The following is a 142139-nucleotide window of genomic DNA, read 5'->3' as shown; positions in this document are numbered from 1 at the left end:
CGTTTGAAACCACATATGATCATTATATGTTGTCATAAACGTCTGTGGTAGGTTTGAGTTTACGAAATCGCTGCAAGTTGTGAACGGGTAAAATAACCGCTTAAGGGCATATTGGATGGTTCCACCGATCCAATTGGACTCCCGGAGGATATTAGGGACCATGGTAACATCTCAACAATTAATATTTCCGGATGAAAAAGGTAAAAAAATTACAAAATTAAAGGCTATAATAATGCTTTTTGAGAAAATTTTGAGGTTTTGGGGCCCGGTGACGAAAGTTTGAGAGGACGTTTAACTTTCCACTTTGTGTTTGATAAGTAATTTAATATTTTTTTGAATAATTATATGATAAAACTTTTAAACTTCATTCATCTTGTTTTTCATTTTAGGTTTAAGCATTGTTTTATTTTTTTGTATTTCCTTCTCCTCATAGGTTTTCTTGTTTTTATTGTTAATAATTATTAATATTATACTAGTCTTATGTTCGGGCGATCCCGGATTGTTGATAAATTTTTAAGATAAAATTTTCTGCTTTTGATAGTAATATGATAATTATAAAATACAATAACTAAAATGAGCAGTTTGTACAAACTTCTGATTTTTCTTTCTTTTCTTTTTAATTGTCAATTATGATTAATTTGTGAAGTGAGAAATTATTATTTGCTAATTTATTGAAGATGGATGAGCACATTCTTTTTTTTGCTCATTTGGTCAAAATGAGCAAATATACCCAACTCTTCTTTTTGTTATTCTTTATTCCAACTTTGGAACGATAAATAAACAGAATTGAGATTTTTTATTATTTGAACATCAATAATAAGTCCTAAACTTCAACCAAATGTAAGTTTTTAACTTTACAAACAAAAGTTTTTACTCATTTAAATAGAATTGAGCAAAGCTAAATTTTTACATAACTAACTTCACAAGAAGACTCGAATGGAAGTATATTATGGGCAGCTGTAAAGAAGACTCCGGCAAACATGGATGTGGAATGTGTAGAGGTTGCTGCAGTTCGTTATGGGTGTCAAGTTGCTGCTAGACTTGGATACTCTCGCATTTGGGTTGAAAGTGATGCTGAGAAAGTTGTTAACAAGGTCAGGCATGTTGAGGATAAACACACCTCTTGCGGAATAATCAACGACCAAACAACAAACCACAAGCACACACAAGCTACTAGTTTGTTCAAAGGTCACACTTAACTCAAGCTATATGAAATATCTCCAAGATCAACAAACCACCAGCAATATCAACACATCTAATGCAGCAACTTAAGCAAAGAACGAGCATAAACAACCAAGCAAGAGACACACGATTTTTACGGGGAAAACCTCTTCGATGTGAAGAGTAAAAACCACGGGACTTTAGGAGTCCATCCAAATTGTTTTTATTATGATCAAAGGAATGTTGCACACGACAATCCAACAATTCCAAGTCTAAAAGATGGGTACTCAATTACCCAACAACAACAATCATAAGAACAAAACAATTAAGGAAGAAATTGAGAGATTAAACCAGAAAACGAAGCTTCTGTCTAGAGGCCGTATCTCACGAACCAGAGCAGCAAACGACAATCCAACTGTTGAAAACGAAGCCTTAGATGTCCCGGATAAGCTATCAAAATTTGAGCTTCGATCGGGGCTGAATTTTGAGGCTGCGCAGTGAAAACCGTGAAGAGGGCTACTCTTGTGAACTCTCTGTATTTTTCTCACACTCTCAACTAATTTGCTTCCCTCACATTTACTCACTCTAGCAGCAACAAGTAATTGATGTTTTAGACTTTTGTTGCCCATCCATTTCACACGGCAAGGCACCACAAAGTCAACAAAGAAAGCTTCTTTGTGAAGCTAAAGAACACTTGGGCCAAAAACTATCTAGTTGCCCCCAAACTCATCACCACATCAATGGGCTTTCTCCACATAGGAAGGGACCCATAGCCCAACAAGGCAGGCTATGATGGGTTGTCCTCCTATTTGGCTGATTTATGATGATGTTAATCGTCTTGCAAAAAATTTTCATGTTTTCTCTATTTCTCATATACGTAGAGCAGGAAATACGGTAGCCCATCTCATGGCACGATGGGATACTCGCAATAGCAATGAAGTTATTTGTATTGGTACCATTCCACAAAGTCTATTGACTCTTGCGAACTTTGATTTGGAATAAATATCCTGCTAACATATTCCCTCAAAAAAAAAAAAACTTCGTACAAATTTGCTCTAAAGTCTAATGAGCAAATTGTACAATCGGTTGTTCCTTGCCAGGTACAACTGGTTGTACCGTACGGTGTATCGGTTACCATAAATCTATTTTTAGGCAAAGGAAATACAATATTTTGTAATTATTATTTTTTTTGAGGCAAGTATTTTGTAATTATGTTACAATTTTAATTCTTTTAAAAAAATGTTACTATTATAACCTCATTAGAAAATCCTAAAGGTGTCGAGCCTTCATTTGATTTTCAAAATCAGTACCCTAGGTTTCCAAGGGGAAAAAAAACCCTAGAAATTGATATTGAGATTGAGTGAGGATGTTACAGCCTATGCAAATGGATTGGAATAGGAAGAGATCGAGATCACGATCACCAGTTAAACGGCAAAGATTGAAGAAACTTGGTTCCGAGAGTAGTAATCTGAAAGAGATTAGATTATATTTCATGTCGTTTGAATCCAGTGGTAACAAATCCTTTTTGCTGAATATACCAATAGACGACATCGAATGGTTCAGTATGGCCGAGTGCGGCAAATCATACTGCCTTTCCCACGGTCACAATATCGGCGATATAAGATTCCCTACTCGGATATTACTCCCTCACTTCCTTTCACAAATAACGGAAGCTCCCGGTAGTATTCCCCTTAGCAACTCCGCTTTCATCGACTCCACTGTCTACACTTTGTATTTTGGCAAGCTTCTTACCATCGACCTTGATTACAAGCCCTCGTTCCCACATTATATTCAACAATTTAAGGAAATCGCGCTCCCTCCATCTTCCCCTCGTCCCTCAGACCACTTTGGTATTGAAAGTCAGATGAGTTCTAAGCTTATTTCTCTTCGAGGAATTCTTTACTATTTTGGGTCTGGACTTAAGCCGTTTGGTGAGGTTTACGATCCCTTCACCAACTCATGGACTGCCCTCACTCAGCCTCATGGAGTCGTCGATTCCACCAAAGTCTCTATAATTTTTAGAGAGTCTCTTGGGGAGTCCAGGGGTGAAATCCTGCTCTACGGCTGTGATGGTGATTCCACTCGGATTTACATCTATAATGTTGACTCTGGTCAATGGAGAACTCGTTCCAGTACTCCTAAGTTTGATGATTATGCTTGTCCTTTTGATCTTAACCTTGTTGGGAACAAAGCTGCCATTATGGAGGATAGTGACACCCCTATCATGTATTGGTTCGATCGGTTAAGTCAGGTTTTCGCTTTTAATTGGGAAACCATGGATGTTTATCAAGGAAATATTGTTGGGATAGACCTCCGATTTCTGCGTTCTATGGTCAGTGACTGCGCTGCAAAGTTTGCTTTTTTCCATGTGTCAGGGGACCTCTTCTGCATGCCTTGGAATCTCGTATCAGGGTACCATGTCACTTTTTTGAGGATCATTTTGGATGATCCCGAACCTGGTTCTTTGACAGCCTATGTTGTGGGTTGTATCCAGTATGCTTATGCTCATGCTATTGCTAATGATAATGCTAATGCTGATGACGATTCCTGTCTCTTTTTTATTAATGTTATCCCAGTTTAATTCTGGTTAGTAATTCACTCGCTTTTATTTCCAAATCCATACATAGTTTGTGCATAAATTTCATAATTACCACTTGGAAGTTGTAAAGCAGCAATACTTTGAGGATGATGTTGCTTTCTTATGAATATCAGTATGTTAGGTACCTTGCAAAACAATTTTTATTAACTTTTCAATAATATGGTATGAGCACTATTGTACTTATGACAAATTTTGGCATGCCCATCGAGAGGTTCTTATGGTTTTGTTACTACTACCTATTACACATAACACATGCATTCTGGATTGAGGATATCCTCATGGGTGTATATATTTTTATGAATGGCTAGTTTGCTACTTGTTTTCTTGTTTGGCAAACCTAATGTGAATATTTTTATGTACACCCGGATATAAGCTATACCCAACCAATTCAATGCAAGGTTAGTTTTTGCTCCTCATCATTAGATGATTAAATGAGCAATAATAATCCGTCAAAACTCTTTGGTGCACCTTGTACCCGGGTATATGTAACAATCTATCCACACATAATATCTTATATATGTATTCATTGAGGTGTTTGGTTTTACATCTCTATTGCTTCTGATGCCTATCACAGGTGCCAAGGAAAAGGGATAGCTGTAACCGTGATGGTACTTTTTGGTGTGATCTGATTAATATTATCTTAGATGGTTTCAAGGCAAAGACATGAGTAGGCATCCTAATTACAAGGGAGATTGTTTTTTTGGAAAACTAATCAAGGGCCTCTTCAGTATTTATCTTAGATGGTTTCAAGGGAAAGACAGATTAATTTTGATGATGCTCTTTTGCTGATTATGCTAGATGCCTTTTTGGAATGCTGATGTGATTATTCACTAATCTTGGGCAGACAATGACAATTATTTGTAAATAAATAGTGCCTATCATGTAATTATTTTGACTATGTTGCAAGGGAGATTTTCTTTGGAAAACCAATTAAGGGCCTCTTCAGGATGTTTTTGGGAGAACTGATTTACAAAATATTTATAATTTATTGGAAAATTTGTTAGAAACAACCTTTTAAAGTGTTCACTTTATTTAAAACAACCTTTTAAATATTTTTTTACAAATTCAGACCACATTATAATTTTTTTTTATCAAAGACAACCTAATGCTAATTTTCGGCGTTGACTCTATTTTTCCGATGTTGACAACGAGTGTATGAGACATGTGACCTCATATATTGCTAATTACACCCCTTTCCCTCCAATTCACTCGTACTAAATCCCCTCCTCTCTCAAAGTAATTTGTCACTTTGAAGGGTTTTAATAGGAGTTAATTGGAGGGGAAAGGGGTATAATTAGCAATATATGAAGTCACGTGCCTCACACACTCGTGGTCAACATCGGAAAAATAGAGTCAACGCCGAAAACTAGCATTAGGTTGTCTTTGGTAAAAAAAATTTATAATGTGGTCTGAAGTTGCAAAAAAAAATTTAAAAGGTTGTTTTTAATAAAATAGACACTTTAAAAGGTTGTTTTTGATAAATTTTCCTAATTTATTTTAGGATAATTTAACCACATATTACTAAATTGCTCATGCTCTCTTACATGATGTCATTGTGCCTTATTTTCCTTCTATTCTCATGTTAAATTGAATTTTTTTTTTTTTTTTTTTTTTTTTTTTTTTTTTTTTTTTAACATACATTAGAATGGGTTAGGTAAAAGATTTGCTAGTAGTTTCAACATAATTCATAATCAAGTCATTAACATGTATTTTCCCTCAAAAAAGTCATTAACATGTATCAATTATCATGTGTTACTATTTATTTAACGTTTTTCCACATTTAGGGAATTTTTTAAATTGAGAAAAAATAAAATATTTGTGAAAGTGGGATTAGTTAGAGAGAAATTATAATATTGTGTTCTTTCAAAAAACAGAGATGTTACAATTATTATAAAACATACATTAAAAAAAAAAATTTAAAAAAAAAAGTGTTTCGCTTATTACATTTTTCGCTCATATTGCTAGAATATACCACCTTGTGATTTATCGGATTATATTTGAAAAAATTATATACAATGACCATACAAATTTATCAAACCAAAATATTTTCTCATACTTTTTGGCAAAGGAAAGACTGTTGTGTGATTGTGTAACAATCATAACCTCATTTTAAACTGACACTCCGCTTATCTGAAGATTCTCTTTCAACCACTTTTCCTGTATGGCTACGTTTAGCAGGGGTGCTCTTGGAGGTTGTGTCATGCCTACTTAGAGACCGCTGCAAGATACGAATTGGGATCCCGCCCATATCAAAGTCTTCTTTCAAAGATTTTGTCAAAAACCGTATTTCTGTATCTGACAGCACTGTTTTCCCCTTCACAAAGGCAACAAATGTTGGTGGTCGAGCCTTCACTTGTGTGAAGTACTTGACCTTTGGTTGTGCAGCCTGATCTTTCCAAGAGTGCCTGCTCATAACCTAGAAACAGAGAATCAACACCTTTAGGATCTGAAAATCAGTACGCTTGGATCATCTGAACTCAATTCAAATTAGGATTTCATTAGCAGGCACTGATTCTTAGTCAAGACAATACTTGAGCTTTTATATTTCCATCCGACCTCAAACAGAGAAATGGCACCTTTGCCATATTTTGGTCACTGGTTTGTCTTCCACAGACTAGGAAGCTACCATGGCTAACCATTAGTAATAGAGTAAATCATGGACTTGTAAATAATTATCAAGAATTCAAGATCAGGACACCGGCAGATCCTGCTTTGTCTTAGTCAATTAAGTCACAATTTACTCACCAACACATCTTGACCCTTGTGTCAATTAAGGAAAATGAAAACATACCTTTCGCAACCATCGATTAAGCCGGGCTGTTGACAGCCGTAGACACCATTTCTCGTAAGTGTCAGTAACCTGACGCATGACTGCTATACGACCCTTTCCCTCCCGAGCAGAAACAAATATAACTGGTATTCCAGTTACCTGATGACAGGAGAGGGTTACTCAGTTTTACAAAAATAAGACATTTCATGATCTCAGTTAAGATTTTGGTGCATAACAACTTAACAAGTCAAGGAGTTAAGTTTATTTTAAGTACACGTTATAAGATATTTATATATGACAATGTTACATCGATTACCAAAAATCGATTGGTCAGTTATTTTTCAAGAAAGAGAGGAGGAGAAATTCAAATTAGGGTTTCTTCATAAACAGAGAGATCTGTGAGACTGACTAACAAACTCCTTCCTTTCACCCTCTCTTCCCCAAGTTCAAAAAAAAGGAATAAAGCCCAATTTTCTCAGATGCATATAGTTTTCTTATTTCCTCACTCATAACTGAAATTTGGACAATCAACTCCTCACCCTTATATTCTCTCATACACTGCATACCAGACCCCTTGATAATTAAAGCACAAATAAGTTTTGTGGGAATTACTATATCATTAGTGCATCGAAGATAATAGAACTGACTCATCAAACAAACTCGTATGTTAACATCTTGAAACACTATCACAAGAGATAAAAAGTATTAGCAACAGAGAGCTATACAATGAAAGTTTTAAAAAGCAAACCTGCGGTATAAGTTTCTGAATCTCTTCAGGAACAGCTTTAATGAAGTCTTCATATAACTTAGACTTCTGTTTTCCTTTCAAAAGATCCATTTTGTTTACAATTACTATCAAACCACGTCCTTCTTCCACTGCCTGTCTAGCTATAACTATTTCTGCATGCTTCATGCTCCTCTTGGTCTTTGCAACCTAATAGCCAAAATGAGGAGACAATAAACAATCAAAAATTTATTATGGTAAACTAACAAAAAGAGGAAGCAAATCAAATCTATATAAAGAAAGGCACAATTTGAGAGAGAGAGAGAGGGCAGGCTTTATGCCAGACAGGGGAATCTCTATTGCCTCTATTACAACAGTTTCTCACACAGCTAAAAGGAATTGAACTAAATCTAAAAGACATCATGCAATCAGCATGCTAGGAATTTGACGCAGGAGCTGCATACTTCAAGAGCTTTTAGCACTATTACTACATATATTTCTTATTTACTACAGTTTCTCGCACTTTAATTTTTCAAATTGTTTGAGCTTCTGATTTTACTATGTGCTATTCTCCAATCATCGTGATTGTTTTGATTCAAAAACAGCCTTTCTCATATAGTTGCAGGCAATGATGCATGGCTCAACAACCTCTTCAAACCCCCACCCAAAAAGGTTGGAGTTGCCTCACTTTTTGATTAAGTGAATGGGTTAGCAAGGAAGTTGCTGATGAGAACAAGAAATGAAGATTTCAAACTATCTCTTGGTTACAAAAAATTACTAGTAAGATTTTGTCAATGAAAATATTCTTTTCCATATTAATGCTACGTAGCTTAAACAGTGGAGTTCTTCAAGAGTTCTTTACGATGAGCTATATCATTAAAACCGAAGGAAATGGTCTGTCCCATAGCAATTAAAGGGTAAATTGACCGTTTAAAGGAAGATTGTCCGTGGTAGACTTGAGTTTATGAAATCGGTGCAAGTCGTAAACGGGTAAATTGACCGTTTAAAAGAAGATTGGATGGTTTCATCCACCCAATTGGACTCCCAGATGGTATTAGGGACCATGGTAAATATCTCGGTAATTTTTATTTCCGGGCAAAAAAAAAGTCAAAATTTTCCAAAATAAAGGATATAATCCACGCTTTTTGAGCAGTTTTGGAGGTTTCGGGACCAGGAGTCAAAAAGTCTTGAGATATTAGGAGATACATCCTAGGGTCATATAATGCCGTTTGGAACCATATATAATCATTATATGTTGTCATAAATGTCCGTAGAAGGCTTGAGTTTATGAAATCAGTGTAGGTTGTAAACAGGTTAATTGACCGTTTAAAGGTAAAATGGATGGTTCTACCCACCGAATTGGACTCCCGGAGGGTATTAGGGTAAATGGTAAACATCTCGGCAATTTTTATTTTCGAGCGAAAAAAAGTAAAAAATTTCCAAAATTAAAGGCTATATCCACGCTTTTTGAGCAATATTAGAGGTTTCGGGACTCGGTGTCGAAAAGTTTTGAGATATTAGGAGATACATTCTAGGGTCATATAATGCCGTTTGGAACCATATATAATCATTAAATGTTGTCATAAATGTCCTTGGTAGACTTCAGTTTATGAAACCGGTGCAAGTCGTAAACGGGTAAATTGACCAGTTAAAGGAAGATTGGATGGTTCCACCCACCCAATTGGACTCCCGGAAGGTTTCAGTGTCCATGGTAAACATCTCGACAATTTTAATTACCGGGCGAAAAAAAGTCAAAATTTTCCAAAATTGAAGGCTCCACGCTTTTTGAGCAATTTTGGAGGTTTCGAGACCTGGAGTCGAAAAGTCTTAAGATACAAGGAGATACACCCTAAGGTTATATAATGTCGTTTGGAACCATATGTGGCCATTATATATTGTCATAAATGTCCGTGGTAGACTTGAGTTTATAAAATTGGTGCACGTTGTAAACGGGTAAATTGACCGTTTAATGGCAAATTGGATGATTTCACCCACCCAATTGGACTCTCGGATGGTATTAGGGTCCATGGTATCTCGGCAATTTTTATTTTCGAGCGAAAAAAAAGTCCAAAACTTCAAAAATTGAAGGCTATTATCCATGTTTTTTGAGCAATTTTAGAGGTTTCGGAACTCGGTTGTGGAAAAGTCTTGAGATATTAGGGAATCATCCGAGAGTCATATAATGCCTTTTGGAACCATGTATAATCATTACATGTTGTCATAAATGTCTGTGGTAGACTTGAGTTTATGAAGTCGGTGCAAGTCGTTAACGAGTAAATTGACCGTTTAAAGACAAATTGGATGGTTCCACCCACCCAATTAGACTCTCGAAAGGTATTAGGGTCCATGGTAAAAATCTTGGCAATTTTTATTTCCGGACAAAAAAAAGTCAAAATTTTCCAAAATTGAAGGCTATAGTCCACGCTTTTTGAGCAATTTTGGAGGTTTCGGCACCTAGAGTCAAAAAGTTTTGAGATACTAGGGAATACATCCGAGGGTCATATAACGCTGTTTGGAACCATATATAATCAATAATGTTGTCATAAATGTCCTTGGTAGACTTGAGTTTATGAAATCAGTGCTAGTCGTAAGTGTGTAAATTGATCGTTTAAAGGCAAATTGGATGGTTCCAACCACCCAATTGGATTCATAAAGGGTATTAGGGTCTATGGTAAACATAATGGCAATTTTTATTTCCGGGCGGAAAAAGTCAGAAATTTCAAAAATTAAAGGTTATTATCCACGCCTTTTGAGCAATTTTGGAAGTTTCAGATACCAATGTCGAAAAGTCTTGAAATACTAGGGGATACATCTGGAGGTCATATAATGTCATTTGGAACAATATGTGACCATTATATATTGTCATAAATGTAAGTGGTAGGCTTGAGTTTATGAAATCGGTGAGTTGTAAACGGGTAAATTGATCGTTTAATGGCAAATTGGATGGTTCCACCCACCCAATTGGACTCCATGGTAAACATCTCGGCAGTTTTTGTTTTCGGGGGAAAAAAGTCAAAAACTTTTATAATGGAAGGCTATTATCCACGCTTTTTGAGCAATTTTGGAGGTTTCGGGACCTAATCTTGAGATATTAAGGGATACATCCTAGGGTCATATAATGCCATTTGGAACCATGTATGATCATTATATGTTGTCATAAATGTCCGTGGTAGACTTGAGTTTATGAAATCGGTGCTAATCGTAACTGGGTAAATTGACCGTTTAAACGCAAATTGGATGGTGCCAACCACCCAATTGGACTCATGGAGGGTATTATGGTCTATGGTAAACATAATGACAATTTTTATTTCCGGGCGAAAAAAAGTCAGAAATTTCCAATATTAAAGGTTATTATCCACGCCTTTTGAGCAATTTTGGAGGTTTCAGGACCTAGTGTCGAAAAGTCGTGAGATACCAGGGGATACATCTCGAGGTCATATAATATTGTTTGGAACCATATGTGACATTATATATTGTCATAAATGTCCGTGGTAGACTTGGGTTTATGAAATTGGTGCAAGTTGTAAACAGGTAAATTGATCGTTTAATGGCAAATTGGATGGTTCCACCCACTCAATTGGACTCCCGGATGGTATTAGGGTCCATGTTAAACATCTCGGCAATTTTTATTTTTAGGCGATAAAAAGTCAAAAACTTCCAAAATAGTTGAGATGACAAATTGTTTGGGCATGTTCGGTCAAGCCTAACAGGAAAATAATGTTTGGTGATTGAAGATCAACAAGTCATTCATAGCCCTGGAGAATCATAAATGGTGAGGTGAGATATTTCTTTCCCAGACAAGGTTCTTATTTTAAAGCTTTGCCTTTTATCTGCCAGCTCTATAACACAATTATTTAGGGCCTGTTCTCATTGACTGAACTCAGCTGAGGTGAAATGAATATTTTATAAGAGAAGGAAATTAGGAGCTGAACTGACTGAACTGAGCTGAACTGAATTGAATTTCAACGTAAGAGAACAAACCCTTATGAAAAAATGACCCACTGTAGTAAGTTAAGATCCTCTCATAGGATAGCAAATAAAAAAGTGTAGCTTGAAGAAGAATTGGAATGAGTATTTAAGGCAAATAATGGCTTTGCTGAAGATCACAAATGATAACATAGCGTTACTAGTTTACTACTAATAGAATCAGTGGCAATTTGAAAATCAAATACTTGAGCCTTCGCAGGAGAGTTCTCGTTTCTTTTTTCATCCCTCATAATGAATGTTTTGCTTCTTATGAATCAGTGGTGATTTTCAAATTCTTATTTCTAATCATTTGACTAAATAACCAGCCTTTCGTAACAACAATTCTAAGGATTTTGAATACCCAAGGTACAGATGGAATCTCACCTACTCAGACCCTGTCTTATCAAAATTCATACAGGTTGGTTGTAGTTGCAGTTCTAAATACCTCTTTTGCTTTTATACCTTATTTATGGTATGGTTTACCTTATTATTTAAACTGAATTATATAAAATCTTCTTATCTAAATAAACTGTCTAATGTCAACCTTAAACATAGCACTGCAAGAGAAAATAAATGGCTCACCTCCTCTCCATCAAGAACCAATGCAATTACATGAGCCCTCATAAGATTTTTCCTGGTTTGCATAATGCTCAATGAAGCAGGGCCTTTCTCTTTTGTCCTCTCCAACCACCCAGCAGTGTCAACCTGAAGAAAGTAAACAAAAAATCATTCACATTTTTGGAAGTCATAAATCAGAAGTCTGCTAATTTGACATTTCATGTGATACATCTTGTAACATCCAGGAGTGTGTGATAGTACCAAACATTTAAGGAGGTGAAAGATTATATGTATTAAAATTAGTTTGAGATATTTAAATATACTTTTTTTTTGAGAAAAGTAAACTTTAAATATACTTTAGTAGAGCCATATTAATTAGGAAATTATCATTATCTGAATTCCTGAAGTATGTTCTTTCCGTGCATATTTATAATATGAAATCTTCTAAAAGCAGTGTCTAAACACATCAAATAAAAAATCTTAGCAGCTAAACAAGGTAAAATAAGTGAATAACTGTACTTAAGATTTGATAAATATGATGGAGGCTTTAGAAATGGTAAGACAATTACAAAAAATAAAGAACAGTAAGTTCTTGATCTCTCTGTGATAGTAATACAACACTACTACAATATAAAGTGTATCCAGAATAATACTGAGAGTTCATAGAGCAGGCTATTAGGATAACTAATTGTAAATGTATAATTAGAGTAGATTAAATAAAACTGGATCACAGAAACAACCTCTCAACTATTAATCAAGGACCATCCACACAAGACATAATACAATTACTCATGAAAAATTTCTGAATGCATAATCAGACTAAGGGAGGAAACAGGGGTAAAAAATTAAACACTGATAAAGACCAGCCACATAATGACCAATACAATTACCTCTTAAAACATGTCAATAGAAGAAATTTAGACCACATTAAAAAGCTTATGATGAAATGGGTTATTGAATACAGATCAAGACTTTATGAAGTTGCTATAAGTATTTTCTCATATTGGTAAGCATCAATAGGATATTGTACAGGTTAAAGACTTTATGGAACCATAATTTTATATGTACAGGTGCAGGCTTTGATAATCTAACGCTTCTTAAGAATATATGGAACCATAAATTACAAGAAATATAACAAACAAGTTTGAGAGCAGTTAACCATATAAGGGACTTGGTCTGCATGACCCAAGCCTGAAAAAGGTGCAAAACACAAGAAATACAGCCGGAAACAAGCTACGAAGAACCAGGGAGCAACTTAATCAACAGCACAGAAGCCACTTGATTAGGCATCTTTAGAGCAGTGTGGTACTACATTATGGACCTTCTTCACTTCAATCATGACAATGGTTAGCCCAGAAAGATTATGGGCTACTATATTAGCTTCTCTGCTATTGATCAGAAAAGAAATCTTTTAATTGATCTTGATGCAGGAGTACACATCAGAAAATGACTGCATATTCATAACAGCATTGGCAGATCTTGAAAAAAATTCTTTAGGGGGTCGATCAAAATTAAATGTGTGCTACATATATATACAATCATACAACTGAAGTAATACAAACAAATGAGACCAATATCGCCAAATTTATACTTCACTAATACTTCCTAAGGTTTAGAATAAAATTAGAGAAACAAGTAATAATAATAGCTACAGAATCTAGATGCTAGGAGATAAAGTAGGTGGAAAGGTCAAAATACTCAAAAGTGGGTTTTAAGCTTTAGCTTTGCAATTGTAGAGTATATTAGAAACCATATATGTAGTACATATAGTTGGGCCCACTCTTACATATTTTCTTTTTACTAGGCTATGTTAATAAAGTACAATAGCCACCCTAATATGCATAACAGAGATGAGCTTCTGCATTTCACAGCATCATTTTAATTGCGAATGCATCCATTTACACCTCCTGCTCTTGGAAGTAGAAGTACTTAGCATGCACTATTCTAGCCCACATCATACCTAATAAATGGACAATGAAGTAATAGTGAATGCAGGGTTTGATATTTGTGACAATAGCTATATACACTATATTAGACGATGCTAAGACGTCCTTGGAGAACAAATATTTTCCTAAAAAAATTGTAACACACACATAAGCGTATGGCAATTTCCTCTTCAAAGATGATATGTAAATATTATTGAGAGAAAATCAGGAATAAACGTATGGACCAGATGTGCATAAGAACACCGGAAAAGGCTGATGAACTTATCAAGGATCAAGGCTCTCAGAGTCTCAGATTGCATCATATATTTTAAAGGACTTCCCTAATATATCACCGAGTCACAAACACAAAGGATGTAAAAGCAAGCTTGCAGACCAATCAGATTTTTTATGTTATTAACATTCTATGTTCATGACACATATGAGAAGAAAGCAAAGCAGAGCACAAATTGATATACATCATATAGAAAGAATTTATGAAGACATGGCAAACAATAGTTATAATACTATAAACAGCTACAATAGAATATTTTTCTTTGATCATGCTATTTAAAGTTCAATAAGTATCACCATGAATTACCAAAATAAAAAAAATAAAATAAAAGGATAGAACAAGAAGCACTCTACCATATATACAGTTCTGCCATCATACTGAAACTGAGCTCGAATAGAATCTCTTGTCAAACCAGCTTCTGGTCCCACCAGAACACGCTCTTCTTGTAATAATGTATTCAGTAAGGTTGACTTTCCAACATTGGGCCGTCCAACAATTGCCAGCTGTAGAGGTAGCTTAGATTCTTCAGGCTCAGGAGAGCTTTCCAGAGTAGCTTCATCTACGAATACAAAGATTTTATATCCAAGAATAATGAGATCAAGCAAAAACAAGCTTGTCGAATGTGGTAAACAGAGTCAGAAATTAGGCAGTAACTCAGTAGTCAGTACAGTAAGCAAATCAATATTTTCATTAGAGATGGAAACGAAACATCATGACGACTCTCTCTGTCGCAGAATAACTGGGACGTTGGACTTTTTTCACTATGCATGTATTAGAATTGACTATAATTCTTTTTTCTAACATAATATAAATTTTTATTATATAATCTTCAAAGTTATTTCATTTATAGTTAATTATAGAAAAATAAAGTCAAACTAGTGCATCAGCTTGTGTGCAACCTGTCCATTATTTGGGAGTATAAGACAGTTTGAAACAATAATATAATATAGTATAACCATGACAATGCAACAGAAAATTCACATATCCTCAGTCACAAACTGGAAAAAAGACCAAAGGGAGAGAAAGTATGTAAAAAAACATGCATGTGCACCACAACGTGAACATGAAATCATGCATTCCTATGTGCCTCAGAGACACAAAACTGAGAAAGACAAATAAACTGGTGCTGCGAATCAACATAGCTTAAAAACTATCAAAGGCAAAACTTATAGAAAAAGAAAATGGTTGAATAATAATCATAAACTGGAAATTACAGCAAATGTCAAATGATGCATGATATTTAGCTCATTAATCTAAAATACTCCGTATTAGTTAGCATGGCTAGCTGACAGATGTTGAAATAAATGAACATTTTAAAGTAATAGTAGCAAGTTCAAATGCCACTCAAAAGCTAGTTTTAATCTTTCAACATTTTTCTTACTTTCCTTTTGCACATGTGCAGATTGACAACACTGTTGGCAAACAAGACAAGGCAAAATTAAGATCATGACGGGGTAGCAAAAATGAGGAGCAGAACAACCATGTAGTCCACAAACTCATCCTCCTAATTCTTAAGCACAAACAGTTATTTACTGTGGCAGATTAGTAATTATTCAATGGGAACTTAACAAAATAAACTTGTCCATATCGTTTCCCCTTGTCAGTAGTTCTACAATTGTATTCCTTCCTCCTTTTGCATCTTTCTTACCTTTCCCAATCACTAATGTTTTTCTTTAACGATAACTGATGTTTTTTCTTTTGAGAAGGAGAGGGGGTAGATGAGGGGAAGCTGTTGAGTAAATTAGCACACATACAGACATACTGCGTAATTATATAAAGACAGCTGAAGCCATTTTGGAATTATAAGAATTGTCCTATAATGTGTAACAGCCAAAAGGTACACTGAGGAAGTGAGGAGCCAACTACATGTTTTCAGCGGAAAGAAATTATTGCACAATGCCGCAAAAAATTAGAGTCAGCAATGACTATAAATGATTTAAGAAATCTTCAAGAGCATTTTTTTAGGAAGGTCAAAAATCACCTACCATTTATGATTTGGAGCATATGATCCTCCAGCAAGGGCTTTAGAGCACCATAAAGTTCTGACATGCCCAAACCAGTCTCGGCAGATATAGCAATAGGGTCACCAAAACCTAATCTGTATGCTTCACCAGCAGCTGCTGCAAGTGACCCATCTGACTCATCTAGAGATTCAGATTTATTCATCACCAGAACAATTTTAATTCCAGGTGCATGCTTACGCAGCCACTTCCCAACCTGTAAATCCATGGATTGCAAGCCATCTCTACATGATTAAGAAAGGGAGATATCAATATATACATAATCTGTCACTTGTTGTCAAATTATGAATAAAGTATCAAAAGATAGGGAGTAATCAAAGGGATCAAAACCATCTTTCACACAAACCTCCTTGATTTTATAATACCTTTGAACATCATGCTCTGTAACTTCTTAAAAGTTCTGGTGTTTATAACTTAAAAAGTCCCCAAGAATTAACCTTGATGCACTTTTCTGTTACAAAATAATTACTAATTTCTCAAGTCTGTTCCAGCAATTAAAATTTCCATCACTCTTTCTGCTTAAAGACAGGACTCACAAGTCATTCTTCCCCACACCAAAGAAATAGCACATACCTTGCAGCAATCAAGAAGATGGCAAACTGGGATCTCGACAACACATTGGCGGTCATATCTGCAGTTCGTCCCAGGATAGACCCTGAAGTTGCCGCCACTTCTAAGCCAGCTGAATCAAGTACCTGGAACCGCAAATCACCCAGTTTGGCAATCCCATCCCGTATATCACGAGTCACATGATCAGCAGGAGTGTTATATACAAGAGCCTCTCTCCGCTGAATTAAACTACAATGACAACACCAGCATTAACATAAAGAATCAATATCACTAGTCACTCAACACAACTATCACTAAGGAATTCGGACTAAACCAAAACAGTGTACCGGTTAAAGAGGGCAGATTTGCCCACATTTGGCCGCCCCACAATAATAACAGTAGGAAGCAATTCCTTATCAACCTGTGTAAAGTCCACCAGCTTCTTGCTCAAATTCTTGGGTTTCACTTCTTCAACAAGATTCTCCTCAGCAAGCTCGGCATTACAGTCGAAATCTGACTTTTCAGATATGCAAGTGCTAGACCCCGGCAAACTACAAAAACCGGCAATGCTCGTGCATTGGCACCTTGAAGGCAAGCTAATTCCTAATCCAACACAACCTCCTACTCCTACTCTACCTTTTCCATATACCCAATTACCTAATATTGAACCTGAAATTCCAAAAATTATAACCAGTCCTGAGTTCCAACTTAGCAATATAAACCATTTACTCAAACAATACTTGATATATATGCAATCAAATCAATATTCCAATTTCTCTAGAGCTACAAGAGTCATTCTCCAATAATATCACAACATAAAACAATGAAAATCACATAAATTCAAGTAAATCAACAGAATATATACAACAAAAAAAAAATAAACTTCAATAATCAAAAAGAGAAAAAAAAGATTGAACTGGGTATTACCAAAAATTGAAGTTGGGGATGAATTAAGAACATTTCCACCATTGCAAAGGTAATTTGAAACTGGGTTATCAACCAATACACTAATACTTCTGCTGTGAATTAAAACCTGAGAATTTGTTTGGTAGAGAAAACCTAAAAAAGGGTGTCTCCTTTTTCCAATAGATATTGCACGAAGCCATGAATTCGGCATCACAGAGCTTTCTTATTGTACTGTGAAATCAAAACTAGCTCTTGGGGTTCTTCTGAAATGAATTAAGCTTGAAAATGATTTGTTGTTTTGTTCACTATTTTCTACCAGTGGCATTTGCAATAACATTGATGAGAGAAAGACTGCATAAAATTTGAGTTCAACTTAGCCAATTTCAACTTCTTAGGAGCAAGGATTGAAACCTGGGAGAATTTGAGACCGAAGAGTTCTGAGGACTTGTTAAATTGTTATGGCCATTATGGGGTTTTTGTTAGAGTTGGGCATGGGGCGGGTCGGTATGTGGGTAAAGCAGCCCTTCAAAAGCCCAAAACAGCCAAAAAGTACGAGACTACAAGAGTGGCTAAGGGTCTGTTTTGATAAACTGAATTGAGCTAAACTAAAGTGAGCTGAATTGAATATTTGATATGAGAAGGAAATTAAGAACTGAACTGAATTGAAAATAATCTGAAGAGAACAGACCCTAAGTGGACATGTATCGTGCATGAACATCATTTTAAATCTTATTTAAGGACACTTTAAATGACACGTGGGTCGGGTCTCGAGTGTACATATACCCCATTTATGAAAGATCAACATAAAGTATAAGCTCTTTACTTAGTTCGTTTGAGGCACAAGGCTTGTTGGCATGGATTTTGGGCCTACGTGTCCTAGCTTGTGGCCAGCTTAAGCTTTTGCTTTGTGTAATCAAACTTTAAACCAAAATATCATATTTACCCCTTTTAAACCATACTAAATCGATAAGTCAAATTGTGTCAACAAAAATGCTCCATACTAAGTCTATTTTATCATGCATTTTTGGCAGGTTAGGTTGAATCGTAAAAAAGTTCAATACAAGCAAGACTTACCATGTTAAGTGACCATTAAATAGGCTCATATGTAGTTGTAGACTTGTGGACGTTGTAGTACACTAGTGTCTAGTGTTAAGAGATTATAGATAATTTTGAACATGAAAATGTTTGTGAATTGCCATCCATACTTCTAGAGTAAATTCTTAGCTAGATAAGGTTTTAGAGTCAATTTGAGCAAGAGTGTAGATCATTCAAATTTGTTATTAATTTATTATGATTAGCGTTCAAAACGACTCATTGCAAGAATATCCATGTAGTAGTTAAGAAAGTACAATAACAATTAAATCAAGATCAATTAAATTAAATTCCAAAGAGGTTATGCCTTAAAATGGTCCAATTAGTCACCATGTAACCAAAGTAATGATAAAATCTAGTATACACTGTGCATATTGTAACCGAGCATAATAACAATAGTTTGGTGAACTGAGTATGAGTAAATTTGAGCTCATCATTAGGATCAACCATTTTATACCAACGAGCAAATAATAACTGCAAAAATTGTAGCAGAATGGCGATAAGTTAGACAACTAATTGCTTGCTCGTCGATTAGTCATGTTGTTTTCTTCATACTTAGAAGCCTTAGCAGCTTCAATGCGAATTTGGTAGTAAGCAACGAGTCGTTCCCAAGGGGGAAGATTTTCTTTTATGACTTTGCAGGCAATAAAATCATCTTTCCATTTGCTTAGCAATGGGAATGACTCTTTTGTGAGTATTTTCTTTCCGGCCGCCTTTTGAATGGCGTCAAGCCAATATGCAATGAAGTTTGCAACTATGTCAAGATAACCTATGCTTGTTCCTCCAAAGAATTTCTTCCCTTTGAGTTCCTTTTCCAATGCATTCAAATTGTCACGCGCTTCCTTTTCTGCTTTAACTTGTTCATTTTCGGGTCCCCAAAAGGCTTTCCAAATTGAAGGGAGGCACTAGATATATGAACAACAAATTTCATTAATTTCATCCAACAATTCTAGTCTAAAAAATATACAAAAATACCTTTTTACATCTTAAAAGATGTAAATCATGTAATATACAGAAATTAAAACACAAGACTTATACTTCATTTCATATTGCTTGATAAACATGTGCTTAGTGCTAAGATTGTGTTCTACAAGACCATTTGAGTTACATTTTTTTTAATCAAAAATTTCTACACAAAATTGAATAATCCAATTTGTAAATATTTTGAAATGCATGTATCTTTCATATGAACATAGAATCAATCAATCTTGAAATGAGCTACATTTCCTTAAATTCCAATTTCCCTTAATCAAATAAGATGGTTGGCTACTCAGGCTCGTCGTCGACAATTGCTTAGTTGGTCCTTCTAGTTTAAGTGTGTTTTTTTTTCTTTTTTAGGACTTCTTGTCAAAAAAAAAAAAAAAAAAAAAAAAAAAAAAAAGATGATTTTTGTTTAATATCCAAGACCAAAGAAAAGGAGAATGAATGAATGGAACATAATATATATGACAGCATATGTAATATGTTACCTTCTCATCAATAAATCTAGCCCAAAATCGCGCCATAGCTCGTTCATAAGGTTGTTCAGGCAAGATGGAGGGTTTGTCATTCCACATCTCATCAATGTACTCCAAGATGACTAGTGACTCCGCGATTGGCTTACCATCACGGACAAGAACAGGAACCTTTTTATGAACAGGATTGTTCTTAAGAAGCTCAGGACTTTTGTTCTGAATATCTTCTTCAATGTAATCATATGGTAGACCTTTCAAACACAAAGCAATCTCTACTCTCTTACTAAAAGGGCTGCACCATAATCCTAGCAGCTTCATTTCTGGATCCATAGCCGCCATAATCATCGATCAAATTTTCGACTTTTCTTCAATTATTCCTCGAAAATTTCAAGTTTTAGATTAGGCTAGGATCATTTTCTTAGACCATATATATATACACACAAGTTTATGTAGACTAATAATTGATTAATTTTACACTAATTTATTAATTAATCATCACATATAAGTCATAAATATTCCACCGGTCCATATCACTCTAATTGTACATATAATTGTATTGTATTATATGTTGAATGTTCATAAAAACATTATACTAATTTCTTGTGACATGATCAATGATATCATTTTAGTAATATTTTGACTTGAAGCGTTCATATTTTTTTTTTAGTAGAACTTTCTATTTATTATAACAATTTATGTATTCCATTTGTGTCAAATTCACCGCAACATGGAAGGGTGTTCTCTTTATTCTGAGTCAATGTCACTTAAATAAAATTCTTGTTTTTTTTGTTTCACACTAGAAAATAAAAATTCTAAAACATATTAGATCAATATTATTGAATTGTTTCATTAGTTTTAGTTAGAGTGTAAAGGACAGAGTGTTATTGTACTATTGTACTATAGCTAAGCTGAATAACGACAAGTCGACAACATTAGATATCTTGGTGATTACCATGCCACTATACGAAAAACGGATAAACCATAAACGGTATATATTGTTTGTATACAGACACCTTAATTATATAGATTACTTCAATGCATCACTTATAAAATTGATCTAGTTACGTGTAGCCTAACCCAAACAACAATTTCATTCAATTAATATATATCTTGATGAATTCGAGTGAAGGTGTATTTTCAAAATATTAATTTAATTTCTATAATACAAAAACGTAATTAACTATTCGAATGGTCAAATATGTGTCATGATTATATTAGAAACCAATTAAGACAACTAATTTGAGACACGGAGTACAAATACTTCGATAATTTATGGCATGTTCAAACTGATATGATTGGATAACTCTCAATTTTCTATGGCTTGATTGCAACGTACATGTAGACTTTTTTAGATGCGACCCGCTTATATCTATAGTAAAATAGATATAATTTTAAACCATATATGCAATGTAGGATTAGCCAAATGCGTGGAGGGACATTGTCCGTACAATTTTATGGGAGTAATATCAAACAAAAGGGAACTTTCCCCTTCAATTTTTTTAATTAAGGGATGCTTTAATTTTCTTCTTTATTAAAGAAGAATTTTTCAAATAAGCACAAAATTAGTGCTTTCAACGTACATCCCTATCGATTTTTTTGGTTAGTTGGCCCACATCCTAATTTTGTTGGCATGTGGTCCAACGTTAAGTACAAGTGTTATTCATTAAAAACACTACTTAAACAAGTTGATTAGTTAGAAATCATTAGAAAAATCATTAATATTCAATAAGATTAATTAAGTAGACTTGGCACCTTTCGATTGGTCGTGCTCTACCACTTAAAGGTTGCCACATGGCTTCGGCATGCAACTTCTTCATGACACGCACAATTATATGTCTAGGAATTAAACTCATTACTTATTAAGTTATTAGTATATAACTTAGGAAATTTTGACAATTACCACCTTCTGTTATGTCCATTTTAGCAATTACCACCTTCTATTTTTTTATTTGAAAATTACCACCTTCTATTTTCAAAAAATCAAAAATTACCACCTTCTTGCCCCCCAACTACTACGCGACGTCATTTTGGGCCCATTCTTTCATTTTTCTCCCTTTTTCCCTCACATTTCTTATTCCTATTTGGATTATCATCTCCCCTTTCACTTTGTTTTACCCCAAACCACCAATAATTGTTAGTCAATTTTGATTTGAAGGAGTGGATTGAAGTGTTTTTGATTGTTTGGGGGAAAAAAGTGAGAGGGGGGGATGAAAATCGAGTTAAGAATGAGCAATGTGAAGGAAATAGGGAGGAAAAGGAAAGAATGAGCCCAAAATGACGTCATGTGGTAGTTGGGAGTCAAGAAGGTGGTAACTTTTGATGTTTTTGAAAATAGAAGGTGGTAATTTTCAAAATAAAAAATAGAAGGTGGTAATTGCTAAAATGGACATAACAGAAGGTGGTAATTGTCAAAATTTCCTATAACTTATAAGAGCATGGAAAGTTTCAATAAAATGGCAGCATGAGACACATTGCATGTTCATTGTTCAAGCTACACATCCAATTTTAATAATTTTTTGTATAATATACAAACCATATAATATATCATTTATGTATATTTTTTTTTCCAAGATTAGTAATTCTATAGTTTTAATGTCTAATAAAATTATCGATTTTCGTGGCTAGGTCAAATGCATGACATCTAAAAGAGTGCAATTCCGAGGGAATATTACCCCATGCAGATAGTGAAAGGGTGCTTATTAGATGTATATGTTTCTTATCAGTTTGGCCAAGTCCTTGCGGAGTTGCCGGCTGCAATTGGCGACCACATACCGTGGTGTGTGCATCTAGTCATGTACTCGTAGTAACCTTTTTATTACTCCTATATTTTAAAGATGTGGATCTTACGATTCAATCCTACTTCCTTAATTCATTGATCCAGCATGTCATTTCAATCCTAACAACATTACTTATTTCTTAGTAATCGACCTATAAATAGAGAGGGGAAGCAAGCAAAATAACACTTAAAAATCAAACTAAGAATATTTGGCAAGCTGTTTTTCCCACAAATTTCTATCTCTTGCTATGCTAAACGACGTATATATCTCATCACATTTGACTTTGCCTTCTTTCCTCCACATTTATCCTCACATATGCATCTAAGACATTCCTCGATTTTCCAATTATGTATGTAATGTGTATAATGCTAAACCAATAAACCCTATGCATTATTGATATCAAGCAGCAAAACCACACTTTAGAAATGAAAATGGTAGAAGTATGATCAAATGAACATAAAGGTGTTAAGATAAAACAAATGGTGCTTTAAACCATCCCTTATTCCCCCCCCCCCCCCACCCTTAGCTTGTTCATCTTTATACAAAACTCTTTATGATTGTTCTTTCGATTAGAAAAAGCCACCGTAAATAAATAAAATCACGCTTCTCTAATTCATGTCTTTGTTACACCTTCAATTCTTTGTCTTCCCCCCTTCGTTGTCTCCCTATTAAGTCTATCATGCACTCGTCCCTTGTCCTATTTAGAAAGACTCTTCTTACTTCCTATGTATAATTTCACATAATCAATATATATAGTGTTAACAAAAATCGTTAGTTCCCAATTAAGTCAGATAGAAATTAAATGCCGCAAGCTATATTGGATAACCAGCCCTACATAGCCTAAGCAAATATACTCCGTAGGAGATAATTTGTACATGTAATGTAACCAATAATTTAAGAGACAACAACGAACATACCATTACCATACCCTAAACAACATACTAGTACAATGAACACATTAAGCACTAAACTAACGTTAAAGGCTGTCAAATGCAATTGTTACACAAGATCACATAAGATTATCACAATTGATGAACAAAAACAAACCTATGCCCAAACACAAATTAAAATAATTAAGCATATAAAATATAAATCACGTACAATTTTAGTAAAAGAAAAGTTGATTCTATGCCCAAAAAGTTTCTACGGTTAATTTAGACTAATGTATAGGTAAATGGGAAAAGAAAGGGAAGAGATATGTACCAGAGAGGAAGGAATTAACGAATTATATTCAATGAGAAAATTGGAACGAAGAGAAATGTACCAAGAAAGAATTGAAGTATGTTGAGAAGACTGCCGCCATTTTTCTGCTTCTTCGCCTCGTACGTCCATATACCTTGCTACACGCCATCAGGCCAGGCATGTCTAGGCAAGCTGCATTATACTTGCTGCTTAGCGATATAGAGCAATTTCTACGTACCATGCATCACGCCATCAAGCGGATGTTATTATATCAATCTTTCTCTAAAAGGAGATTGAGCTTATATAAGATCGAGCTAACATTGTCTCCATCAAATTATAATCCTTTAAGATATTGGAGTAATCATAAATTAAGCAGCTTATCACTGTCTAAATTTTCTGCTGTTTGTATCAGTTACACCGACATTTTGAAGGTAAATTAAGCAAATAACACAATGTACCATAACAAAACAAAACTAGCAACACAAATATATAATACCCTACTAAGAACAACTTATCATAGCATAGGAGATAACCAAAATGGGCAACAGTGAGATGACCTTGAATGATCACCTGTGTACAAAGGTTGGATCGTCCCATCATCCATAGAATATACACCCATGTCATGCCCTCCGACATAACTGATTTTAAAACCATAATAAAATGCTCGAAGATCATCACAAAAGTATATACAATTGCTTCGACAACCAGCATCTTTAGCATTGATAGACATGCTTACATTAAGGCCCAAAAACAGAGAAACACCCTGCAAATCTTTCACCTCCTCCCAACTTTTCGTGGATTCATCAAGCTTGTAGACACTAAAATTACAAGTATGATACTCACAAGTTTTCCTAATCAAAGTTTTCTTATTTACTATAAGAATATTGCCATTGGACTCGATAATATATCGAGTGAACCACTTGTACTTGTCCCCTATTTGCTCTGTGATTGGAGGCCCGGCCACATAAGGCTGTATCTTATGTGGGTGTTTTGGATCATGGAGGTCGGAGTAGCACAAGTTAGCTTCGCCATCAACAAAAATCAATGACCTCATTTGGTGACTATAGAAAACATCTTGCATAGGTGAAGTACAACTACTTGTTGCAAGAAAACCAGATAATATTGTCCAAGCATTGTCTCCCGGCATTGCTACACCTACAAGGTGGTTATAAATAACAACCACAAGCCATATGCCATCATCATCATTATTATAATTATCAAAAACCCGAGGATCACTATCAACACCACGATACTTGAATTGCTAGGAACTCGAAGCAAGACCACTCTAGAAAGAACAGGGCCATATATGTCTACATGACCACAATAATGATGGAAAGTCGATTGACAAGGAAGGGGTAGCCGAGACCTAGTAAAAGGATTAAACATGTACATCTCTCGATCAACACCTAATGTGACAACCCAACCATAAGGCGAACCCCAACAAGCCCTCCCACACATTTCTGGGAGGTTAAAATCATAACTCCAGTTCCTATTCCAGCTCAAATTCAGCAGACTTCTTTGACAACAAAGAGGGTCAATACTTGAATAATACAATCCCAATTCGCGTTTACTTAAAGTTCTCCCAGCTTTATCGGAAGGACAAGTTGTACCAACTCTAATCTTGGATTGTACTTCAGGACCGTCTATGCCATCAGTTAGCATTAGGCACGGCATCTGATGCCGCGTCCATTTTGTTCTCAAATTCGCGGTATCACAAGCATTGGTAGCTCGACGCCATGAATGACAAACACACGAGAAATTGATGAAATCTATGACTGATACAATGTGGTTTTCAACAATTCGTATCAACAATTCGTATCAACAATTCATCTAAAAGTTTGGAGTAATCTACTACTGCACCCTTTTCTTCCATGTTCTCTAATTACCAAAAACTAAAAACAAATTACAATAAATCAATTACAAAAATATCAGATTGAATTGAATGAAGAAATAACTAACCAATTTTAATAAATCAGGCAAAACAATTTTAGGCATAGAACTTTTTTTTTTTTTTTTTTTTTTGAAACCCTAAGTTAAATATCGATACTCAAATTACGTGACACAATGTGAATTAAAAAAGATGCTAAAATTTTACAGTAAATTCATAATCTGGATGTATTATATCAATCTTGATTTAAATTTAATCAGTAAACCATACAAATTAAATCAGCAATTAGGCATTATTAATTATAAAAACGTTGCCTTTAAAAAAAATATATAATAACGTAAAAACTAAAAAGGGCTAACCTTGTGATTGCGCAGACGCTACCTCCGCTTGCTAGTATTATTATTAAGATATTTGTGATATCTCATATGATAATATTCTCATAATATCACATCACAGTATACATAATTAAATTTGCTAAATTATTTGTTGTAGGTTTATTTGGCCTTGTTCACTTGACTTTTAAAATAATTATATAGTAAAAAAATAATTTTAAAAGTCCCTCTCTAGGGTGAGTGAGTCCCAAGCTAGGGTTTGTGAGTGCGTGTTCCAGTTTCCCTTCTCTGAGTGCTCGATTTTCAATAATTTCTCTAGATTCCTTCTTGTATTCGACTGCTGATGTCGAATATGGGAGATGATCTTGTTAAAGAATGGGAAAAACTTCGGCTTACAGATGAGGAAGGGATAGTGTTAGGGGGGGACTATGTTGAGATTGTTAGTGATGATACTAAGGCCAAATTGAACCTTACTTTGGTAGGGAAATTGTGGACTGTAAAACCGTATAATCTTGAAGCTATGAAAAGAACTTTGACGAATGTCTGGAAATTGAAGGAAAAATTTGCAATTAGGGTTGTTGAAACAAACCTTTTCGTCTTTCAATTCTTATGTGTGGAGGACAAAGAACGTGTTCTAGAGGGTAGGCCGTGATTCTTTGATGAGAAATTGCTACTGCTGCAGGAAGTTTTGGGAGATGAGCAACCCTCAGAAATCGAATTCAAGTATACACCCATGTGGGTGCGTTTGTTAGACGTGCCCCTTAACAAACGTTCTTTGGAAGTGATGTATGATGTGGGGGAATTTTTGGGGGGTTTCTTGGAGGCAGATGAGTCTGATCCATTGGGGTGGGGAGAGTGTGTTCGCATTAAGGTGCAAATAGATATCAATAAACCGTTGAGGAGGGGTTTGTTCCTAGCCATGGGTAAAAATCAATCTCGATGGGTGGACATCAAGTATGAACGGTTGGCGGATTTTTGTTTCTTTTGTGGAAGATTGGAGCATACAGAGAGGGAGTGTCAACACAAAGAGCAAGAGAAAGGGGATACTGTTAAAATGGTGTATCAATATGGCCCCTGGCTTCGTGCTTCTCCACGAAAGAAAGTTAAAGTAGACATGGCTGAACGAGAAGTTGAGAAGACTTGGGTGGATCGTATTAAAAGTGCTGCAGCTTTGAAGAAAACTCCTGTGTACAGCGATCCGGATGTGATTAAATTGGGGCCAGTAGGTGCTGCTAGAAGGTTGGCTTTCTCTTCTCCATGTGCTATGAGCAGTGTGAAAAAGGAAAGAATTGTAAAAGAAAAAGAAGCTGAACTTATTGCAGTCCTAGATAGTAGTAGTAAAAAGATGGTGCTGCGAACTGTTGGGACTGCTATGATTGAGGAGGGTGAGGAAAAAAACTTATTAGGGAGTGTAGGCAGGGGAAGGAATAAAAACGGAGTAGAAGTGAATGAAAAGGAGGAAGTTAAGGTGACAAATAATGAGAGCATGTTGCATAATAATATTATAGAGGGGGGGATGATGATGGATATGCAGGAAAGTATGGAGGAGCTGGGGAATACTAAAAATACTAGTGATTTAAAGGTGGAAAAGGAAGGAAAGGGCAGAGGTCTAAGAAAGGTTGTGATAAAGAAAGGGGAGAGGAAAAATGATGGGGAGAGGGGACGTGTGGTAGGAGCTAAAAGGGGAATTAGGGAGGAGGAGCAGGAGAGTGGTGATATGATAATGCATGATGAAAAAGAGTATGCTGAAATTAAGAAGAGAAGAATTGAGGAAGCTAATGTGAATGTGGCGGGCCCCACTACATGGGCTCTCGGTGATCAATGAATTACATATTATCTTGGAATTGTCGAGGTTTGGGGAGCCCCTCGGCAATTAGTGCGGTGAGGAATGTAATCATCCTTGAAAAACCCCAAATTCTCTTCTTATCGGAAACAAAGTTGAAAAATAACGAGATGGTGAAAGTAAAAAATAAGCTTCATTTCTCTAACTTACTTGCTGTAAGTTGTGATGGGGAAGGGCGTAAGCGGAGTGGTGGTCTGGCTTTGTTGTGGAATGACATGGTGGAGGTGGAAGTGAAGTCTTACTCTTTGAACCATATTGATTCTTGGGTCAAAATGCCAAATAAGCAAGGGTGGAGATTTACGGGAGTGTATGGACATCCGGAAGCTGAAAATAAGCACAAGACCCGTCTGCTAATGGAAAATTTGAGAGGTGATTCCACTACTCCTTGGCTTTGTGGGGGTGACTTGAATCTAATGCTCATGTCTTGTGAGAAGAAGGGTGGGAGTGATTTTAGGAATGATGAAGCAGAGATTTTGAGGGGAGCTTTAGCTTCGTGCGAACTGGCAGATTTGGGATATGTGGGCCATGATTTTACATGGACCAACAATCAAGGGGGAGATCATAATGTGCAAGAGAGATTGGATCGTTTTCTAGCAAATAGAGAGTGGAAAGACCTCTTTACTGGATCCTTTATGTCGCATTTGGCTAAACGGAAGTCTGATCACTTACCAATTCTTCTTTGTATTGATGAGGGGGTGGGAATTATTAAAAAGAAGAAAAAAATCAAAAAATTTCGTTTCGAGGAAATGTGGTTGAGAGATGAGACTTGTGGTGATATTGTGGCAAATATTTGGAGTGGTGGAGGTGGGGATATATGCTCTAAAATTGCCCATACCTCTTTAAATTTGAGTGCTTGGAGTCGAAAAAAATTTGGTGACTTTGTGAAGGAATTGAAGGATTGCAGAGCGAGAATGGAGAGCCTTATGAGTGAGACTCAAACTGATGAGATTATTGCTCAAATGCGAGCTTTGGATGGAAGAATGGACGAGCTAGAGAGAAGAGAGGAGTTGTATTGGAGACAGCGGAGCAGACAAGACTGGCTTAAAAATGGTGACAAAAATACGGCATTTTTTCACACAAAAGCAAGTCAAAGGAAATCAAGGAACCATATTCGTAAAATTGATGATGCTGCTGGGAACACTTTCAGCGAGGAGGAGCAAATTTCAGAAGTTCTGGTTCGACATTTTGATGACCTGTTTACGTCGGGTGGCCAATGTGATTCGGATGCTGTGGTTGAGAAAGTGGACTCGGCAATCTCAACTTCCCAATTTGCTGAGTTAAATGCCCCTTTCGTTGGTGAAGAAGTTCGGGATGCTTTGTTCCAAATGCACCCTACAAAGGCTCCGGGACCCGATGGTATGTCTGCTATTTTTTTCCAAACATACTGGAATGTTGTTGGTAATTATGTGATTGCAAACTCGTTGAGCATTTTGAATAATGGTAGTGAGTTAGGTCCTATTAATCAGACACATATTGTTTTAATTCCAAAAAAGAAAGAATGTGTGTCTCCTGTTGATTATAGGCCTATTAGTTTGTGTAATGTACTCTATAAAATTGTGTCAAAGGTGCTTGGAAACAGACTAAAAAAAGTCCTACCTTCTATTATTAGTGATTCTCAGAGTGGTTTTGTTCCGGGTAGATTAATCACTGACAACATTTTAGTGGCGTATGAATGTTTCCACTATTTGAGGAAAAAAAAGAAGGGTAAGAAAGGTTTTCTCGGGTTGAAGTTGGATATGAGCAAGGCGTACGACAGAGTGGAATGGGGTTTCTTGGAAAAAATGATGTTGAAATTTGGTTTTCCGGTGTCCTTTGCAATGAACATTATGAAGTGTGTGTCATCGGCCTCTTTTGATGTATTAGTGAATGGCCAACCTTCTCAACAGTTTAAGCCTAGTAAAGGGCTTCGTCAAGGGGACCCTCTATCTCCCTTTTTGTTCATTATGTGTGCCGAGGGGCTATCTGCCCTTCTTCGGGATGCCGAAAGGAATAAACTCATCCATGGAGTTAAAATTGGTAGACACGTGGAACCCATATCACATCTTTTTTTCGCAGATGATAGCTTGTTGTTCGTAAGGGCCAATGAGGATGAAACTGAGAAAGTTCTAGATATTCTTTCTACTTATGAGGCGGCGTTAGGCCAGAAACTGAATATGGAAAAATCGGAGGTGTCTTTTAGCCGAAACATTGAACGTGAGAAGAAAAATATGCTTCAGATGAAGTTATCTTTTAAGGCTGTCGATGGACATGATAAATATTTAGGTCTTCCGACTTACATTGGAAGTTCTAAAAAAAAAAAATTTCAGAGTATTCAGGATCGGGTTTGGAAGAAGCTAAAGGGGTGGAAAGAAAATTACTTGTCTCAAGCGGGGAGGGAGATTCTTATCAAATCTATAGCGCAGGCTATCCCAACATATGCGATGCAATGTTTTTCTATTCCCGTTAGCATTCTTAATGTGGTGGAAAAAATGTGTAGGAGTTTCTTTTGGGGTCGGAAGGGGGAGGAGAGGAAGATGAGTTGGGTTGCTTGGGATAAATTATATAGAGCAAAAAATCAGGGAGGGCTGGGTTTTCGAAATATGAAGGTTTTCAACAAGGCTATGCTAGCTAAACAAGCGTGGAGAATCGTGGTCAAAAAGGACTCACTCATGGCCCGGGTTTTGAAGGGGAAATATTTCCCAAATTCTGATTTTTTTGGTGCCAAATTTGGTCCGAATATAAGCTTTACTTGGAGGTCAATATTGAGCTCGAGAGAGGTGATTGAAAAAGGTGCTCTTAAGATTGTTGGTAAAGGGAGCAGTATCCGCATCTGGGAGGATCCGTGGGTTCCCAATCTCCCAAGCTTTAGAGTTATTTCACCTAGAGGGGATGGGGATTGTGTTCCAAGGATGGTGAATGAATTATGGGAAAATAGAAGATGGAACTTGGAGGCTCTTTCGAGTTTGTTTTCCCAAAAGGAAATTGATGAGATAAGTAGCATTCCCATTCCTATGTTTGATGATGAGGATGGATGGTCCTGGCACTACTCTAAAGATGGATCTTATACTGTTAGGAGCGCTTACCACCAACTGGTGGAAAAGGAGGAAAGGGGAAAAGCATCTACGTCTTCTACTTTGGCTCCTTTCAACTGGAAGAATGTGTGGAAGGCTGGAATTCCACCCAAAGTTAAACTCTTTGCGTGGAGATGTGTTTGGGAGGGGCTGCCTGTGATGAGCCGTTTAGCAGCTAGGGGTATGCAAGTTGATCCTCGTTGTCCTATGTGCGGGGAAGGAAATGAAACTACTGCACACATGGTTCTATTATGCCCATCCATTTGCTCCTTATGGAGACATTCTGCTCTCCGAATTGACACAAGTGTTTTGGAAGTTGATAGCTTTCGTGGATAGTGTGTAATGATGCAAGAGAAAATAAAAGTTAACAACTGGTGGGATGTTTTTTGGAGTCTTGCGTGGGGTATATGGCTTAGGCGAAATCTGTGGGCTTTTGATAAAAAAGAGAGGAGGGAATGTGATATTTTAGACAAGGCAATGAGCTTGGTTGGGGAGTATGAGATGGCTAATTCTAGGGAGAAGGCTGCGAGAGAAGGGCTGCTGTCATCAGAGATATGGAAAGCCCCTGCTGCAGGGCTTTTTAAGCTAAATACAGATGCTGCCTTTTGTGATCAAGTGCTTGGAATGGGTGGTGTGCTTCGAGATGAGATGGGTGATGCTGTTGTGTCTTTTTGCTCGACAGAAGCAGGAAAGATGGGTGTCGATATTGGTGAGGCAATGGCAATGAGAGAAAGCTTAAAGATTGCCATGGAAGCGGGGTTCGATAAGTTCATTCTTGAGACGGATAATCTAAAGCTTTTTCACCATATGAAGAAAGGTATTACAATGCCATGTGCGTTTGGGAATGTGGTGAGGGATATCTTGTTGTTAGCCCGTGGGTGTCGTTCTGTTTCTTTTTCTTATGTTAGAAGGTCGGGTAATGTAGTTGCCCATAGTCTAGCAAAGTTAAGCTTTTCTTTTAGTAGTTATCGTGTTTGGTTGGAAGAATCCCCTGCTGAAATTCAGGGTGCTCTTTGTACTGATGCTTCTCTTTTGTTGAGTTAATAAAATGGGCTATGCTGCAGGTTTGTCAAAAAAAAAAAAAAAAAAATAATAATTTCATTTAAATAAAAATAATTTCAATTTAGATCAGTAAAATTAATTTCAGTTTATTAAAATTAATTATTTTAAAGTTTTTTTTTATTTTTTCTCTTTTTTTTAATCAATTTACCCCACTTGATTGTCATCTCACCAAGAATAAACTACTTGTAATTTTAAACCCTCTCATATATATAGCTCAAGTGGTTAGAGCTCCCTCCCGGTTCCAAGAGATCTTGGGATCGATTCCCATCATCCACCCTTGTGGCTCTCTAAACACCAAAAAATATATATATCAAAATTTTATACTAGTATATTTTGTAGCTAGCTTCACTATCATGTTTTTTTATTATTAATATTATTATTTGATTTCAAATTGGACATTTGATAAAATTGATGTGTAGTTACTGAAGCTTATTTATATCAAATATGATTTTCCCTAATTAAAAATTTTTTATTGTTTTTTTTTTTTCCTCTTTGTAATTAATAACTTTTGTCGATTAAAATTGATTTTTGTCAAACACAAGTTTTTATATATGGCCAGTCAATTGCATGGAGTGGTCACAACAGGGGGTAATAGGGGTTAAGAGTCTTACGAAATCAACAAAAAAAAGTGTTTTCAATTGGATGGTTCACCTCAGTGGAAATTAATAATAACAAGATTAGTTTTTATAAAGAAGTTGAATTATGTTTTTATAATAATAATTACTCCCTTCATGTTAACAAGTGTTACACTTATGGTCTTATGTTTTAATAAGTGTTACATTTCCTTTTCTGGCAAAAAGCTTTATTAAAATATTATATATCTCTCCTCTTATGGTTCCTACCCAAATCTACAACTACGAGTATTTTGTTATTATATCTTTTCTCTCACATTCATTACTTTTCAATAAACTATTAACCAGTAGTCAACATTCGACGATCTCAGTAATAAGCAAAGAAGAGAATGCAGTAGAATACATGCACTGATGCACACCATATCCTACACATGCCAGAAATTCAATAAGAAGAAATGAACTACCCACAAGCCACAACCTTTGTTGTATATTATTTTGACGATAGACATTTGTTGCATTGTAACTTCTACAATACGTGGAGTACTTCAGATATACTTGTACAATTTTGCCATGTGTTAATTCAGTGATTGAGTTTTTTTTTTTTTTTTTTTTTGGTATATAGGTTTGGTAAGAGGAAGGGGCCTATCAGGTTCGGGGTTGATGGACTAAGCCATTTGGGAGTTGAGGAGTAAAAGAGAATCTCCATTCAAAATACTTCTAATGGGGTTTGACCCACTAAAAGATGCAATTTTACAATGAAAAATGGTGTAAGGTCGGTTTGATTATAAAATAATTATAAAATTACAAGTCATGTAAGTTAACTTCACAACATACTTTATAGTCTATAATTCGAAGTATTCGTTATATATTTAACCCACAATTAAAGTACTTCTTCCGTTCCTAAAAGTTCGACTCATCACTTTGCATTTGCGCGATCTTCAATGAACATCTTTGACTATGAATATTTTCGGCTATGAATAATAAGAAGAATCTAACTTTCAGGAACGGGGTAGCAATAAACATATGACAAGCTCAAAATATTTCCTTTTTGAATAATTGAATGTAATGCACAAAATCATTTTTAAAATAAGCAAATGACACAATGTAGCTTAACAAGCTAAACTACCCACTCAAATAACACCCTACTAAGAACTTTTCACAAGCATAGGAGATAACCAAAATGGACAACAATGAGATGACCTTGAATGATCACCTGTGTAAAAAGGTTGGATCGTCCCATCATCCATGGAATATACACCCATGTCATGCCCTCCGACATAATTGATTTTAGTACCATAATAAAATGTTCGAAGATCATCACAAAAGTATATACAATTGCTTCGGCAGCCAGCAATTTGAGCGTTGATAGACATGCTTACATTAGGACCCAAAAACAGACAAAAACCTTGCAAATCTTTCACCTCCTCCCAACTTTTTGTGGATTCATCAAGCTTGTAGACACTAAAACTACAAGTATGATAGTCATAAGATTCACCCATCATAGTCTTTTTATTTACTAATAGGATACTGCCATTATTGGACTCAATAATGTATCGAGTATAAATTTGTCCTTGTCCCCTATTCGCTCTGTGCTTGGAGGCTCGGCTATATAAGGCTTTATCTTCTGTGGGCGTTCTATATCATGGAAGTCGGAGTAGAACAAATTACCTTCACGATCAACAAAAATCAATGACCTCATATGGTGACTGACTATAGAAAACATCTTGCATAACCAAATTTTCAAGATGGCACTCCTCCGCCTTGACTAATAATGTCCAAGCTTTGTCTCCCGGCATTGCAGTAGCTAAAACCTTGAAATCGCTATGCATAATGACCACAACCCATACGCCATCATCATCATCAACATAATCATCACAAACACGAGCATCATCATTATCAACCTTACGACACTTGCTAGGAACTCGAAGCAAGACCGGTTTAGAGAGATGCTGGCCATCCATGATATGATATTGATCATCACGCTCGAGTTCTTTATCACAGAAAGACCTTAGATCAGGAAGGGGAAGTCGGTCTCTAGTAAAAGGATTATATAAGTGCATAGATTGATTAACACCTAATGTGATAACCCAACCATAAGGCGAACCCCAACAAGCCCTCTTGTACATTTCGGGAATGTTAAAATCGTAGCTCTTGCTAATACTCTTCAAATTTAGCAGTCTTCAATTCTTTGACAGCGAAGAGGGTCAATGTCTGAGTAATCCAACCCTTGATTATTGCTAAATGATAAACAAGGATTGTACTTCAGGACCATCAACGCCATCAGTTAGCATTAGCCACGGCATCTGATGCCGCGCCCATTTTATGCTCAGTTTCTCAATATCACAAGCATTGGCAGCACGACGCCATGAACGACAAACATGTGAAAAATTGATGAAATCTTCCACTGATACAATGTGTTTTTCAGCTATTTGCACCAACAATTCATCTAAAAGTTTGGAAAAATCTACTACTGCACCCTTCTCCTCCATGCTCCCTAAATCATCAAAAACAAAATACAAATTACAATAATAACGTACTTACCAATTTAATAAATCAGGCACAAAAAAAAAAAAAAAAATTAGGCATAGAAATTTTTATACGTAGTATTTTCTTTAAGCCCTAAGTTGATACGATTATTAATTGATAAGACAATAACCCTCTTATATATATAGGTTAACCTAGAAATTCACACTAATTTGGATATTTTACTTTCCTAAATAATTTTAGATTGCTTATATATCTAAAATCTATCCAGTTTGCTAATTACAAATCTGATCTAATTAGGAAAGCAGAAAAATTAGAAATAAATAAAAGATACGATTACATCATATCTTTTCTCAACAAATCTCGTTAGTATTTGATAAGTTTAGTTTATTTCCTAACATTGATTTTTATTAAGCTATGCAAATTGTGAAAGATTTCCATATATGTTTGGTCAATTGGTGAAAGATGCTCAAATTTTACAATAACGCCCCGTTCTCTTCACCTTATTTTTGCTTAACTGAAATTATTTTTACTGAAATAAAATTATATTTGCTGTACTTAAATTATTTTTAATACAAAATTAAAAATTAGGAAAGTTTATCTTTTGTCTACATAGTTTGTTTTAGGATAGTTAGAATTTATTTTATGTTTTAGTTTATTGTTTACTGTTGGACACGGAATTGTATGCCCATAAATATTTGCTTTTATTAGGGAAAACTAGAGAAGGTAATGTCATGGAGTTCAAGAAAATCTGAATATTGTGAATTTGTGAATCAAATCGATTCCTAATTGTTGTATTCCTTTTTGCTAGAGTCAAAAAGGTCAAATTGTATTGAATTAGTTTAATATTAATTGCTTGTATCCAAACGTGGTTTAATCCATATCGAGTACTCTATATGAAACTTATGGCAACATCAATAGAAGAGGCTTGACCACCTTCCACATAATCATAATACAAATCTTTTATCTAACCATGGGCTGATAGACACACATATTCCAACTTTCCAAGCTTTATGTATCAATATAATACTAAGTCAATTCTAAAATAAGCAAATAACACAATGTAACATAACAAAACTAAACCAACCACGCAAATAATACCCTACTACATATCAAGACGGTTTTCTCACAAGGTCGTGGCCTAATTTATCAAAGAGTAAAAAATAAGAAACATGTCCGGTCGATATCTTGAATTTGGCAGCTAATATATCTTACATACAAGGTACAATCTGGGGCATTTATCAATATATCTCTCTTCTTTAATATTCTCCGCTCAACAATTCTCAATTCATAATCACCAAACTAAGCTTGATCTAGTGGATAGGAGAACGAACACCTTCTAAGCATGATATTTGAGGTTCAATTTCCACTAGGGACGAAACTTGGGGAGAAGATTCCGTTATCTTTTCCTCCATTCTCCCAAATTGTCCGGCCTGCTAATTTGGGCTAAATTAATCCATGAAGGGTCCCGACTCCCGACCCTTCAACTTACATACCATAAAAACAAACAAAGTAATAATACATAACCATGCATCACTCTCTAATATCAACATGGTATTGTTAATTTTGTCACTTTATAATAAGCCCCAATAAGATGTAATAAACCAATGTAATTGGTAAAGATATCAACATGCCAAAGCTAACCCTGCACCAAACAATCATAAAAATAATTAACACAAAGAAAAAAGGTATAATTATATCTTGTTAAATGAATAATAATTGGAGTTTAAAAGGAACATACGCAGTGCTAAGAATGCCAGGATGAACATTGTATTCTCGAGCAAAGATGAAAGGGACAATTGCTTGTGGCAGAGCTGCCTATAAATCAAATTAGTAAATATTTGCAATGGTTAGAAAATTTGTATGAATTCATTCAAAAAGAAAGTAGAATTCATAGTTTTTTTTTTTTTTTTTTTTTTTTTGAAAATTTGCATTATAGTAGTCATATTTCAAACGACTACTGTAAAGATTTCATTAATTACCTGCATGATGGTGATTTGTAACAGGGTTCCTCTTAACCCCACAATATATGAAGTAGCTACCGTAATACCGGGGCCAACAAGGAACCTCATCGCCGTAGCAAGGGCAGCTGATGCATTCCCACCGGCAATGATCCTTGGTTGTGAAGCCATGAACAAACCTACACATTTTGACATGAAACAAGAGATGTGCTCAATTATATATAATTGAATTAATATCGAGGTACTTTTGATTAGAGTATGGTAAATTTTTATAATGAAGTAATTTATCTTGGGTAGGTCTAGTATGGCTATATGTAATCAATAATTCAATACTCGTACAAAGTTTCAGATACTATACATTTATTTTGGAAACAGGGAATTTCCCGTTATAAAGTAGTTGAATCTGAAACTTGAACAAGATTACGCGAACCTTTGTTCAATTTCTAATAACTTAGCAAAGCAAAATGACCAGCATATTTTAAAGAGAAAATTAAACATTGAACTTACCAAGACTAAACATTGCCATCCCTAATCCTGTATCAGAGAGAATTTTAATTGAGTTGTCCACAATTGCAGGAATTTGTACATGCCATCTACAAAAATTTGGAAAAAAAATTTACTAAGATCAGGCTAGTACATGTGAAACAAATCAAATAAATAATAGTATAATGTTAGTTCTATCTGATTCACCTGAATGAGATTAAGGACCAAATAAAGGCTATAACACTAGAGTAAAAGTTAGGATTCCTCATTAGTTTCTTACAAACCATGACCAAAATCAGCCCAGTTGCCGCACCAGCAGGAATTGTTTCCTTGGGTTTGGGTTCGAGTTCAAGTTGAGCCACGGTTTCAGGATGGACCTGATCAACCATCGTCGATCTAGGACCCAATTCTTGCAAAGTTGAGCCTGGCATCAATAGTGCAATCATAAATATTTAGTGCTTATATAGATCAATATTTAGTAATGTATCCTTTATACTACCTCCGTTACATATTGGTTGCAACTTTGGAATATTTTATCTCTCACAAATATTGCCCAAAGTTGCAACTAATATGTAACGGAGGTAGTATAAAAAAAATTGAGGCAATGTGACAATTAATTCTAGATGGAGAATGCTCCCTCTAGCTAGTAAAGTTCACTAAGAAACATACATCTTTTAAGTTATAATAATCTCACATTCCCACCATTTCTTTTTTTTTTTTTTTTTTTTGAGAAATCCCACCATTCCAATTTTTTTTTTTTTGAAAGGGGGGAGATTATATTCATTAATAAGAAGCCATACGGCACTTACATAAGAGATCATAATCGAACAATACAAAGACAACCGAACCAATTACAAGTTCGAAATAAACGAAACTACAATTGCACGCGCAGAATGACTTTCTTAAGTACCCTTGGCTCATATAACGCTGTCCTATGCAGCCTCTTGCAAGGGGGTCAGGCAATATGATGTAATTTCCGACGAGAACCTTCATTGGCTCAGAATCCCGTACTCCTCGACCTGAAATCAAAATTGGTGTCGTACACTTCACCATAGACAAGATCAACTCCGATTCAAACACGGATATCGGCATGGAAGCAAAACCCTTTAGCCCAAACCAACAGAAGATCAAACCGAAGCCCCATAGCCAAAAAACCCGGCTTAAATCCTGCACCAGAAGATCGGTACACCGATCTGCAAGCCCCATATCACTCCAACACACCACACAAACAGAAAAAATAATAAAACTAAAAAGCACACAACGACTTCTAAAAGGAAAAACAGAACGAAAACTAAAACCTAAAACAAAAAACGAAACCCTAACATCCCACCCCGCCGCCAAACCGAGTCCCACCACCCACGCTCTGGGATTCACCGACCCAGCCCACGAACCGCCGGAAATAAACGCACGGACCACCGAGGCCCGCCTGAGAAGCCCGAACCCCACACGCCCCTGAGCCGCTGCAACGACAACCCTACACGAGGGACTTAGAACGGCCCTACACAAGGGACTCAGAGGGAGGAAACTCCCCCTCCTTGTTCTCGTAAACCACGTCGCGGCAACGGACAAAGGGGTGGGGCGTAGGCGCGGCGGGGAGGCGGTACAAAGAAACGACGGCAGGCCGGCCTCATAGTCGGAGAAGAACAACGGCGGCGGACGAAGAGGCGGTGCGGCGCAAGATGAAAGGCTGAAAAAACAAAAAACCATAACGGAAAAAGAAATAAACAAGCTAAAGGGGTAGATCGGAGGCTCGCCGACGCTGTGGCGTGGGCGGTGAGCCACACGCCCGCCGGCGAGCCTCATAGCCGGAGAAGAGGAAGAGGAGCGGCGGTTTATGGGAGAGAGAAGAGAGAGGATTTTTAGAGAGAGAAAACACTTTTTTAGAAAAATCCACCATTCCAATTAGCCAAACGTAAGTTGTAACAAAATTTTGGGATGGAGGGAACTAGTGGCGGATGCATGTATGGTAATCAAGTGGGGTCCTTTGACCCCACTTGAACATGAAAAAAATCTTATACAGAATAATTTTTTTCTAATAAAATTGCTTATATTTGTATCAAATTACCTCGTTAAAGTTTATCTAATGCATTTTAATTTTAAAAAAAAAAAAAACATTAATCAAAGTTGGAAGCTAACCTTTAGGGCTAGTATTCCCTCTATGATCATGATCATGATCGTGATCGTGACCATCATTAATCAAATTATCGTTACCTCTTCGATTAGCCTCATTAATCTCACTTGCTTCAATAGGAAGAGAAGCTTCACCAACACCAATTCGTACCTCCTCATCAAACCCTAAACCATTACCATTTTCATTCTCACAACGTTTTTGAGGGACTAACAATGTCGCGCTTCTATATTCAAACAAGAACAACAAACAAGGAAACCATACAATAAATTGTATCACAGATAATTGCACCATCAAAGATTTAGAGGGATTTTCGCCGTACATTCCTTCTAACAAAGGGATGCCCATAACAAGTGTGTTTGTTAGAGTCGAAAGAGAAAATAGTGTAATACACCACTCAAGAGAACCTCTTGAGCTTAGCTTGCACCATAAAAATAGGATCACAATTACTACGCCTTTTTGTAGTGTATCTGCTGCTATGAATTGGTAGTTCATCGAGTAAGGATTGTTGTTTGCGATGAATTTGATAGATAGAAATGGTGCCGCGAATAGGGCTACAAATCTATTAACCCCTAGACATTCGTCTGGGGTAAATATTTTCCACCATTTTACTGAACTATAAGCTAAGATCATTACGACATATAGTGGTACCACGTTTGATAATACATGGTATAGATTTTCCCAAGAAATCATCGAATTTCTAATATTTTTTTGTCTTTGATATGATAAGATTGATCGGGATTTTCTCTAGTAACTGGACGCGAACCGCGTCCAGTTACTTTAAGATTTCTGGTAAAGGTAGTAGTAATTGGAGAAAATCCTCTTTCAGAAGAATAATAGTATGGTTTCTAATAAGTTTTTTAAGAAGTATGTAACGCGTTATATATAAGTTTTTTTAGGAAGAAAAAAAACTGCCTCAACAATTCAACATGGACTGAGAGAAGAATAATTGAACTGACAGCTAAGTATTAGGTGTATTAGAAAATTTTTGGACTAAAATAAATATAAGGAAAATATAATTATTGTTTTAATTCTAATAATAACTAGCTAGGTGCATGGCATTTAATACGGATCTTTGAAAATCATGATATGAACAAATAACGTTAAGGCTTAAGCAAACAATAACATTTGGCAATAGATGTGAAATGTACAATATGGTCAATATCTATCTCATTATATATTTTTATTAGTGGACTTGGCCCAACAAGATGATTCAAATAGTATCAATAACTAATAAATCCAGCCCAATTTTGACCCAATCCGTGTAACATGGTTACGGTGGCTAGCTCATTATCTTAACCTAACCTGAATAGAATTGATTGAAGCTAATCTTGATTTGAAAGATCCATGTTGAACAATCTTTATATCCAAAATGAGAAATAAGGTAAATATTTGGTTCTAGTGTATTCTTTTTTTTTTTTTTTAATTTGATCTTTAATTGAATTAAGACCTCAATTTGAAAAGAAAGTTCACTAAGAAAAAGTTGTACTTTATACTTGTAAATAAGATCAAATATACAGATTAGGGTGTATTTTATTCACCTGATTTTCACTGATTTAAACTTATCTTAACTTATTTGAACTTACCTGAACTTATTAGACCTTATTTGTAATTTGTACTTGGGTAACCCTTATCAGAACTTATCAAACCTGATCTGAATTTATCAGACCTTAACTGTACTTATTACACCTGAAATAAGTGAAAATAAGGTGAACCGAACATACCCTTAGTTATATGGGTATTTATGAATACTACGAGTAACTTTTTATAATTTATACTCATTGATAATTAAAGATATAATTTGTCAAAATTTTGCGTTAACTGGTCAATGGAAGTAAAAAAATTAGAAATCGTATTTCTTTAGCCACAAAATGGGTGGGGGCCACACCATTTTTATGTGGTGGACAAGTGCACTTTTCAGATTAGTTTTGCATCAACACTTTCTGATGGTGGCCATTCACAGTTTCAGATTCTGGGAACCTCCCAAAACACCTACACAAAATCCAAATTTTTATCATCACAAATTCTTTATCCATTTGTAATCTAGATTCTTGAAAAATATAATTGTGAAAATCACATAAACAAGTTCTAATCTTTATCATCACAAATTCTTTCTTCCTCCATTATTATCATACATACATACTATACTAATTTTCAACCATTTTTCAATGAATTCATGATCATCAATATCAAATTCAATTTACAAACTAACCCAAAATTTTGAATTTTCAGTAAATAAAAATGGCAGCAGCAGCAGCAGCAACAGCAATTCATCTGTTAGCTGCAACAAAAAACAGCAACAGCAGAAAGAGGGTAAATTTCATATCAACTGACAAATTCAGGAAAACCCAGATTGTCAGAGCATCTGCAAGTACAGAAAACAGCAGTACAGGGAAGAAAGACAGCAAGATGACAAAAAAGAACAAGAAATTTAATAAGGAAGAAGATAATAATGTTGTTGATGGTAGTAAAAAGGAGCAAATTGTCAGTAAAGTTGAAACAGAGAAGAGTGGGAAGAGTAGTAGTAATGAGAGTAATAATGATGTGATTAAAAGGCTTGATGAGGCGGTTAATCCGGTCGGATTAGGGAGGAAATCGAGGCAGATATTCGATGAGGTTTGGAAAAAGTTTTCAAACTTGGGACAGATTTCTAGGACTGAATATGATGATGGTAGTAGTAATAATTTGTTGGTGTATGGAGATGGTGCACCTATTCCTGGTGCTCAGAATACTACTGTTCTTGTTGTTGGTGCTACTAGTCGTATTGGCCGCCTTGTTGTTCGTAAGCTCATGCTTCGAGGCTATGCTGTTAAGGTACAATTTTGTTACAAATGTGTTGTTGTTGTTGTTTTATGTCGCGATTTAGTTAGATGTATGCAGTCTTATCCTTACGAATTGAAATGTGTATGTTACCTTAGTACTTTGATATTGAATTGTTACTTTAATGCAAGTCTTATACAAAATCAATGTTATGCTTTTTATTTAAGAGAGTATTGCAAATTGAAATTGAGTTGGATGTTATTTTGTGTAACAATAGTGTAGTTCATAATATTGCGTTATGACATTATTGTTGATGAAGTTGGAGTGAAACAAACTTTAAAATTACTAAGATTGAATTTGATGAATGCTATATACTAGTCTAAGGAAAGTTTAATTTTTCATTTGATTGTTCTTAGTTAAGCTTACTCTTAAGTTGAAAGATATGTATGAATGAATGCTAGGGCTTGGTGAGGAGAATTGATCAAGGAGTGATGGATATGATGCCGAGATCAGTGGAACTAGTGGTTGGGGATGTGGGAGATCCTGTTAGTCTCCAAAATGCGGTGGAAGGTTGCAGTAAAATCATCTATTGTGCCACTGCTCGTTCTGCCATTACAGGGGATCTCAACAGAGTTGACAACCGTGGAGTATATAATGCTGCGAAAGCCTTTCAGGTATTAACTTGTCTGTAGTATTGATGGTAATTTCTGTGAGTACATTCATTGATAGCTTTGAAAATGTGTAGTTGTGTACTAAAATTAGTGTAAAACTAGTGTTTGGTTGTAGGATGAGTTGTATTAGTGTTTGGTTGTAGGATGAGTTGTATTAGTGTTAATCAGTGCCTTCCTTTAAGTGTCATCCTTCCTATAAGTTCGGCTTTGTGGTTGGTCTGATGCTATTTGTCACCGGAAGATGGTGTGATGGTAGAGTTCATCCCATAGGGTGCATTGCTGTTTGGTTTTTTATACGTTTATAACGAGTACTTAACAAAAGAAAGCTACTATTTCAATGGAATATTTTGTCGTAAATCACAATTACATTATGGAGAGTTATGGAAGTAATTAGGAGGAGTTGATGTATCGGTGTACATTACAGGACTACAACAACAAATTGGCACAGTTAAGAGCAGGTAAAAGCAGCAAAAGCAAACTTCTGATTGCAAAATTTAAATCGAAAGATTCACTAGAGGGATGGGAAGTACGCCAAGGGACTTATTTCCAGGATGTGGTGGCCAGCAAATATGATGGAGGAATGGAAGCCAAATTTGAGTTCAATGAGAACGGCCTTGCCATTTTCTCTGGTATATACTTCTGTTTTTGGCTACTGGCTATGTCATGTGTGCTTAAAGAAAGACTAATGTACATAGTTGTTCTAAAGAATCTTGTTGAAGCAAATTCATGTAAAATTAGGCCTGATAACCATGGCCTGGATGGGAAACTGTTGTATGATTCAGTACTATAACAATTAGTCCGGTTAATGATCCTGATACTGAACAATAAGGAAAATATGCAGCTGACATTTACTGATCATTAAAAAAGCTGTGGAAGGGATTTTAAGGTTTCTGTATCTCTAATCTACCATTTTCATTTAAGGATATGTTTTCACCAGAGGAGGATATGTGGAACTATCACGAAAGCTTTCGCTTCCCTTGGGTTCTACTCTAGACAGGTATGCTTCTCCAAAGTCCTACTAAGTATTGTACCTCATATTATGTGATGGATACTTTGGCATTAATTTTTGAGTATGTATGATGATCAGGTATGAAGGTCTAGTGCTTTCTGTTGGAGGCAACGGTCGTTCTTATGTTGTAATCCTTGAAACTGGTCCTCTTGCGGATTCAACCCAAAGCAAATTGTATTTTGCAAGAATTAATACAAAAGCAGGCTTTTGCAGGGTACAGAATCTATAAGTAATGTTAATATGTATATTTCCTCTTAAAATTTCTTTTGTAAGGGCTAATTGTACTGTATCTGAAACCTGTATTTCTCCCCTTACTGTTTGGAAGGTCAGAGTTCCATTTTCAGCCTTTCGCCCAGTGAATCCAAGTGATCCACCTTTGGATCCATTTCTTGCGCACACTTTGACCATTCGCTTTGAGCCTAGAAGACAGGTAACATAAACATCTTCCTTTAATACACATTGATCTTTATAGTGTTTTTGATGCAAAAATCTTTGGCCAAACATCTACCATGGCACAGAAACATGTACTTGGCTTCTTAGTTTCATTATACCACATGTTCTGCGAGTCCTGCTAATTTCCTCATCATGAATTTTGGTGCAGAGACCTGTTGAAGGGCCTAATGGGATGAAGCAAGACCCAAGAAATTTCGAGCTAATCTTGGAATACATAAAAGCCTTGCCCGTGAGTTCAGCATTGTTTTTATTTCAGTGCCTTAAGAACACAGAAAAGTTCTTACAGGTTTCATAACATTCTGATATGATCTATCCATATGTGCAGAGCGGTCAGGAAACAGATTTCATCTTGGTATCGTGTACAGGATCAGGAATAGAGACCTCGAGAAGGGAGCAGGTTTTGAGAGCTAAGAAGGTATGTGTCTTACCTTTAACAGTATTATTTAAAACTCTCCATACACTTAGTTTCTCTCTTCAACTCTTGAATATAAGACTATGTAAAGTTTACGTAATCTAATATCATCAAATTTGATCAGTAAAATCAGTTTTGATCAGTAAAAATTAGTTTTGTAAAGATCAATTTAGTTCACTATTTCACTAAAGATCAGGTGAAGGGTGTATTGTGCTATACTTACATTTTACCTCCTTTGTAGGCTGGTGAAGATTTGTTGAGAAAATCGGGACTTGGTTATACAATTATCCGTCCTGGTCCTTTGATGGTATGTTCAACGTCTTCTGCATATATCACCTGTGTTCAAATCACACACTTTGTAATTTAAATAAAGTGGTATGACTTAAATGTGTATGTTTAACTTGTTTCACAGGAAGAGCCCGGGGGGCAACGTGCTTTGATATTTGACCAGGGAAACCGAATTTCCCAGGTGAACATAACAGGAAAGAGCTAACAAAACTGTAAGGCTCAATATATTTGTTGGTTTTTCTGATTCCATCTTAACTGGTTGCAGGGAATAAGTTGTGCTGATGTTGCCGATATCTGTGTGAAGGCATTGCATGATTCGACAGCCAGAAATAAGAGCTTTGATGTGAGTTAATACTGAAGTCATGATTAATTAAAGCATTTCAAACATTCCTGATGTATTTTATCTTACTGCAAAATTTCAGGTATGCTATGAGTATGTGGCTGAGCAAGGTCAGGAGCTTTATGAACTGGTAAGAAATGATCCTCCTACATAACTCTTATATCAAATCTCTAGCTTAATGGTTTTTCTTCTTTACAGTTAGTTTTTATGCAACTTTTTATGATTCGGGTGTTTTGCAGGTGGCACATCTGCCTGATAAGGCGAATAATTATTTGACACCGGCACTCTCAGTTCTTGAGAAGAACACCTAATGGAGTATACCTTAATGTAAAGATTTTGATCGTCTCATTGGCGTTTGCTTCAGAACTGAGAACAACTTGATGAGCATTTTTCCCTTTGTTGATGATATAATTGTGTATAGCAATATATATATATATGTGATAGAAAGACTGTGTGATTATTTTTTTTCTTGGATGTAAACAGATATTATATCAATACCAACCTTGTATCACTTGCTGCAAATAGAAAATGAAGACCTTGTATCTTTTCAGAATGTTTCATTGGATTGCTCTTTTTCATAATTTCTAATTTGTGTGCATAAGCCTATAAATTACAAAATTATTTAATCAAAAGGCTCCATTATTAAAGATTCCTGCTTGAAAATATGGCATATGTTACTATGTTAGTGAAAATGTGAAATCAAACTAACCTAGAAGCAAGTCAATTAAAATTTTGCTTATATTATATTTAATTCAAACCTACACTTGTCAATCTCAAGATCCAAGCTAAGTGTCCAATATTGGAAGACTTTAGGGTCGCTTCAAGAAACAACAAGAAATACTCTATAAATATAGCGCATTTTTTTTAAAAATTCTAAACTCGAAATTTGAGAGTAGACTGTTGAATCCACTCTCTGAGATAGGTTGACTTTTTCCACTACAATTGTTATCGCATTTTTAAAAAAATAAAATAAAATAAATCCAATAATTGTATTGCCCTTATACTTTCCGAGTTTCCATGCTGGAGGCAGAATTGGAATTGCTGCTAAATTCTTCGGAACCTCTTAAAGATATTATAAACTCAACTTGGAACTGTCTGCTACGGTCCTCGAACCCCGAAACCTCTTATAAGTTCAAAACACAACCTACCAAACTAACCAGGGTCCAGGAATCCAAATTGGAAATCCTCCCATCCAAACAAAAAACAAAAAGGAAGAAAATCTAATCCACAAATCCCAACTTCCTTTCATTCCACCATTGAAATGATGCTAACTTTACACACCCAAAATCTCAAATCCTCAACTTTCAACAAAAAACTATACCATCATTATTCCCATTCTGCCCCCTCACCTTCAGTATGGAAGATCATAAGTGTAAATGGGAATGCAAATGTATGGAACTGTCAGGCCATCAGTGGGATTGGCATGCTAGCAGCTGCGGTGGTGCTTTCGACACCTCCGCCTTCCGAGGAAACGTTTTCCAATATACCACAAGAGCTTTCAGGGAAGTCTTGTGATCCTATGGACAAGGAGTGTGATCAGAGTAATATGAAGAAGAATAGAATCCAACGTCCAAAGTCTAGGAGTGCTGAGTCTTGTACTACTAAGTGTGTTGGCACTTGCATTCGTGGTGGCGATGGCTCCCCAGGTGAAGGTCCTCTAAATGTTCGAAGGTATTGTAAGTGACAGAGTGGCCTTGTTCGCTAACACCAGTATAGAATATCATGATTTTCATGGGCTCTAGTTGATTTCAAATTTTACCAAAATTGAGCTTCCATAACTCTGTATGTTGTGGTATTTGATTGCAGGCCTATAATTGTATTTAAGCAAGGATTTCGAAGTCGACAATATTGGTAAGATGTTTTCTTTTTCTACTCATTATGAGGATTATTGGAGCTGAGCTCTACATAATTTTCCTCTGTAATGAGGTTTTCTGTGCCTGTAGTATTTAAGATTATGAGAGAAAATTTGTCCTCTCATATTTAGACCTGTTTCTAACTGCTATTTGTATGCTTTGATGGATTTATCTGTTGTGCAGCTTGGTGGAATGTTCAGATATATGCAACTTGCTCGACGATGCAGATAAAAGACGTTGATATAATCTCGATCATCATACTTCATTCAGTGTCTACACCTAAGCATTTCATTGTGATTTTGCTCTCAAATAGGAGGATAATGGTCATTCCTGTGTTAATGTCGATAGTTATGTGATTTTTGATGAAAGAAATGAATTTTGTGAGATTTAAACCAGAAATGGTGTGTACATAGTAATTATACACTGACTACTGTTGTACTCACTTAAGTAATGATTCAATATCATTCAAATTGGTGAAACTAAATTTATTTGCACTGACAAAGCTATGATTACACTGATATGTATTTACATTTATATGTACCAGAAATTTGAACTAAATTTTGCTCCTTGGGATAAAAAAAAAGCACCCATTGTCCCACTCTATACCCTCCTATTCCTGATTTACACTGCAGGTCTGGGTGGCATATAAACCGCCATGTACTCAAGCAGAGTTGATGCTGAACTACACTGAACAGGCATGCCATTACTGGTAAACCATTTCAGGCACAAAAAGGTAGCGAAACCGAGAATCAAAAGGAAGGACCCCACAATTTCGAGAGCCAAAGAGTTTCTGACGCTTTTGAGTTATGTGTTGGTCAATGAAAGCAGCCTGGTCCTGAGGCAGATAACGAGATATCCATTGAGCAAGTTTTGAATCATCTACGTTATTCCTGGTAAAGCAGTGCAGCATCTTTGGCACCAGCAACTTCCCTTTGCTACTCACACCAACTGAAGCCCGAATAAAATCACGTTGTGCTGCTTCAAGCTCATCTCTAACATTCTTTGCTGTGAACACCTGAACCTACATTCGGCAAGAGAAACAAGAAACTTCAGATATCAGGGTGGTAGTACAAAAGCACCCAAACACAAGAAAAAAGGATTTCTAGCGTTTGTTGAGAATTACCGCAGGTGATGAGTACATCCCACAACTGAGGGCAAATGCGATATTTGGTTCATAAGAATCGATTGCGAATTTCTTTTGCTCCTCTGATACCTTTAGCTTATTAAGAGGGAGCAGCATAGCCTAAAGGTGGAAACAGTTAAAAGGAAGCATCACAGAGTGAAAATCGATCAGGAAATAAAATAATTAGATTAACAAGCATCAGAAGGCAGTTCTGTACAATTTGGGGACGGTGAATAGGTGGTCTCATCTTCAGAATCACATACTCGATGACAGCAGCGCTGAACAAATGGCCTCCAACGGTATATGCTGCCTGAAAACAAGGACACTTAATGTAAGCCCTTTTTTTTTTTTTTTTTTCTTTCAAAAAAAGCACTATAATCACAAGCAACTGGACTCAGGGGATCTTAAGAACTTTTTACAATGACTACTATGAAAAAACATCATGTTTAAATAAAGTTTGCAGAAGGAGCAACTGATCAGCTCTGTTGTTCAGGAGCTTAAAGTTGCAATCTAATTTTGTACATATGTATCGCTTGCTTCCTTAACTTATTCTCTGTTCATAAAACATCTCTTTTCTAGCATTGAGTAATAAGTACTAATTAACCCAAAGCATTCTCTTATCATCTAGTATTGAGAAAGAGTTGGCATTTGTAGTTAATTTGTCCTGGTTTCTATTGTTTCTAGGATAAACACTTTATAGAAGTAAAATGGTTTATCGGCCAAAATGGCCTAAAATAATAAAAAATAAAATAAAATGGATAACAGTGCTCAAACCTTTTGCAGCAGCGAAAAAAACTTCGCTTCACTTCGTGGGACCCCATATGCTAGATAAGCCTGTAGTAAGGTACAACAGTACAAAACAAAAGGTTGGCATCTTAACAACCAAAATGCATTATTACTCAAAAGTAACAGAATGTAGGAAACTCACATGCATAATCAAGGCATTATATAAGTTGATCCAGAAAGCCAGCTTTTCATCACTGCTCAAGAGGATAGGATTCACTTTGGCCAATTGCTCAACAAGTATCCTGTCCTCAGAAAAAATAAGAAACCATAATGCATTAATCAGCAGTAGTTCCATGATCAGGTCTTGACCTCTTAACCTCATTTGACAAGATTGATGAAGCAAGTTGTATAAAGTTTAAAAATATTCACTATTCTGAGTAATCTAACATTCCATTGATAACCATGTTCAAGATCATACCATCAATTCTATGTTAAATGTACTAGTATTAAAAGTAAAACAAATACTGTAGATGCCAACTTGTTAGTAGCCTAGTAGGTGGACTTTGGGAGTGGAACACAAGACAAACTATGTCTCCATCAGTAACCAATGTGGCTATCTAAGAACCAAAGCAGAAAAGATGATTATTTACCTGAATCTCCGCAGAGATCCTGCAGCATATTCCAGCTGGCTTTTCCCAACTGACATCCAAGAAACTTCTGTTGCCAATCCATATCTCCCAATTTCCATCCAACTTAATTTTCCACTGACTTTATAAGGGTCAAAAGTACTTTCTGTTCCTAGCACCTCAGAATCACGCGGCAAATCAATCTGTGGGCTTTTCGCCCACATGGGAACCATCAAGTGTTCAGATAATGACCATGATGGTGCGTTCGAAGGATGAGAATGAGGTGAACTCGGGGTATCCATTGTGGTATCGTTTGACGAAGGAGAAGATTCTGCCAAAGAGATAAAAATACTTCTCATGCATCGCACCATCTCCTCTGATAATCGATTAGGATGATTCCATAGACCCTTAGAAGAAAGCTCCTTATTGAGCTTTCCAACATTCACATGCCCACTATCCTTAGGATACATTTTTGGAGACAATTGGCTCCCCTGAAAAAGCATAAATTATTTAAATTTAGGTGAGCAACACAACCAAAATCCAGGTACTAAGTGTTGTGGATGATTATGCAGTCATGCAGATAATGCCATTAATGATATGGAATACTGATTCCAAGGGGAGTAATTAACATCCATCCAATATTTTTGTAGGTACCTGCCAGGAAGGTGAAGATGTCTTCTTAGAATAAGAACGTTGCAAACGATATTCTGCAAGTTTCCTTTCATTTCTTTCTTGACTGAGTTGATAATGGAGAGAAATCATCTCTTCTTCAAGTTCTGAAATTGAGGCCTCTAGTGCTGCAATACTTGACAAAAGCTCCACTGTCTACATAGTTATCAGAATAAATGTTCAGTTGAGGAAGAATACAGAATCCGTCACCAGTTAGTAAAACTCAGCCTGTCTAAATATAATTTTGTACACAAAAGCTACATATACAACCATAATGGAACCCCCCCCCCCCCCCCTCTCTCATTAACTGCCTTCAAAAAGACAACAGTATTACTGCCATCTCGAATTCTTTTTTTCTTTTTTTTTTTTTTTTTGGGGGGGGGGGGGGGGGGGAGAAGGATTTATACCAAAATACCATCATATATTATAAAGCACCTCACCCAAATTCCACATTCCCTAGATTATATACTCCCTCGGTTTTTTTTTATTTTTTTATGCAATTGTTTGACTTTTGCACTTCACATACTACATTTGCCTTTATTTTTTAAAAAACTAATATATGGATTAGTCAAGAGGAATCCTTCATACTATTAACCTTTCCTTTAGCTTTTACTAATATAAAATTAAATGCCTTGGCAGATTTGCCAGTAAATTGTTGCATTTATTAAAACGTAGCGAGTATCAGAAAATGAGTTATGCATTGTTTATTTGCCTGGTGCCCTAGAATAACTGAAATCGTTTTTTATGAATGAGAGATTCAGAATGAGCCAACACCAAAAAACGATTGAAAAACAAAACTTTAAGCATGACATACACGCTGAGGAAAGTGAGATGGAGTAGACAGCTCCATGACATTCTTTTCGATAGCATGTTCCAGAGTCACATGCAACTCCTTTTCCTCCTGCAACTGTTGATGCAAACTTTGGACCTGAATAGAGAATTTACATTAGAACATGATCTAAGTTATAAATTATTTTTTAAAATGGTATCTAAATCTGAGAGCTACATTATAATAGCCAGGGTATCAGTGAAGTCATAGTACAAATTTACTGTGTAAGAGTACACAGGGTTTTCCTTTCTGTTTAGGACAAAATTAGCCGCCTCACAACACAGCTATCGGCATGGACTAAATATAATTCTCTTTAAGTCAGATAACAGGGGTGTTATAACAGAAAAACAATGGATGTGTATCCAATGAAAATTAATAGCCTAACCCAAATTAATTAATTAAAATCTATGGACAGGGATCATGTGTTGCCAGTTGGAGTGGGAATTTTTTTTTTTTTTTTTTTTGTAAGCATTGCTTGTATTTATCTTTTTGGTTGTTTTTGTAAGTGCAAACTACCAATAAGAGCAGTCCTGTAGCAACATGGGGACAAACCAAATCTTCAGGGTCAATGCTATAATGTACTACCCCTATTACCCTAAGTTTAGAACTATCATCAGCCCCATATCAACTTTCTGAAAGTTCAAATTGTTTTTCAAGATGAGGCAATACATCAGAGTTGTGGACATCAACTTTCACTCCAAGAGTTACTTAACATCCATGATAATCCAATGTCAGACTTCTCACAGAGTTCCCAGAGGCCACGTCCGAATTAAGTAAATAACTAGAGTTTACTAAAAGGAAACATAGGTATAAGTTGTACTACACCATGGAGACTTCTACAGAGCCACATTAGAGAGTGGCAATAAGAAAAGACCAAGGCCAAACACTTTTCAATCCCTAATTCTGGTCTCAACCCTTCACTTTAGTCCACAAACAGCAATCTTTTGTGCAACATTAGCAGGATGAGTTCAGACACTAAAGTGAGAGTCTGTATTAAACTATGTTGGAAACAGAGACTACCGAGTAAATTCTGTTTAACCAGAATATAGATGAGTACTTTTGTTTGCGGACTGCAAAATATGTATGCCTTGTTCTTTCTGATTCTTAATGTAAGTTCAACTTCTAACATTGCAGAGAGATATCCCAAGTACATTATTTGGCAAATTGCTGGGGAAGAACAGAAGGCCTTCTTTGAAAACAAATATACTAATAGAAACATAAATAACAAGACTTACATCTTTTTCAAGCTGAAACTTGTAATCAAAAGCACCATCACCTCTGCCATAGTATCCCCCATTTCCGGCTTCAATATAATTGTTTGTCTAGCATAAATCACAAATAATTAGCTCCCAAGAGACAAGAAAGCAAGATCAGCATTATGTTAGAACTTATATAGCCATGTTTTTAATGAAAGGAAAATCTTTGGTATAGACAAAGCTTCACCCTTATGGACTCTTAAGTCGAAAGTGAATCAATCATGTATCTAAAACTATAGGAAACAGAAAATAATCCTTGTACATTGCAAGTCCCCACCAGGTACCATCTACTGCCTCCACCAAATCTCATATATTCACCCAGCATAGACCTACATTTCAAGCTCATGTGTGTTGCACATTATATGCTATGATGGCAAAAATGCATGCTTCAATAAGTTCAGCTAAAAAAGTACAGTAGTGATGCCTTGCCCCTATACTAATTATGGCTCCTGAATCCTAGCTACATCACTAATTTATAAACAAATTCCTGGCCTTCAATCCGGCTGCGAAAAAACCACAACTATTATTCATTTAATTGAACTTATACTACAAATTAATTGTCAAAAACCTTACGAAAGACCGATAATAACTTGTTAAATTACCATTATCATTCCTTATTTCACTTTCTGAAGACTAGAGACCTCACCTTGGGAGAAAACCAATGGCACTGACCCTCATCCAACCGAGAAATGGAACCATTATCAACTGAACCACTAGAAGCATACTCAAGTGCAGTATCATTTCTACAGACATTTGAATGAAAAAGAAACCATGTAAGACACAGAAATATGTTGAATTATAGCAGTAAAGTAAATTTCTCGAAATTAATTCAATACAAACAGAAATCAATCAATTGAACAGTACCCAGTTGCAACCCACATTAAACCATACAATAAATTACTCAAAAAAGGAGGGAAAATTCAATTTCAAACACACCAATTAACCTAAATACTCAAAGAGAGAGAGAGATAAAAGGAGGACAGAGAAACACTTACAGAGCCGCCGAAGTTGCAGCCATATCTTCAATCATGCATACTTTAATGGGACCCTCAAAAACTCAAAGCTTTTCAACAATGGCGGAATTCTGCAACTGGGTATTAAATTCAGAAACTGAAAAAACCCCACCAAAAAAAACAAAAAAAAAAACAAAAAAAAAACTGCAAAATTCACAGGAAAACCCTTAAAACCCAGAAATTTAAAAAGACGAAACAAGAAGATTAAAGACGAAAAAATGCTTAAAATAGGGATTTAAAGCCTGTAACATTGAAGAAGTTGAGAAGTTTCATGTAAAATGCAAATTATGAATTGACAGGAGAAGACAAGAAATGAGAGATGGAGAGGGTGACAATACTATGGCTCATGTGAACTTAATTTGAGAAAAGGGCCAAAAACCACGACATTAATTACATGAATTGAGTGAACAGTTAGCAGTCTTTTTCATTATTCCAACAATTCCACAATAAACTCAATATCGTTGTTGTTTATCAACCTGCTATAGTGTTAACCAAAACAGGTAGCTTTTCTCATTATTTTTGGATAAACAACTACTATTTATTCTCCGTATTATCAATCAAGTCTCTCGTGTGTATCGGGTTTATAATAAGTTTACCATGTATTACCTTATAGGCTTATATGGATATCTAGTCTATTATGAGTCGAGCTCTTAGATTTACCTTTTTCCAATTATGGAGTATGTTAAAGTTCTCTCTATATATATACGGAATTGGTCATTTGCTTGAGTATGTTGTACGTTTATATTTTAAATGGAAACGAAAAGTAACTTGTGCTAAAAAGAGTTTGTAACAATCAATGTCACAAGGGCACACTATAAATATAGGAAAGTGGTTGATAGTATAAGTTAATAAGTTACTACATATTTAATATTGTAACATAAGTTCAATGACTCTTGATGAAAATTTTGACTTGCAAATAATCCACCTAAAAAGCCATTGAAAAGTAGGTTTAGGTTTAAGATCAATTATTAGTTCCTAAAACGAAAAATTCAATTATTAGTAGTTAGCTAGTCATGTGGTTGATTTAGAAATTACCATTACTATTTTGACTCCAACAAAGTTAATTACCAATGCTTTGCAAAATATACAGATACATCGTATATAACGTACGAGTATATTAAGAAGAGCAAAATGGAGGGCACCTCTATTGGGATTGATAATATTCTAAATGTATGTTTAAAAAAATAAAATAACTTGAATTGTATACTTCTCAGTAAAATTAAATAACGCCAATTGTATACTTCTTGGTAAATGCACAAATCAAGCATAAAAATCAGCTTAATCCAATTTTAATTGGTACAAAACCATAAAACTTGAAACCAAATTTTATATAAAATGCTTCATGTTATTTAAATATTGCGTTCTTCACCTAAAAAAAAAAAAAATACAAAGTATCTTAGAAAATTTTACATTTTAGTTTCATAGACTCTCACTAAAGGAGGAAGATACGGAAAATTCCTCGATTGTTAAACCACAGGGAATTGAGGTGGGAAGCGATGTCATTACTCCACCACCACAACTTCATGTATTTCTTGTCTTTCTTAGGTTTGGAGAGTACATAGAGAGTACACAAAGGCCTTGTTTGGTAATTGGCTTTTAGTTGGCTTTTTGGTTGGCTTTTGGCTTTTGGCTTTTTCTTTTGGTCAAACAGCCAAAATACTTGTTTGGTAAATGGCTTTTCAGCTAGGTGAAAAAGCCGGCTTTTCCGCCAAAAACAAAAAGCTAGTGTTACTAGCTTTTTGGTTTTGGCTTTTGGCTTTTCATTAAACAAATTACTTTTTATCCTTAATTATTAATTAATAATTATTAATTAATAATTATTAACAATTAATAATTAATAATTAATAATTAATAATTAATAATTAATAATTAATAATTAATAATTAATAATTAATAATTAATAATTAATAATTAATAATTAATAATTAATAATTAATAATTAATAATTAATAATTAATAATTAATAATTAATAATTAATAATTAATAATTAATAATTAATAATTAATAATTAATAATTAATAATTAATAATTAATAATTAATAATTAATAATTAATAATTAATAATTAATAATTAATAATTAATAATTAATAATTAATAATTAATAATTAATAATTAATAATTAATAATTAATAATTAATAATTAATAATTAATAATTAATAATTAATAATTAATAATTAATAATTAATAATTAATAATTAATAATTAATAATTAATAATTAATAATTATTAATAATTAATAATTATCAATCAATAATTATCAATCAATAATTAGTAATCAATAATTAATAATTAATAATTAATAATTAGTAATTAATAATTGGTAATTAATTAATAATTAATTATTAATTTGTAATTAGTAATTGATAATTGATAATTAATAATCAGTAATTAATAATTAATAATTATTAATCTATAATTAATAATTAATAATCAGTAATTAATAATTAATTATTAATAATTAATAATTAGTAATTAATAATTAATAATAAGTAATCAGTAATTAATAATTAGTAATTAATAATTTATAAATAGTAATTAATAATCAATAATCAATAGTTAATAATTTATAATTAGTAATTCATAATCAATACTTATTAATTAATAATTTATAATTAGTAATTAGTAATAAAAAATTAGTAATTAATACTTTATAATTAGTAATTAATAATCTATTATTAGTAATTAATAATTAATAATTATTATTTAATAATTAGTAAATTAGTAGTTATAAGTACTTAAAAATTAATAGTTAGTACTCTGTAATTAGTAATTATTAGTACTTAATTATTAATAACTAGTAATTAACAATTGTTAGTAATATGTAATTAATATTAAGTGCTTAATAATTAGTAATTAGTACTTAATAACTAGTAGTTTATAATTAATAATAAGTAATTATAAATTAGTAGTTAATATTTTGTATTAGTAATTAATAATTAATAATACTGATAATAAATGTATAAGAATACATAATAATGCCCTTTATGGTTGTTTTGCATAGTTACAGCCAATATCTAACAGCTGATTTTACCAAACATGTTTACATACAATAAATAGTCAAACAGCCACTACAAACAGCCAATACTAACAGCCAGTCAAACAAGCCAAGTTAAACAGCCAGCAGCCAACAGCCAACAGCCAATTGCCAAACAAGGCCAAAGTCACTAAGGGTGACTCAAAGGCAAGTAGGCAACACATAATTGAAAGTTGTATTTTATTGTATAAAGGCCCAAAGCTATAATAATTTATTAGTTCATACTACTACTACGTAACCTTTACTTTGAAATATTTTATAGAACAAAATTTAAATAGTACAATATGGCTAGAACATGTAGAATGTAAAAGAAATTAGCTGGATCAAAAAGTATATCATCAATATAATTAACTAAATTGAACCTGACAAGAAAATATTCTGTCTCCTGGACTGTTATATACACTTCATTTTTTTCACATAAACAAATACAGTTAGCAAAATTAACTTTACATTTACAAATTAAGGCTGAATTAGATAGCAATAATGCTTAATTGCATATGCTATTGCTTTGACAATACCAACTGCACCAGTCTAAAATATTGACTAGTACATTTATTTTAATTTGCAATTAGCAAACTGAATTAACTTGGTAGGAAAGTAGGTTTAACAACAGCTTTAAAGTTGCTTATATTATTGCTTTGACTAATAACACCAACTGTTCCAGTATAAAAGATTGACAAGAGCTTCAGTCTTCAGATATTAATTCAAGCACAATAATGTGAAAGAATAACTTGTTTATTCCCTCTCTTTGGTATGAATCTTTTGGAGTTGGAGGAAAGGGGAGTGCCAAAAAAAAGAAAAGGAATCACTGATAAAGCACGAAAATATGACCTAGAGTACTTAAGTTGAAAGAAAAATAAATTCACACCAGCTCGGAACTAGGTGAATAATACTGATACTAGCTGTGGCTCGTAGAGACTATATTTACAAGGTAGAGAAAAGGACTGATGGGTAGATTTCTTGGATATCACTCAATCATAGAGAAATTTCAACAACTGAAGGCACATCTGATTCAGGCTCGGGTTTAGATTCATCTTCCAGTCGAGGCTTTTTCTGGCATGGTTGATGCTCAGAGTCCTCGTTTGTGTGCTTTGATGGCAATGTAATGGATACATCAGTTTTGGATTCAGCAGGCTTAGGTGGTGATTCAGGGCTGATATAGGGTGATGTAGGACACGGTTCCATCTCTGGCTCTTCACTTGTAACTGATGACAAGGACTGTGATGAGACCAAGGCAGTTTGAGCCTTTTGCTGTTCTTCTAAGATTTTCTGCAAGTAGCGTGCGTGTTCCTCTATGCGTACCTGTAGTGCTCTTTGCACCTGTGCACAGAACAAATAAGAATAAAACACCTTAACTGTATACTACTAATTTACATGAGAAGTTATAATAGACTTTATCATTTTTCTGAAGATAATATTATGACTAATATAATTATCATACCTTTTTTTTAAGGTTACCAACTAATTTTAATAGAAGCCAAGCCAATACATAGATTATGAATGGTCTGGAGGGAGGGGGAGTGTAGTGCAGTCTGACAAGATGATATTGCAAGTAGAGAAAAGTTTTACGGATAACAAGACCAACCTCAAGTTGTTCATGCAGCTGTTTCTGCACTTCAATTTGCATTCGGAGAGCCTCGTTTATACTCCTGAAGTTGTAAAAAGAAGAACACGGTTTAATTTTAACAATGACAGCAAAAAGCTGGAAAAAACCACCAGTAGTTGGGTTACACACCCTTTCTTTGATGCATCAGATTCTTTGGTACTTGAATGTGATTTTTTCTCTTCTGAACTAGAAGTCGTCTTCTCCACTGAAGTAACAAAATGGAATTAAAATTCAGGTTCCAGAGGACATCAAAGCACTAATGTTACTCATGCATATATTATAGATTTAGAAGCCAATACTGACATTTGAGACATTCTCAGTAACTCGATGATTATTAATCAAATTTTCTTCTTGAGAAGCAATGATGTATAATAGAAAATAATGGTGATCAATTATTCGAACATGTCATGCTCCTGAAATTTCTAATTGCAATAATGACAATCATAATTAAAAATATGTCTTACCTTCCTTTCTTTCTGGTACATACTTCGCAAGTCGGTATTTCTGTAGAAAAAGAAAGTATGCATTCAGCCAATGAAGAACAGAACAACAACATAGAAGCATTAACCAAAGTTATCTACTTACCTGCAGGTGGCTTTTAACATGATAGATTGTGATCCCTTCAACATTCATAAGCTTTAATACACCTTTAGGAGTTGCCTCTGCAAGTTAATGAACAATAAGTAAACTTCACCAAATTCAATAAAGATACGCCATCTGCATTATACTCCCTCGATCCCAAACCATTATAATCTTAGTTTAAGATGGCAAAAAGTTTGGAACATCCAAATTGAGAGATAAATTATTATCAATACTAAAAACACATTCAAAGAAAGATAAACCAGGAACATACTTTCAGGACCATCAAGTTTTTTGACAGCTTCGACAAAACGTTCATGGAGCTCTGGTGTCCATCTCATCCTTGGCTTATGAGAAGCACCAGTCTCAGGTGTCTTGTTACAAGAAATAACACTTAAGGATGGTGAAACAGGCTGAGCATTGTTTTGTACAGTTGATGGGATGCCTGGCCTCAACGCCACAGGAGATACTTCATATAGTTCCTAATAGACCAAAAGTGCAAACAAAAATCACATTTTAAAAAACCTGAAAATGTTCTAACAGTTATTCAAAAAGTTAAGATAGTCGGATATATAGAGACTGGGATGTAGAATCTTCTTTACATATGACCGGCCAATTCTTGTAGAGCACGATTATTTATTTGGGCACTTACATCAATTCCAGGGTTTTCTCCATTATCAGTTATAGCTAATTGCAGTTCATCAGACAATAACTGTAGCTCCAAACGCTCTGAAAAGGCCAAAGAGTCACTTCCGCAAGTAACATCATCAAAGTCACCATCAGAAAAGCTTCCAGAATAATTAAAAAAATCTCTATATGTATCCTCTGAGTGCTTTTGCTCACATTGACTATCAGTATCTTCATTCAGAACCAACTGGGACTTTGTTGATCGAGGTGCAGAGGGGCTTGGAAGAAACGGAAGATTCCCAAGCTGCCGTTGAGCTTCTGAGCTAGTTGAAGATGATAAATACAAGTTCGTGCAGAACATAGAAGAACGAGAAGGTGCACTCTTAAGATGGCTGTCACAGTTAGATGAGAATACATCACTTGGTCCAGAAGGGAGTCTCAGTTTTCCTGATTGCTTCAAAAAAGGATATGAAGATTCACTTGACACCGAACCTTGGTAAGTTTCAACACTTGAGAAGTCAAGCGGCGGAAGAGCCTGACAAAATGCAGTAGTCCCTTTGCTAGACTCACTTGCAGTCAAACATGTTCTACTGGGGTGATTCATGATGCAGATTCCGTTATATATCACCAGAATTGACAGATGCAGGATGCTAATTACTCTGCAAGTCTGCAGAATAATTCTTATGCTGTAGTTGTGCCGTGCAAAAAAAACTTGCAAGCGCCTAATTATGGGCTTGGTAGACAGAAAGGGAGGAGTGAGCAGTGTAGTATTCAGGAGCTGTTAGCTACATATGATTGTCAGCTAGACAAAGATACTTAATCAGCAGTAAGTCGACAACTGAATCAATAGCACACTTTGATTTCCTAAGAGAAGAACCTATTTTTGTTTTTAGAAATCAACACTAAGAGGAAATCCCATTATCCAATATATTCCAAATTGTTTCTGAATCAGCATTATTCTCGAAGCTATCTTCCATTTCACTCACTCAAATTTATCAGCAGCAGCAACAAGCGCAATGCTACTGTAAAATCGCTGTTCTGCTTCTACTTATATCATCCACTCTAAGGCGACATTTTCCCTAAAACCTCGGTATCTATACAGCATCTCTCCTGCAGACAAGCAATCTTAATGAGACTCATACACTGATACACAGCTAACTAAATCAAACAAATAAATTATGACAATCCAAAATAAAAAGAAAAAATCCGAATTCGAAGCTATTTTGAAAGCTGATATATGTTGTGGAGTATATAATGTACCAATATTAGGGAGAAAAAAAAAAAAAAATAGGATTCAGGAGATTAAAAGTGTATCAGCCTTCCTTTCAAAAAAAAAAAAAAAAAGAAAAGTGTATCAGCCTATAATATACAACTATACAAGTATGTGTCTTGGTATTCGAGTTTACAGATTTATGATTGCATATCTATCCAGTAATTACTTAAAAAAAGTACACAGAAAAAGACCTTTGCAAAATGTAAGTTCTTTCTATCCCAAAAAAAAAAGGCAAAAACAGTTCTGTTATTCAAAAAGTACAAACATAGAGCATAAATTCCTGATTCTCTTACAACATTATCTCCAGTTCAAATTATTAAATAACCCCAAAGTTATAAAAATAAAAAAAATAAAAATAAATAAATAAAAAACTTTGTTCATACTCAAACAATTTAACTAATAATTGCACAATCAGAAGGAAGAAAAAAAAATCATGTTTTAATCATCTCATTGTTTTCTCCCTTTATTTAGAAACATTTTCTCCAATTGCAACTGAATTTTCATACATACAAAGTTTCCCAGATAAACAAAAAACAGTTAAAGGTAAAAACTTTCTACACGAAAAAACACAGAAATTAGCAAGAAATGAGCACAAAAACAGCAACAAAAAACCCAGAAAAATGGGATATAAATTAGTGTTATTACACATTCAGAATGTAGAATTTACAAAAAAAATTAAGCATACCTGAAAACCCAGATAAAAATTTGAACTTCCCAAGTGGCAAAATAACAGATCAGAAAAAGAAAATAGTGGGTTAAATTTAGAGGGTGAAGATTTGCGATGAATTTAGCAGAGAGAGAATGAGGCAAGAGTTGAAGAGAGAGAACAACTCACACAACCACAAAGAAGACGAAAGATGATGGTGGAAAAATTATTTGGGACCTAGTTATTGTGAATGGGACAATTTGTGCAGTCTTAGTCATCATCATTGTCATTTTACTTTGAATCGTTAATTTGCTAATGTGTGGGGTTTATGAGGGGAAATGTTTGATTGATCTTAAAAGTTGTCCTCTTGTTAAGAGAAGGATCGAGGGCATGTTTTCTTACGTTGAAGTTCAGTTCAGTTCAATCGGCTCAGTTCAGCTCCTAATTTCCTTCTCTTATAAAATATTTATTTCCGTTCATTTCAGCTGAGTTCAGTCAATGAGATCGGGGCCTGAGTAAGGGTCTGTTTTGATTTACTGAAATGAGCTGAAGTGAACTGAACTGAGTTGAATTGAATATTTTATGAGAGGAGGAAAAACTGAACTGAACTTTAGCTGAGGAGAACAAGGCCTAAATCGATTGTGATCAATCATGAAGAAATGGTAGCTACAGTACTCGTTAAATGGATCTATCTATTTTGTTTTTCTGTAAAGCTAAGTATTCTCAGTAATTAAGAGTCGTCTATAAGACTCCAACTCAATTGGATTTGAGCGAGATCAAGTTCAACTGGGGATCTAGTTCTCGTATGTTACTAAAAACTCTTCATTTCACTTTAAATATTTGTGTCAGATTTTCGATACTCTAAATGGTATGAACACACTTAGACATTCCATTTGGGATCATGAAAATCTTTCGGACAATAGTTGAGTGACTCAAGTTGAACACTTGGAGACACATGTAGTGACATGAATACCGTTGTTCGGATAACATTGACATTAGACATAGACTCTTTGTCTCTTTTATCTTATGTTAACAAAAAAGTTAACACAATCAAACTTGGCACAATTACTAACGCATAGGTTTGACCATTAATTTACATGTGCAGTAATAAATGTTAGTAAAGGATTGCTACTACAGTATAAAACTTTAAGTTGATATCAATTTGCCAAATTGACAAAATTCACATTATACGAGATTACACTTGATAAAATAAGTTATAGTAAAATTTACTCTGTTGTACATAAATAATGCAAAATGTCAAACTGTGTTATTTATTTAGAAATGATGGTAAAAAGTAGTGAGATAGCCGTTAACCCTTAGGTGGATGACTTAATAACGCAATAATGTATCATGATTAGGATTATGCTGTTTATTATTCAATTAATCTGTCAATTATATATTTATATAAAACCTTGATTGATTCTCTATTACTCTTTACCATCCCCCTCTTTTTTGGACTTTAGCCACTTTCCAATTTTCACTCTTCCACTTGCAAGTTAATTAGTCAAATTAATAATTTGCTGCTGTCAGAATTATCCAAAACCTTTACCTGCCCAAGTGTCCTACTTCTTTGCCATGGTCAAGTTGATGGCTACAATTAGCCAATCACTAAATAATATCGAAAGTGATCTAAGTGCAATATAATTGTACTCTTCCTATCATTAGGCAAATGGTTACAATTTGTAAAATGTAATTGTACATAAGATACTTTAATTTGGATGTAAAATGTCAATATGTATATGCGTACAGCCGCACACACATCTATATATGCGGAAAAATATGCGGAAAAATATAATACTTTAAAGATAATTACTCATATTCAGGTAATACTTCATATGAGTATTTGACATTTTCATTACACATGTAGTTTTAAGAATGGGAAATGTGAGAGTGAAAAAAGTAAGTGGGTCATGATAATTGATAAGTATGGTGTAATTAATTGATATATTTTAATAACAGTAGCCCTCGCCATTTAAAAGAAGGATGTGTGTCAACTATTTTAAAACAAAGAACGTAGCACAATCTTATCTCGTAGGATAGTAACAAATCTTATTGAATAAGTGATTCTTAGTTTCCTACGCAACAAAACAAAGAAAATATAATTAAAATAAGTCATTAGGTCATAAACTTTCTAGGACAAGTACTATGAATACTAATAAAGTACAAGTAGTAAACTATAATTAGAGTATGAATTAAAGATTGGTGAGGTCATTAAGGAATTTGAAGGTGGTAGTTGGCTGGCCTTTGGTACCCATGATACGGTACTTGTGCTGACATCATCAACTACTTTAAGAATTTTAAAATTGAAATTATTTATGGAATGGGAAACCTTCTACTTTAATGGTTGGTATCATATTCACTACTTTTTGTGTCCCTACTAGGTTACAATCACAATTCACAATTCACAATTCACAATTCACAATTCACAATCACTTGCTAGTCGCCACAATCCCACAAGTACTTAAGCAAGTTGGAAACAAATTAAATTACATTTTCTAATTTGGTATACCAATTTTCATAGTCAAGTTTCCTTGAGTTATTTCATGATTGTTGAATATGAATTAGTTTCTTTGAAAAGTAATTCGTTCGATCTAGAAATATTGTTAATTTGATGTATGGTGACTGATAGGATATATTTATAAGTTAAGTAAGTGGATAAAAAGTAAGATAAACTTATAAACTTTTCATAAAACTCATGTGAAATGAATTATTTTTCAAGTTTAAACAATATAAAAGTGAAATACGAAGTATAAGGGTACAAAGACCGTTTATAATGTAAAGGCTAAAGTTCTTATAAGCAAATGATCCAGAATAAACCAATAGGCTGTATACAAGTGTTGTCATCCATATATAGATTATTTTACATTAAAAAGTACGCTAAGTTGCATATACTGGAAAAAACAAAATAATAATCTCTTTCACATAAATTTAAAAATTATTTTAATGTTTCATTTCTTCAAATAAAACACCTAAAATATCATTGAATGTTATAATTATTGTGTTAAAGCATGCATCTTCTCTGGTTTGATCTCTTGTCATTAAAGTAAGGTGTTGTATAATGACAAACACATTGTATTGTGTAGTCTTAAACACATGCTTCTAAAAACAGATAAGAAAAGGCATGGCATGTCTTATGTGAGATTTTGTTTGATTCATCTAATAATGTAGTTCCAAAATAAGCTATATTGGATGCCCATTAATGTCAAAGAAGGATAGCATATTGTTGTATAGAATAAGTAGGAGAATGAGACCGAGAACTTGAGCTTGAAAGTTTATCCGTTTATGGGGATATTATTTTTAGGACGTGCCCGTGGTTAAAACAAAAATATAAATTAAAAGAAGAGAAATTGTATACTAGCTCATTATTAAAGTCAAAGAAGGATAGTATATTGTTGTAATTGTCAAATATATGAGCAATGCAAGTGAGTTAGCTAGGAGGTTTTCAAGGTGGTTGGGCTAGGCAAAAGGCATTGGCAAGAGAAGAGTTGGTAGACTTGACACTTGGGACTTGGGAGTGTGTATGGTATGTTACTTGCATAACTAAAACATACAAAGTACTTCGTATTTGATTTCTTTTCTTCTTAGAGGAACCAATCATTATGCTATTTATGTGCCATGTAGACTTGTAGTGTAAATGATTTGCTGTACTTGTTTCTTCATGTTACGAAATTTATTTTTTGAGAAAATACTTTAATTTTCCAAAACACATATGCCAACTTCTAAAAAGGGAGTTTTATACACAAATCAACTTAACGTGTCGTGCTCATGCCTATATTTGCTTGTACAAGGAAAAAAATGCCGGTCGTGCTTTTGTCAAACTTGAAAAATGAAAACGAAACAAAAGTGAAAGGGCAAAACCGTCTTTTCCAATAGCCCCATAATCTATTATGCACCCCACTAGCGGACCTCACGTGCCATGAACATGATGGAACCATCCCATGAGAGCTATGGTGTTGGAGCTTGGAGACAGAAAGTGCACAAGGGCAAAATCGTCTTTTCACATAATCAACAAGAGCGTCGGGTTTAAAGATTGTGCTTTAACATGTCGCAAGTTGTAATATTATTTGAATTTCAAATCTGCCATATGCAAACTTGGCGAAGTCGATGACATAACACTGTTTCATAGTTTGACGAAAAATCCTTATTATATAACGTCGAAAAGTCAAAAATGCGTCTGTCAAATCTTCATCTTCTTATTACTATCTTCTTCATCTTCAACCCTCAATCTCAATCAAAGGAGAGAGATTAAATTAAACCCAATGTCATTTGAAGTTTCTAGAACAAATCTCTGCTTTACCCATCTTTGATTGGATTCCCTTTTCTTAGTTTTGGGATTCGAGCTAATACATTGAGGTTAGTTTGTATTCTTGTTTATATGATTATATTTCAATTGGGTTAATTAGTGCTATTGTTAATTGATATTTTGGGATGATTTGATTTGTAGTTTATAGGGTTGTTGACTAGATAATCTGGGGGGGGGGGGGGGCTGTTTGAATTATTGTAGATTTAATCTTTTTTATGTGTAAGTGTAAGTTTGTAATTTATTTGAAATATGAGATCTGCATTTTGAGCCAATTTGAAATGGGTATTGTGTAATGTTATGGTAGATTTTTAAAATGTGGGAGCTTGAAAATTGCAAATGATCAAGGTTAAATGTTAGTGATCCATGGAACATTCATCGGTTCGAGTCGAGTTCCAGTTTTTGATTGCTGATCTTGGTTTATGATAGAAGCCTGTTAAAATGTCATTGTGTAAATGGTTAATTTTTGGGTTTTATGTATCAGTTTCTCCAATTAGTAAATGTATGATGTGTGTGTGTGTTGACTTCCCCAATGCATTGTAGATTATGAGTGACTGAGTGAGTGTGTGTGTTGACTATTCAATGCACTTTAAAATTATGGTCTTGACTCTTGATATAAGTACTAGAGAGTACTCCTGTTAATAAAGATGTTTATATTGTTATAGCATGACAAATTTTTCTTTTTTAATAAACATTCTAAGAAATGATTGTAGCTGACCCCACTTATGGGATTAAGGGTTCGATTGATTCTGAGAAATGATTGTAAACAAGTGGTAGCTGATGATGAGAATTTGACGTTTTTTCGAGTGGAAACATCGGCTGTTGTATAGCAAAACTGCTTATTCTATGTTTGAGGAGGGAAGCTGACTAGCTGATTTTGTGGCTGACTCTTTAGTTGTTCATCTAGTTTTCTTAAATCATTTACAATGTTAATGATTCTATTCAGGCTGATGGATTGGGTGCTGTGCTGCTTATTGAGCTTTACAATTTATATATTGCTAGCAATTTCTTGTAAATTATAGTCTGCAGAATATTGCTCTAATGTTTAATGTTTTACAGATGGAAGAAGAAACGCAAAAGTACACGGTTGATGATGCCCTCATTTCTATGGGCTCTGGAAAATTTCAGATTTATCTCCTTGCTTATGCTGGAATGGGATGGATTGCAGAAGCAATGGAGATGATGCTTCTCTCCTTTGTTGGACCAGCTGTTCAGGCAGAGTGGGGCCTTTCTCCAAATAAAGAAAGTATGATAACCAGTGTTGTTTTTGCTGGCATGCTGATCGGTTCATATTCATGGGGCATTGTTTCAGATAAGTATGGGCGGAGGTGAGCTCTTCTATCAGTTGATTCCATATTCTTCGAAGCTAGGAAGTATTTGATGTAGTTAATGATGCTATCTCGTACAAGTAAAACATATAGTGAGTGCAGATATCTTTTTGATTTAGCCTTTCTCATCCATTTGTATTGTTATCATCATTTGCAATTATCTCATAACCATCATCTCTGCATATTTACAAATTACTTCTCTTGACTTCTACAACTCGACATTGGACCCCTCCACCCTTTTTCTCTCTAAGTGTTTATGTAGCCTTAATTTTCAAGTTATGTTTTCAAACTATGGAGTGGCCATATTGCCTGAACCAGAAATTACGTAGACTTTCTCTATGCCTCTCAAAGAACTTGTTTGTGTAAGAACTTTTTGAAAACCGTAATGTAATCTGATGTCATGCTCTAGTAGAATCATCTAGTGGTTTATAAATTATCCTGTCTGTATAAAGTAGTCATGCCTCATTCTATTTATACACATGTATCATAAGATTTAGAGTAGACATCTTGTGTTTTTCCTCAGGAATAAGAATATCAATTATTTGCATTTTTCCTATATGCCATTTATGCCAGTTTCTGTTCTACTTCATTGAGTCCTCGACTCCTTGTTCCAATAGTCCAGTGCTAATGATTTGCCTGTATAGTTTAGCTTGTGTTTCATGTAAAAAATGATAATGGTCTGGTCTGATAATAACAAAGCTGCTCCCATACCTTTTATCTTATATTCACACAGACTTGTCACTTTTGTCACATGCATCATCTCCCAGGAATGGATTTTTCATAACTGCAATTTTTACATCAGCGGCAGGAATTTCTAGTGCTCTTGCTCCAAACTATGCAACGTTGATCTTCTTTCGTTTCTTTGTTGGTCTTGGTTTGGGAGGAGGGCCGGTACTGTCATCCTGGCTTTTGGAATTCATTCCTGCTCCCAGAAGAGGTACCTGGATGTCTCTGTTTTCAGCCTTTTGGACTGTTGGGACTTTGTTGGAGGCTTCACTAGCTTGGGTATTATTCTATAAACAACATTATCCCTCCTATATTGTTATTAGTCTTTACGAATTTGTGTGTTGTGATGGTACGGTCTTCTAAAAGAATACATCAATCTGCCATTAGCAAATGAAAAGAAGACTTTGGAAGGAAAAATGTGCAGGCGTAATTTTAAATAGCAAAATTCATTGTTAAGACTATGCCATAATTGATACTTGAGCGTCAAAGTTTAGAAAATGATCATAGATACTCCCTCCATCCTATAATATTTGCCTTTTGTTCTTTCTTGGAACACATTTGTACCATTTAATGAATTGTTTTCTTTGATTGTGGCCTGCATCAGTCAATGCACGCTTACAGTAGCAATAAAACAGTAGCGGTAACCCATTTTACATTTTTAATTCTGTTTTGGGCTTCTTTTAGTGGGATTTGGGACGAGGGAGTATGTATCTAATGTTTGTCATGTAGGAAAGGAATTAGAAGGGTATGTTTCCATGGTTTGATTATCAAAGGATGGCGGGGGGGGGGGGGGGGGGGGGAGATGTATTAGGGATGAAATTCGTTTTGGCAACTACTTCGTATATGACTTTTTCCACCAATGATTAGAAAGGTGGAGTGTGTTAGGAGTTAGGGTTATGATTAAATTTGTTCTGGTTAACTTCTTCAGCTATGGAATTTCCATTTGTTTACTCGGTTAAAAATCGTCTTTTTGTAGATTGTTATGCCTTCATTGGGTTGGAGATGGCTACTGGCATTTTCTGCAGTCCCCTCTGCAGTACTTCTCGTCTTCTACCGAACTGCACCCGAATCACCCAGATATCTGTGCAGGACAGGTAGGACAGATGAAGCAGTAGAAATTTTGGAGAGGATAGCAAGATTGAACAAAGCAGAACTTCCACCTGGTATTCTTGTTTCTGAAAATCAAGTTGCCAAAGTAGTTGATCTTCCTTCAGAAGATGCACGTTTGCTATCACCAAACAAAGGAGAAACTGAAATAGTTGATAGCTTGGATTCTACAAGTAGTGCACCAAAAGGAACTTCTGTCTTCACACTTCTTTCACCACAATTACTAAAGTCAACCCTGCTCTTATGGGTAGTGTTCATTGGAAATGCATTTGCATATTATGGACTTGTATTGTTGACAACTGCTCTGAGCAGCAGTGATAATAAGTGCACTCCAAATCATTCTCCATCAGAGTCAGGAAAATCTGTGGGTGTCAACTACAAAAATGTTTTCATAACCAGTTTTGCAGGTATTACTTTTGTACTTCAGATTAGGAATGGTTATCCTGTTACTTCTTGTAATAAGGACTAATTAATGTCAGCTGATTTGCTATATTCTAGAGTTTCCGGGGCTGCTTCTGTCTGCAGCAATGGTGGACAATGTTGGTCGCAAGGTTTCTATGGCATCTATGTTTTTCCTCTGCTGCCTTTTCCTACTACCATTGGCCTTCTATCAGTCCGGGAGCTTAGTAACACCTCTTCTATTTGGTGCCCGCATATGTATCACATCGACATTCAACATTGTATACATATATGCTCCGGAGGTAACTTGCTGAACCCAGTCAGCCAAATTTGATGAATTATTTATATCTTCATGCTATAAAAAACATATCAAAAGCTGGACATTTCCCATCGTCAGTAATCTGTATATTGGCTAATTAAAAGTTGACGAGTGATTGACTTTTGAGTTTCAAACTTCAATGCATTTTAGTATCCCTGAATTGCTGCTAAAAATTGTGATGCAAAACTTCAAAAATCAATAAAATTTGTACTACCTCCGTTTCTTTTTAGTTGACACGTATTCCTTTTTAGGAAGTTTTTTTTAGTTGACACGTTTCCTTTTGGGGTAACTTTTTTACCTTGCAATTACAAGCTATCCCACTTGCTTTTGCATTCTCTCTCACTCTCTTTCCTCTCCTTAATATATGTGCCTAAATCAAACGCGTCAACTAAATAGAAACGGAGGAAGTATATTTTACCATGCTATACTACTTTTGGTGCCTGTAGCCAATGTGATTGAGATAGTCTAGAACATCTCATAAATGCTTATAGATTCTATTAAACCCAATTTAGTAGTTCCAACTTCCAAGACAAAATTCCATACCCAGTATAATTAGAGAACAGTTTCTAGTTTCCTTCTTTTCTCCCCTCGTATTATTCATGTACTGTGATACAAGAGTGGAACCTCAAAACTGTGAGGAACTAAGCATATGAGGTTTCAACTGTCCTTTGGATGATTGAGGTATGAGAATTGTACAAGTGATAAATTTGTCACTGATGAGAGCAATTTCATAGAATAGGAAACCCACCTTTTCTTAGTTACCTTTTAATGCCTTGACGACATTGGCATCCCAATTTTTTGTTCAGATGTTTGCCATATGAGTTGCTGTTTATAACTTACTCATAAAGCTCTTTTGATCAAAGATATTAATCAAAGACATATCAACGAGTTTTGTGTTCAATTTTATGTGGAAATCCCGTGTGGAATCTATAAATGTTCATGATGTTGCCATTTAGCATCTGTATTGTGTCATTATTGGAACAGGAGCTTACTGATCTACTACGAGATGCATATTATTCATTTTATATTTTTTGTATGACTTGCTAATTTGCAATATTAATCTTCTGTCTGTAATTGTTTTTGACTAGATATACCCAACCTCAGTTCGAACAACGGGAGTAGGAGTTGCCAGCTCTATGGGAAGAATTGGTGGAATGACCTGCCCCCTTGTGGCAGTGAGTCTGATTCATGGTTGTCACCGAACTACAGCCATTCTTCTGTTTGAGGCCATTATCTTTGTTTCTGGGGTATCTGTCTTGTTGTTCCCTATTGAAACATCAGGTCGTGATTTAAGTGATGAAGTTTCTGACATGAATCAGGAAGTTGAATTAACCTGAACACCAGCAGTAATTTATACACTTGTAGACTTGACATGCTGTGCATTAGAACAGCTCTTGCAGATAGAAGCAAATTGTATCCGAAGGATCCATTATTACAGGCATCAGCCCAGATATAAATGTTACTTTCTTGTAGATGATCGAGAGCTAGCTAGGTCGATCAGCATTCATATTAGCTTTGGGGTTTATCATTTTGGTTAGTTGGAGCCTAGAAGTTCTTGCATATTTACTATTTAGTTTTGTAACTTAAGTTGTAACTGATCAATTGACTTGAGATGTACCATAAAATTTTGTCATAGGATTGATTCTTACACCTATAAAATTTTGTTTTTTTTTTTTTTTCTTTGGTCATAGGGGGTGACATGAGTAGAAGTTTATAAATCTTCATTTCAATTTTTTATTTTTTTTATTTTTTTTCCCCATAAATTGTATGGAATTTGAAAGGAAAGCGAAAATTAAAAGCTTATATTTTTAAGGGTGAGTACTTCCTAAATAAGCATCCTGGATAATGTATTAGTGATGATAAATCCATTATGAAAGGCAAAAAAGTCCAATTCAATCAATAATTTTTGAAGTTTATCAGTAAACTTTTGTCACAACACATGCTGACATATAAATCCTACCCCAATTAGAAGAAAACCACAAATTTTATTTGGTTGCAAAAAACCACAAATTTTGAGGTGTTAAAAAAAACACATGATAATTCTAAAATTAAAAATAATCTCTTTTGATTTTAATTCTGTTTTAATTATAAGCCAATTGAATTCAATTTGTCGATTATCTCTACTGTGCATCTTGTACACAGATCTTGTTCTAATGGTACCAAAATATTTTCTTTAAGCTAATTTTCCCTTTTGTTCATATGTTGGACATTTAGTATTTCCTTGATGGCAACATTTGGAGGACTTTTCAAATAGGCAACAAAATGTTTAAACAAGTTTTTACATTAGAGTTGGGTGTATCTTGGTGCACACTCTAAGAAATTGAAACAACATTAGAGCAAAATGCACTCGTTTAAATACCTTTTCCATTCATTATAATTGCACCATTTAGATTTTAAATTTTCCATTTCATACCAGAATAACTCTAAGGTGAGGTAAAATTCTACTCCGTACTCTATTACGGTACATTTTTCATCATTATACAAATTTCGAGAAATAATATTCGTAAAGAGTCCAAATGATGCAATTAATATAGAACGGAAGAAATAAGTAGATGTTGTCCATTTGTCAATCCAAGACAGGTCAACATCACTAGAAGAGAGATTGGTGTGTACTTATTCGACAGTCTATCCTTATTTTCACTTCCAAAACCTCATCAATGGCGGATTAACCGGATTATTTCCAGTTTCCATCAAATTCGAATCAATTCAATTCAAACTAAATTCCATAAATTCAATCAAATTTCTTCACTTTAATCCCAATAATCTCAAAATCATCCCTCTTTTTCATTGATTGATGCTTGCAATCAAATTAGGGTTTCGGCAAAGTAATTAGGAACATCAAAAATGGCGGAAGTTCTGGTATCATCATCATCGTCAACATTACCAGAAGTTAGAGAATTATGGTGGGAAAACAAAGGAGGAGGTTGGGCTGCAATTGCTGCTATCTCTTTCATATTTGTATGGCAAATTTTCAAGTTTATTTTTCCAGTATTTCGAGGTTTAATTGCTCGATTTAGACGCAATTCTTCTCATCCTCCTCTTTCTCTCTCCTCTGATGATGCTTCTATCTCCTCTTTTCGGTAATCTTTCATTCTATTTGCTACTATTTTCGATTATAATTGTTTTGCTAAATGCTGTAGTTTATAGTGGAATTTTGTATTTGTTTCTAATTTTCCAGTTTTTGATTTTCAATGTGTTTAGATAATTTGCTATGAATATTGATTACTTTGTATTATATTATGATGTTGCATCGTGGTTCCGGATGAACAAATTAGCTCGAAGATTATGAACATATATTATGTATGGAGTGTGTTACTTGTGATGGGCAAACTAACACTATAGCTGACAAAGAATAAGATAAAATAGCTCGAAACTGAAAATTCAATAAGCTATGTGTGTTCTAGTTTTATATCATGCTTTTGAAGTTAATAAATGAATTGCTACACTCGAATCAAGCCTTTTTAGAGTCATGAGATAGTTACCGATGTCTACTTGTGTTGAATGGATCATTTTATAAAAATTGAGTTACAATGCCCTTTCTTCGGTTTGTAATAGTTGCTGCATTAAACTAACATCATACTATCGAAGATTTGATATGAATTCACTAAAAGATTCTTTGCGATTGTGGGTCTGCCTTTTATTTAAGTATGGGTGTATGAAATTCTAATTGAATCACTCTAATAAACTGGAAAATCTTTTGGGAACATCTTCCGATAGTACTGTACTTCATATGTTTGTTCTGCATGAATGGATTACATTTTTGGCCACCAGTTATACAGGTAAAACACTTTGTTAATCACCGGAGGTATTACCATTGTTTTGTATCACAAACCCCTTTTTTTGGCGGGTGGCGGTTGTTTGTTGTTACACATATCAGTATATTTTTATCAAGTGTAGCTTGTACTTCGTAGAAATAGTATGCCTCTATTGAGTATATGCTTGGGCATCGTGAATCACAGAATAATACTATACTACTATCAGACTTCCTGTATATCTTGATCTTCTATACAATTGTCATCTCCAAATATCAATATCTCTCTATTGCCTTTTTATTCTGATTTTCTATTTGGGCTGTATTTGATCTGCACCAAAGAGCATTGATGTTTATTGTACAGATTTTTCCGATCTTCATGGCTGATTGTGTTCTATGAGTGCAAAGTTTTATGTTTATATACATACACATATATATCCTTTTCAACTTCTCATGTAAAAAATTCTGCGCTTCATCTGCAGAATATCAGACCTTGTATCAGATGGTGATTTGAAAAGTTTGATTGACAGTTTGGATGAGAAAGCCAATGAGACTGAAAATGGAAAATGGGAAAACGTCATTGCAAAAAGCAGGGCTTCTATGTCCTACCAGGCAAAATGCTGTAAACCAAAGGTGATTATTAACAATCCACCATTTTCTGGTTACTTATCTAATTTGAATAGTCTCTTTTTCGGGGGGCATAGGTAGGCATATTTGTCTATTTGACCAAGTGATGAAATTATTAGACTTTTCTGTGTACTTTTTTAGCTTATGTTGGTATCTGATAAAATTTTCTTTCTAGCCAGTTTCCACTGATGTTTTTTGCTTGTTGACTTAGAGTCTACTAGTGCACTTGTAAACATCCCTATCAAGTTGTTTACATAGTGTGCATGGATATAGAGTTGAATAATTTACTTTCCAATTGCTCCTTTCTCTCTCCCTCTTAGGCTTTGGATATGTCAAATACCTTGTGAGTAGAGTCTGAACAATTTTGTGGAGAATATGTTAATGGCTCACCAATCCCTTCATTACTTGCAAAGGACACAATCAGTACCATTCCAGTTGAGTTTTAGTTGTGGAACTCTTTTCATAGTAAAGTGTGTTTGACACTTTGACTGCCTAATGGTGTAGATGTCAAATCGCTTTCTGGCGGGTGACTGTTTGTCTTTTTTCTGGCTAGTTTATGAAGCAGAGATTACTGCAATGGTTTTTGCACCTTTTATTTTCAGTGACCATTTGAATTTGCATCTTTTGATGCATCAACCTTTGAAAGAGATTTGAGTTATATAAGGCTTTCCTATATAAAGGGTCTGTATGAATGAGTAGGTTGTAGAACCACTTTTTTTTTGGGCGTCTTCTGCTCAATGTTTAGTCCCATTGTTAATCCCTAACTGAAGCCTCTGTCATTTCTTGATCCCTATTATTATTTTAAAGCAAGACTTAGGTTGCTTTGATAAACTGCGATAGTGTTTCTGATGTGTGTTTCCTTGTTATTTTATGTAGGATGGTCCTATCAAATATTTGAGTGTGACTATTTTTGAGAATTGCACCCCTGAAGCCCTAAGAGACTTCTATATGGACTCTGATTATAGGACGCAGTGGGACAAAACAGTGGTTGCTCATGAGCAATTGCAGATTGATAAAGGAAGTGGAACTGAGATTGGGAGGACCATTAAGAAGTTTCCTCTTTTGACGCCTAGAGAATATGTTTTGGCATGGAAGATCTGGGAAGGCAACAATAAGACGTTTTATTGCTATTCAAAGGTGAGTTCTTAGACTTTTAACCTTTCATTTTAATCTAAAATATTACCAGAGCTTCTTTTAAGTTTTGTGTTTGACAAAGTTTGGAGTGTGACATACTGTTTGCAAGATACATATAGTGTTGTATACCCTACATTCAGAAAAAAGATTTTGCATAGTCCTTGTGGCCTTATAGAATTTCTATCAACAATGTTGAATTTTAAAATTCTATTATACTCTTTTTCTTACAGAAAAGTTGTTTGATGTGAATTATGATTAAATACTTTACAAAACAATATAGACTGGATTAAATATTCAAAGAGCAGGTCAACTGATTTTCCTGATTCCTGAAACATTGTAGAAAGTCCGAGTTGACATACTGTGAGGTATCATAATCTGTATATGTTGATATGCTTGAACTACTTCTTGATCAATGTATTGTAAATAATTTAAGAAAAAAAATCGGCAGGGCTGCATTTAGGTGGGTGATGGTTGTTATGACTTCGGAGGGATTTTGTTATCATTAATTACTTAATGTTGCTTAGGATGTTTTGTTCCTGTTCTGTTTATATTCTTTATGTAGTATACTGGTGCTTGGCTGTTGCAAAAGCATTAGGAGGTTTTATGCAAGAGGTTTTGAGAAATCATGTATAGGATTTCAAATTGTTTTGGCTAGCTATTCATTTCATCACCTTGTCCTTTCCCCCCCTTTTTGCAGGCTATGTTATCTTCAAATCCTCATAAAATATGTCGCATGTTTTTTATTTTTAATTTTTAATTTTTTATTTTTATACCGAGTCATTGTGTAAAACACAGAGCTTCTTTGTCGATATTAAATTTTTTAACTGCCCCGAGTGTCTTAGCTTTTATACTTTTCTTAGCTATTTTGCGATTGTATTTTTGCTGAGAGTTTTGCCTATTGCTGATGACCTTCATTAGGAATGTGAGCATCCTTTGGCACCTATTCAAAAGAAGTATGTACGTGTTGCATTTTTCAGATCTGGGTGGAGGATACGGCAAGGCAAGTGCTTATATATATTGTTTTCTTGTGCTTTGAGTGCCTGCATTTACTAACTGTATATTTCATCTTTGTGATGGTGATTCTTTTTAGTATTTCTAAAATGCTTTGTCTTCTGTGAAAAATCATCTGAGGTATTAGTGCTCTCTTGTTTAGTAATTGAGGATGTAGAACTGCTATTATGATGAAAAAAATTAGTGGTTGTATATCACAAACTTGATGAGTTGATGGTGAGTTTGTATTGCTTCAGTACCTGGAAGGAATGCAAGTGAAATCAGAATGGTGCATCAAGAAGATGCTGGTTTGAATGTGGAATTCGCAAAGTTGGCATTTGCGAAAGGGATATGGAGTTATGTTTGTAAAATGGATGATGCTTTACGAAAGTATTCTTCAATCTCCTATCGGCAGTCAAGTTCAAAGACGACTGCTGTTTCTGTCATTCAGAAGGTTAGGCTCATTTATTTTTTGTCCTGTTTTTCTGTGTCAGCAAGCTAAAGCTTCCTTTGGAAATATCAGCCATGTTTTTTTTTACATACATGAGTATTTAAAAAAATCCCAACTTAGAATGAGTGATTAGGAATGTGTGGAATGGTATGACTTTAATAGCTGGTCTATAGGGAAACCTTGTTGCCACCTTATCGTTTTATGAAGGGTTGGCTCAAAGTAACAATTGTTTCTGTACAAAGAGCAGGTCAGCATTCTGATGACTGTTGGTCATGTGAAGATGTGAATTACCCTTTTACTTCCATCCCTTTTTTTAACTTTGCAGTCCCCACATATGTAGGGCATCAGGGCATGGAGACTAGAACTAATGTTGTCCAAAAGCTACTACAGCGGGGGCTTTATTGTATAATGAATTGAGGAAATTGGATAGATAGAAAATAATTAGTCAAAGAAAGTATTGAAATTGAGAGAGCTAGACGGGAAAGAAATGGGTACCTCATTTTGGAACATTGTATAAGGAAAGTGGGTATGTGATTTGGGACAGGGCGGAATGAGTACCTTACGCTTTTGAGAAATTTGCAGAAGTCTGTTGGGTGTTTGACTGTTTGATGCTGTAGTGACTAGTGAATAGTCTGGTTTCATAGGCATCTTTTTATGTCAGTAATTCTTTCATAAGATATGCAAATTTGGATTTTGCTTATACCGTGATCATGGGCAATTTCTGATGTCTTATGCTGCAGTGACGTTATCTTTATGGGCACTTCGGATTATAGAAGTATTGACTTTTGCTGCTCTGCTGCCTAGGAAATGTTATATGATTTGCAATTGCACACATGAATTATAAAAAAGGTTATCTAAACAATTTTAAAAATCCAGGTCATGATCAACAAAGACTTAACATTAAGTGGATTTTTTTTTTATCGCATACAACAGTGACAGAGTACAGGCTGCTGTGCTGCCTGTTGTGGTGGTGTACTGTGTGCTAGTTTAGTAGTGATGTAAGATTTTACAGATGTTTTATCTACCTAGATTTCCATCTATATTACAACATGATTGTAGTGGTGATTTATCTTAAATGTAGGTTCCCCGTGAACTAGATGTCATCATCAGAGCAGCACCTTCGGATATAGCTTCTGGTTCTGGTTCTAGCAATGGCGTCAGTGATCAGGAAAATGGACCTAATCCTCAAAAGTGCAAGAGGAAGCCTTCAAAGAAATTGATAGCTAATGGCTTGCTTCTTCTTGGAGGCTTAATCTGTCTATCCCACGGCAATCCGGGTTTAGGTGCCAAAGTTGCCATCGCTTGTGTTTTGAAGAAGTTAAGTAAGCGGGGCTCAACATCTGGTCAGAAGCAGAAGGGGAGCTAATAAAAAAGTTTATACATCTGTCGGGAATTCCAGATATGCAGCCATTGCCCATTGGCTCATTTCTTTACCTCATATTCCAGGGGGAATTGGAAGAAGATAGCAGAAGGATTGTGCTCATTCTAAGCTTGGAGTTGTATATATGTGAGTAAATATATTATACAAGTATATCGATTCCATATTGACTCACATGTGACTTTGCACTTTCCTTGTGCTTAATTTGTGAGCGAAAACCGCAAGAATCCTTAGTCTTGACTGTTGATTATAGATCTGATGACATACAGAGTGTCTTCTGTCATTGTTTCCTTTCGATATGTAAGAGCTATGATACACAAGTTGTTATATTGTTTTTTGTTAGTTGAAATTCATGTAATAAATTATTCAAATCGAATCAATTGAATAGAATTACACTTCCCATTTATTTTCTTTGGAAGTCGTTCTCGTCTTCTCAAGCTCTTTGGTACGGTGTTACCTAAAGTTTTCAGCATATGTTTGTGTAATATTCAGCTATAATTAGTTCTTGAAGAATTTTCATCATGTATCAACAGTATTAAGACTATTGTTTTTTCAAGATAGCTCGTATCATTTCTTCCGTTCAAAGAGAAACTCATATGTTAATATCCTTACATGTAAAAATTTTGTGATAGAATTCAAAAGTTGTTATAATAAAGCCTTTAGAGCTACATATAACAATAATTACGTCAATCACTGCATAATATTGAATATTGACACACATGTCTAAATTAATGCTCATACACAACCCTGGTCGCACCAAAAACATAAATAAAAGACAATCTTTTAAAAACGGAGAGAGTATTTTACAATAGTCGAAGAGAGCGGGAACAGAACAATTGAAGAGGGGGATATGAAGATTATAACAAGATGTTAAATTTTCCAAGAGATGGGGCGAACTCAACGGTTTATCTGTCATCGTTTTCAATTCCCTTATTTTCTCTCTCCCAACATATTAGGATTTTCCTAAATTTGGCATGCATCAACTTTCCACCCAAAACACTAGATTGAAAGAGAGAGCAGAAATGATGCCTCAACAATCCAATTTTAGAAACATACAATTTCTGGGTAGTTCTGGGAATTTCTCCATTTTCTCAATTTTTTTCCTGCAACATTCATGGTGTTCATCTTCAAAATCCCTAATTTTTGTTGATGAATTTGCTGCTTTGATTTGTATGTCTGTCTTTGATCCAATCTGTCCTTTTTGGGAATTGGGTTTTCAGAAATGTCCCCCAATTTCATAGGGTTATTATTATTATGGTTCTTCTTTTGTGGGGTTCTTACATTAGTGCACTCCAAAACTGATTCTAAAGATGGTAATTTTTTTCCTAAATTGTCTTATTTCTTCCCTTTATGATGTGGGTTATTTGAGGAAGTTTGTGTTTGCGGTTTTACTGTTTCGTGTGTGTGAGATTGATCAATATCGGATATTAACATAAACTTTCTCGAGTTTTTGTTATTATATGATTATATGTTGACGGAATCTTTGTTTTTATTTGTTGTATATAGTTACTGCCCTTAATGTGATGTTCACAAGCTTGAATTCTCCTAAAAAGTTGAAGGATTGGGAATCAAATGGTGGTGATCCTTGTGGTGATGGATGGAAAGGCATTGAATGTTCTAAATCTTCAGTCACTGAAATGTATATTCTCCAAATTTTTACAGTATTCAGCAATATTTTTCTTGATTACTTTGTAATTTTTGACATTTTCATTTTTCTTTGATCAATTTTGTAGAAATTTATCTGGTTTAGGACTGACAGGATCACTGGGCTATCAGTTATCAAACCTTGCATCAGTCACCTACTTGTGAGCTTATTTACTCGTATTTGCGTTGTCTTAGTTTCGTAATTGATTTAACCTGTTAAGCTATTGATTATGCATATGTTTGTTTGTCATGGAATAGCGATGTTAGCAACAACAAACTCAGCGGTGACATACCTTATCAACTTCCTCCCAATGTGAAACACCTGTGAGTGTCAAAAATTTCGAACTTGCTATTTAAGTGTGTTGCCTGAGCTTCTTATGATGTTTATTTTTAGTTGCATAATGTGAATGTCACCCTGTGTCTTCTAGGAGAGGTATTCATAGCGAGGCTGTAAAGATTATTGCTCTTTTTTGAGATTTTGATATATAGTTATCCTATTCCATTTTGTTGCTTTGGCTCTACTAGGACTAGCTTGTTTTTACAGCTACTGTAGTTTTAAAAGGCATCAATTAATCATTATTTAATGTGTTTGTTGCACACTTTCGCCAGATTATTGACTGACTTCTTAATACTGCTGTGATTATCAGTGATCTGTCCAACAACGGCTTTACTGGTACTGTTCCTTATTCTGTTTCACAAATGAAAAGCCTTAAGGACATGTAAGTGAAGTTTGCTTTATTATTTATTCTGATCAGAATCATATCTATGGCCTGTTCAAGGCTTCGAGTCATTTGATTCATTGTTAAATTTGTGTATGTTTGTGCACTGCAGAGACCTAAGTCATAATCAGCTGAATGGTCAGATAACTGACATGTTTAGCTCACTGTCAAATCTTGATCTCCTGTAAGTGCTTTCGTCAAACTTGTTTAACTCTATAACTTTTGTTGGTTCATAGCTTCATACCTTTCAATCAGGGCTTCTTTTACTTTGTTTTATATCATGATATATATAGATTACTGGTGCATTATAAGAAAGTTGAAGTAGAAACGCAAGCTTGAATATTGTTTCTGATATAGGGATATATCTTTAGCTCTTAATTGTTGAGTTGGGATTTTGGTGCCCTCTTTTAAATCTTGAAGGGGGTTAGGAAAAAAAATAGTTGTTCAAAGGGACTGAAGTTGCAAGTGCTATATAAAAGAATGGTATCACTTTCAGTTATAATGGTAAGCAACTAAGCATCGGACTACAAGAGGTCAAGAGTTAATGGTAATATAGCACCACAGATGATAGGACTTTTGAATTTTTGCTCGTGTGAATTATTGAATGCAATGTGTTTTAAAGACTGGACATATGATGTAAAAAAAATGTACTTACAGAGAAAAGGGAGGTGGCTCACTTGGGTTAGAAGTCCATTTGTTGCAAACTTGCTATATATGAAGACTGTATTCTCTTGTTTGATAACTCATAAAATGGTCCACATCTGAACCATTATTGGATTTTGGGCTCTGAGCTAATTATTCTTATGAATTTGCAGTCCCAAAATCCCAAATACAATCATTTAGAAGATATTAGTTCAAATTCAAGCTATTTAACTTTAGTTCGACAATTTGAAAAAGTTGAGCCTATAACTCCATTCTTATTTTGAAAATATCTAATCTGAACTAATAACTTGATGTGATGGATTTATATACCACCCAAATAATGTATATATGAAGTTATAGCTTTTTTGGACGAAGCATGGTTTGATGAAGGATGGATTGTCATATTTGCATCTTTCTTAGGTTATGTAGAGACTTGTTTATAATGCATTGTTATCAGATGGATGCTGCCTGTTTTTGCTTAATTCTGTCACTCTGGTGATCATTGCTCAAATTGCTGACTGATGCAGGGATCTTTCATTCAACAAACTATCTGGCAGCTTGCCTCAGAGTTTTGAATCTCTTTCAAGCCTTTCTACGCTGTAAGAAATAATTGCATATACCTTTGTGCCTTAAGAATTCATGAAGCTGAACCTGTTTGTCTCACAGGTATCTTCAGAACAATCAACTTAATGGCCAGATAAATGTGCTTGGAAAGTTAAAACTTGACGAGCTGTAAGTTGGTTACTTGTAGTACTTCGTATGATATTGACTAGATTTTTTATTTATTTATTTATTTTTTTATTTTTTCTCTCTCTCTAGATGAAGCTATGCTATGCATTTACCTTATTCTACATTTCTACTATATATCCTACATAACATGCCTTGATACATAATTTCTGCGATACAATCTTCTCACCAGTTTTCTTACTCATAAAAATCTCTTATTGAGTCTTGATTTGATATTTTTTCTTTTTTCCGCATTCATATATTGCTACATTTTATTTTGCATTTGAATCAAGGACCCTCTTTTTGTAAATCAGGTGGGGATATGTACTGCATACTATTCCCATGTCTCCTGTAATAAAAGAGAACCAATACAATACAATGTTTAATGTATTTTGCAATATGGCTACTTATGTGCTGTGACAGCTGCCTTAATTGTTACTCCCTCTGCCCCATAATGGTTTTTACACTTAAATGGATTTACCAAATAGTTTCACATTTTTTTGGGAGTAAAAAATAACACACATATTTTGTACCTCAAAATACTTTTACAGGCACATATCTCAATGATATTGTCTCTCTCCCTAGGAACGATACATGCCCCGCTATCCATTTTTTAAGTTCTGCAATGAAAGATGCCCTCGCAATATGACAATATAAAGGAGAATTTATACATTATGTTTTCATCTCTCCGAAGGATGTCAAACACTCAAATTTTGGTTGTACCACTTTTTTTTTTTCATTATAAGTTGGAAGAGGGAAAGATATTTTGAGATGGTATGGTGAAGGACTATTGTTATGGTGAGGTGAGGTTGCATGTGGAGTTTACAGAAATATGTTATTGTGAATGATTCGGAAACAAATAGTTCTATCTCAACAGAGTTCAAGTTGATTAAATGTTATTTTAACTTATCTTATATGCTTATGTTAAGCATTATTTCATGTTCAAGCTTGGCATGCCTGCTTTTCTTTGTAGATCTTTGATAAAACTATATGTCATGCTTGCAGCAATATAGCCAACAACAAATTCAGTGGTTGGATCCCTAATGAGTTGACTAAAGTGAAAAAAATAGAGTAAGTATCTGTATACACATAAATTATTGTCTAGTTTTGTCTCACTTTAGATTATTGGACCTCTCTCATCAAAGCTTTTCTCGCCTACTTAAGAGCCTCTTTGGGGGCATTGGGATATTATTGTTGATGTTGCCTTAGATTACTGGGAAGTAACAAATCGATATAATTTGCTTGAGCTTGCCATAGTAACATCACTAACATTTAGTACTATATTTGAAGCATTGAAGGAAATTCTTGGTCTTCTGGGCAACCTCCTCCTGGAATGACTTCGAGTGGCAATATTAAGTCTACCCATATGAGCAAAGGTGGCTTAAGTGGGGCAATGATTGCTGCAATTATTATGGGTGTTTTGGTGGTAATTGCAACTTTTCTAGCAATACTTTCAAGAAGAAGATCTTCTTTCTCTTCAAGTTTGTATGATGAACAAGATAATCAAAGTAATCGCAAATCATTTAATTACTTTGGGTCCAATAGATACTCAACTGAACTGGGAATAGATAAAGACAAAGGCTTCAAAGGTAATACCTTGCTCTTTACACTCTTTACATTCAAAGATTTTCATGGATGTTGAGAAATTCTCGTTGCTGCTCCTGCCATTTTGAGTTGTTTTGACCTAATTTTGTGAACTGTCATATTGTTTCTGTTGATAGTTGATACTTCCTCTCTTGTTCTGATCACTTCTTCGCTTATCATTTGTTTCATACTTGGCAGACCATGACGTAAAAGCTTTACAATCTTCTGGTCCAATTGGTCTTAAGCCTTCACTTTCATACCGCATGAAGTCATTAAGAAATAATGAGCTTGCAAATAATGCCGCTTCTCAAAGAAAGGTGTCTTTTGAAATCACCCCTTATGCATTGGCAGAGCTGCAGACTGCTACTAGCAACTTTGCTATGAGTCGATTGCTTGGAGAAGGATCTATTGGGCGTGTTTATAAAGCCAAACGTCCAGATGGCAAGGTATCGGTAGCTTGAATACTTAAAACTCACTGTAAATTTGTCTCATAGAATTCAACATGTGTTTAATGCTTGTCAATCAGATAGGTTGATTTTCTACTGATGTTTTTTCATATAATTTCAAAGCATAAGACATTTCAATATCCTCATAATATTGGTCCATTGCTGATGATATGTTGAGCCCCCATATAATACTAGGTGCTAAGTTTTTTTTTTTTGTGCTGATTTTGATGTTTAAACAACGTTCTTTTACCAATCTCTAGTATTTCTTATGGTGCTTTGACTTCAGCTTTATATGATCATGAGCATTATAGGATTATACTGTGTTGACTTACAGAGTATGTCTTGATTTGTTTTCTAGGTAATAGTTGTGAAAAAAATCAGCTCTGCGTTCTTTCAAGATGGCCAAGATGAAAAGTTTTCTGATATTATTTCAAGCCTTTCCAAGATTTACCATCCAAATATTGTTGAGCTTGCCGGACATTGTTCAGAGCAGAAACATAACATGCTGGTGTATGAGTATTTTAGAAATGGTTCGATACACGAGTATCTCCACTTGTCTGATGAATTCAGCAGACCGCTTACTTGGAATACCAGGGTGAAGATTGCTTTAGGAACTGCACGAGCTGTTGAGTATGTTACTTCGCTGCATGCTCCTTGGAATGAATATTTAGCTGGAAATATAGAGTATTGTTATATATATGCATGCTCGGATTTGAAAAATGCTTATTGATTATAATGGTTCAAATTTTTGTGATAAGTGAAATATTGAATGCTAATTGATTCATTATTACACTGCTGTGGGAGCTGCATGCAATTCTTTATTCCTACTAATTATTTGAATTTGACATCCTTTTAAAGGGAGATTCATTCCACTATTGCCATGTACATCCTTGTGTAATATGTATTTTTTCAAGATTTTCACACCTCTTTGTTTACAGGTACCTGCATGAAACTTGCTCCCTGTTTCACAGGAGTATCAAGTCATCCAACATTTTACTTGATATGGAGTTGAATCCTCGTTTAACGGAGTGTGGTTTGGCAACTTTTTATCAGGTCAGAAGCTGCTAATGGTTGGCAATTGTGATGGTGCTATAAAGACTACATTCTTGTCTGATGTTTTCAATTATATACTTCCGTATTAGTCCTTGCTTCTAGATCTTCCTGCTAGGATTGCATTGTTTCCATCATAAATGAACCTTGATATGCTCTGTAGATGTAAATCTGATATTTTTCATTATTTCTCATCTGTGGCTGATATTGGGTTCATTTGTGAGATATTTTTAATTGTTTGGACACCTAAGAAAATTTAAATTTTTTAGGTGTCGGATTTGTGTCATCTGTGATTTGTTTGTTTTTACTGCGAGTTGTGAGTTTTCAGTAATCTCGACTCTTAGGCAGAGGAGAGAAAGCCGTTTCCATTGTCAATTTTCAAAAATTATTATGACTTGTATAGGTGTGAACATTTATCTTGCAACTTATGTAACCTTTAAACGGAATACAGCCTTTGTAAAGTTCCAAATTTTTGGTCCATATGTTTCCATCGTTTTCTCTTTTTCTTTGTTTATATCCTTTTTGAAAATCCTTTGATCCTTTTCCTCCTAATTGATTACTCCAGGATGCAACTGGAAACCTTGGAGGTGGCTGGTGTGCTCCAGAATGCACAAATGGTGCAGCTTATACATTTAAGAGCGATGTTTATAGCTTTGGAGTTGTCATGCTTGAGCTGTTGACTGGTCGAATGCCTTATGACAGGTTTGTTGTTTTTGTTATTGTACTTTAAACTATACCATCCTCAATTTCATAGACTGTATTCTCTTTGCCGATTTTTCCTTCATTTCTTTTCAGTACAAAGCCAAAAGCAGAACAATATCTTGTCCAATGGGCCTTATCACAGCTTCATGATATCGACGCTCTTGAAAGAATGGTTGATCCTGCACTACGTGGCCTTTACCCTCCCAAGTCAATTTCTCGGTTTGCTGATATTGTTGCGCTCTGTGTACAGGTGAGCACTAGCTGTCCTTCTCAAAATTTAGTAATTGTGGTTCAGTACTTCAATATAATTAAAAACCAATCTTACCCTACCCTTCTACGTGGCTATACCTAGGTGCGATCATACCTGCACTGATAACTATATGTAATTAAGTATAAACATTTGTGTGTAGGATCCGATAATTAACATATTTGACAAGTTTAGGGGCAGTGTGGGCACTAGGGACAGTTCCCTGATGTCCCCAACCCGCCTAATACCTTCATACCCACTAACCCTCAATAGGGATGCATTACCAGTTACCACCATACGTGCTCTAACCATACATTCCTACCAACTGTTTGAAAATCCATTACCCACCCCCGCTACCTGCCTCAATAACCTAAAACAATTTGCCACCATTTAAATTATAATAAACTTGTTTAGCATCGATAAACCAAGGTTTAATTTGCATAATGCACTCCAAAAAAATGTTTAGAAATATAAGTATGAGCTGAGGCGAGGTGAGTGGGTATGGGGCTTAGGGTGTCAATTCATACTCGTCCTTACCTGTGCCTCCTAACTTGAAGCTTTAATTGCCATTGCATACATATCCAATCTTCATTAACTTCATATTTTCCCTTGGTATGTTGTAGACGGAGCCAGAATTTCGGCCACCAATGTCAGAGGTGGTGCAATCGTTACATCGGTTAGTTAGACGCCCCAGCATGAGCAATCGAGGGATAGATGACTTTGATTACTAGCTGCTTCTTTTTTTTATTAACATTTTTAGACTATCTCGAGTGTACAAAATGTTCATTTTTTTCCTTGATCTGTTTTTATTATAGTTTCTGTTTACATTGGATTATTAAGAATTTTGTCTTAATTTCTTCTACACACGATAATTATGCGTTTAGGCCTTGTTTTGGTAGTGAAATGAATGTAAAGGTCCTTGTGTTGTGCTAAATCTGATGCTGTTAGTTGGATGGTTGGTGAAGTTCATAATACGAAGTATATATATTGTACTGCGTCACATACGTGAGACAAAATTGGTTTAAAGGAGAAACAATATGACAATTTACCTTATTACCAATTTATTTACGTAGTATTAATTTATAAATCATCATTAATTGTAGTGATACATTGACCCAACAACAAACGTCTTAGTCCCAAAAAATTTTGGGGTTGGCTAACATAAATCGTAATAAGAAATCGTACAATTTAAAGAATTGGACGTAGAGTTTGAAAAAGGTGAGTAATCGAAAGAGCATTTAAGAAAAATGAAAGGAGTTTTAAAAGAATTTAAGAAAATTTTAAAAGAGTGGTTAGAAGTCTTAAAACATTAAAATCAAACATAAATGTTTGAAATAGATTACCTTGAATAATTAGCTTACAAGTTGCTCTTTTGAGCACGTGGAGATAAGTGAAGAGATCTAAACAGAAAGAGAAGAGTGGACGCAGCCAAATAATAAAATATTGGAGTAATAATATTTCTCAAACATTGGCGCTCGAGGTAAACGAGGGTGTAGTCTCGTATCTTCAATATCCGGTGGGGTTGCGGAGGTGCTGTTATTCCATACGACTATCATTTTTATCTTGTTCTCGGGTATATTTGGATTTAGTTGTAGAGTTGTAGTGAAGAGTTTTTTTTCACCATTATAAGTTTATAACCAATTTTCATGACTTTGCTATTTATTGTTCCAAATTCAAATTAGTTCCTCCATTTTTATTACTATTATTTAATCTTTTTAATTTAATACTCGATTAATTCATTTTCAGTTTTATTGTGTTAATACGGAGTATAATTTTGAAAAATATTTTCACTATCTAGTTATTTAAATTTTTGGCTACACTTATTATCTTACCCCTACCACTCAAATTATGCATTTTTTTTTTTTGTCTTTCACCATTACACGCAAGTTTAAACTGTCCTCCTTTTGCCTTATTTTTCATGGTTTGTGAATTTACGAATAGAGAGTGATATTTCTTTATATTTCATGAGAAATTGTTGTTTAATGACCTCTAATGATACTCAAACCTTTCAAAATACTTGCAATATTTGTGTGCAGTTTTGAATTCCCGCAAAACTTTCTACTTTAGTATAAAACCACAATTATTTTGCTATTTCTACTCCTCCACATGTGATAATTTTTTGTAGTTTATATATCTTGCAAGCAATTAAAAAACCCTGTTAACCTCAATAATACATTAGTTTATTTATACTATGGAGTACCTACAATTCTTCCTAAATTTTCATGCAAAAAGTGTTGCAAGTATTTAGGAGCAAAAACAAATATCTTATTATTGTCTACTTAACCTTTTGAATACCCATGTAAAAAGTAAGAAAATGTTTCTTTAATTTCTTTATGTTAATAATCAAGAAATCGAAATAAAAAGAATGATCTAAGGGATTTCGCCACACACTTGAAGTGCTATATGTGTTGTTGGATGGAATTGATTTGAGTCATTCGACCAATTGGATCATGTACAATAATTTTGTACCAATTAGGTCTCTGTCTAGTAATAAATATATATTGATGACATATATATATTATTAGCACTGTCAAAACGGTTTGACAGTTCGGTTTCGGTTCGATTTGAAATCGGTTCGGTAGTTAATCGGGTCGGTTTGGAATCGGTTTAATTGTCTCGCGGGTCGGTTTTGATTCGGTTTAAATAGTTTTCGGTTCGATTCGGTTTCGGTTTATTCTTAAGCGGTTTTAATTCGGTTCGGGTTGTAAACAGTCCGGGTAGTAAACGGTTCGGTGCAGGCGGGTTGCGGTTTGTTAACGGTGCGGTGTAAACGGTTTTAATCCCGATTCAAACAGTTTCGGGTTGGAAACGGTTTCGGGTTAGAAATAGTTCGGTTCTTTTTGGGTTCAGTTTATAACTGGTTCGGATCTTTTTTGGTTCAGTTTTTAACTGGTTCGGTTCTTTTTCGGTTCAATTTATAACTGGTTCGATCGGTTCTTCGATGGTTAGTTTAACCACTTTAACTTATTCATATCGGTTCCATTTTAAGTTTACTAAATTACGGTTCGGGTCGGTTTTCGGTTTCAAAAAATAAATTGTTTATCGAGTTGTTTGGATTCGGGCAGTTAAATGACTTTGGTTTGAAATTTGATAGTACTTGCTAACCTTTTGCGTTCACAAGTTTTATATAAAGTCGGCAAGTCGCGAATCATTTCATATTTAGGCAACATATTATAAATAAATTCTCAATGATTTTATAAATACATATTATGTCCTGTTTCAAGTTTAGTCATACTGATTTTACTAGTTTATTACGAAGTAGATTATAAGAGTTAGTGTATTAATGTATAATTGTTATACAATTAGGTTATTATATGCTTCTTATTTAATCATTTATATACTACGCATACAATCATAATCATGATTTGATGAGTTCTTGACTTCTTGTGAAATAGAAATTTGCAGTTTGGTTCATAAACGGTTCGGTTTATAACCAGTTCGTTTTACAATCAGTTCGGTTTTTAAATGGTTCGGTGCAAACGGGTAGCAGTTTGCTAACGGTTCGGTGTAAGCGGTTTTTTTTGCCAGTTCAAACGGTTTCGGGTTGGAACCGGTTTCGGTTTAGATACGGTTCGGTTCTTTATCAGTTCGGTTTTCATTCAGTTTGGTTTATATTCGGTTCGGTTTGTTAACAGGTTCGGTTCTTAAACGGTTTACCATTACTCGGGTCGATTCGGTTTCGGGTTTACTAAAATACGGTTCGGGTCGGTTTTCGGTTTCAAAAAATTCGGTTTTTAATCGGTTCGGTTCTCATTTGGGTCGGTCGGTTTCGGACAGTAAAACGGTTTCGGTTTGAAATTTGATAGCACTATATATTATATAAGTCACAGGTTCAAATCCTCTCAAATTCTCACTTTTGTAAATTTGTTTATTATTATAAAGTTATTGTTAACATAGTTACCCTCCATACTTTTTTATAGTATCAATAAGTCAAATTCTTTTCATGTCTAATCATGTAATTATGGATCGGATAGATACACCTCTAATCTTATACTCGTATAATTTAATAATCAAATATGAGTCAGTTCACATGATTAATAGACAATAAATTCGACAACAAATAAATCGTCATAGACGAAGATTGCTTTCTTATCAACGAGGGGCACGAGGAGCGCGGGATATAGCTAACTTCGTCCTTCCTATTCCTACATAAATATTTTTATTTTCATTTTTTCTTTTCCCACTTAGTTATTGGACCAACCTAGCATATTATATAATATATATGCATGCATAATTTCACACACATATTTATACATCAAAGTTTTCATATAAAATAAAGTCATTCAACTTCACTCTACCATATCTAGTTAAGCACAACAAAACAAAAAACTTGCCAACTACAATACATAGTATTTTGAGCTGATCAATCAGCTATACTGTCAATTAGTTTGGTCACAGAAATTGTGACCCGTAATTTGATCGCGATTTGCACATTTATAATTTTTGCTCAGGAAATTTAATTTTCTCTACGTGCTAAATTGGGATTATAAAATGTGGAGGTTAAAAGTTGGAGAAGGTGCAAATGAACCTTATTTATACAGCACTAATAACTTTGTTGGGCGACAAACTTGGGAGTTTGATCCTAACTATGGCACCCCTGAGGAGAGGGAGGAGGTGGAGGAAGCTCGTCGTAACTTCTACAACAATCGATTCAAAGTTAAGCCTTGTGGTGATCTCATATGGCGTCTTCAGGTTCGTTTTCTGGCTTTATTGTAGATCATATTCAACTTTTATGGATTACTTTGTATAAACTCGGAAGTTTTTATTTATTTATTTTTCCTTAAAATAAGGTTAAACAAGGTTGAGAAATTTTGAAGTGATTGATGATAAACTTCCCCTTACTATTAGTCTATTACATAGAATTTGCAAAATCATGAGATACTTATGTAGACTTTTTTAAATGAAATTTTCCTTCATAAACGGAAGTATTATAAAGAGTTTGGGAGCAAGTAATACAGTGATTTTTCACACTAATATAAAATGTCATTACAAAGTCCTTATTCAAATTACATGCCAAACGCTGAAAATTCTACAATAGTCATTTAAATCAAAATCTCGAAAATTGGATATTGTACGGCTTATGTTAATAAATCACACTATCAAAATTTTATAATCTCAACCCGTCTAGACAAATTAAACGTTCCAATAGTGATATTCTCTGTATTATGAAGTACGTTACTATGTTATTAATAATGTTTGGGTTTGAGAAAGCTCAATTAATCGATCAACCCTGCAAAACTCAATATTAATTGAACACAAGTTTAATTAAGTTTATTACACTCAATTAAAAAGTTGCAACAATAATTCCCCAACAATGATATAATATACTTCGAATCTAATAACTTTACGCTAAGTTAACCCTAAATTTTAAAGAATCCAATTAGATTTTAAGTCAACGGACGCCAAGATTACTCGATATGGAAATATACTATAATAAGTTTACCCATTAATTAATTGATAAATTAGAAATTGTGTGGTAGTTGGATTTTCACAAATTGGGGTAAATTGTCCCTCGCGCACCTCGTGGGTAGGTTGAGTTTAATCGGATTTTTACGACTACCAAAATCTATACACTCTACTATATTATTAATATACTATACTTTAAAGTCTACTTATTAATGAAAAATCGAACATGTCAAATAAGAAAATCTTTAAAATGAGAATGATTTTATGATATACTTTGTATTTTTATAAATTGTAGGTATAATTACATGTTGAGACAACTATGTGTCTTTTTTTTTACCGGATTGTGTCTATTACCTCTTATTTTTCCAAATATCGAAAAATTTTGTGAGCTGGAATAATCAAAATGAATATGCACATTTAATTGGAATTGAAATGTACGCAAATATAATTAAAATAATATACATGTACTTTTCAATTGAAAACAATTGTACATCTAGTCCTCAACTACTGTACAATGATAAGTCACAATGACATTAATAACTAGGGACGAGCGATTGAACGTGTGAAGATGCACAAACCTCAAATATTTGTCCTAAAACAAATATATGCTACTTTAATTTGTAAAATTTAATAATTCGTATAATATGAGAAAATCATGTCATAATTTCACAACAATGATTAAAATAAGTAATACTTCCTCCATTTCTATTTAGTTGACGTGTTTGATTTTAGCACATATATTAAGGAGAGAAGAGAGAGTGAGAGAAAATGAAAAAACAAATGAGGTAACTTGTAAATGCAAGGTAAAAAAGTTATCCCAAAAGAAAACGTGCCAACTAAAAAAAATTTCCTAAAAAGAAATACGTATCACCTAAAAAGAAATAAAGGTAGTAATAATTTAGATGCAAGATTTTTTCTAGTTTCACTTGTTTAATAACCACTAATTATGCATTTAATCACTTGAACCATAGTTCCTAAGGGAGAAAAACTTCAAGCAAACAATAGCTCAAGTGAAGGTGGAAGAAGGAGAGGAGATCACGTACGAAACCGCGACGACAACACTAAAGAGAGCAGTGAATGTATTCACAGCCCTGCAGTCTGACCAAGGCCATTGGCCTGCTGAAATTGCTGGCCCTCAATTTTTCCTCCCTCCTTTGGTTAGTCCCTTAACCATATACATCTCATTTATGTCGTAATTGCATCATTTTATAACCAAGTTTACAAGAGTTATAATGTATTTATAAGATTTATAACATGTTCATATTAAACATGTAATGTCATGCAGGTTTTCTGCTTATACATTACAGGGGATCTGAATTCTGTTTTCGGACCAGAGCATCGCAGAGAGATTCTTCGTAGCATCTATTATCACCAGGTTAACTCATATTCTTTACAATGATGAATTGACGAGGTTAGACCATGAAAATACAACTTTTTTTTAAGAAAAAATTGGACTAATCATATAAATTTATTGTAATAGAATGAAGATGGAGGTTGGGGATTGCATATCGAAGGACACAGTACCATGTTCTGTACTGCCCTCAACTACATTTGTTTGCGAATGCTTGGAATCGGACCTGATGAAGGCGATGACAATGCTTGTCCTAGGGCTCGTAAATGGATCCTTGACCATGGTAGCGTTACTCATATGCCTTCTTGGGGAAAAACTTGGTTATCTGTAAGTAATTTGACATATTTTCGCATCAGTCATAACTTGACCATTTTTAAATACTTGTGATTAACCAAGCAATGTGATTGTAACAAAACATGTTTCTATCAATTTAGATACTCGGCTTGTTTGATTGGTCCGGAAGTAATCCAATGCCACCCGAGTTCTGGATCCTTCCATCTTTTCTTCCTATGTATCCTGGTATAAAATTTCATAATCCCTAGTAGATATCTTGTACAAGTTATGTTTAATTTCTTGAAAATTTTGGTACTAAAATTTGATGTTAATTATTATGCAGCAAAAATGTGGTGCTATTGTCGAATGGTATATATGCCAATGTCATATTTGTATGGGAAGAGATTCGTAGGTCCAATCACACCTCTCATTAAACAGCTTAGAGAAGAGCTCTACAACGAACCCTTTGAGCAAATTAGTTGGAAGAAAGTGCGCCACTTTTGTGCACCGGTAAGCTCGTATAGCTTGTGCCTTTATATTATCGTTCAATAAACTCATAAATATTAAAACGTACACTAATTAAACTTATTATTATGATTACTCAACAGGAGGATCTCTACTACCCTCATCCATTGATTCAAGATCTAATGTGGGACGCTCTTTACCTCTTTACGGAGCCTCTCCTTACTCGTTGGCCTTTTAACAAGTTGATTCGAAAGAAAGCACTAGAAGTTACAATGGAACACATTCATTACGAAGATGAGAACAGTCGTTACATAACCATTGGATGTGTTGAGAAGGTAATGATAAATAAGTTTATAATAATGTACAAGTAGCATGGGATTATTACACTAATTTAGTGCATTAAGATATAACATTGACTAATATTGCTTTGAATTATGTAGGTTTTATGTATGTTAGCTTGTTGGGTTGAAGACCCTAAAGGGGATCATTACAAAAAACATCTTGCAAGAGTCCAAGATTACATTTGGATTGCTGAAGATGGATTAAAAATGCAGGTATTTTAACATCAAACTAAAGAGAGTTTTTATTAATAAGCAAGTACTTGCAAAATTCTCCAAATTATGAAAATTGATCATTACTAATCCACGTAAAAATACAAAATTAAAAAATGCAGAGTTTTGGAAGTCAACAATGGGATTGTGGATTTTCCGTCCAAGCATTGCTAGCTTCAAATCTTACCCTTGACGAAATCGGACCTGCTCTCAAGAAAGGTCACTTCTTCATTAAAGAGTCACAGGTATTCATTTTTTCTTATTACGTGAATGTTTCATGTGTATATGGTGCATACATGATTGAAATGTAAAACTAATGCTACATGTTTGTCTATAAAATAGGTTAAGGACAATCCGTCTGGTGACTTCAAAGCTATGCACCGCCATATATCGAAGGGAGCATGGACTTTCTCTGATCAAGATCACGGTTGGCAAGTCTCTGATTGTACCGCGGAAGGCCTTAAGGTAAGACCCTTAAACAAGAGCAATGTATAAGTAGATTGTACATATTTTTGTTAAAAAAAAATGTACTTGTAATGCATTATGATGTTTGATAATACAATTAACTTTGGTTTATTTTGTATCATATAGTGTTGTCTAATCTTATCAACAATGCCCCCGGAAATTGTTGGAGAAAAGATGGACCCTGAGCGACTTTATGATTCCGTCAATGTCTTGCTTTCTCTGCAAGTAAGAATCCATTGCTATTGTAACTCATATGAAGTGTTATCTTTAAGGGTACATATTGATATAGTAAAACATATTCTTGGAGCCTCAACTATCAACTATTCCTAAGCCTCAACTATCAGCTTAAACTTTTGGTTGAGATGGTACTTTAACACATATAGCGGAGATAAATTAAATTGATTGGTATTGATCTAGAGTTCGAGTAATTACAGAGTAGAAGTTAGCTTTCACAGCCAAAACCTAAATATGTTACACCACCTCGCTAATACGAAGTATATCTTTATTTGAAGTGAGAGATCTATTATGTCATATTTCAATTTACTTGCCAAATAAAATATAATATGACATCAACTATTTTTTTTCAGAGTAAAAATGGCGGGTTAGCTGCTTGGGAACCTGCAGGGGCTCAAGAATGGTTGGAGGTGAGCCATTTAATTTTACTACAACGTATTATTTACGTATTATTGTATTAACAATGTTATAGTAATCAATTTGTTAATCAATATATATGTGAGCTTAATATAAGTATGTATATTTTTACGATCTCCAGGTTTTGAACCCAACAGAATTTTTTGAAGGCATTGTCATTGAATATGAGTGAGTATTATAATTCGTAACATACATTTTACTTGGTGTTTACAATTTTTGCATTATTAATTGATTATTATGGTGTTTATTATTTAATTTAATGAGTAGATAGCTAACAAAAAGAATTTCTATAATAGGTACGTAGAATGTACAGCTTCAGCCATTCAAGCTTTAGTTATGTTCAAGAAGTTATACCCAGGCCACAGGAAGAAAGAGATCGACAATTTCGTCGTAAATGCAGTCCGGTACCTTGAGAACACTCAGTTTCCTTGTGGAGGATGGTACGATACGACTTCTAAGTTCTTATGTAACATATTTATACCATTTGTATATTATATTGCACGTAGTTTATACAAGTTGTGTACGCGTTCTTATTGATAAATTTAATCTAACAACGTAAATTGTTTTGTAGGTATGGAAATTGGGGAATTTGCTTCATATATGGGACGTGGTTTGCTCTTGGAGGGCTAGCAGCCGGTGGGAAAACGTACTATAATTGTGCTGCTGTTAGAAAGGGTGTCGATTTTCTACTTACAACGCAAAAGGAGGATGGTGGATGGGGTGAAAGTTATATTTCATGTCCCAAAAAGGTAATTATCTTTGTTGTTATGTCTAGAATTGATTGTCATATTGATAGTTTAAAATTTCCTATTTAGAAGACATATAGGGTTCTACACTATCAAAATGCTAGCCCTATCATGCTAGACCCTAACTAATTAAAGAGTCACGGAATAATACTACTTGTAAAATAAATTTAATACTTATTCCGTTTTTATTAAGTTTTTTCGTCGTTTATTAGGTATGTAATTAATAATTTGTGATTGGTAAACCACAGGAATTTGTGCCAATAGAAGGAAAGTCCAATTTGGTTCAAACCGGATGGGCTTTAATGGGTCTACTTTATGCTGGACAGGTATTTTCATAACTTTACTAATACATCAAATAAACCTAGCTTATCATCATCCTTTTTTTTTTTTTTTTTTTTTCAATTTTTGTTAATTTATAGCTTACCTTAGAATTTATTTTCTAAAATGTTTTTTTTTTTTTAATAATAATTTTTAAATCTAACTATTCATAACTTGGCTATTTATATAGACTCATAACCCTTAAGGCCTTAAGCCTACACTTAATTTTCCATTTTCATATATGCTAACTTCCTGTTTTAGATGTTTGTTTAAAATGACATTAATTTATACAATTTAACATCAGGCGGAGAGGGATCCAACTCCTCTACATCGTGCAGCAAAGCTTTTGATCAACTCCCAACTCGAAAATGGTGATTTTCCTCAACAGGTAACTTATTAATCTCTTATAAAACAGTTCATTTATTTCTTATAATAAAATTATGTATTAATTAATAAACATAATATTAATTAACATAATTTTACTCTTATAATTTGAAAAACAGGAAATTACAGGGGTTTTCATGAAGAATTGCATGTTACATTATCCAATGTATAGGAGTATTTACCCAATGTGGGCACTTGCGGAGTACAGAAAGCGTGTTCCATTACCTTCTATCAAATCTACCTAATCGAGTTTAATTATTTCATTTCAAGCTAGATGTGTAACAATAATTTTGTCCCAAAATAAGTTGTTATCTAATATGAATTATTAGAGTTGTAATTATGTAAAGTTGTACTTAATAAAATGAATAGATAAGTCTTACTTGTTAATGATACGTGGAAAACAAGCGCAAGAGCATGCATAGTACGTACTCAGTGTGAGGATTCATGAATTATAAATGTATTAAAAGATGATTAGTTGAATAAAATGATTAAATTATATGAGAGTGAGACATAGCTCGGGTGGTTAGAGCTTTCCTCTCGATTCTAGAAGAAAAATGAGTATTAGTAGTCAAATACGAGTACTTTTTTATTTTAAACAAAGTTGTCAAATACTTCTTATATGTGTGAATACAAATTTTTAATCTACAAATAATGATTCAAAATAATTAAAATTAGGTTTTGTCCACCAAGCAAGTTATTTTTGCCCTATGAATTCGATTTGAGGTCAAAATTTACAAAAAAATATTGAAAATCCATGTTTTGCATTTTAAAAAAGTACATCGGCTTGCTTTACACATGTAAAATTGGGCATTTTCAAATATATTTTGTCAATTTTAACCTCAAATCGGATCCATGAGGCAAAAATGAGCCTAAAAGGCCAATTCCTTTAAATTAACTTATTAAGAGCATGTTCTTGACACACACACAAAAGAAAAAAAAAAAATTATTTTACATTTTTGGTGATGAATTTTTTTTTTTTGTTTATTTTGGACTTTTATCAATAGTATTTTAAATAAATTTATAGACGAGTGATAGTTTCAAAAAGTAAATTATTTGTGGGTGGTATTACTAGTAGTATACAAAAGCTAGTTTGTTCACATAGTTGCATGGTCCATGAAGCTTTGATTGGTTCAGCTAGCAACGTCAAAAATATAAAGCCCAGGCCCATCGCCAATAAATTCATCCACAACACTTATTGAAGTTATAAATGTATTTGGTCCATACGTGATACGTCCATTTCAATAAAAAAAAAAAAAAAAAAGAAGAAAAAAACTCTTAAAAGAGAAAGACAAAGTATTTGAATAATTTGATAATATTTATAACTATTATTAATTTTTTAAAGAGTTATAATTGCATTGAATTTTATAAAAAAAATTATAATCATATATTAATTCAAAAGTAAATATAAAAATATATTAGTTGGGTTTATATGGAGAGTTATTATTGTTAAGAATTTTAGTTGGAAGAAAGATATTTTTCATTATTATAAAATGATTTTCTTACAGAATCTTCGTAAAAACGGAAAGTAAAATGGGCGAGAAAATTGTCAATAACATTGTGACAAGTATCATTTTAAATTCGTTTTTAGTATAAGTTAATTGATTGATTGATAAAATGAAAGTAGTAGTCTACTAGTCGGTGCACCAATAAAGTGTTGACTTCGATAGTATAAAGACTTAATCTTGCCAAATGAGGGTGATTGAGGATAATACATTCCTTACACTCCCCTCGCTCTACTCCAAAATGCATGGTCCGTTAATAATAGAATCATCAAAAAAAACGTGAGAGTTAAGATTCTAACAAGTGTTGTCCGCCTTACTTATAAAACAAAATCAACTACGTAACTTACAACTTAATTACACAGCTGGAAGAGTTGTGGTTGATATATAGCTTTCCACTGAAAGAGTGCATACTCTATCACTCTGCACTCATTTATTACAAAGTCATGTTGTTAGTTAAGGCGGGATAAAGCCATAAAGGGGATGATTCAGGAGTAATAATTAAAATCACTATATTTCAAAGTCATGCATATTGTATCCTTCTTTCGTTTTTCAATAGTTGCAACACTTACTTTTTCACGCTATTAATGTAAGAAAAGTGGGGTTCATATTTAATACACTTTAAAATGGAGTGAGAGGTTTTTGGAGTATAATAAAGTGGGTCATGTGGCTTAAAAAAGAGAATAGTACAACTTTTTTCCCAAAAAACTTTTCATTTATACTGTGTTGCAAGAATTATATTGTGACCTTTCCATTTTAAGAAAGTGTTGCAAGTATTAAAGAACGGAGGAAATATATAAATATAGATACATGTTATAACGTTTTTATTGTTTCATTTAAAATAAACTATATAACTACATGTCAATTACAATTTTATATAAAGTGGGTTATGTATTTACGATTCATAGTACTAAAATTGGGATGAATAGGTTTCAAAGTGTTTTGGTGCACTTATAAACTTTGCTAAGGAAATTCAATCCACGTGAAGTTGAGATCATAAAATGTGGAGGTTAAAGGTAGGAGAAGGTGCAAATCACCCTTATTTATACAGTACTAATAACTTTGTTGGGCGTCAAACTTGGGAGTTTGATCCCAACTATGGCACCCCTGAGGAGAGGGAGGAGGTGGAGGAAGCTCGTCGTAACTTCTACAACAATCGATTCAAAGTTAAGCCTTGTGGTGATCTCTTATGGCGTCTCCAGGTTCATTTTCTAGTTTAATTCATACGTAGTATTCCCTTTATGGATTACTTTGTTGTATATTTAAGTTGAAAGAATAATATACTTAATGAGCTGAGTGTTATATTAAGTTCAATTAATTAAGAACTAGATTTTAGTTCAAAAGTTGAAGGAATAATAGTTCCAACAAGTCTAAGAAATCTTCAAGAAAAAAATTCTCCTACAAATATACTATGCATATTATTTGCAAAATCACAAGATAATTATTATGAAAGACTTATATGGTTGATATTGAACCTTTTTAATAACCTTATTTCATCAAGAAAAATAGACGGATAAGACCAGATCAAATCATAGGATAGTGAATTAGTGATCCCAATATCTCTTAATTGACTAGGAACTTTAGAAATCGAGTATTGATTAAAATCCGGCCTAGTCTTTTATTTGAAAGGTCACATGTTTTATCAAAATATTGATTTTTTAATTGAGGACGAGGTTCACATGGAAATGAAGTCTTTATTTTTCTTTGGTGCAAAGAAGTTAAATAATTAAACCTTTGTATGAGAGGGGAGTACAGTAACACATTATACATACAATTTCTTAGGAACAATCTTTAACATATATTATAGATTAGACAATAGACATAATACGCATGCAAGAAAATTTTGTTTTGATAAAACTATGTAACATTGTGCTAGAATAATATCTATATAATAACCACTAATTATGGAATAATTAATCATTGGAACCATAGTTCCTAAGGGAGAAAAACTTCAAGCAAACAATACCGCAAGTGAAGGTGGAAGAAGGGGAGGAGATCACATACGAAACCGCAACGATAACATTAAAGAGAGCAGTGAATGTATTTGTAGCATTGCAGTCTGAACAAGGCCATTGGCCTGCTGAAATTGGCGGCCCTCAATTTTTCCTCCCTCCCTTGGTCAGTCCCTTATCAATATATTTCTCATTTACATAATTGTATTACTTTATAACAAAGTTTCCAAGAGTTAAAATGTAATAACATATATATATGTACATGTAATGTGTTGAGCAATTAGGTTTTGATGATTATAAACTAATGATGATTATCTATCTAACGTGTATGTTAAGTTGTGCATAGAAAGAGCAAGTTATGTTTGGAACAGGATACAAGGAACCTGAGCAATGACAAGTATATATACAAGGAACTTGAGCAATATAGGATAAGCAATAGAGGAACAAGAACAATGATAAGTGTTACGGTTGATAAGCATGATGATGGCTAAGGAACCATGAAGGTAACTATGTAAATAGGTGTTTACATATGTTAGCTTCACGAGGTAAGTATCCTATACATATATATGTCATGTATGTGTAGAAGTCTTTTAATTTAGTTTAGTTTTCTTTACTGTTTTTATAAATGAAAAAAACTAACCTTCTGAGTTGCTTAGTTATCCTCAGAAGTTTGCTCAGTTTGTCATCATTAAAAAGGGGCAACTTGTTGACCCTTATGAGGTTTTGATGATGATGTTAAGAATTGAGCAAACTTCCATTTAATAAGGATTTTCTAGTGTTGTGATGTTTGCAGGTTCAGTAAGCGTTGAGGGCTGAAGTAGGAACTGAAACAGAGGAACTTTAGAAGATCCATGAGGATACAAGTAAAGTTAGAAGAAGAGTTCCAGAAATGGAACTTCCCGAAGTTTCTCAACAGGAACTTCAAACGGGTGTAACGACCTGGTTCTGGTGTAATGCTGGGGCAAACCCTAAGATCCAGAATATATCAAGACTACAGGATTCCAGAACAAGAGTTTCAGAGAAGCAACATGAAGACAGAGAAATAGAAGTATATTGCTCTAGGATTCATGTAAGTATGTTGGACATAAAAGTCGGTCTGGAACAAGTCTATATAGAACCTAGGTGAACTCCAAACAGTCAATGAAATTAGAGTAACTGACTTGTCAGGAACTCGGAGACTGTCAGAGTTCAGGAACCTAATAGGAACTTAAGTGTGCACGTTGTTAAAAGTCGGTTTTAATGATATATATATTTACATTATACGTGCATATCTTTTAGGGATTTGGTTTTACTGAATAAAGATATTTATCTTCTAATAAATCCCTTTTGGAAAAAGATAAATTTTGTTTAAAAAGTATTTTTAAACTAAAAGATAAGATTGGAATTAAATCTGATTTTATGTTAAGTTTATCTTATTATTATTGACAGATTTTATTCTTAACAAAAAGATATATTTTCGGAAAACTTGTTTTTAGAAAATATCTTTTAAACTTATCTTTTCAGAAAATCTATCTTTTCAAGATGAAATGAATATTTCGAGTGTACTATAAATATGCTCATAAGTATTCATTCAAAGTTGAGGCTGACGAAGTGTAGTGGTCGTGCTTAATGATTTTAGCCTTCACCACGAAGCTAAGTCAGTTCTCCTGGTCAAAGTTCCTATCAGGTTTTGGTTACAGTACGTCCAGTGAGTTCCAGACTGGTCCCGAGTGTCCAACATATTAGTTTTATCTCTTTATTCATAGATATGTATTTAGGGATATTCAATGAGATCTTGTAATGGGAAAAAGGGTTTTGAGTGTTTTGTATTTTGGGGTGAGATTGTGAATTCTCTTAAATTCACACAAGTGATGAGTTTGAAATCTCGTAAAATTCGAGTGGTAGCTGTGAGTGCACAGTGAGTGAAAGGAACCTGAGAAGTGTCTTGGGTCACCTAGGAAGTGTCCTGGGTAAGGGGAGAAAAAGGGTCCTAAGAAGTGTCTTAGGTCTGGTAGGAAGTGTCCTATCATAGAGTCAAGTGTCCGTGGTGGAACTTGCAAAGCAAAGGTCTGTGTAATAGGTTGTACTAGGAGAGTTGCCTATTATAGTGGAATTTGTTTATAAGTCCCAATAGGGCCGAGGTTTTACTTCCAGTTAGGCACTGGATGGTTTCCTCGTAAAACTTGATGTGTGCTTTAAGTTCCTTTACGTTTTAATTGTTTATTTCCGCTTAAGTTCCGCGATTGGAACCTACTACCATTCACCCCCCCTCTTGTAGTAGTTCATCTAAACTAACAATTGGTATCAGAGCAGGTGCTCTTGATAAACCGGGCAACCCCGAGGAGCAAGTTCCAGGCTAGGATGGATATGTACAAGGAATGCAGCGAATGGAACTCAACCCTAGAACGTTCCCAATACCACGTAGAGACCAAAGTCTGCTTGTGAAGCAGAAGTGATTCAAAGATGAACATCTTTGAGGTAAGTGTCTCGTCTTTGAAGTCTTGATTATATGCATGATATTATATGTAAAAGTTTCTTGCAGTATTTCTAGTTAAATTTTGGATTTTGTTTTGGAAGTTTGTAAATCAATTTTGTGTAACCTCAAATCTGATTTATAGTGTGAAAAGTATTTGTCAGATTTACAAATTGATTTATTTTTAAAGAATCGGTTTACTAGAAATAGTTCAAGGAACGTATTGTGTAGAATTATGCATATTTGGTCTCTTGGAACCTGGATTACTCCTGTATGGAAACTTAATTCTTTAGGCAAGGTAATGAACGTATATTTTGAATAATTGCCAAAGAATGACCTTCTCATGTGTATGTGTTATTCTGAATATTTATTATGTAGACACATGATGTTTATTGTTAGTAAAGATAGTTGGTTTAACCGTAGTTATTTTAATTATGGATTATTGACGTCTATTACTAACATGAAGGCACCCAATATATATTGGGTAACCAAAGCCAAAAGATGACTGATTTTGCAGGCTATATGAGTGGAGACAACTTATTAATAATGATGATCTTTGGTTGTTTGTATATAAGGAATTATGTGCAAGTTCCTCTCACTAGAAAGCCTTTATAAGAGGGATATAGTAGGTGAAGCGACAATATGGATAAGTGTGTAAGTCACCTATACATCTCTCTGTAAAGATTGGTCATGTGCTTTTGGTATGTATTAATCCTTCACAAATTCCTATTGAAATTCAATTCCCTATTCTTATGAAGGTTATTTGTGAATGGATAAAAAGAGAAGTTGTTTTGATGTTTATAATGTATATCATGACAAACTAACTTCTCTTCTAGTTTTGTGCAAGTTATTAATGATTGTTTTGTAGGTTTGTCCATTGAGACAAATTGATGCATAAAAGTTTGTTCCATTAGGAGCTCAGTGCTTAAATTGGTTGGAACTTGGTGAACTTGAAATGATAGAACGAATTAGGGATACAGGAATAACAAAGCTTCTATATCAAGGTGCTATAGGAGTTATTGTATACGTTCTTGTAAAGATTCTGGTTCAAGTTCCAGTTAAGTTCTTATTATTCAAAGTTTTTTTGGAACAAAGCATTAATTCCTGTAGCAGACTCTTATGAAGGATGATGAGTTAAGATGATTATCTTTGACTGCGTGTTGGAGATTCATCATTTCGTTGATGGAACGACATCTAAAAGGGAGTACTCTTACAGGAACTTTATGTTTCAACACTTTTATGCTTTAGGTTTTTTCTATCTCTTTTGACTAACCTACTGACATTTTAAAGGCACAAAGGAATCTCTTGGGTTGTGAACTTTCAGGTTATATCTTTTGAATGATAATATGAGGGACTTTGACAAGGTGTTGAAGAATTTGAGATTAAATCAACACGTTCCTCTACCCAAGATACAATGGTCTAAAGGACCAGAAGGACATGTTCCAACTTTATGTCAAAAGGAACATGGAAGAGTTGAAGGTTTATAATAGGAGGGAACTCGCATTATCTCGACAGCGAGGTTCCAAAAGAGATGATGATAGCCAAATCAAGGTATCTCTTACTATAAACCTACAATGGAAGAATTTTGACTTATAATACTAACACGAAAGGTAAAATTTCTACATAACAGGAAGTTAGTAAGTCAAGTTCCTATCCCATTGTGAATATTTTTCTCGTCGAGTTTTTAATGCACATTCTGGTTTTCAATTGCTTGTAACTCTATTTGTTTCATGGCTTCAAGATGACATCATCAATAAAGAATGGAAATGTCACATATGAAGGGAATCAAAAAGGGAACACATCATTTGTGGATCTCAAGGTGATTCCTAACAACAACCTGACATTTCTAGGTTTTATTGAAGATGAGATACTTCTATGCTTCAAACTGTGAACATGTAAATCTTTTCATGCTTGATAAACCTAGTAGGAACTCGATAATAGGTATATGTATATGTAAGTTCCAAACAGGTTAAGATCGAAAAGCATGAGAATCAGACACATGTTACATTCTCTTTCAACATCAGGTAGTTGGTAAGCAACACTAATCCATTGGATCTTAGTGATATGGATATGTTTACCATGTGATATGTAGAGACTAATTGAAAGAGATGTCTTGTTTATAAGTAATGAAAGCAAATGTGCACTTGGTTACTTTTCTTAATAGAAGAGACGATGAATTGTTTGTTGAAAGTCTTTTCTATCACAGGGTAAGTGGCTAAGTGTTCATCATCTATGAGGTTATAGATCTAACAACGGAACCTAGTTCCAGTCACGTTTAGTGTTTGTTGCAGGAACACAGATTGATAACAAGTTTCCAATTTTGAATCATGAAAGACAAGAAGAGAACAAAGTTATATACTAATGGTCTTTGCAGGTTCTTTGGAATAGTTTTCAATGCCTCTTGCTACATCATCAACACTGAAGCAATAGATCTTTGATTAACAAGACACCCTATGTTCCACTTAGGGATGTTTGATGATAGAAGTGCCAAGGCGATTTATCCATAAACGCCGAGAACAGCAAAACATAAAGAGTTTACCCTATCTTATTTAATGTGCAATAAGTGAACATATTTTGAGACTAACATGTTTGTTCCCATCAGACAGGTGATAAAAGGTGAACTCGCAAGTTCTTGAAGAACTATCTGAGTTCCTAGTAAAGAAATATGTCACTAAGAATAACAGCAAGGGATAGCTACATATGTTGAGGAACTTCGAGGTGTTAAGTTCCAACTCATGCAGCAAAGTTCAAAGAACTCAATACAAGAAAGCAAGTTCCAACGAAGTTCCAGAGCTGAGATAATATTTGTTCCGACCAGCAATATCTCAACAAACTATGGAACTAAAGTGTCTTTCATGCATATGTAACCAAAGGGAAAACCTCAACAACCAAGGATCAGAGAAGAGCTCGAGATATCAACTGAAAAAGATGGACTTCATAACTCATAGTTGTATAAAAGATAAGTTTGTTTTTAAGGTTGATGTAAACATATAATTGGTTGTTATCAGGTTAGATGTGCAGCAGGAACTTAATAAGCTTAAAAGGAAGAGGATGCATGTCACATCCTGAACCTATTCTAGAACACCTAAAAAGGGTCGGAGATTAAAAAGGGTGTTCTGGAAAATGCTTATTGAGTAAGGCACGTGGATGGAACAAGGCCAGGTTGGTTCTTAAAAGAAACAACCAATACAAAGGTATGTATTGTCTTTAAGGAACTTGTTGCGTGTGTAGCTAGACTTGAAGCAAATTGAATAATATTTGTTCTTGCTGTTTATATGGGATTAGAGTTGTACCACATGGATGTCCTGTATGTCTTGATATGAATTTTTGTAGACGTCTATGTGGAACATACTCTAGGATAGAATGCTATCCAAGTTCCTTCTTGAAAATTGAGTTTTAAAAAGTATCAATTTTTGTTTTCAAGATGAACTGAGTTATTAGTAGTACTTGTTTACATTGATATATCTCTGGTACTACTAACGAGCCATTGTGCATTGGTTTTTGCTAATTTATGATAAGAAAATATATTTGTAAGCATTAACCACTGACAATGGAACTTGAGTTAGAAGTGGAAGTTCATATTAGATTCGAGATCATCAAGGAACATAACAGCCACTTCAAGAACTCCAAGGTAAGCCATCATATTCAACCAATGCTTTAAAGTTATATTTTTATTGGTAAGAGACTACATAAGATACAAGTTCCTTTTCACATGTCGGCATTAGATGAATGGAATTGATATATTTGTGGTATGAATGCAATATGTGAATTTGTGAATTGATTCTCTTATGGTTTTGTCTTGACTTGTCATATTCTTGTTTGTTGCTTAATAGAACAAGACTTGATGAAACATAACATGAGTATAAAGTATTTTTCCCATAAGTTATGTCAAGATGGGGTTCCTATGCATGTAATACTTAAAGTAAAGAATATGCGCTTATTGTTTATGTGTCACACTTAATTCTTGTGTTGTAAAAGACATACTTACTTGCCTAAGAGTATTAGAGGTCTCATAATAGAACTATGGGTGCTGTCAAACACGAAGTTCCTAAGTTGCCAAAGGAACAATGAAAGAAACTTTGATGGAACAAGACAGGTAAGTTCCCAGACCGTTTACACCTCACTTGTTTAAATTTCAGAGGGAACTAACCTATATTTTAGCCAACTTTCAAGCATCCACGTCATATATCTTCGATCGCAACATTATTCTACAACTCTAAGTTGTGTGTCCGTGTTGCATATACTTTAATTGTCCCATATTCAGAAAATCGAAGATTCTTATTCACCCAATTCAATTTCCTCTTTCCGTTCACACACTTTTACTTCTTATTCTTGATTCCCATGTGCTCTAAGTTTGTTGATCATCTTTTTATGATTTGATGAAACATGAAAAATGGTGATTATATTTTGAGGGGGAAGTTGAAGATAAATAAAGAAGTAAGTACTTGAAAAGGAAGAAGAATGGTAAGGGACTCAGGGGGAATAAGGCAGGAACCAAGAAATCAAAATGGTTCAGATCTGGTTGTGGAACTCAAGTGTATGAGTAAGTAATATCTTCATTGATTTAAAAATGTGTTATTCCAGGAAAGTATGCAAAATTTGTATAATGACACCCTTTAAAAAAAAAAAAAAAAAATAAATAAATAAATAAATAAAGAAAAGAAAAAGAAAAGGGTGATCAAATATTTAATTTCCTGGATATCTAAAGATGAAGAATATTGACTTTGATGTGGAGTACTCGTATACTTGGTGAGCTAGTGAAGGAACAACGACAAACGTTGAAGGAACTTGGCTATGATGAAACTGAAATCTATTTAAGTTCCAGTATGCAGAATGTTCCTCAAAGAAGTTGGTGGTAGAAGTAAGGGAATTTGGTTATCAATTGGTAAGATGAATATGTGTTGTGTTTAGCAGGAGGTTCAAGAGTATGAAATGAAGAACAAATGTGGTGAACCTTATCATCTCAAAAGGTCTAAACGAAGAGCACAAATTCCATTTCATGTTCCCTCTACTTATTTTGTTCCATATGCTTCTTTATATATCCTTTGAATTTGCGCTTTCATTTGTCTATTCATGCAGTTCATTCCTAACTTTTTAGCCCTGATCTTTACTTATTTGTCAAGTTCAATTAAGGGTTTTGAAGTTGGGCCTTTGGATTGTGAGTTGGAAATTAGTGTGAAAATGGCATCCGTGTTTGAAAAGTGAGTACCTTGAGGCTTTTAGGAACAACAAGTGTTTAACCATTATATATTTACTTATTATATGGTGGTAGGTGTGACATATGACTTTAAGTGTGTATAATTTACGAAAAACAAACATGTGGAACAATACCCTTTTTGATAATGACAAAAGGGGGAAGAATATGTATGATGCTTATGGTATGCAGTAATTAAGTCTAAAGTTCATACATCATGATCGTTGAAAGTATATATATATATTGATAATGATGTGTATTGCTAAGTTCCTAACTATGTTAAGTTCTTGTGTATGTTCTTAATGTTCTTAACTTGTTCATATGGTATTTCCTTGAAAAACTAAGGGGGAATAAATGTACAATGATTATCCTTTAATATGTGATAAGCATCATTAGTTTGTCATCATCAAAAAGGGGGAAATTGTTGAGCAATTAGGTTTTGATGATTATAAACTAATGATGATTATCTATCTAACGTGTATGTTAAGTTGTGCATAGAAAGAGCAAGTTATGTTTGGAACAGGATACAAGGAACCTGAGCAATGACAAGTATATATACAAGGAACTTGAGCAATATAGGATAAGCAATAGAGGAACAAGAACAATGATAAGTGTTACGGTTGATAAGCATGATGATGGCTAAGGAACCATGAAGGTAACTATGTAAATAGGTGTTTACATATGTTAGCTTCACGAGGTAAGTATCCTATACATATATATGTCATGTATGTGTAGAAGTCTTTTAATTTAGTTTAGTTTTCTTTACTGTTTTTATAAATGAAAAAAACTAACCTTCTGAGTTGCTTAGTTATCCTCAGAAGTTTGCTCAGTTTGTCATCATTAAAAAGGGGCAACTTGTTGACCCTTATGAGGTTTTGATGATGATGTTAAGAATTGAGCAAACTTCCATTTAATAAGGATTTTCTAGTGTTGTGATGTTTGCAGGTTCAGTAAGCGTTGAGGGCTGAAGTAGGAACTGAAACAGAGGAACTTTAGAAGATCCATGAGGATACAAGTAAAGTTAGAAGAAGAGTTCCAGAAATGGAACTTCCCGAAGTTTCTCAACAGGAACTTCAAACGGGTGTAACGACCTGGTTCTGGTGTAATGCTGGGGCAAACCCTAAGATCCAGAATATATCAAGACTACAGGATTCCAGAACAAGAGTTTCAGAGAAGCAACATGAAGACAGAGAAATAGAAGTATATTGCTCTAGGATTCATGTAAGTATGTTGGACATAAAAGTCGGTCTGGAACAAGTCTATATAGAACCTAGGTGAACTCCAAACAGTCAATGAAATTAGAGTAACTGACTTGTCAGGAACTCGGAGACTGTCAGAGTTCAGGAACCTAATAGGAACTTAAGTGTGCACGTTGTTAAAAGTCGGTTTTAATGATATATATATTTACATTATACGTGCATATCTTTTAGGGATTTGGTTTTACTGAATAAAGATATTTATCTTCTAATAAATCCCTTTTGGAAAAAGATAAATTTTGTTTAAAAAGTATTTTTAAACTAAAAGATAAGATTGGAATTAAATCTGATTTTATGTTAAGTTTATCTTATTATTATTGACAGATTTTATTCTTAACAAAAAGATATATTTTCGGAAAACTTGTTTTTAGAAAATATCTTTTAAACTTATCTTTTCAGAAAATCTATCTTTTCAAGATGAAATGAATATTTCGAGTGTACTATAAATATGCTCATAAGTATTCATTCAAAGTTGAGGCTGACGAAGTGTAGTGGTCGTGCTTAATGATTTTAGCCTTCACCACGAAGCTAAGTCAGTTCTCCTGGTCAAAGTTCCTATCAGGTTTTGGTTACAGTACGTCCAGTGAGTTCCAGACTGGTCCCGAGTGTCCAACATATTAGTTTTATCTCTTTATTCATAGATATGTATTTAGGGATATTCAATGAGATCTTGTAATGGGAAAAAGGGTTTTGAGTGTTTTGTATTTTGGGGTGAGATTGTGAATTCTCTTAAATTCACACAAGTGATGAGTTTGAAATCTCGTAAAATTCGAGTGGTAGCTGTGAGTGCACAGTGAGTGAAAGGAACCTGAGAAGTGTCTTGGGTCACCTAGGAAGTGTCCTGGGTAAGGGGAGAAAAAGGGTCCTAAGAAGTGTCTTAGGTCTGGTAGGAAGTGTCCTATCATAGAGTCAAGTGTCCGTGGTGGAACTTGCAAAGCAAAGGTCTGTGTAATAGGTTGTACTAGGAGAGTTGCCTATTATAGTGGAATTTGTTTATAAGTCCCAATAGGGCCGAGGTTTTACTTCCAGTTAGGCACTGGATGGTTTCCTCGTAAAACTTGATGTGTGCTTTAAGTTCCTTTACGTTTTAATTGTTTATTTCCGCTTAAGTTCCGCGATTGGAACCTACTACCATTCACCCCCCCTCTTGTAGTAGTTCATCTAAACTAACATAATGTCATGCAGGTTTTCTGCTTATACATTACAGGGGATCTGAATTCTGTTTTCGGACCAGAACATCGAAGAGAGATTCTTCGTAACATTTATTATCATCAGGTTAACTCATATTCCTTTCAATGATGAATTGAAGAGGTTAGACGACCATGGAAATACATTTACTTTCTTAAGAAAAAATTGGACCAATCATTATATTATGTTATATATTATTATAGAATGAAGATGGAGGTTGGGGATTGCATATTGAAGGACACAGTACCATGTTTTGCACTGCACTCAACTACATTTGTTTGCGAATGCTTGGAATTGGACCCGATGAGGGTGATGACAATGCTTGTCCTAGGGCTCGTAAATGGATCCTTGACCATGGTAGTGTTACCCATATCCCTTCTTGGGGAAAAACTTGGCTATCAGTAAGTCATATCATAGTTTCACTATAGTCATGATGGATTGACCATTTTTCACAATTTGTGATTTACTAATGTGATTGCAACATTGTTTTTACCATGCACTTTAGATACTTGGCTTGTTTGATTGGTCTGGCTGTCATCCAATGCCGCCTGAGTTTTGGATCCTTCCGTCGTTTCTCCCTATGCATCCAGGTATCAAATATTTGTTTAATGCCAATGATGACTGTAAACAAATGAGGAGTATATAACATATTCCTGGGCCTCAACCATCAGCTTAAGTTTTAGTTGAGATGGTCCACTAACAAAGTCTATTTTTTTGAAATATTTGGTACTAAAAATTCGATGTTAATTATTATGCAGCAAAAATGTGGTGCTACTGTCGAATGGTTTATATGCCGATGTCATATTTATACGGGAAGAGGTTCATAGGTCCAATCACACCTCTCATTAAACAACTTAGAGAAGAGCTTTACAACGAACCCTTTGATCAAATTAGTTGGAAGAAAATGCGACATTTGTGTGTACTTGTATGTATTACCACTATGACAAAGCTAATTTAATGTTATTTATTGCATTAAAATTGTATTTAACCTATAAATTTACAACTTTAACTTAATAAAATTTTAAAAAAAATAAAAATAATGGCGGGGCCGGTGCCACCCAGGCCCCTTAATAGCTCCGCCACTGATGATGATATTCACACAACAGGAGGATCTTTACTACCCTCATCCATTGATTCAAGATTTGATGTGGGACGCTCTTTACATCTTTACAGAGCCTCTCTTGACTCGTTGGCCTTTCAACAAGTTGATTCGAAAAAAGGCACTAGAGGTTACAATGGAACACATACATTACGAAGATGAGAACAATCGTTACATAACCATTGGATCTGTTGAGAAGGTATCAATTGATAAGCTTATAATATACAATTACCTTGATCATACACAATTATTAAAAATATTTAGTAATTCTATTAATTATTAATTAATCAACCAAATCCAAAATTATAGGTATTATGTATGTTAGCTTGTTGGGTTGAAGATCCTAAAGGGGATCATTACAAGAAACACCTAGCTAGAGTACAGGATTACATTTGGATTGCCGAAGATGGATTAAAAATGCAGGTAATTATTTATCATTAAAAAAAAAAATAAAAAAAAAAAAAGAGTTTTTTTTTTTTTTTTTTTTACATGTGTATTCAAAATAATCCAAAATGATGAAAATGTAGAGTTTTGGAAGTCAATTATGGGATTGTGGGTTTTCAATCCAAGCATTGCTAGCTTCAAATCTTAGCCTGGACGAAATCGGACCGGCTCTTAAGAAAGGCCACTTCTTCATTAAAGAGTCACAGGTAAAAGGGTTTTTTTTTTTTTTTTTTTTTTTTTTTTTTTGAATTGAAATTTTCATGATATTATACCTGCTATGCTTTAGAATTTTCATAAATCTAATATATATATTTAAAGGAGAGTTTTTTTCCGAGGTTTTAGAGAGCCACGTACGTAAGATTTAATTTTTGTAGCGCGCCATGCATGTAGTAGTATTATAAATTGTTATTGTAGCTAGTTAAATAAGAGATTATTAATTTCTTTTAGAATTAAATAATTCAAATTCCACATAAGCAAAATTGGCGAATGAAATTTTTTAAATTAACTAAATATTATATAGGAAATTTTGACTTTTACCACCTTCAAATAACCATTTAATTGAATTTACCACCTCTAAAAAAAAAGATTTACTTTACCACCAACAAAAATTCCAAAACTTTGATTTTACCACCAACTAACGGATTCCGTCCATGAATCCAATAGTAGGGCCCACCTTTTTGATGTTTCTTCTTCATCTTCCCCGATTGCCATATTTACCCAGCTGGCAACGAAATTAACTCACCGTGGTTGGTCGGAATTTCGTGTGGGGGTAAGGGAGGGGTCGGAATTTGGTGTAGACTAGGGAGGTGGTCGGAATTAGGTGGTGGTTAGGGTTTTAGAAGTGCGGATTGGTGGTGGCTAGGGTTTTAAGAGTTGTTGGAATTAGGGGGGGGGGGGGCTATATGGGTGGTCGGAATTAGGTGGCTAGGGTTTTGAGGTCGGAAATTGGTGGAGAGGGGGTCGAAATCGATGCGGTAGCTGTGGCTGTGTGGTGCAGTTGGGGGGTTTCGGGGTCCTTGGCCAGGTGCGGTGGTGGTAGTGATTAGGTGGTGGGTTGGTCGTAGCGGTTAGGTGGTGGCAAGGTTTTTGAGGTCGGAAATTGGTGGAAAGGGGGTCGAAATTGGTGCGGTGGCTGTTGCGGTGCGGTGCAGTGGTAGTTGTTAGGTGGTGGGGTTGGTCATAGCGGTTAGGTGGTGGGGGCTGATCGTAGCGGTTAGGTGGTGGGGCTAGTCGTAGCCGGTCCGGCGGTGGGGGTCCCGACGGTGGCAGCAACCACCGGTTGATGGATACGGATTTTTAAATTTTTTTTTTGTTTTTTTTTTTTAATTTTTGTTTAAAACTTACCCAATAATATGGCGACACGTGTGCAAGGTAGGCCCCACTAATGGATTTATGGACAGAATTCGTTAGTTGGAGGTGATTGGTGGAAAAATTGATGTTTTATTTTTTTTATGAGGTGGTAAAGTAAATCATTTTTTTAGGAGGTGGTAAATTCAATAAAGTCGTTATTTCAAGGTGGTAAAAATCAAAATTTCCTATTATATATTATCTTTTAATATTAGGTAGTTTATCTAAATATATAACAAAATTTAGCACATTAGTACAAAAAAAAAATTATTTAAAAAAAATCAAACAAACCGTGATCGCACATTCGCACGGGCTTCATCTAGTACTAGTATATGCAATCAAAATCATTTGAATCATGAGTAAAATTAAATGAAGGCACCAACAATCCAATGCAACATACACGATCAATATGTAAATTAAGGGTCTGTTCACATTTACTAAATTTCAGTTCAGTTCAGCTTCAATCAGTTCAGTTCAGTTCCAATCAGTTCAGTTCAGTTCAGCTCTTAATTTCCCTCTCACATAAAATATTCATTTCAGCTCAATTCAGTTCAGTTCAGTTCAGTTCCAATCAGTTCAGTTCAGTTCAGTTCAGCTCCAATCAGTTCAGTTCAGTTCAGTAAATATGAACAGGCCCTAAATCATAATATACTGATAAATTATGCTACATGTTTGTCTATAAATTAGGTTAAGGACAATCCATCAGGCGACTTTAAAGCTATGCACCGCCATATATCGAAGGGATCATGGACTTTCTCCGATCAAGATCACGGTTGGCAAGTCTCTGATTGTACCGCTGAAGGCCTTAAGGTAAGACCCTTAAATGAGCACAATGTACAAGTAGATCAGATTTTATTTTTGTTAAAGAAATATATAATGCATTATATGATGTTTCATTTTCATTATTCAATTAACTTTGGTTTCTTTTGTACTATTATCTAGTGTTGTCTAATGTTATCAACAATGCCCCCGGAAGTTGTTGGGGAGAAGATGGACCCTGAGCGACTTTATGATTCAGTCAATATCTTGCTTTCTCTACAGGTAAATAATAAGAGTTCCACAAAAATATCTTACCCAATGTCGGACCTTCATGGGGGCCATCAAGGGCCCGGCCCCTGGTATCGGCCCAAGTAAAAATTAGTGTACTAGGATGAGTATTAGGCCCAAAATTGTTTTAACCATGTAATTGCTGTTAACCGTGTAAATGTAACTGCTACTTCCCATTATCTCCTAGATTCCCTAGGCCTATTTTCTTTCTTGACCTATTTTTTTTTTAATAAATCCTAGGTAGTACGAGTAATTATTATCAGTTGGCTTTTGGGAAATGGGAAGATAACCAGTACTCCCTCCGTCCCAAAAAGAACGACCTATTTGGGTTGATTATGCGGGTATTAAGGAAGTTAAGTAAAAAGAACTAAAAGTATATTGGAAAGATAAATTTACATGGGGTTTGTAAAAAAATAGAGAGATTAAGTAATAAAATAACATGAAAAATCAAATTTTTATATGGGGAAGCTAATTTTGCACAAATATTATAGCAAATTGGTGGGTGTTTTAATGCAAATGGGTCATTCTTTTTGGGACAAAGTTTTGGCCAAATGGGCCGTTCTTTTTGGGACGGAGGGAGTAGTACTTTCTAAGTATCAACTACTACTCTATAGGTAAACTTTAATGCTTTATGTTCATATGTTGTGCATATTGTATTTTTCCTTTGAATTTCTTATTGATGTTTATAATTTCTAATTAATTTTATAAATTTTGATATACATGTAGTGTGGTTTTGTGTACTTTTAATGAAATTTTAACTTGATATTCATATTTGTTTATGAGTTTATATATGATATTTGAGTTGTGATGAATAAATTCGATACATAATAATAAATAAATTTAATTTATATTAGTAGAAAATAGCAAACACCTTAATACAAAGTCTATTATTGATGATTTTAGATTGTTAAAAGAGCGACGTGCTTTACTTTAGTTGGTTTGAGAATGAGATTGTGACGCTTGTTATTTTAGGGATTTTATTTCTTATTTTAACTAATATATGATTTAGAATTCATAGTGCTTTATTAAAAGTTTTGATAATATTGATATCATTTGTTTATATTACTCAATTTATGTACCACGTACTTTGTATGTATATGTAATACATTTAGTTTTGATCGGCCCCCAAAAGAAAATTTTTCAAGATCCGCCACTGACATTCTTACCAACATTATACATATGTCAATGTACTAGTTTAACTTTATTTTTATATAATTAAATATTAGTGAAAATTATTTTAAAATTTATATTATTGAACTTTATATTAATAACTATCTAACAACATATTTTATGATAAAAATAAATTTTTATTGTGTTAGTAAAAAATTATGGTCAAAGCTAATACTTGAATAGTGAAAAAAGTCCAAAATCTCATATATTTTGGGACGGAGAAATCTCATGTATTTTGGGACGGAGAAAGTACTAAATAGATCAAAACTATAAATAATTTTTTTTGCAGAATAAAAATGGTGGGGTATCTGCTTGGGAACCAGCAGGGGCTCAAGAATGGTTAGAGGTCAGTTATTTAATTGTACAACGAACAGCCAATTAATTCAAGTATTAATAATAAAGTTACAATAATAATACGAAGTAATAATAATTAGTTTTCTACGAGTAATAAATATATACAAGTATACGAAACTTGATATAATTTTATTTGTACAATCTCCAGATTCTCAACCCTATAGAATTTTTTGAAGGCATTGTCATTGAGTACGAGTGAGTATTGTTACGTTTATAATAAAAAATTTTACTTGGTGTTCATTATTTTTCGTTTTTTATTTTTATTTTAATGAAAAGACAATTAACAAAAAGGGAACTCCTTCAATAGGTACGTAGAATGTACAGCTTCAGCAATTCAAGCTTTAGTTATGTTCAAGAAGTTATATCCAGGCCATAGGAAGGAAGAGATCGAGAATTTCATCGTAAATGCAGTCCAATACCTTGAGAATACCCAATACCCTAATGGAGGATGGTATGTTATGACTTCTAAATTTCTAATATATCTATGTAAATTATGTATTAATGCATAGAATGTGCACGTCGTACGTTACGTATGTTGTTGTTGATGAGTATTATCTAATAAATAGTTAATATTATTGTTGGTAGGTATGGAAGCTGGGGGATTTGCTTCATATATGGGACATGGTTTGCTCTTGGAGGGCTAGCAGCCGGTGGAAAGACGTACGATAATTGTGTTGCTATTAGGAAGGGTGTTGAATTTTTACTTACAACACAAAAGGAGGATGGTGGATGGGGTGAGAGCTATGTTTCGTGTCCCAAAAAGGTAATTATCCCTGCACTTTTGTCTATAATTAATTGTCGCATTGTTAATTTAAAGCTTCCTAGTTTCCTAAGCTAGATGGATGTACTGTGCTATAATGGCATTGCACGTATACATTCGCATATCACAATCTCACGTAAAATAGCCCATATATTTGAAGATCTATATGTTATGGCATGCTAGCATAAGCATTGTGCTGTGCCACATTGTATTGGGGTGGCACTAGTGCTGTCAAATTTCAAACCGAAACCGTTTAACTGCCCGAAACAAACCGATCCAAATGAGAACCGAACCGATTAAAAACCGTTTTTTTGAAACCGAAAACCGATCCGAACCGTACGTGAAAGAACCCGAAATCGAACCGATCTGAATAACGTTACACTGTATAAGAACCGAACCCGTTAATAAACCGAACCAGTTCTAAACCGAACTGAAATCAAACTGAACCAAAAAAGTACCGAACTGTTTCTAACCCAAAACCGCTTTCAACCCGAAACCATTTGAACCGGGATAAAAACCGTTTACACCGAACCGTTAACAACCCGCGACCCGTTTGCACCGAACTGTATATAAACCGAACCGTTTATTAACCGAACAACTTGCAAACCGAATCGTTTTATGAACCGGACAACTTATAAACGAATCGGCTACAAACTAGTAAGATTGGTATGGCTAAACTTGAAACTGAACATGATATGTATTTATAAAATCAATGAGGATTTGTATATAATTTGATGCCTATTTATGAAATGATGAAGTCTCGACTAAATATAAAACTTGTTAACCAACAAAAGGTTAGCAAGTACTATCAAATTTCAATCCAAAACCATTTAACCGTCTGAATCCAAACGACTCGATAAACAATCGATTTTTTGAAACCGAAAACCGACTCGAACCGTAATTTAGTAAACTCGAAATGGAACCGATCTGAATAACGTTAAACCGTAGAAGAACCGAACCAGTCATAAATTGAATCGAAAAAGAACCGAACTAGTTATAAATTGGACCAAAAAAGAACCGAACTAGTTATAAACTGAACCGAAAAAAAAACCGAACTGTTTCTAACCCGAAACTGTTTCCAACTTGAAACTGTTTGAACCGGGATAAAAACCATTTCCACCGAACCGTTAACAAACCGCGACCCGTTTGCACCGAACCGTTTACTACCCGGACTGTTTACATCCCAAACCGAATTAAAACCGCTCAAGAATAAACCGAAACCGAATAGAACCGATAACTATTTAAACCGAACTGAAACCGACCCGCGAGACACTTAAACTGATTTCAAACCGACCCGATTTAATACCGAACCGATTTCAAACCGAACCGAACCCGAACTGTCAAACCGTTTGACAATACTAGGTGGCACAGTCTACAATCTCTACATGCTTGTTTTGTGCAGGGACATTTGCGTTTTAAAACCATGTATTATTTTAACAACATTTTAAAGTGTTTATTTCTCAGTAGCACAATTTAATATTTCCTTTCTTCTTTTTTTTGGTGATTAATTATGAGTAACAATTTGTGATTAATAAACCACAGAAGTTTGTACCAATAGAAGGGAAATCCAATTTGGTTCAAACTGGATGGGCTTTAATGGGTCTACTTCACGCAAAACAGGTATTTTAAGCACTTCTATTTCTAATACTAAGGGCCTATTAACTGCAACTTAATTTCAATTAAGTTCAATTCAGCTCAAATCAGTTCAGTTCTGTTCAGTTAAGTTCAGTGCAGCTGCAATCAGTTCAGTTCAATTCAGTTCAGCTCCTAATTTCCTTCTCTCATAAACTATATATTCATTTCAGCTCTATTGAGTTCAGTTCAGTTCAGCTCTAATCAGTTTATTTCAGCTCCAATCAGTTCAGTTCAATAAATGTGAACATGCCCTAAAACAATAACAACTGATTTAATTTATGTAATTGTCCTTATTATCTCAGGCGGAGAGGGATCCAACTCCTCTGCATCACGCTGCAAAGCTTTTGATCAATTCACAACTCGAAAATGGCGATTTTCCTCAACAGGTAAATCTAACTTAATTAATCTCCAATGAAAATCATGAATTTCAGCTTAGTTTTAATATTGAATATTGATACAAATAATATTACGATTAACGAAGTAGTTAATTAACTTAATTTAACTCATATGATTTGAAAAAAATTAACAGGAAATAACAGGAGTGTTCATGAGGAATTGCATGTCACATTATACAATGTACAGGAGTATTCACCCTATGTGGGCACTTGCAGAATACAGAAATCGTGTTCCATTCTCTATCAACTCTGCCTAATCGAGTTTAATTTTTTTTATAGCAAGCTATTAATTGTGTTACAATATTCTGCCCTAAAATAAGTTTTTTTGTTCAATGTGTTATGTAAAATTAGTTGAACTTTTGAGTAAGATTAATAAATTGAAGAGACGTCCTTATATATATATATATGCTTAGCTTGAGCATAATTAATTGATGAGAAGTCCTGGTACAATGATAAGTGTAAAACTAATAATGCAAGGTGCATGATCACTATGTGTACGCCTGTACGGTTTGATCCTAGTTAAGTAAAATTAATACAAGTACTACTAACGTGTGATGGACGATTAATAAATCTATCTTGACACAAGTAGACAACATATTGAAAAATTAAGAATTTAGATCACAATGTTAATGTTCTCTTTTAAAGATAAAGCTTCTCCCTTTCATCTCCTTGCACTAATTTATAGAGATATACATTTTGAGAACTATAAACAAGAACTAAGCCTATTGAAGTAAACCAGCATATAAACATACCACCGCTAACCATCAATGCCACAACAACCCGAAAAAGGCAAAGAGGCTAGCTTTTGTACAACATTATCTAAAGAAAGCATAGTTTCCAAAAGACAAACTATATCCAAACCATGAGTGAGGACTAGAGTAGTAATATAAGGAATTTTAGGGGAGTCCGCTTGTCCTAAGCCCCTACAATTCCAAAGAGCCATTTTAATCCCGCATTTGGTGACCTTTCCCGGAGGTCACCGATTCCTTAGAAGAAACATGAAAAGAGGAACTAGTATCAGCCTTGCGCTTCTTGTAAGGAAGGAAACAAGGGAGACAGACTGAGTCCGAAGATTGCTGCTGCTGGTCATCAGGAATTGGCAGAGCAGATGGAGAAATCGTTCCTCCAGCCTACTTGCGGGGCCCATTGCTTGACTAATTCCCACATCTTTTCTCCACTCTTGCGCAATTTCAGACTAGAATAAGACCTCAATTTGCTTCCCACCTTACGCAAAGGAGAGCAGGTCGAAACCTTGGGTGGAGAAGAAACCACAACATCTAATGTTGACGGCGAAGAGCAATCCATGGAAACCACCGAGTTTGAGGGCGAGGGATCCTGATCGGGTCCAAAGAAATCATGCTCACTCAAAGCCGAGTCTTCACCAGGTTCAAGTGTGGAAGAAACTCAAAAGCTTGTGAAGATAAGTCGGCCACATAGCCCGAATTTTTCGAGTTTAAGCCAGAAAACAAGAAGAAAGGGACGGCGACGGTGAAGCAGCGGCAGTAGTCCCTTCCCAGTTAAAGATTGGGCTCATAGGTGGTGGTAATAAAAACAGAATAGCCGGATTAACAGCAAGTACTACTTGATCCGAATCCAAGGCTGCTTGTGATTGGGCCAGCCCATATCCGAATCATTAGAAAACCCATTATAATAAAACCCATTGGTTGAAGGACAAACCCATATTAGAATTGCTTGACCAACCTTGTACATCAAAATTCAGAAAAGTCCACGAACTGCCATCACCCATCACCTGAGTTGTTAAAATAAGAACTCACTCCATGAAGCCAACGTACCCCACCTGAAGCTGCATGAGTGACACGTGGCGTCGAGGTGTCGACGTAATCTTGCGTTTCTAGCCGATCAAAATCATGTAATTGTATTATTGGCAATCCTTATTCTTACTCCCCTTACTTCCATGTGTACGTAAATTTTTGTAATTTTATTTATTGTTATTGTTATTTTATTAAAATTTCAAACTGTGTATTGAAAAACGTACTCCCTCGTATTTTATTAAGTGTTACCCTTATTAAATTCGGTCATGTTTTAATAAGTGTTACATTTTTTTTTTTTGCAAAAAATTACATTAAAATATTATATCTCTTTCCTCTTATTGTCCCCACCTAAAGCCATTACTACTTTTTTTTAGTATATCTTTCCTCTCACATTCATCATTACTATTTCAATAAACTATTAACCTCACTATCTTTCCTTTATAATTTTTTAATACTCCAACTACCCAACTTACCTCTTATTTTATTCAAGTCAATTAAATTGCCTAAAATTATGTGCCAGTCAACTTTAACACTTAAAAAAATACGGAGGGAGTAATATATTAAAAGACGTTCCTAAAAACGTCTATGTACCGCGTAGACTCCTCATTGTGCCACGTTATATACTTAATTCCTTAATACGCTATGTAATCAACTCAATTCCGGATGAAGAGGTTCTAACACTCAACCTCTTAGAAGAAAAGTCATTGTTTAATGATCTAAGTAATTGTCTTGTTTCAAAAAAAAAATCTAAGTAATTGTCACTTATGTTATAATCATGCATACAAATTTATATTATATTACAAAAGTATTGAAAACACATATAAACTATTAAATATCTTTTAAAAAATTAACAGTTGCATAACTAAAAAAAAATTAGCAACTCGGAAGTCGGGACAGCGCACGGATTATGCGCTAGTTAAGTTTTTATAAGGTGAACTAATTACCATCTTTTGAACTAAAAGTTTTACAAGTTAAGTTTATTATTTTGTAGTATAATAAAGCTTCACGGAGGTTGCTTCAATATCGTCACAAATAAGTACATCTCAAAACCTTTGAATTCCTTTCCTCTTTTTAAGTTTGAGCTTATATATATATGAAATATTATTTTGTTGAATTAATTTAATTCCAAGTAACGACGAAATTATACATATAAAGTTATAGGGTGGATCATAAAATGTGGAGGTTGAAGATAGCACAAGGGGCAAATGAACCTTACTTATTTAGTACCAACAACTTTATGGGGCGCCAAACTTGGGAGTTTGATCCCAACTATGGCACCCCCGAAGAGAAAGAGGAGGTTGAAGAAGTTCGTCGTAACTACTATGAAAAACGCTTTCAAGATAAGGCTTGTGGTGATCTCATATGGCGTCTTCAGGTTTAGCTATTACTAACTCTAGCCCAAAATATAAGGCTATATTTGTATTTTAGTTTGTCCCATTTAATAGAATATTTCCTTAATTAACCACAAATTTGTTGATTAATTGAACAACAAATAATAGTTCCTAAGAGAGAAAAACTTCAAGCAAACAATACCTCAAGTGAAGGTAGCTGATGGGGAGGAGATCACATATGAGACCGCCTCGACGACCATAAAGAGAGCTGCTACTTACCTCATAGGTTTGCAAGCTGAAGATGGCCACTGGCCTGCTCAAGCTTCTTTTCCTCAATTTTACCTCCCTCCTTTGGTTAGTCATTTTTTATGATTGTTCATCGACATATATATTTATATAATATTCTTGTTAATTCTATTATTAATGATCCTTAACTAAATTTTTTTTTTCCAAGTGTTAGAATAAATGTACTAATTAATACGTGAATACAGGTATTTTGCTTAAACATAACAGGACATCTAGATTCTACGTTCTCAGCTCAACACCGAATTGAAATCTTTCGTAGCATTTACAATCATCAGGTTAGTTTGATATTCTTTATATGTATAATTTATAGTTTAAGTTGGAATTCCACTTACGTTGTACACTACCATTGTATGTATACCTCCTACGAACAAGATATTAATGTTCATATAATATATTATACGATGACAGAATGAAGATGGAGGTTGGGGATTTCATTGTGAAGGACATAGCACCATGTTTTGTACCGCGCTCAACTACGTTTGTTTGCGGATACTTGGTGTAGGACCTAATGAAGGTGATGACAACGCGTGCCCTAGGGCTCGTAAATGGATCCTTGACCATGGTAGTATTACACATATTCCTTCTTGGGGAAAAATTTGGCTCTCTGTAAGTCTACATTAGTACATACTTATGCACAAGGTATTATTGATTTTAATTATAACTTGATTAAATGTATTCCGATCCTGGAGAATGCATGGCCAAAAACATGTACTTTGTGCTTGTATTATGATTAACAAACATATATTTTGTCTTATGATTGAATATTCAATTATTTTGATTTAATCACTTGCTTCTTCAGGTAATTGGTTTGTATGATTGGTCTGGATGTAATCCGATGCCGCCTGAGTTATTGCTCCTTCCATCCGCTCTTCCAATGCATATGGGTATGTAACGAATTTTTTAAAAATAAAAAAAGTCTAATTATATTTATACGGAATCTCTTTTACGTACATAAACTGGTAGAGGTAGGTGGATAAGTGTATTCAATCATTATATTCTTTTTTTTTCTTTTTTTTTTTCATTTAAGCATTTAAAAAGTTTTAATGCATATACTTTGTACACTTGATACATGTAAGAGTTTTCAACATTCAAAAATTATTAACATGAGGGGTGATTTTCAAAATGTTATACTACAATGTGATAACATAACGTGCATGTAGGTAAAATGTGGTGCTACATTCGAATGATATTCATGCCAGTGTCTTATTTGTATGGGAAAAGATTTGTGGGTCCAATTACACCACTAATTAAGCAGCTTAGAGAAGAACTCTACAAGGAACCTTATAACCAAATTAGTTGGCGTAAAGCTCGTCATGCATGTGCTAAGGTATGTAAGATATACGTTACACCTAATTGTTATTGCTTATGTGCCGTTTCTAACTTCCAATATGTTGGACCTACACTCTAAGATGTTAGTTAAAATAATATATCTTGGTCATAACTATTTAATAATTGAATAATTAATTGTAAGTTATGAATCCAACAATAGCATATGCAATTGAGCAGATACTTTGTTTTGGATGAATTTCATCAATAATTTACTATGTGTAAATGTGTAATGCTTAAGGAAAATTATAGGGTTGATCCCAAATAGGAATCACGTATAATCAAATTAAAAAGATATACTTTGTATATATATTTCAAATAATCGAAAGAAGAGGGAGCAATTAATACAATTAATATTTGCATTTTTTTAATTAACAATAGATATTTAACTAATGGTAGTGAATATACTATACAACAGGAAGATCTCTATTACCCTCACCCGTTTATTCAAGATTTGATATGGGACACTCTTCATTACTTTGTGGAGCCTTTACTTACTCGATGGCCCCTAAACAAGTTGTTTCGAAAGAAAGCTTTGGAGGTTACTATGAAGCATATACATTATGAAGACGAAAATAGTCGTTACATAACACTTGCAATTGTTGAAAAGGTAATGATTTAGATGTTACCAAGTAATAGCAAGCAAGTGCCTAAAACCCAAAATCCCAAATTAATTAGGTATTTGAATTGGTATCATCTCTTAGAATTTTATATATCATATTATTAACTAATTGAGCTAGTTGACAAAAGAATCATATATTAGCGATTATACACATTTAAAGGATATCAGTTTTAATCATAATCTATTTTGTTTATAGGTGCTATGTATGATGGCTTGTTGGGTGGAGGATCCCAACGGAGATTATTTTAAGAAACATCTTGCTAGAATTCCTGATTATATTTGGATATCTGAGGACGGATTAAAAGTGCATGTAAATTTCTTTTTAGACTAAATGCATGCGACATATATTTCATCACAGCATTTATTAATTTTATTCAAGATAATCATAATTATATATGTATGTTTTTTATTGAAAAAAATTAGGGTATCGGGAGCCAACAATGGGATTGTGGATTATCTGTCCAAGCAGTATTAGCTTCAAATCTAAGTCTTGATGAAATTGGACCTGCTCTAAAGAAAGCTCACTTGTACATCAAAGAGTCACAGGTAATACACATCTTTAATAAATATAATTTAACAAGATTTTACGTGACTATATTTATCTTACAAGAAAACAATACGTACAATATATATATAACCAAATGATAATGTGAAAAATGTGTCGGAATGTTTTTTTTTTTTTTTTTTTTTTATTTTTTTTTTATTTTTTTTTTTTATAATGTCATAATAATATTAATTAATATTGTAGTATAGCTATAACGTTGGTTCTAATGTAGATAAAGGACAATCAATCGGGAGATTTCAAGAGTATGTATCGACACATCTCGAAAGGAGCTTGGGCATTCTCTGATCGAGATCAAGGTTGGCAAGTTTCTGATTGCACCGCTGATAGCCTTAAGGTAAACCTTATTTATTTGTGTGAGGATGAAATAAATAATTAAATAAAATCTTTCAAAATTATTTAGACCAAGGGTTTAGGAATTGTAGCATGCAACAAGTGCATAAGAAAAGAAAAGGTATATTTAAGAGGATTTTAATTACTCATTTGATAATTATAAGTTACTAGATGAAGCCCGTGCGATGCACGGTTTGTTTGAATTTTTTTTTTTTTTTTTTTTTTTTTTTTTTTGTATTTATGAGCTAAAATTTGTTATATATTTAGATAAAATTCCTAATATTAAAAGATAATATTTAATATTTAATTAATTTAAACTTAAAAATCTCATTCGCCAATTTTACTTACGTGGCATTTGAATTATTTAATTCTAAAAGAAATTAATAATCTCTTATTTAATTGGCTAATACTAACATTTATAATCCTACATGGCACACTGAGAAAATTAGATCCTACGTGGCTCTCTAAAAACTCGGGGGAAAACTCCCCTTTATATATATATATTAGATTTTAATTAAGTAAAAAGTTTATTAAATGAACAAAAAATTACCCTTAGTATTATCACCCCTATAGGACTATAGTGCATATAAGCATATTACAAATTTCAAGGGGTTGCATAATTTTCATTCATGTCAATTTATTCAATTACATTATTAACTAACTCTACTTTTTTTTCTTTTTCATTATTAAGTGTTGCTTAATCTTATCAACCTATCCCTCGGATATTGTTGGAGAAAAGATGGACATTGAGCGTATAATTGACTCCATTAATTTTTTGCTTTCTTTACAGGTAAACTTGTCAAAATTTACCACCATCTCTTTAGTTTATTGTTTTCTTATCTTTCAAAAAAACAAATTACTTGCAGAGTAAAAATGGAGGGGTTACTGGTTGGGAGCCGGCGATAGGTCAAAAATGGTTAGAGGTGAGTAAAAAATTATTGATATCATATGCGCATATATTATTTTGAGATGTCTTGAAAAATAATTTAAAATTGGATTTCAAAAACTAGTAGTTGATTAATATTTTGTACGAAGGTAGTGTGTTTTAACTTTTAACTCAATCATGAATTTGAAGTTAATTGACAATTCTTTATTATTTTGTACATGTCAGATCCTAAATCCTACAGATTCATTTGCCAACGTTGTTGTCGAGCACGAGTGAGTTTTTAAATTTACTAGTGATGTTCACAAATCCAAGACTAAGACTAACTATTCTAGCTTTTGAATAAATTGATGATGAATAACAAGATGTGCAAATTATAGGTACGTAGAGTGTACAAGTTCGGCAATTCAAGCTTTAGTAATGTTCAAGAATTTATACCCTAACCATAGGAAGAACGAGATTGAAACTTTCATCACAAAGGCAGCCGAATTCATTGAGAACTCTCAATGCCCTAATGGATCTTGGTATCACATACATATACTCCATATCACCTGTTTGATTAATACTCTCCCATCTGAAATTAATTGTCATTTAATTGTCATATAAGTGATATAACCAATAGTGTCATTCATTTTACTTGAACAAGTAACACGTTAATAATTAAATAAATTTAAATGAAGAAAGTATTTTTTTTAAAGTAGATTAACTGTAATAATATTCATCGTAGGTATGGAAGTGGGGGTAATTGTTTCACATTTGGAACATATTTATCGCTTGGAGGCCTAGTCGTAGCAGGAAAGACACACGATAATTGTGTAGCCATTAGAAAGGGTGTTGAATTTCTTCTGACAACACAAAAGGAGGATGGTGGTTGGGGTGAGAGCTACCTTTCATGTACCAAGGAGGTAATTACTAATTACCTAATTAAATAAAGAAAATGTGTCAACTAATTTGAAATGGAAAATGGAGTTAATATATTGCATATAAACCTAGTCGTTAGTAGACATCGATCGACTAATAATGCTTTACTACGTATATATAATTACATATTTGTACTTATGTATTGCTTTCATGGATAAACAAAGGTATTTGTGCCACTAGAAGAAAAGTCCAATATGGTTCAGACTGCATGGGCTTTGATGGGTCTACTTTTTGCTCGGCAGGTATAAAAATTAGCTTACATACCCTTTATTTATTTTTTTTTATTTGTTTATCTTTTTTGCAAGGTATAGAATGATGTCGATTAAACCACTATTCTAAAAGATATTTAGCTTCATTATTTGAGAGCTACACATTTTGAAGTGAGGGGAAATGGTAAGGGAACCTCACCCTATGTACCATAATTGAAATGTTACCGGATTTAATCTTGTGACCAAAAAGTTACAAGGTTAATAATCTCTTAGCAACTACACCAAACAAATTAAGCTTGGTCCTAGCTTACTCGGGTATTAATTACATACTTCATAGGTCCTATTCATATGTGATAGATCCTTATACTGCTTACAGTTACAGACACAAATTTTAATTATATTATTTGATTAAAGTTTTGTATGTTTTTTTTTTTATAAAAAAACTTTTCTCAAAAGTTCAGCTCGTTTTTTTTGTCTATGAATGTTTTAAAAGTACAACTCACTTTTACTTTATTTTCCTCACTATATATTTAGAAACTTTTGTAAAAGCAAAAAAGTCCAATAATACGTAAATTGAACTCTTAATAACAGCCAACAAAAGTATGTAATTCAAGAAATAAATTATTGACTAAGTCTATTTCAATTAATTTTATTTCTTTTAACTTGATTAATTCCTTATTAGGCAAAGAGGGACCCTAATCCTCTACATCGGGCAGCAAAACTTATGATCAATTCACAACTAGAAAATGGTGATTTTCCGCAACAGGTAACTCAATTAGTCTCCTACAAAGTCATTGCTTTCGATAAACATTTTATATGTTTCTTATTTCAAAATATATAAACTGATGATAATTTTTGTTAATTACCATGATTTTTATTTTATTGAAAATTATAGGAATCAACGGGAACCTCCTTGAAGAATTGTATATTACATTATCCAATGTACAGAAATTATTATCCATTGTTGGCACTTGCTGAATATAGAAAGCTTGTTCCATTACCTTCGATAATCAATAATGTTTGATTAAGTTTTATTTTATTTCCTAAAACTAATGATTTCACAATAATTATGGTATGTATACCTGTACATGTAATAATGTTTATAATATAATGCACAATGTTACGATATATTAGAAAGATATGATATTATTTGATATGGCAAAGATAAGCTTGATAATATTCTAAAGATACTTGCCATAATTATCTTGTATTGCTCTATATATTTCGGCCAACAACCATGAATCAAGGCTAAGCAAATAATTTTGATTAATATTTCACACACAAGATAATTAAATCATTTGTACTTGTTTTTTTTTTTTTTTTTTTTTTTTTTTGTTTTTTTTTGGTGTTTAGAGAGCCACAAGGACGGGTGATGAGAATCGATCCCAAGATCTCTTGGAACCGGGAGGAGAGCTCTAACCACTTGAGCTACCCTTCACTCTCTATACGAGTAGACTTTAATGCAAACTAACTGACAGATATTTTTACGATAAATATGTACTTTAAGATATGAAATACTTCCCTTGTCAAAAAAAAAAAAAGGATATAAAATACTTCCTCCGTATTTTATTACTTGCTCTATTTCAATCTCCATGCATTACAATGAAATTACCTTTTTGTTGTGATTATTTCAACATTTGGTATAAGTTGTACTTGCTAAAATTAAAGTCCCAACAGATGGTTATTCAATACAACGTTTCTGTAGCTATCATTATATAGTATTTTTTTTGAAACAATCATTAGTTGTGAAGCACTCCTTATGAAATATATATTACGAGTTTGTTCACATTCACTGAACTAATTTAAGCTAAACTGAACTGAACTGAACTGATTGGAACTGAAGTGAACTGAACTGATTAGGAGCTGAAATGAACTGAATTGATTAAGAGCTGAAGTGAACTGATTGGAGTTGAATTAAACTGAACTGAACCGAACCAAAATTAAGCTGAAATGAATAGGCTCCTATGCATTAAAAATAATTCTTCATTATCACATATCTTAGATTCCTAGTATCTTATACTGTTATACACTATCGAATTCCGTATTATAATTAATCTTTGTAAAGATTCCTCCAAAAAAAAAAATCTATATTTATATATTTTAATTGGTAAGGTAAACCCTCACATTGAGGACGGGGAATAAGGAAAAGAGACTTGCCCAAGCCAACTGAGTCAATCATCCTCTAAAAATTAAAAAAAATTAAAAAAAAATCTTGATACAGATTTGTTTCACCTAAATAATTTTTAAAATTTTAATCAGAGTAGGTACGTACGCGGTAGGACACATTAGGAATATCTTATCACAAATTCACAACTAGTACTCCCTCCGTGTTTTTTTTTTTTAAGTGATACACTTTGACTGGCACATAGTTTTAGGCAATTTAATTGACTTAAATAAAATAAGAGGTAAGTGGGGTAGTGGAGTATTAATAATTGTTAAAAAAAGATAGTGGGCCTAATAGTTTATTGAAAATTAATGAATGTGAGAGGAAATATATAATAAAAAAGTAGTAGTGACTTTGGGTGGGGACCATGAGAGGTGAGATATAATATTTTAATGTATTTTTTTGCCAAAAAAGGAAGTGTATCACTTAAAAAAACACGGCCGGAAATGAAAAGTGTATCACGGAGGGAGTACTGTCAAAACGGTTTGACAGTTCGGTTTGAAATAGTTCAACTGTCTTACGGGTCGGTTTCAATTTGGTTTAAATAATTATCTGTTCACTTCGATTTCGGTTTATTCTTGACCAGTTTTAATTCGGTTCGGGTTGTAACGGTTCGGATAATAAACAGGTTGCGGTTTGTTAATAGTTTGGTGTGAACAGTTTTTATCCTGCTTCAAACAGTTTCGGGTTGGAAACAGTTTCGGGTTGGAAACAGTTTCGGGTTGGAAACAGTTTCGGATTATAAACAGTTCGGTTCTTTTTTGGTTCAGTTTTATTTTAGTTCGATTAATAAACGGTTCAGTTCATTAACAGGTTCAATACTTATTTGGTTTAACATTATTCGGATCGCTTCCATTTCGGGTTTACTAGATAATTTAACATTATTCGGATCGCTTCCATTTTGGGTTTACTAAATTATGGTTCGGTTCGGTTTCTGATTTTAAAAAATCGGTTATTTATCGAGTCTTTTGGATTCGGGAAATTAAAGAGTTTTGGTTTGAAATTTGATTGTACTTGCTAACTTTTTGCTGGTTAACAAATTTTATATCAAGCCGAGACTTCATCACATGTGTGCATAATAATTATATTTCAAAAAAGAAAGAAAAAAAAAATACATGTGTGCACAATTAGATTTCATTTAAAATTTCTTTTTACTTGGGTTTAATCTTTTCTTTATAGTAAGCAATTTGCAAACAGTTCGATTTATAAGCGGTTTGGTTCATAAATTGTTCGATTTATAAGCAGTTCGGTTTATAAACGGTTCAGTGCCAACGGGTTGCAGTTTATTAACGGTTCGGTGTAAGCGGTTTTTATGCCAGTTCAAACGGTTTCGGGTTGGAAGCGGTTTCGGATCTTTTTCGGTTCGGTTTTCTATCAGTTCGGTTTAGATTTTGGTTCGGTTCGTACGTTAACATGTTTGGTATTTAAACGGTTTAAAATTACTCTGATCGATTCAGTATCGGGTTTACTAAAATGTGGTTTAGGTTGGTTTTCGGTTTCAAAAAAACGATTTTTAATCGGTTTGGTTCTCATTTGGGTCTGTTGGATCCGGGCAGTTAAACGATTTCGGTTTGAAATTTGACAGTACTAATCACAACACATGCATCACGAGCTTTTTTCCAATAATTAATTTGGTTATTAAGGTTCCTTGAAGAGTTGTACTATAAGCAGCATAATGAATGTTGTAATTGTACACACAAATATTTTCCCATACAAATAATTTGACACTGGCATAAATGCCATTCCAATAATGTAGCATATTATTTTAGAAAATCATTATTTGTCATATACGAGACTCATCACTTGCCTTTATGGGGTTATGGCCCTAATCCTCGAACTATACCTTTTTATTTATTTTTTTTAATTTATTTTATTTTATTTTATTTTATATTATATTTAAGCACCTGTATCCTTGAGGTCTAGGATTAATACGAGACATCATATCATTGCTTATAATATTTCTTATAATAAGCACCTGTATCATTGCTTATTTTATTTTATTTTATTTTTTTATTGTTTGTTTTTAGGTTTATAATAATTCTTCCTCTTCTTTGAAAAAGTATTCTCAGCTTCCTTAGAAGACAGGATTTTTCTTCATTTAAGAGGATCTTATTTTCTCCTTTGAAACTTGAAAGATCATTTAGGGTTTTTCTTATGTGAAAAACTATTCTAGCACTATTTAAAAGATTTTTTTTTTGAAAAATTTTCCAAAAAAAAAACTTAACATGTCATTGATTTTGGGACAGATGGGGTACTGGGGTAGAAAACATTTATAGGTTTCTTCTTCTTTTTTTTTTTTTTTTTTTTTTTTTGACACACATATATGGGTTATTAAGTGAATTAAGTTATGATGTATTTTTTTTTATTGATTTTTTTTATTGTTTTTTGAGAACTGAATTGAGTTATGATATAAGTAATTTCAGGCTATTTGAATTAGTAGTATTATCGTTGTTAATTACGGAGTACAATTTAGTAATTTACAATGATCAAATCCCTGGATTTCGTGATACGTTAAAGAATACTATATTCCAGTCTGACCTTCAAATTCCTAATGTTTTGTCATAACAGCTGCCTAAACACGTTGTCACGTACTACTGGATTTATGGAAATCACAAACTACATAGTATTCGTATAATTTTTATTAACAAGAGCACATGCTTTATACGTAGTAGAAATTCATAAGTCAAAGAGAATAAAATGTTCCCCCAAAACAAGCAAACACACACAAATACAAATAGAAATACAAAAAAAAAAAAAAAAGAGATAAAATAATAATCTAATATATATATATATATATATATATATATATATATATATATATATATATATATATATATATATATATATATATATATAAAGGGGAGTTTTTACCGAGATTTTAGAGTGCCACGTAGGATTCAAGTTTCTTAGCGCGCCATGTAGGATTATAAATCTTAGTAGTAGCCAATTAAATAAAAGATTATTAATTTCTTTTAGAATTAAATAATTCAAATGTCACGCAAGCAAAATTGGCGAATGAGATTTTTAAGTTTAAATTAATTAAATATTAAATATTATCTTTTAATATTAGGAATTTTATCTAAATATATAACAAATTTTAGCTCATAAATAAAAATAAAAAAAATCAAACAAACTGTACATCGTACGGGCTTCATCTAGTGTAATAATAAGAAAAAGATAGAATCCACCATAGATTGAAGTTTAACTTTGAGATTATAATATAATCCACTATAGATTGAAGTTTAACTTTCTGCGTTTTTGTAGGTAGTTAAATAAAATAAATGAAAAAAAAAGCTAGTTAAGGTTTCGTTTGATGTTGTTGTGGTTTTTAGTTTTTTGGCCTTTCATATGATATACTCCGAATGTCATATAATGAATCAAAAATTAGTCAAAGTTATTAAAATCATAATAATTTTTTTTTTTTTTTGAAACTAAAATCATAATAATTAATTTAACTGACAACAGAAAAGTGGAAACATTTTTCAGCCCGTCTTGTGTGTGGCCAACCACACCGTGTGACCACTTATAAAAGAACAAAGTAACCCATATAAAATTGACCAAAGGCCTGTTCATATTTACTTGATTTCAGTTCAGTTCAACTCCAATCTGTTCAGTTCAGTTCAGTTTAGTTCAGCTTCTAATTTCCTTCTCTCATAAAATATTCATTTCACCCTATACCACTGACGAAATAACCCCTTTGACACTTACCAAGTAACCCCTATTACACTAACGAAATAACCCCTGCCACACAGTGTGGCCAGCAACATATAAGACTTAGTGTACATTTTTTCTTGTTTCTTGTTTTATTTTATTTTATTTATTTATGTTGTGATTTCTTAAAATATAATTTGTATACTTTACGGAGTACTCGGTAATTATCATAATTTTTACAAATGCATAATTTATAAAAGATTTTAACAATTATAGACTTTTGTAGAGCTATAGTTATATATTGACAAATACGAAAAACAAATATATATATTTGAAGTAAAATAAAAAACCAAGAAATAAATTATATATTAAACGAAGCTTTTTATAATGTAAGTATTTATATATAAAAAAATGTATGTATTGATTTCCTTTTTTTACTCCAATGTTTTAACTACTCTTTCAAAACTTTCATTAATTTTATTCTTCTCTTTCAAAACTTCTTTTATGTTTCTTTGATGTTCATTATTATTATTATTATTATTATTATTATTATTATTATTATTATTATTATTATTATTATTATTATTATTATTATTATTATTATTATCAACAATACTCAACTTGATCCTTCACTATTTAATTTATGTCTCTTATTTTCCCATTGTATTTTCTCATTCATAATATTCAGCCAAATTACATCATACACATAGATCGACAATAAAACGGAATATTTAACTCTCCACTTCCTATAATATATCACATATATCTTTTCACAATAATATCTCATAAGATATTATTCTCACAATATACATTCCTATTTTAATACCTTTATATTGTACTATTCCTTAGCTTATGACGATTTATGTTAAGTGACCCCAAATAATTTTGGGATTAAGACTTTGTTGTTGTTGTAAGTTGGTTTGAGCTAATACCACCACGTGCCCACGTGGCACCACCATACATCTTAAAAAGTCACCAATTATACATCTTGATCTAGTGGAAAGGATTTTCACCTCACAACTATGAGGTTAAGGGATCAATCTACATTAGAGGAAACTTAAGGGTTCGGATTTCCTTGCCTGTGTACGGGTCGGATAATATGCTTGTGAGAGGTCAACACACTCCCAAGGGACCTTGTGTGTGAGATACTTTGATCTGATAGGACGCCTTCTCCTAATACATCTCAAAAAGTCAAAATTAAACCTTGAAATTACGAGTAATAATAATTAATCTCTTTATACTCTCTTTCCATATTATATATACACACATGTAAGCTTGAACTAATGCTACCACAATACATCTCAAAACCTTGGAATTAATTAATTAATAATCTCGTTACTCTCGTTCCAAATTGAGTTTACAAAAAAACATAAAATTAAAGTTAGTCTATGGTAGATTTTGAGTATATCATATAATGTGGAGGTTGAAGATAGCACAAGGGGCAAATGACCCATACTTGCAAAGTACCAACAACTTTTTGGGGCGCCAAACCTGGGAATTTGATCCCGAGTATGGCACCCCTAAAGAGAAAGAGGAGATTGAAGAAATTCGTCGTAAATTTTATGAAAAACGCTTTCAAGTTAAGGCTTGTGGTGATCTCATTTGGCGCCATCAGGTTTGATTATTATTACTGAATGAATCTATCCCAAAATAGTGTTATAATATTTTTTTAAAAAAAAAATCTAAAATAGTACGAGTAACCACTAACTGAACATCGATCTAACATACAGTTCTTACGTGAGAAAAACTTCAAGCAAACAATACCTCAAGTGAAGGTGGAGGATGGGGAGGAGATCACACACGAAATCGCCTCAACGACGATGAAGAGAGCTGCGCGTTACCTTACAGCTTTGCAAGCTGAGGATGGACATTGGCCTGCTGACACTGCTTTTCCTCTATTTTACATCCCTCCCTTGGTCAGTACGTTTCCTTCACACATCTAATAATATACTTCCTCCGTTCTATTAATATTGCAATAATGGACTTTTTGCACTATTCATCACTCTTATTTGACCATATAATATGATTTATATGTTAAACAAAATATAGTCATGTGGGATCTTATTAGATTCTTCTCATAAAATACTTTCACAATATTAACTTTTTAAATTTTTTACTCTTACACAGTTATAGATATTTAGCATATAAAATGTGATTTGGGATGCGTAATTTCATCCTTGTTGCAATATTAATAGAACAGAGAAAGTATAGACTAGTTTGATTCTTCTAAAATTCCAATACGGAGTAATAATGTTCGTATTAAGTTATAAGAATTCATACTTGCATACACATAATAAGTATATGATTAACCCTCCTTGGGTCAAATTGGCATAAATCATTTGCTTGGTTGCATTTGAACAAGGGTTCAAGGGTTGGTAGAGAAGGAAAGGGATGTGAACAAAAAAAAGTATATGATTAACCCTTCATTTGTTAATTCTATGACAAACTTAACTTTATTTTGTTACAGGTATTTTGCTTATATGTTACAGGACATCTAAATTCTATCATCTCAGCTCAACACCAAACAGAAATTTTTCGTACCATTTACAATCATCAGGTTGATCCTTATTCTTGACTTATATTTATGATCAAAATTATATATTGTCAAGCGCGTGCTTGTCAAAGAGTTAGTAGAATTATTATCGAACATCGAATATATTGACACAAGAAAAATGTGTGCTTATATTATAAATTTATTATAAGTTATATTATACAAGTCCTGATTATTGTTGTTATGGCAGAATGAAGATGGGGGTTGGGGATTTCATTGTGAAGGACCTAGCACAATGTTTTGTACCGTGCTCAATTACATTTGTTTGCGGATACTTGGTGTGGGACCCGACGAAGGTGATCACAACGCGTGCCCTAGAGCTCGCAAATGGATCCTTGACCATGGTGGTGCTACATATATTCCTTCATGGGGGAAAACATGGCTATGTGTAAGTCTTGATGAGAAAAATGCGTGTTTTAGAGACCGTGAAAACTGAAAAGTATATTTTATATCAATTTACTTGTTGGAATTCATGATTACAGCGTTAAGCTAAGCCTACTAATCGATCGAGATCAAGAAAATTTAATCTCTCTTAATTGACAATTATATTTTTGTATTCTTTCAGATACTTGGTTTATATGATTGGTCTGGATGTTACCCGACGCCACCTGAGATGTTGTTTCTTCCAACCTTTTTTCCAATGCATATTGGTATACATTAATTTTTTTTTTTTTAAATTAATGAATTTGTTATATAACACTACTATCATATTTATTAATACATGTATATAAATATACATGTAAAATTATACGGAGTATTTAAGACTATAATTAATGTGAATAAATGTAGGTAAAATGTGGTGCTACACACGAATGATGTTTATACCAATATCATACTTGTATGGGAAAAGGTTTGTGGGTCCAATAACACCTCTAATTAAGCAACTTAGAGAAGAACTCTACAATGAGCCCTTTGACCAAATTAGTTGGAGGAAAGCTCGTCATTCTTGTGCTTCGGTAAGATATTCCAAATTTTAAATTAAATTATTTATCTGCCTTATTCAGCTTGCAATAATGTGGCGTACCAACTCTTTAATTAAAGGATATTAGCTAAAACAAATCTTTATAAAGATATAGTAGTACGAAATACGACAGCGAGTATATGTATTTTCTTCGTTTTCCAAATTAAATATTAAAATGTGAGGGTTGGACACTGATATTAAAAACAAAAAAACATTACTCTGTATTAGTATAGTATCGGTTCCATATACATTCAGGTTTTTGTTTGATTTTTAGAGAGCCACAAGGCGAGGGTGAGAATCGATCTCATGATCTTACTATCTTAGGTAAGATAAGTATAAGCTTGGTGAAAAACCCTATTGGCTACTGAGCACGAATCTTTATATCGTTCTTCTTTCATTTTATGCTTTGTTTTCTTTTATTAACTAATACGAAGTATGTATATGAATATATAGCATTCATTCATTAGCAATTTTATGTTATTTTCAGTTCAATTTATTTAAGCAAAGAATTATTTCATACATAAGAATACGATCCACTTAGACCAAACATTGTAATTTGTGTGTACTTATTGCTTAACATCTATAATTATGTAATAACAATTATGAAAATCATTTTATTATACTTTTTGAAAATTTTATATAGAGAAAGTACATACGACTACAGTACACATTAAGGCCCTGTTCTCTTCACCTTAAAAAAATAATATTAAGTAAAAATAATTTCAGTTCAGTAAAAATAAGTTCAGTTCAGTAAAAATAATTTCAGTTCAGTAAAATTCAGTTTTTTTAAAGAAGAATTATAATAGAAAATCAGTAACAATAATTTTAGTTCAGTAAAAATAATTTCAGTCCAGTAAAATTAATTTAAGTTCAGTAAAAAATAATTTCATCAGTTCAGCAAAATTAAGGTGAAGAGAACAGGGCCTAACACTATTTTCATCATATGGAAAAAGTTTTACACCAAGCCAATACAAGTAAACGTTCTACATACTTTATTGGTAAAGTTACATCCTTTAAATGCCTAAAAATTAAATCAAATCTTTGTGATTAAAAATAATTACATTACCCTTATAAAACTAATTTGTTGCTTATGTACATTAAAATTATATGTGGTTCTAAAGTTACGTACTCCAAGTAAATTGGCTCAAAGTATTCTAATTAAATTGGGTGTATACAAAAAAAAAAAAATTATTGCATTGTATATGACGTTTGAACATTATCATATTACCCTTTGATTTGATCATGTCATTTACGCTTCAAATTAAAGTTTATATTATGCATTTATGCTTAACAGCTACACTTGACAGTGTATATATTATATCCATCCAATATCCTGCATCATGTGATAATTTTGCTAAAGTTAGACAAGGAGTATTTCTTACTCTCTTCATCCCTATTTTTTTTTTTTTTTAATCCATTTGACATTTCATGATCTTCTGGATTAATGTTAAAACATTTATATCTCCAATTTCATTCACGTAAATATTATAAACAAAATCTTACATGATTATATTACCTCTTATAAAATAACGAGAATTAATAGTCAAAGTTTGACCCAACTTTTAACAATGGGTCAAAAAAACAGGGATGAAGGGAGTATATATGTTTTCTAGCTACAACTCCAAGGCCAGTAGTGTAACAATAATATAAAAATTTGATAATTAATATTTCCTTGTTTATTTTCAATCTCAATATTTTGTAAACTATACTATTCATATTCATCTATTTTGACTAACATTTGGTGATTCCTGATTACAATTATTATATGGAATCTTGTTATTATACGGATCGGAATCTTGTTATATTTGTCTTACTTTGTGTTTTCAGAATATCAACATTAAACTAATGCATGGTTGACTTTATTCATTGGCCTGGCAAGAATGAAATTTTAACTAATCGCAATTATATGAATGCGAGAAGTAAAAATTAATTAAAATGTTAATAACTTAATATATATATTGTAAATTGATTATATAACTAAATGATGATGATGATGATTACACAACAGGACGATATCTATTACCCTCACCCGTTGATTCAAGATGTGATTTGGGAAACTCTTCAATATTTTGTGGAGCCTTTCTTAAGTCGATGGCCTCTAAACCAGTTAGTTCGAAAGAAAGCATTGGAGGTTACTACGAAGCACATACACTACGAAGACGAAAACAGTTATTACCTAACACTTGGATGTGTCGAAAAGGTAATATCTATAGCATCATCTTGTTACCGTCAATTCGAGTCATGCATCATCATGTAATTCATGTTAGTTCGGATTCATTATGTCTTAGATATAGACGTATAGTAGGGCTCGTTGTTTCGGAATGGGTTGGTTTTAATTTTGAAACCTCGGCTCTAATCTATGCAGTAGTATGCACCCTATTCATTTTAATTTGACGCTTTTTTTTAATTATGTTTTCCAATGGACAAGTTTAACGATTAATCTCTCTAATAATCAACAAGTAAAAATTATTAACAAAATTAATACAATTAAATAATAAAATAAGAAAAATAATAATAGTAAGATCTCATATGATTATGTTTAATCATATATTGCTATAAATTACAAAACTAAGGGTCTGTTCACATTTACTGAGCTGAGCTGAACTGAACTGAACTGAATTTATTGGAGCTGAACTGAACTGAATTGAGCTTAAATGAATATTTTATGAGAGAACGAAATTAGGAGCTGAACTGAACTGAACTGAACTGAACTAATTGGAGCTGAACTGATTGAAGCTAAACTGAAATTAAGTAAATGTGAACAGGCCCTAAGCTGGTTAAAATAAAGGCCTTGTTTGGCAAATGGCTGTTGGCTGGTTCGCTTGGCTTGTTTGACCAGCTGGAATGTTTGGCTGTTTATAATGGCTTTTGAAATTGGCTGTTTAAGCTGGCTGTTTAAAAAAGTGTTTGGTAAATTAATTGTTGGTTGTTGGCTGTTTATTAGATAATTTGTGGGCCAACAAGCCAAAAGCCAACAAAAAAAGCTACTCAAAGTAGCTTTTTCATTTTGGCTTAAAAGCCAGCTTTTTCGCTGACTAAAAAGCCAATTACCAAATACATTTTTTGACTGTTTGACCACATCAAAAAGCCAAAAGCCAAAATCTAACCAAAAAGCCACTAAAAAGCCATTTACCAAACATGGCCAAAGTTTGTAATAATAGTGCCAAAAGCCAAAACATGTCCACTAACAAAAAGTAGAAAAAAAAAATATTGTTTTTTAAATTTCTAGTATATAGAACAACACTTAAATTTTAGAAATGTGACAAAGACGGGATTCAATATCAATTACTTAGTTTATTGATATCGATTCAAAGGTATATGCCGTATATCTATAGCAGGTTTTTTTTTTTTTTTTTTTTTTTTTTTTTGAGGAATGGCTATCTATTATTGCATGAGCTACCCCAGCCCAACGACGAATAAATTTGATTTTTAGTTCCAATTAAATTTCATGTATTTCGTTTTTTAAAGGAAAAATATACATGTAATCAGGGTCTGTTCATATTTACTTAATTTTATTTCAGTTCAGTTTAGTTCAGCTCCTAATTTCCCTTTCTCATAAAATATTCATTTCAGCTCAGTTCAGTTCAGCTCCAATCAGTTCAGCTCAGTTCAGTAAATATGAACAGACCCTCAGTATAGTTTTCCCTTAAAACTATGCCCTATTACTCATAATAAAAAAATTTTAATAAAAATTAACTATTTATGAACTGATCGATAAATTAATGATCAATTCATTAAAAATTCTACAATGTCATTCTTCAAAAAAGGCACCACAATATGATGACGTGGCAAAATCTAATTGGCCTGTATTTAGTATTTTGATTTTTATTTTGAATTAGTTTAATGTCTATAATGTATTATTGTATTAAATTTGTGTTTATATTATGTATTATTTTTAATATATGTATTTTTTTTTTACCAATTAATTGTAAATTGAACACCGTAAATTGACGCAGCAGTTGTAAAAATTCAATAAAAACCACATAATCCCTCCCCAACACACAACTCCATTAAAATATCATCAACTAAAAAAACCCTAGAAAAAAATTAAATGAAAATGATGAACCAAATCAAATCAACTTCCAGATCAAAACATCTGAAACCCTTGGAAAACCCCAAATTAAAATTTAAAAAAAAAAATCGAACAAATATAAAGTGGAACTACAATTTTAACAGTAGCTTTCTCTCTGGCTCGATTAACCTTGCCATGACTCCATGAGTACCTTCTCCAACCTTCTCAAGCTTGTCAAATGCATCCATATATGGCGGACAATGCTATCTTCTTCTTCTTCTCCCCCCTATAGTTGCTTCCATTTTTTAAAAAATTAAAATTATCGAAAATTGTATACCAATTAGATTTGAAAACCCAATAAAAATCCGATCTTTAATTGGACGACTTGTTGATTGGAATTTCAGTTTGAGTTCCGACTACATTATACAAGATTTTGGGGTGGTTAATTAAGATCCTCATTTACGATGATGAACTGACGAAACGATAATAAACTATGATGAATATTTGATTTTCTAAATTTTAATTACTCGTATAATTTAAATTTCGAAAATGATTTTAAAAAATAAAAATAGATTTTCAATTACTATAATTATGTATTTTCTACAATTATACATGTAATTACAATTATAAATACATTATAATACATTTTAGCCTTTTAAAATAAATGAAAAATTGACCAATCATAACATGCCACATCAGCATGTTATGGTGTCATTTTTTGAAAAATGACATAGTAGAAACATCCTCAATTCATGCATGAAATAAAGACCTAGAAATAATGCAACATAGTCTAGTACGAAGTATATTACCTAATAGATTGATTTTTGTACAGATGGTATGCATGTTAGCATGTTGGGTGGATAATCCTGAAGGAGATAATTTCAAGAAACATCTTGCTCGAATCCCTGATTATTTTTGGATATCTGAGGATGGATTAAAAGTACAAGGTAACGAAAGCCAACAATGGGATTGTGGATTATCTGTCCAAGCATTGTTAGCTTCAAATTTGGGTCTTGATGAAATTGGACCTGCTTTAAAGAAAGCTCACTTCTACATCAAAAACTCACAGGTGGTACACATAAATACATTTTCATTTCTTAAAAATCATTGTTGGTAACTAACAGTTAATTTATTTCGCCTTATTCTTATTTTTATTTTTTTAATAAGTAAAATTGTTGAGCCTATAAATAAACCCACTTGTAAGTGGTGTGTTATCCCACATTGGTTGAGTGTATAAGTGAGAGTTTGTATTCCGATGTGTATCCCACATTGAAGAAATAAAAAGCTGTGTCCAATTATAAGGCTAAAAGGCTACTCCTTTCATTAGTTGGTACCTCCTTGGTCGAATAAAGTGGACAGTTGTGACGTTTGTGGCCCAAACCTGTTTATCAAAAATCAATCCGATATTTGCGTACTAAAAATGTTATAATGTAGATAAAGGAAAATCCATCGGGTGACTTCAAGAGTATGTATCGACACATCTCGAAGGGAGCTTGGGCATTTGGTCCTCGAGATCATGGTTGGCAAGTTTCTGATTGCACAGCTGACGCCCTCAAGGTAGACCTTTATCTATTCATTAAGTAACGTAATTAATTTTACGTTTTTTATTTGTTAATTACATCATTTTCTCTAATTTTTTTACTTGTAATTGTTATATCAAGTGTTGCTTAATTTTATCAACGATGCCCCCTGAAATTGTTGGAGAAAAGATGGACACTCAACATATTTTTGATTCCGTCAATTTCTTGCTTTCTTTACAGGTATTATCTTCCTTTCACAATTTCTAGGTCGCAATTACTTCTAGTATAATTTAGTTTTTTATTGATTTTTTTTTCTTTTTAAATTATGACTTCTTGTCAATGATAGATACAAGGATTATATCTGTACAAAACATCATAGATTCATAGTATACTCACTCTTACTTATATTTCTAGCTTAGAGCATATTCTGATTGACTAAACTAAACTGAACTGAACTTTTTGGAGCTGAACTGAACTGAAGTGAATATTTTATGAGAGAAGGAAATTAAGATAAGAACTGAAATGAACTTATTGAAGCTGAAGTGAACTGAACTGAAAATAAACTGAATAAAACAAGCCCTTAGATGAGCAAATTTTTATTATTATATTTTTATTATATGTACATGTTGTAAATAAGAGGGGTCTAAACAAATAGTATAAAGGAAATTCGGTGTGGCGTGATAAATCACTGCCTTTGAAAACGAATTGCGGAGCAACCAGGGTGCACAATTGTAACCGCCGGCTCGTTCCTTAAGGTTACACACCACT

The 142139-nt window shown here is 33.9% G+C and overlaps 15 protein-coding genes and 1 pseudogene across 16 annotated transcripts in view; 9 read left to right on the top strand and 7 right to left on the bottom strand.

Annotated features, from left to right (window-relative positions):
• Positions 1-5610: 5610 nt before the first annotated feature.
• Positions 5611-17902, bottom strand: LOC145617551 (uncharacterized). The gene is made up of 9 exons (XM_081672262.1): positions 17493-17902; positions 16913-17234; positions 16590-16814; positions 15981-16240; positions 14349-14554; positions 11803-11925; positions 7279-7464; positions 6552-6689; positions 5611-6176 (listed from the first exon to the last, which is right to left on the bottom strand). The coding sequence occupies exons 1-9, from the start codon at positions 17680-17682 to the stop codon at positions 5865-5867; spliced, it is 1962 nt and encodes a 653-aa protein (XP_081528388.1). The 5' UTR covers positions 17683-17902; the 3' UTR covers positions 5611-5864.
• Positions 17903-19075: 1173 nt separating this feature from the next.
• On the bottom strand, positions 19076-20447 carry LOC145616730 (glutathione S-transferase U8 pseudogene; annotated as a pseudogene).
• A 4043-nt stretch (positions 20448-24490) lies between these two features.
• Positions 24491-25650, bottom strand: LOC145616729 (F-box/kelch-repeat protein KIB1-like). The gene is made up of 2 exons (XM_081671473.1): positions 25230-25650; positions 24491-25131 (listed from the first exon to the last, which is right to left on the bottom strand). Exons 1-2 carry the CDS (start codon positions 25648-25650, stop codon positions 24491-24493), a joined length of 1062 nt encoding a protein of 353 aa, XP_081527599.1.
• Positions 25651-31434: 5784 nt separating this feature from the next.
• Positions 31435-32133, top strand: LOC145616727 (uncharacterized). Its single transcript, XM_081671472.1, has one exon. The coding sequence runs from the start codon at positions 31435-31437 to the stop codon at positions 32131-32133; it is 699 nt and encodes a 232-aa protein (XP_081527598.1).
• A 1735-nt stretch (positions 32134-33868) lies between these two features.
• Positions 33869-34222, bottom strand: LOC145616726 (putative F-box protein At5g60060). Its single transcript, XM_081671471.1, has one exon. The coding sequence runs from the start codon at positions 34220-34222 to the stop codon at positions 33869-33871; it is 354 nt and encodes a 117-aa protein (XP_081527597.1).
• A 2554-nt stretch (positions 34223-36776) lies between these two features.
• Positions 36777-40472, bottom strand: LOC145616725 (putative auxin efflux carrier component 1b). Its single transcript, XM_081671469.1, has 6 exons — positions 39788-40472; positions 37859-38075; positions 37676-37761; positions 37190-37347; positions 36949-37025; positions 36777-36852 (listed from the first exon to the last, which is right to left on the bottom strand). Exons 1-6 carry the CDS (start codon positions 40470-40472, stop codon positions 36777-36779), a joined length of 1299 nt encoding a protein of 432 aa, XP_081527595.1.
• A 1252-nt stretch (positions 40473-41724) lies between these two features.
• LOC145617588 (protein HIGH CHLOROPHYLL FLUORESCENCE PHENOTYPE 173, chloroplastic-like) lies at positions 41725-46265 on the top strand. The gene is made up of 13 exons (XM_081672300.1): positions 41725-42593; positions 43001-43213; positions 43635-43839; positions 44132-44207; positions 44298-44433; positions 44545-44649; positions 44821-44901; positions 44998-45087; positions 45326-45391; positions 45497-45553; positions 45638-45715; positions 45795-45842; positions 45952-46265. Exons 1-13 carry the CDS (start codon positions 42021-42023, stop codon positions 46021-46023), a joined length of 1800 nt encoding a protein of 599 aa, XP_081528426.1. The 5' UTR covers positions 41725-42020; the 3' UTR covers positions 46024-46265.
• A 616-nt stretch (positions 46266-46881) lies between these two features.
• LOC145617679 (uncharacterized) lies at positions 46882-48049 on the top strand. 2 transcript variants are annotated; one of them, XM_081672414.1, is made up of 3 exons: positions 46882-47388; positions 47519-47563; positions 47749-48049. In XM_081672414.1, exons 1-2 carry the CDS (start codon positions 46974-46976, stop codon positions 47524-47526), a joined length of 423 nt encoding a protein of 140 aa, XP_081528540.1. In that variant the 5' UTR covers positions 46882-46973; the 3' UTR covers positions 47527-47563; positions 47749-48049. The 2 variants fall into 2 exon arrangements, with proteins under 2 accessions (XP_081528540.1, XP_081528539.1); XM_081672413.1 differs by having other exon boundaries at positions 46887-47383.
• Positions 48050-48197: 148 nt separating this feature from the next.
• On the bottom strand, positions 48198-54274 carry LOC145617678 (uncharacterized). Its single transcript, XM_081672412.1, has 11 exons — positions 53790-54274; positions 53441-53537; positions 52774-52860; positions 51524-51637; positions 50695-50865; positions 50065-50531; positions 49617-49716; positions 49463-49522; positions 48906-48998; positions 48689-48808; positions 48198-48586 (listed from the first exon to the last, which is right to left on the bottom strand). The coding sequence occupies exons 1-11, from the start codon at positions 53822-53824 to the stop codon at positions 48269-48271; spliced, it is 1662 nt and encodes a 553-aa protein (XP_081528538.1). The 5' UTR covers positions 53825-54274; the 3' UTR covers positions 48198-48268.
• Positions 54275-57207: 2933 nt separating this feature from the next.
• On the bottom strand, positions 57208-61784 carry LOC145617289 (myb family transcription factor PHL6-like). The gene is made up of 8 exons (XM_081671982.1): positions 61615-61784; positions 59682-60766; positions 59304-59511; positions 59036-59112; positions 58915-58954; positions 58580-58655; positions 58430-58493; positions 57208-58164 (listed from the first exon to the last, which is right to left on the bottom strand). Exons 2-8 carry the CDS (start codon positions 60258-60260, stop codon positions 57820-57822), a joined length of 1389 nt encoding a protein of 462 aa, XP_081528108.1. The 5' UTR covers positions 60261-60766; positions 61615-61784; the 3' UTR covers positions 57208-57819.
• Positions 61785-66916: 5132 nt separating this feature from the next.
• LOC145618052 (organic cation/carnitine transporter 7-like) lies at positions 66917-71599 on the top strand. Its single transcript, XM_081672831.1, has 5 exons — positions 66917-67203; positions 67971-68208; positions 68906-69443; positions 69535-69737; positions 70843-71599. Exons 1-5 carry the CDS (start codon positions 66917-66919, stop codon positions 71089-71091), a joined length of 1515 nt encoding a protein of 504 aa, XP_081528957.1. The 3' UTR covers positions 71092-71599.
• Positions 71600-72379: 780 nt separating this feature from the next.
• Positions 72380-86659, top strand: LOC145616724 (protein STRUBBELIG-RECEPTOR FAMILY 5-like). The gene is made up of 22 exons (XM_081671468.1): positions 72380-72834; positions 73988-74138; positions 75009-75269; positions 76185-76266; positions 76514-76710; positions 77789-78068; positions 79270-79398; positions 79592-79724; positions 79819-79890; positions 79988-80053; positions 80377-80448; positions 80561-80632; positions 81618-81689; positions 81757-81822; positions 82822-82887; positions 83107-83405; positions 83599-83846; positions 84205-84476; positions 84785-84899; positions 85462-85598; positions 85692-85848; positions 86469-86659. Exons 1-22 carry the CDS (start codon positions 72599-72601, stop codon positions 86574-86576), a joined length of 3291 nt encoding a protein of 1096 aa, XP_081527594.1. The 5' UTR covers positions 72380-72598; the 3' UTR covers positions 86577-86659.
• Positions 86660-90097: 3438 nt separating this feature from the next.
• LOC145616410 (beta-amyrin synthase 1) lies at positions 90098-96954 on the top strand. Its single transcript, XM_081671122.1, has 18 exons — positions 90098-90537; positions 92223-92408; positions 92537-92626; positions 92732-92929; positions 93037-93121; positions 93219-93385; positions 93484-93675; positions 93781-93894; positions 94014-94136; positions 94234-94356; positions 94483-94581; positions 94944-95000; positions 95129-95175; positions 95304-95447; positions 95579-95756; positions 96002-96079; positions 96376-96459; positions 96575-96954. Exons 1-18 carry the CDS (start codon positions 90337-90339, stop codon positions 96698-96700), a joined length of 2292 nt encoding a protein of 763 aa, XP_081527248.1. The 5' UTR covers positions 90098-90336; the 3' UTR covers positions 96701-96954.
• A 2001-nt stretch (positions 96955-98955) lies between these two features.
• LOC145618618 (beta-amyrin synthase 1-like) lies at positions 98956-118504 on the top strand. Its single transcript, XM_081673393.1, has 18 exons — positions 98956-99156; positions 99887-100072; positions 109994-110083; positions 110200-110397; positions 110502-110586; positions 110755-110921; positions 111103-111294; positions 111405-111518; positions 111623-111745; positions 113574-113696; positions 113829-113927; positions 115393-115449; positions 115606-115652; positions 115765-115908; positions 116043-116220; positions 117760-117837; positions 118155-118238; positions 118382-118504. Exons 1-18 carry the CDS (start codon positions 98956-98958, stop codon positions 118502-118504), a joined length of 2289 nt encoding a protein of 762 aa, XP_081529519.1.
• A 2689-nt stretch (positions 118505-121193) lies between these two features.
• On the top strand, positions 121194-127536 carry LOC145617337 (beta-amyrin synthase 1-like). The gene is made up of 18 exons (XM_081672025.1): positions 121194-121394; positions 121519-121704; positions 121842-121931; positions 122065-122262; positions 122456-122540; positions 122817-122983; positions 123401-123592; positions 123801-123914; positions 124028-124150; positions 124381-124503; positions 125191-125289; positions 125366-125422; positions 125611-125657; positions 125763-125906; positions 126110-126287; positions 126468-126545; positions 127195-127278; positions 127408-127536. Exons 1-18 carry the CDS (start codon positions 121194-121196, stop codon positions 127534-127536), a joined length of 2295 nt encoding a protein of 764 aa, XP_081528151.1.
• Positions 127537-133741: 6205 nt separating this feature from the next.
• LOC145617634 (beta-amyrin synthase 1-like) overlaps positions 133742-142139 on the top strand; it is a 17915-nt gene continuing 9517 nt past the window's right edge. The window contains exons 1-10 of the mRNA XM_081672357.1: positions 133742-133942; positions 134058-134243; positions 134795-134884; positions 135069-135266; positions 135444-135528; positions 135668-135834; positions 137848-138039; positions 140684-140920; positions 141286-141408; positions 141513-141611. Coding sequence (XP_081528483.1) covers positions 133742-133942; positions 134058-134243; positions 134795-134884; positions 135069-135266; positions 135444-135528; positions 135668-135834; positions 137848-138039; positions 140684-140920; positions 141286-141408; positions 141513-141611 — 1578 coding nt within the window. The remainder of the gene's footprint in view (positions 133943-134057; positions 134244-134794; positions 134885-135068; positions 135267-135443; positions 135529-135667; positions 135835-137847; positions 138040-140683; positions 140921-141285; positions 141409-141512; positions 141612-142139) is intronic.

The sequence above is a fragment of the Chenopodium album genome, chromosome 26 (assembly GCF_948465745.1).
Source record: "Chenopodium album chromosome 26, dcCheAlbu1.1, whole genome shotgun sequence".
NCBI lineage: Eukaryota > Viridiplantae > Streptophyta > Magnoliopsida > Caryophyllales > Amaranthaceae > Chenopodium > Chenopodium album.
This window is presented reverse-complemented; position numbering and strand designations above follow the sequence as displayed.

What these genes read in the sequence shown, in the direction of transcription:
- LOC145616725 (XM_081671469.1), bottom strand. Translation starts at nt 40,472, where the DNA reads ATGATTTCTTGGGAAAATCTATACCATGTATTATCAAACGTGGTACCA. An exon ending in TGGTCCTTAATCTCATTCAG is followed by an intron (nt 37,762 to 37,858) that starts GTGAATCAGATA and finishes AAATTTTTGTAG; the next exon opens with ATGGCATGTACAAATTCCTG. An exon ending in GATGGCAATGTTTAGTCTTG is followed by an intron (nt 37,348 to 37,675) that starts GTAAGTTCAATG and finishes CAAAATGTGTAG; the next exon opens with GTTTGTTCATGGCTTCACAA.
- LOC145617337 (XM_081672025.1), top strand. Translation starts at nt 121,194, where the DNA reads ATGTGGAGGTTGAAGATAGCACAAGGGGCAAATGAACCTTACTTATTT. An exon ending in AATTTTACCTCCCTCCTTTG is followed by an intron (nt 121,705 to 121,841) that starts GTTAGTCATTTT and finishes ACGTGAATACAG; the next exon opens with GTATTTTGCTTAAACATAAC. An exon ending in GCACCGCTGATAGCCTTAAG is followed by an intron (nt 124,504 to 125,190) that starts GTAAACCTTATT and finishes TTCATTATTAAG; the next exon opens with TGTTGCTTAATCTTATCAAC.
- LOC145616724 (XM_081671468.1), top strand. Translation starts at nt 72,599, where the DNA reads ATGGCGGAAGTTCTGGTATCATCATCATCGTCAACATTACCAGAAGTT. An exon ending in CCTCCCAATGTGAAACACCT is followed by an intron (nt 80,054 to 80,376) that starts GTGAGTGTCAAA and finishes TGTGATTATCAG; the next exon opens with TGATCTGTCCAACAACGGCT. An exon ending in ATGAAAAGCCTTAAGGACAT is followed by an intron (nt 80,449 to 80,560) that starts GTAAGTGAAGTT and finishes TGTGCACTGCAG; the next exon opens with AGACCTAAGTCATAATCAGC.
- LOC145617679 (XM_081672413.1), top strand. Translation starts at nt 46,974, where the DNA reads ATGATGCTAACTTTACACACCCAAAATCTCAAATCCTCAACTTTCAAC. An exon ending in GGTCCTCTAAATGTTCGAAG is followed by an intron (nt 47,384 to 47,518) that starts GTATTGTAAGTG and finishes ATTTGATTGCAG; the next exon opens with GCCTATAATTGTATTTAAGC. An exon ending in TTTCGAAGTCGACAATATTG is followed by an intron (nt 47,564 to 47,748) that starts GTAAGATGTTTT and finishes TCTGTTGTGCAG; the next exon opens with CTTGGTGGAATGTTCAGATA.
- LOC145617678 (XM_081672412.1), bottom strand. Translation starts at nt 53,824, where the DNA reads ATGATTGAAGATATGGCTGCAACTTCGGCGGCTCT. An exon ending in CATCTTCACCTTCCTGGCAG is followed by an intron (nt 50,532 to 50,694) that starts GTACCTACAAAA and finishes ATGCTTTTTCAG; the next exon opens with GGGAGCCAATTGTCTCCAAA. An exon ending in TTTTTTCGCTGCTGCAAAAG is followed by an intron (nt 48,999 to 49,462) that starts GTTTGAGCACTG and finishes CCTTGTTTTCAG; the next exon opens with GCAGCATATACCGTTGGAGG.
- LOC145617289 (XM_081671982.1), bottom strand. Translation starts at nt 60,260, where the DNA reads ATGAATCACCCCAGTAGAACATGTTTGACTGCAAGTGAGTCTAGCAAA. An exon ending in AAAACTTGATGGTCCTGAAA is followed by an intron (nt 59,113 to 59,303) that starts GTATGTTCCTGG and finishes ATTAACTTGCAG; the next exon opens with AGGCAACTCCTAAAGGTGTA. An exon ending in ATGTTAAAAGCCACCTGCAG is followed by an intron (nt 58,955 to 59,035) that starts GTAAGTAGATAA and finishes CTTTTTCTACAG; the next exon opens with AAATACCGACTTGCGAAGTA.
- LOC145616727 (XM_081671472.1), top strand. Translation starts at nt 31,435, where the DNA reads ATGCAAGAGAAAATAAAAGTTAACAACTGGTGGGATGTTTTTTGGAGT.
- LOC145616726 (XM_081671471.1), bottom strand. Translation starts at nt 34,222, where the DNA reads ATGGGTGAATCTTATGACTATCATACTTGTAGTTTTAGTGTCTACAAG.
- LOC145617588 (XM_081672300.1), top strand. Translation starts at nt 42,021, where the DNA reads ATGGCAGCAGCAGCAGCAGCAACAGCAATTCATCTGTTAGCTGCAACA. An exon ending in CAAAAGCAGGCTTTTGCAGG is followed by an intron (nt 44,434 to 44,544) that starts GTACAGAATCTA and finishes ACTGTTTGGAAG; the next exon opens with GTCAGAGTTCCATTTTCAGC. An exon ending in AGGGAAACCGAATTTCCCAG is followed by an intron (nt 45,554 to 45,637) that starts GTGAACATAACA and finishes AACTGGTTGCAG; the next exon opens with GGAATAAGTTGTGCTGATGT.
- LOC145617551 (XM_081672262.1), bottom strand. Translation starts at nt 17,682, where the DNA reads ATGCCGAATTCATGGCTTCGTGCAATATCTATTGGAAAAAGGAGACAC. An exon ending in TATGCTCCAAATCATAAATG is followed by an intron (nt 14,555 to 15,980) that starts GTAGGTGATTTT and finishes TTGTATTCGTAG; the next exon opens with ATGAAGCTACTCTGGAAAGC. An exon ending in ATGGCAGAACTGTATATATG is followed by an intron (nt 11,926 to 14,348) that starts GTAGAGTGCTTC and finishes TACTTTCTTCAG; the next exon opens with GTTGACACTGCTGGGTGGTT.
- LOC145616410 (XM_081671122.1), top strand. Translation starts at nt 90,337, where the DNA reads ATGTGGAGGTTAAAAGTTGGAGAAGGTGCAAATGAACCTTATTTATAC. An exon ending in GGGCTCAAGAATGGTTGGAG is followed by an intron (nt 95,001 to 95,128) that starts GTGAGCCATTTA and finishes TACGATCTCCAG; the next exon opens with GTTTTGAACCCAACAGAATT. An exon ending in ATGGTGATTTTCCTCAACAG is followed by an intron (nt 96,460 to 96,574) that starts GTAACTTATTAA and finishes TTTGAAAAACAG; the next exon opens with GAAATTACAGGGGTTTTCAT.
- LOC145618618 (XM_081673393.1), top strand. Translation starts at nt 98,956, where the DNA reads ATGTGGAGGTTAAAGGTAGGAGAAGGTGCAAATCACCCTTATTTATAC. An exon ending in CAATACCCTAATGGAGGATG is followed by an intron (nt 115,909 to 116,042) that starts GTATGTTATGAC and finishes TATTGTTGGTAG; the next exon opens with GTATGGAAGCTGGGGGATTT. An exon ending in GTCTACTTCACGCAAAACAG is followed by an intron (nt 117,838 to 118,154) that starts GTATTTTAAGCA and finishes TTATTATCTCAG; the next exon opens with GCGGAGAGGGATCCAACTCC.
- LOC145616729 (XM_081671473.1), bottom strand. Translation starts at nt 25,650, where the DNA reads ATGCCGTGCCTAATGCTAACTGATGGCATAGACGGTCCTGAAGTACAA. An exon ending in TCGAGTTCCTAGCAATTCAA is followed by an intron (nt 25,132 to 25,229) that starts GTATCGTGGTGT and finishes ACCACCTTGTAG; the next exon opens with GTGTAGCAATGCCGGGAGAC.
- LOC145618052 (XM_081672831.1), top strand. Translation starts at nt 66,917, where the DNA reads ATGTTTAATGTTTTACAGATGGAAGAAGAAACGCAAAAGTACACGGTT. An exon ending in TCAGATAAGTATGGGCGGAG is followed by an intron (nt 67,204 to 67,970) that starts GTGAGCTCTTCT and finishes ATCATCTCCCAG; the next exon opens with GAATGGATTTTTCATAACTG. An exon ending in TGGAGGCTTCACTAGCTTGG is followed by an intron (nt 68,209 to 68,905) that starts GTATTATTCTAT and finishes GTCTTTTTGTAG; the next exon opens with ATTGTTATGCCTTCATTGGG.